A 144179-nucleotide genomic window follows, 5' to 3' on the forward strand; every position below is an offset into this window, starting at 1 on the left:
CATAGGCTACCGAGCTGATTTCTGCTGAAAGTTACACAGAAAAAGACACCATATTTTTGTCACTAGTCATGAAGAAAATGGAGTTTAAAATAAGTGCTTAAAAAACACACTGAGTTAGTATCAGTTTTATCTTTTTACTCAAAAGCTGTCTCAATGGTCTTGATTTTGAGTGCTTAGATTCAAGCTGCTAGTTAAAAGTATACAGATATATTTATGAAAATGCCACACTGCAATCCATTACTTTGTATGCTAACTTTAAAGTTAATAAGGTATGGGTACTTGCTGCATGAACAGGAATCCTCAGCTTCCATTTAAAAAGCCACACACAGGGGCTGGAGAGATGGCTCAGAGGTTAAGAGCATTGGCTGCTTTTCCACAGGTCCTGCGCTCAATTCCCACAACCATCTATAATGAGATCTGGTGCCCTCTTCTGGCAGGTGTACATGCAGGCAGAACAGTGTACACATAATAAATAAATCTTTAAACAAACAAAAAGCCAGATACAACTGTACAATCTGTCATACCAGGACCATTAGGGGCAGAGACAGGAAGGTCACTGGGGCTTGCTAGGGCCCAGCTTAGCTCCAGGTTCAGTAAGAGACAGGGAATATCTGTGAAAAGATTGCAAATATCCAAAGTATGGTGTACTGTATTGATGCCACATTAAAGAACAGAGACTCTGTCTATGGTAGTTTAGACCAACACCAAACACAAATTTGAATTCTCTTGTTTCTTTCCTTGCACCATCCACCTGCCTCTGTTGTGTGTGATCTGTGTCTATCTCATCTGTTGTATATGTCTGATCTCTATCTGTACGAGGTGAGTGTGTGTGTGTGTGTGTGTGTGTGTGTGTGTGTGTGCTGGGGGATGAGGGTGTACGTGTGTATAATGTCTGCCTGCCTTGCTGTCTGTCCTTAACAAAGAATTTTGTTCTGTACTTGTGAGAAATTTTTTGCAGAAAATATTTAACAGAGTTTTACAAGGAATTGGCTCCTACTGACCCAGAATAGTACTCAAAACTCCAAACAAATGTTATCAACCTTCATCCACTTGATCCTTCTGAAATGTATGGTGGATTTCGATTACTTTAAGAATATTTTCATTTGCTTTCAGCAAATGATGACAATAATTACAACACACAGAGAGAGACAGACAGACAGACAGACAGACAGAGACAGAGACACAGAGGAGAGAGAGACAGAGACACGGAGGAGAGAGAGACAGAGACAGAGACAGAGAGAGACAGAGAAAGAGAGGAGGGGGAGGGGGAGAGGGAGAGAGAGAAGCGTCAGTTCTGAGTCAAGGCATGGAAGAACAAATACATAGTCAAAGATTAAAGCTAAGTGTTTAGCTTGTGTTGTAAAAGCTGATTCCCTGGATGTCTAAGGCACCCAAGGTTAGTTACATTGTTTTCAGAAAGGCCAGTTAAACTTAAACAAGGTAAATACGCAGTGGGGAAATAGAGTGAGTATAGTTTTAAATGGTCTCAAAGCTTTTTCCTGACTTAGTTGCAAGGTCTGGCAAAATCTCAGTAGACAAAGTATAATGATACACAGGGTCTCTCTGTGTAACTTTATTTTGATATTAAAGGATTAACTTTCTCAGGGAGAATTGCCCTCCCCACCCCCCAGCCAGGTCAGCATGGGAGAGCTGGCCCCTCCCCCCACAAGCTACAGTACTCAAGTGGGCCCTGCACCTCCAGCAGGCCCCTATGGTGTGAGCACTGAGAGCTGGTGGGCTGACCAGCTCAGCTGCCACCCAGGCTCAGATCCAGGGCTTTGAGTTGGCCTACCACAATATCTATCCCATCTGCGAACTGCTAGAATGCTTGAAGGGGCCAGTCCTACAGAACCAAAGCTGTAGGATCTCCATGACACAGGGCAACAACGGGAGATCCAAGCCCAGTGAGGATCCAGTATTGATGGCCTAGCAGAAGCAGAGGCCTCAAACCAGACCAATGACTCATTGCAATAAACACTTGCAAGTAAAACTGTTTGAGCAAAAGGGTATTGTTTGGCATTCTGTGACATACTGCAGCTTCCATGACAAAATGTTCCTTTTTTTTGTTTTTTTAACTATTTTTTTGTTTTCTTTGTGGGAGAAGGTTGCAAGGGCGGAGGGCAGATATGGAGGGACAGCGAGATAAGTGGAATTGGGGTGTATGATGTGTAACAAAGAATCGAAAAAAAGTAAAAAAGAAAAAATGTGTGTGTGGCTATTTTCAGAATTAGGAAGGTTATTAATATAGCTCCAATGCTTGACCTGAGAGGCTGGCTCATAAGAAACAAGAAGAATATTGTAAATGTGCAGCCATACCCCATGCTAGCCCCCACAGAAAGAGCAAGAGTCTCAACATGAACTGATAGAAAATTGCTGGTCATCACTATTGGCTGACTGTCACATTTGTTGTTGTTTTCAAGACAGGGTCTCTCTGTGTAGCCTTGGCTGTCCTGGACTCACTTTGTAGACCAGGCTGGCCTCGAACTCACAGCGATCTGCCTGCCTCTGCCTCCCTGAGTGCTGGGACTAGAGGCGTGCATCATCATGCCTGGCTGACTCACAGATACTTTGACCAATACTCTCATGGTATTATTCTGCCACTGGATCCACTGCTTAACATATAAAAGGGCTTGGCAAATATCTTCTCTTTGAGACTCAATTTTATATTTTCAATTTCTAAAATGAATTATCCCAAATTTAATCTATCCTCCTTGAAAATAATTTGTAATGAATGAAAACTAACAAAAGATAAAAATAGGGCCGGGCGTGGTAGCGCACACCTTTGATCCTAGCACTCGGGAGGCAGAGGCAGGTGGATCTCAGCGAGTTTGAGGCCAGCCTGGTCTGCAGAGTTAGTTCCTGGATGGCCAAGGCTACAGAGAAACCCTGTCTCAAAAGTTGACTAATTAATTAAAAGTAGGTACAATAGAACCAGAGAGGTGGTTAGAAGTGCTTCCTGCATGAAAATCAAGAGGACTGGAGTTTGAATCCCAGCACTTGCAGAACAAGCCAGGCATCCTACACACACTGTAACCCCAGCTTCAACAGGAAAGGCTATGCATGGATCACTGGAGCTTTCAAGATAGCCAAGAAAATATGAGTCACAAGTCAAGGAGAGACTCTGCATCAAAGGAATCAGTGAAGAGAGATAAAAGAAGATCCCCACCTGTACCTTCTAGCCTCTGTGTATACACAGGTACACACACACACACACACACACACACACACACACACACACAAATTTATCATACTTAGTGGCTGATGCCTGTAAATGCCAGTGCTCAGGAGGCTAAGGTAGGAAATTCGCCATGAGTGTGAAGTCAGCCTGAGCCACACGGTATGTTCCTTGTCACTTAGGGCTGCAGAGCGAGACCAATCTCAAAAAAAAGAAAAAAAAAAGTGGTATGTGTGTCTGTGTGTGTGTGTGTGTGTGTGACAGATTTGTATTCATATTTAAGATTAGAACAGATAACAACAAAAGTACCAGCATGGATTGACTCTGAAGTGTGCCCTGTGGGCTTATGCGCTGAAGACCTTTTCCGGGTAGTGGTGCTGTGTGGGGAAGCTGTGGAACCTTAGGAAGTAGGGCATCACTGGGGGAAGCGGGTCATTGTTTTATATAAATACAATATTAGTATGAATGATGTGTAAAATATTCATATATGTATATATATGTGTGTATACACACACACACACACACACACACACACACACACACACACACACACACACCAGGTTTATAGAAAACAATTTACTTCTCCCTAAGTGATTCACTTGGGCAAAATCCCTGAACCATTAAATCGCTGCCACCTAGTGACAGCTGTGTATATTATTATTATTATTAGGCTTAAAGGGAATCAAAATCCTAAAGAGAATGTCGTTCAATTTTAGACTAAATGCTTGGGAGCAGGATGCTTATATGTAAAGCTTTTTCCTTTTGCAAATAAATAAATGCTTACCTCCTCGTAAAAGATTCCAATAAATTTCCACAAGAACTTATTCTCCTTTGTAATGACTGAGCGATGTTTAAACTATGACTCACAGATTGAAGTATGACAAAGATTTTTTTTTGCTTGATCAAATTTTAGACTTCCGAACTTTCTCCCATGTCCATCTGTGCACTTGCTTATCAAATCCCACTTTAGCAGGTGATCCCACTCAATGGGCTTAGCAGGATGCTCCCCCTCTCCACATTTGGTCAGGACTCTCACCCTCCATCCGATCACCCTGCTCCGTCTTCTGCAATTTAGAATCCTCTCTACTCCTGGGCAATTCTGTCCACTGACCCGGACTTCCTCTGTTTTATGCTGCTATAACAGAATGCCTGGGTAATTACAGAGAACAGAAAGTGAGTTTCTTGGAGTCCTAAAGGCTGTGAGAATCAAGGTTCAAAGATCCATCTCGAGCAAGGGCCTCCTTGCTGCATCATCCACGGTGCACAAGAGGAAGGGACCACTCTTCGGATAACTAACTTCCTCAGCTAAAGCATTAATCTTTTCGTGAGGGCAGACCATCCCACCTACGACCTAAACATCTGTTGAAGGAAGACCCCACCTCCCAGGAACACTTTCACTGGGATTACATTCCAGCATAAGCTTCAAGGGCTCACTCAACCTCCTCCCCCTCCCCATCCCCATCCCGGCCTTTCTTCTCCACAGTAAAGTCTCTCTTGCATGTACCACAGAGTCAGGGTTAAGCCCATCATCTTTCCCCCCAATGCAGTGTCTGCACCTGCTGGAAGAAGACTCCTTTAACCAGTACCACTGAATAGTTTTCTCTTTGCCAGGTGATACCAAGTGAATATGTGATTTCTCTAGTCCCCAGAAGTTAATACAGAAGTGAAGTGTTTATGCTTTCCTATGCCATAAATCATGCAGAAGACACTGCCATCCTTGGACTTTATTCCTCTGGAAACTCTGTTTCTAAGTGTTTATGCTGACGGTGTGCCAGAAAGAATTTTGAACATAAAAACTAAAAGGTAGTAGGTGCAGACTCAGCTCTGTCACTTAACCCGATGACTGATGATGCAATCAAACCAATCCATCGTGGGTGTAATAACTTGGCATTTTGTTACACTAGGAAGGATGCTGGAGATATAAAATGGACACGTCATGGTCCTATTCTCAGAAAAGTAAATCCAGGGGAAGAACCATGACCATGTAGTCGACAACATAGAGCTGTGGTTACAACTCTGGAAACAACTGACTTCTTCGACATCTGAGAAGCTTCAGAGGGGAAACAGTATTAAACCTTGGGCTTAAAGTCTGAAATGGTTAGTGCAATAGTTTAAGCAGACCTTTCTGGGCCCCGATCTACCCATCACGATGTTCTTCTTGTAGGTTTCTAGGACTCTCTGGGTCCTTCTATTTCTCTATCTCCTATATTTCTCTTACCTAGAGTCTCAATAGGATGTCCTCACATCAATTCCAATCTCTTGGTAAGTGAAGACTTTCGTGGGATGTACCTTTTGGGCTAGTGCCCAATTATAAGTAAGTATATACCGTGTGAGTCTTTCTGCTTCTGGGTTAACTCACTCATTACGATCATTTCTAGTCCCATCCATTTGTCCACAATTTTTGGGATTTCCTTGTTTTTAATAGCTGAGTAGTATTCCATAGTGTAAATGTACCACAGTTTCTTTATCAAACCCCTACTCTGATCTACCCAATGGACAGGACATTCTCCACAGGTATGTGGAGAGTAGGGACTGACTTTGACATGAATTCTGGTGCTCCATATTTGACTAGCTCCCCTTGATGGGGAGGCCTGGTGGCACTCAAAGAAAGACTAAGCAGGCTACCAAGAAGAGACCTGATAGCCTATGACCATATAACGGCGGAGGAGGTCCCCCTTGGTCATAGACCTAGGGGAGGGCAATAGGGTGAATGCGGGAGGGAGGGAGGAATGAGAGGATACAAGTGATGGGATAACAATTGAGTTGTAAGCTGAGTAAATTAATAAAATTAAAATTAAAAAAATAAAATCTGAAATGGAAATTAAGAAGCATTTATGAGAACGCTTCCAGAAGCATAGCTTAGGCATAGTTATGATGGTGAAAGACATCTCTTTTGTTTGTTGGCTTGCTTGCTTGCTTTTCTTTCTTTTCTCCTGAGACAGAGTTTCTCTGTATAGCCTTGGCTGTCCTAGACTCACTTTGTAGACCAGGCTGGCCTCGAACTCACAGATGCTTCTACCTCTCAAGTGCTGGGATCAAAGGCATTCCCCACAACGCCTGGTGAGAGGCATTTCCTAAGAGAGGAAGGCTTTATTCTGGCTCACAGTTTAAAAGCATCCATTCCACTGTGATGGTTATATAGGCATGGTGAACTTCAAGGCAGCAGGGAGGTGCAACTGGGACTCTTCCAATCTCAACAGATCAGAAGGAGAAAGCCTAGAACTCTCAGGTTCTCCCTGGACAGTATACCAAGAACCTGTCTCAAAACTGAAGCGCAGTCACACTCTGCCAGGAAGTAGGCTGTGTCATTGAAAGAGTCTACCTGCACCAGAGTTACCTAGAATGTTGTACAGTGAAGCCTTTCTAGACATAAAGAGTCTATTTACTGTTTGAAAATCTGAAGCCAAACATTGTCTTGTTGTAAAACACATAGATTAGGTAGGCTAACCTGTATGCAAAGACTTGTTTTTTGGTTTTGTTTTGTTTTTCGAGACAGGGTTTCTCTGTGTAACAGCCCTGGCTGTCCTGAACACTCTTTGTAGAGCAGGCTGGGGTGGGTAAGACAGGCTCCCTGTGTCCTTGGATAAAGACTTAAAGCCAAGCAGTAGGGTGGCAGGTCAGAAATGCAGAACCAGGGAATCAAGAGCCTTCCAGACCGAGCTAGGGAGGAGAATTAACCGTCTGTATAAAATGGAAGAAGATGAAATGACACAATACAACTGGATTTCATGTGATATTGTTTTTGTTTCTCTTAGCATATAAATATTTTCTTTTTTCTTTTCTTTTTTTCTTTTCTTTTTCTTTTTCTTTTTCTTTTTTCTTTTCTTTTCTTTTCTTTTTTCTTTTTTTTTTTTTTTTTTTTTTTTTTTTTTTTTTTTTTTTTTGAGACAGGGTTTCTCTGTGTAGCCCTGGCTGTAAACCAGGCTGGCCTTGAACTCAGAAATCCACTTGCCTCTGCCTCCTGAGTGCTGGGATTAAAAGCATGTGCCACCACTGCCCAGCTACAAATACTTTTCTTAGCGAAAATGGCAGTTTTGTATATTCTGTTTGGGAGAGATCAAAATGGGGCAGACGTGGAGAAGGAGAAGGCTGAGAAATAGACCGCTGGACTGGAGACCATAGAACAGAAATTAAAATTCCATATGAGAAAAGTCCACAGGGGCTTGAGAAACTAGAAAGGCATCCTATAGAGGTACCATGTATTAAATTTTAAAAAAAATCCAGATTCTACTTATTGATACATATTCAGAGTTCCAGCGGGCGCCTTGGATTCTGGGGAGGATGATTCTGAGGTTACACATGTATTGGAAGTGATGACTACCTTGGAAACGCCTTTACAGATGGAAGCTGATGATGCTTCAACATATGTATCCATTAGAATACAACAATATTCTAGACAATAAGGCATAGGAAGTGTTACAGATATATCTTACAGGACAAACAACTGTAGAGATCTAACAGGACTTTAGAGAAAATGCTCACAGAACAAAAAGGGGATATGGTATCTCCCAGAAGTCGATTAAACAGTGCTTTGTTGACTTCGATTTTTTTTTTTTAAGTCAATGAGACAGGTAGCATAGCTGTTAAAAAGTACCTGATTTTAGAAAGGACCAATATATATATATATATATATATATATATATATATATATATATATATATATATATATATATATAGAGAGAGAGAGAGAGAGAGAGAGAGAGAGAGAGAGAGAGAGAGAGATTAGATATAGATATATCTCCAGAAGAGAAGAAAGGAAATATGTTGCATTGGGGAGGAGATTTTGCATTTCTTTCCACAGAAGAAAAACTATATATTCCATCCAAACTGTTGGAAATCAGATTTGACCAGGGAAGGCCTCCTGAAGATCTTAGCTACAGATTGACCGACAAAGCAGGTAAGGAATACAATGATCCCTCTACATGGAAACAGCTCTAAGACTGAGATATGAAAAAAATGTCTCTGTATAGCCAATCAATCTTGTTGGCTACAGAGTCCTCAGGATTTATCATGCCATCCTCTCATATGGCATAGATAAATATTGGTATTACAGTTTGGTATACAGTCCAGACTGGCTTATAAAGGAAAACAGGTATCTTTCACCTGCTCAAACAATGAGCAGAGAGTCATCTTTAACTAATCTGTGCACATTGCACATTCCATACATAAGTTATTACAGAATTATATATTACTTGGGGGAGTTTATATTTGCAGAACAAAAGGACCAAACACCAATGGAATGAAGACGGCCTAAATGAGACTCATCCATGAGGATGCTGAGACATTTATCCCAGCATCCTGTTTGATCCAACCTCAAGACTGCCTCTGTTTTGTCACAGTTGGCTTCCAGGACAACTTCAGAGAAAGCTACTGATTCCAATTGGCCCAGCCTTTCACACTGTTCCAGTAAAAACTTCATTTAAACATGATTTCACTGCATTTACAACTAGTTTTCTTAAGATTTAACCATTTTTCTTTTTGGTTTTGGTTTTTCGAGACAGGGTTTCTCTGTGTATCCTTGGCTGTCCTAGACTCACTTTGTAGACCAGGCTGACCTCGAGCTCACAGCAATCTGCCTGCCTCTGCCTCCTGAGTGCAGGGATTAAAGGTGTGCACCACCATGCCTGGCTGACTTAACCATTTTTCAAATTTCCCCCCAAAAGGAAAACTTGTTCTTGCTCTTTGCATATGACAGACACTAATCGTCTGACAGAGGTTTCTTTTGTCCCATTCTGTAGGCTGCCTCTTCTTGAAATGATTGTGGCCTAGGCTATAAAGACTTTTGTTTTGTTTCACAAAGTCCCATTTGTCAGTGGTTGGTCCTAATGCCTATGCTGACAGGTCCTGTTCAGAAAGTTCTTTCCTGTGCCTTGAAGTTCAAGCATATTGCCTACTTTCTCCTGTAACAGATTTGGGGATCAGGTCTTATATTGAGGTCCTTGATCCATGTGGAGTTATGTTTTGTGCAGGGGTAAGAGATAAGGATCTAGTTTCATTCTCCATGCAGCTATCCATCCTTGTGTTAGGGAGCATGCTTTTTCTGTTTTTGACAGTTCGGACCTCTACAGATACAAGACCCCTATGTGCTCTTCTTGTCTGTCACACATGCAGTCCAAGCAACCTCTCTGACCCATTTGATAATGTCACTGTACTGTGTGACACTATTTGGGGTAAGGCATAAAAAAAAGTCTCATTCGAGATAGGGAATGGGCAACAGATCAGAGTAACAATATTGCCAAGGTCCAACTTGCTGAGCCAATGAGTTTACTGGGGTTCCTTACAGGAAGATGAGTGAGGGATTGCATATAGGAGCATGGATGTCTCAAAAGCAGCTGTGTCACTGAAAGCACAGCTTTCAGTTACCCATGTTACCCAGCATGGGTAACCACTCAGACAAAGCTGAAACCTTAGCTCTCTGTGACATGAAGGTCAAAAAGTATGTTCTCAGCAGTCATTACTATTAATACATGCTGGGAAGGAAGAGGCTGCGTGACTCTGCTAAGTTTTAGGGACTTTTTGAGACTTTTGAGTTGCTTGCTTTTTGAGTCTTTTTTTTTTTTTTAAGTCTTATTTATTTATTTTATGTATGAGTGCTCTATCTGCATGTACACCTGCATGCCAGTAGAGGGCACCAGATCACATTATAGATGGTTGTGAGCCACCATGTGGTTGCTAGGTATTGAACTTAGGACCTCTGGAAGAGCAAACAGTACTCTTAAGCGCTGAGCCATCTCTCCAGCCCTGCTTTTGAAGTCTTAATGACTCAAGTTCTTCTTGAGGTTTAAGAAGCTTCCCTCCAAAATGGCATGTTTTAATTAAAGGAAATTGCCCGTATCACTCTTTACATTGGAAAGCTATTGCTTTGGCAGTATGGAGCTCACACCTGGGGCCCTGTGCGTGCTAGGCAAGTGTGCTGTCACTAAGCATCTCCCTGACACCAACCCCTGAGACAGGGTTTCTCTGTGTAGCCTTGGCTGTCCTGGACTCTCGAGGCTGGCCTCGAACTCAGAGATCCACCTGCCTCTGCCTCTGAGTGCTGGATGGGATTATAGGTGTGTACCACCATACCCATCTTAAGCATCTTGTCTTAATGTGTTTATTATAGGTCACCCAAAAGAACTTCTAAAACAAAGCAGTACATATCTGCAAAACAGTGATGACCACAAATACCACAGACATCTTCACTCTTTCAAACTTATACTGAGTAAAAAAATAAACATATGCACATATATTTAATATTGGTCTTTCCAACTTTATTATGTACAAATAAGAATAACAAACTTTAAATAAACTACTTGGTTCTAAGAGAGCAGAATCTTACTCGTCTGTAAACACTGCAGCCAAGCACAGTCAAAATTACACAAAGTATCTTCTAAGGAAAACTGACTGGTGAACTATTTAAATTTGTGCTTTCAAGTATGAGGAATTAAATATTTACTCTTTTACTTTCTCATGAAAAGTAATATATTCTAACAAACAGTATAAATATTGTTATAGCAGTCTAACTACTAAATGAAATGCAGGTGAAATTATAGTTTACTCTAATAACCTACCTAAGAAGCCTGCAAACACCAGCCATGACTCCGAATATTTATATAAGTTCTAGATGAAAAGTAACACAGTCCTTAACCTCCTTTAAAAGGAACTTTGAAATTAATCTTTCCAAGACTTTGATTCAGAAATGGTTCTTAAATGTCAAATTTCTCTTCACAGACACTATGTCCATTTTCTTCATAATCTTCTCTTGTCACCACCATGTCTTCAAAGTCATCGTTTTCAGATATCAACTTTCCACCTTCCCAGGAGTAAGTAATAGGGCTGAAATAGAGATCAGTAAGTGAACCCAGCCACCAACCGACGATTCATAGAGCAAATGTCGATTACAAACTAAAAGACCAAAAGTTCTGCTTGACTTAATGGAATCTCGTTGATGTTGTAGAGCTGAGCTCTTCCTCACCACATAGTGGAATGGTCCACCACTCACCATGGCCCTACTTATGGCCCTTCTACTTTTAGTGGAAACCCCAGAACATAAGCAAAATCTGGTGATAAATAAAATGGGAAATATGTTCTAACTGTAAGCCTAAACTGAAGCAAAGATGTATTAGCCTGTTTCTCCTGGCAAGCCACGGGCCAGCTATGGGTAAATCTCACCTTAGAGACGGGAACGGGAGGCTCCAAGTTACCCTGCAGCAGTGCTGTAGTGTGGACTGAGCAGCTGTCTCAGCAACACTTTCAGTCTGTGCTGTGGCTGCTATAAAGCAATGCTCATAATCGCATGCAGGACGGACAGCGGGCAAAACTGACCAAGTCAAGCACTCGGCTTGCTTAGCTGTCTGTACCACACATGCTTAGTGCTGACTAAGTTCTCTTCCTCTTTGTCCTCGCTGAGATCACACAGGTGAAGAGAGCTGCCCTCACGTGCTGACTAAGTTCTCCTCCTCTTTGTCCTCGCTGAGACCACACAGGTGACGAGAGCTGCCCTCACGTGCTGCATTTGCAACCCTTTATTAACAGGCTTATATCTTTTTTGTTTTGTTTTGTTTTGTTTTGTAGACAGGGTTTCTCTGTGTAGCCTTGGCTGTCCTGGACTCGCTTTGTAGACCAGGCTGGCGTCGAACTCAGAGATCCTCCTGCCTCTGCCTCTCAAGTGCTGGGATTACAGGCCTGTGCCATGCACTTATTTATATCTTTACATTTGTACCAGGTATTTTTTTCTGAAAGGAAAAATGGACAATTATGATTCGCTGAATCAAACAAGAAAGGCTATTGGTGTCAGTCCCTTGGCCTCAGACATGTATGAACAGGATAAAAATCCAATGTCAAGAAATTTGTGATAAAAAACAAAAAAACAAAATCCAACTGAAGCTGGGCAGTGGTGGCGCATGCCTTTAATCCCAGCACTCCGGAGGCAGAGGAGGTGGATCTCTGTGAGTTCGAGGCCAGCCTGGTCTACAGAGTGATTCCAGGACAGACAGAAAAACCCTGTCTCAAAAAACTAAAAAACAAAACAACAACAACAACAAGTTTGTGAACATTACTGCTGACCCAAAATTATTCCAGCATTTAACAATTCTTTAATATTTTACCCAACAGCTACAAGTAGAAATTGTATAGGTGGGCGTATATTTGCAATCCCAGCATGTGGGAGCACAGGCATAAGGAAGCAGGGGTTCACAAGGCCTTCTCTCTCCAATGTCCAATACAAACCCCCAAGTAGGATGATATTTAAGCCCATTCCCACAGCTGTGAAGACCTACCTTAACTTTTACTGCGTAAGCTGAAATGACACTATCTGTCGTTTTTCATAAAAAGAGTAAGAGACATTAAAAAAAAAGTTCTCTCAGATTTTCTAAAACAGTCTCTCACAGAGCAGGCTAGCTTCGCAACTGCTACTCAGCAGAGCTTGGCATTGAACCCTTGGGTTTGCTGTCTCTAAATCCCCAAAGCTGCGATTACTGGCCAGCACCACAATACCTGACGTCACAACTATTTCAAATAAATAGTCTAGTCAACTATAAAGGTTCACCAGAAACATTTAGAACTTAACAAATTCCTAAAGCTATGAATTGGTAACTGCGTATCTTTTTAAAAATATTTTTTATTTACCCTTATTTTATGTGCATTGGTGTTTTGCCTGCATGTATGTCTATGTGAGGGCATTAGACCTGGGAGTTGCAGACACGTGTGAGCTGCCATGTGGGTGTGGGGATTTGAACCTGGGTCCTCTGGAAGAGCAGTCAATGCCCTTAACCACTGAGCCATCTCTCTGGGCCCAGATACTGCTTCTCTTAATAAGCCAATTCTTAAACATCTATTCTTGTTAGAACTTGTCACGAGGTAGTATAATCTAAGATAAATCTAGTAACAGTTTGGTTTCTTTGCCTATAAAAATCCTTGGAACCAGGACTGACACACATGGAAAGAGCATGTGTTACTGAGCACCCATCGTGTGTCAAATGTTGTGGTTGGCACTTTACATGCCATCTCTTCTAACTCACTTAAGATTTAAAATTTCATTTTTGAGAGACCGAAAACAAGGATCCCACTGGGGAATAAATCTGCCAGTATCGAAAGAGAGCCAAGCTTTAAAGTCGCATCTTCTACAAGCCTCCTTCCTGCAAGATGGCCCTGGCCTCTATAAACAGACACTTACTTTTCGGGCAACACAACGGAAACGTCATAATCTGTTGGCGTCAAACACCGAACTTCTGAGTAAACCCGATCTCTGAATCCTGGGAAAAGTGAATTCCCTCCCGTCAAAACAATGTTCTTAAAAAAATGTGGCTGCATTTCTTTTAAAAGAAAAAAAGGGAAAAAAAGAAGAAAGACAGCATTAGAAAATCTCCTTGTCTCTCGAAAGACTCAGCTGAGCACAAGGAGCAATCAGGGTATGGCTGGGAAACCAAACAACCTTGGCATCTATTGTTAAGATTTAAAAATTTCTCCTGGGTGGAGTGGCACACAACCATAATCCTAGCACTCAGGGACGCAGAGGCAGGCAGATCTCTGTGAGTCCAAGCCCAGGGCAGTTAAGACTACACAGAGAAACTGTCTCAAAATAAAGAAAGAAGTTAAATTTAAAATTTTCTCTTCATTATTAAGGTACACACCTAAAATTCCAGCACTTGGGGAGGCAGAGGTGGTGGATCTTTTAGCTCAAGGCCAGCACGGTGTACAAAGTGAGTCCAGGTTAGCCAAGGCTACACAGGGAAACTCTGGGGGGAGTTGGGGCTTGTTGTTGAGACAAAGACTCCCTATAAGACAGGGTGGCCTTGAATTGTAATCCTCCTGCCTCATTCTCTAGAGTACTGGGATTATAAACATGCACCACCACACCACATTTTAAGATTCATGATGAGGCAGTTATAGGTGGGGACACTAAAGACCTCACAAGTCTTTAAAACAAGATACTGGGAGGGAGAGAGGAATGGGAGGATGCACAGGATGAGATAGCAATTGAGATGTAATATGAATGATTTTATTTTTCAATTAAAAAACTAAGGTGGATGAACTACTGACTACCAATTATACATGCATAGAGGCCATCTATAAACAGCTTTCTGCAGCAGACAGACACTGAATCATAATTATCATTCTTCTCTCCTAAAATGAAGGGGGTCTTTGGCAGACATGAAATCATAAACTTCTCTAATAAAACCATTTTTCTTGGTATTTTTAAATTGTTAGTCCAAATTTCTATTGTTGTCACACTAAAACAGATATATCTATTGCATAATCTTTACCTTTGATGGGGAAAACACTCATGATCTATAGCCTTTAAATAAAGAATCTAGGGGTGAATAAACACATTAAAGGTATATTATGGTAAACACTAGGCATCATAAGGTGAACTAGTATTAAAAAACATACAGAGCACAACTGGAAAACCCACCAAGAAGTAAAGGACACTGGCCACCCCACGCCTACTGCTTCCAGTCACCAACATAAAGCTGCTTTGTATTAGCACTGTATTGAATTACATGTGTCATGACTGCAACGTCACATAAAATGTGAACCAGGAAAACACTTGTGAAATATAATAGCTTTGCTGACTTTCCTTTTCACATTGTTTTTAGTGAGAGGAAAGCACATTACACATTCCTCCTAATGCCATGACTGTCCCTAATAGAGAAGGAAGAAAGAGCTGGAGGGATGGCTCAGTGGCTGAGAGAATTTATTGCTCTTCCAAGAAAATCAGAGTTCAGTTCCCAATACCCAAATCCAGCAGTTTGAAACTGCCTGTAGCCCCAGCTCCAGGGCATCGGATCCACATTTCTGGCTTCTGAAGGCACATGCATGCATGTGATACACACAAACTCATACCGGTGCGTGCACACATTCAAATATAAATTAATAAAAGTAGTAAGGAAAGATCATGAAAGCACTCTAAAACTCTAGGACCTGAGTTACTTAACTTGTATTTCAGAAGAATCCAGAAGTCACTATGAAACACTGGAATCCACTCATTTTGATTTTGTTATTATTTATTATTACTTTGTGTTTGCCTGAGCATACACACACACTTGCATACCACACACACACACACACACACACACACACACTCAGGATAGGAAGGGACATTCCTGCCACAGAGCAAGTGTGGAGATCAGAGGACAACTCTATGACACTGGTTCTCTTCTTCCACCTTGATGTAAGTTCTCGGGAATCAGTTCAGCTGCCAGGCTCATACTCAACTGGCCTGGGCCACCTAGCTGTCTATCTTATTAAAAGGAATTCTGGGGGCTGGAGAGATAGCCCTTTGGCTAAGAGCATGGTCTGCTCTTCCAGAGGTCCTGAGTTCAATTCCCGGCACCCACATGGCAGCTCATAACTGTCTGTAACTACAAGATCTGACACCCACAGATATACATGCAGGCAAAACACCAATGCATATAAAATAAAAAATAAATAAATTATTTTTTTAAAAAAGTAATCCTGATTGCTGGGTGTGGTGGTGCACGCCTTTAATCCCAGCACTTGGGAGGCAGAAGCAGGCAGATCTCTGAATTCAAGGCCAGCCTGCTCTACAAAGAGAGTTCCAGAGCAGCCAAGGCTACACAGAGGAAACCCGGTCTGAAAATACAAAAACAAAAACAAAATCCTGTATTCCAATTATTACAGAACGAATAACTCAGTCTTTTCAACTGCTGAAAAAGCAGTCCACTAAAACCTTTCAATTTCAATTGCGCAAATTTAGGCAGAACTCTCAGTTGAGCCTTGTAGTACACACCTATAATTCTAACATTCAGGGGCCTGAAGCAGGGAGATCCTGAGTTCTAGGCCAGTCTGAGCTACATAGCAAAACTGCCAAAACAAAAATAAAAACAAAACCCCAAATCCATAGACTTATCTAAACTGAACAGAGCAATTTAATACTTAAGGAAAAATAGACTCATGCTTAAATAGATCATAATGACTTTGGCAAAAATACAATTTATGATCCAGAACATATAGGATCTGGAAAATTCTGCCAGTAACGCAGGTGTCACTATCTGAAATTGCTTAAGAGGCAGTACTATGGCTTTGATTTTTCAAAACTGTTTCTCTTCCGTTGTTAACGTACCTTCTGGTAGGTTCTGAATTGAATAGACGATGGCTTCCGGGATCCCCATCTCCTGAATGCCAATGTCAGAGGGGTTAAAGAGTATTTCTGGAACGGCAAACCTCTCGTTGGCCAGGCGAAGAATCTGCTCCCCAGACTTGTACTTTCCACTCAGCACCATCTCTTCTCTTGGCTTAAAGCAAAGGAAGATGGGGCATTTGAGCTACCTTGCCGCGTTCATAGGACAAATAACAATTAGAAATGTGTGAAGCCAGTAGAGCAACCATTACAATGCTCAAGATTCGGAAAAGTTAGAAAAGTGTTTTCTCTCTCCTGTTGCTATAGCATACAAATAAAAACCAGCTGAAGAGGCAGAGGCAGGGGGGGTCTCTGAACTTGAGGTCAGCCTGGGCTGCATAGTGAGTTCCAGGATAGGGAGGGGTGGGGGGACTGTCAAACAAAACAAAACAAAACGAAACGAAAACCAGTGCTGCTATGGCTATTCCATATATCACTATATATATAATTGTTTCCTTAACAGATATGTGGCTCTCCACAACCTACAGCATTTATCACATAGCCACTACTTAGGCATTCAACATATCCCTGAACGATGGCATGCAAAGTGACACAGTGCCATTAACCACCTTAGACATTTTATGTACATTATCCCACAAGGCTCACATAACACTAAGGCAGACATACTCTCATTTCACTCATGACATAATTAGGCTCAGGAAGGTCCTGACTTACTCATGGTGTATCATACCGGAAATACTCCCTTACGTCATAACCTGGATATGAACAATTCAGCTTGCTGTCATTTGGGGAACACTCATCATGTAAATGTTAAATAAAACTTTCCAGATAATTATACATCATCGCTGGGAAAACAAGGGAGGTCTAAATGTAAGTCCCTTCTGACCCAATAAATGCTGTAGTAAGAGAATAGCATTACCCTCCATAGAAGTATTGTTCTGCCTTAGGTGGAATGGAAAATGACTCTGTATACCACAAATTAACTAACAGCTGACACTAAGCCTGGATTAGTGTATACACCTGGAGTGCCAACACTTGGGAGGGTGAATCAGGAGGACTGTGCAAGTCTGAGGCCAGCCTGGGCTACAATATGAGACCCTGTTCAAAGCAAATAGAAACTAAACACACACACACACACACACACACACACACACACACACACACACACACACACAATTTAGCTTAAAAGTTCAAAGGATAATTCATTCGTTGTGTCAATACTGGAAAACTACGCGACGCTGATACAGACTGAAGGACATTAAAGGTTTTCAGCTGTGTTAAAGCCCTGATTTACAGAATGCGATGCGGCTGGCTGACTAAATATCCAGCCAGGAGGAAGAGCCAGCACTTGGTGTCCTTGCTGAATGCCAACTGTAGTGCCATTAGTCATTAATATGTAATCTGGAAGTCTCTGTTTTCAAGGGTATAATTCCAAATCCTCTTTTTTTTTTTTTTTAGAATAGACAAATGAAGAGATTTAGAAGGCTGTGGAGAGCTGGTCAGCGCACTCCATGACTTCCTGAATGGCCCCACACATTTATTTATAGTAGCACTGAAGAAACTATCAGCTACCTTCCAATGTGTCATAATGGTTCTGCAGAAAGTGATAATGACTAAAGATAACAGAATGTTCTCAAGTTAGGTCTGACCGTTTACACGTCAGCCGGCATCCTCGTTCTGAGAAGAGAGAAAATGAGAAGTTCCGCTGTTTGTCACCAGTGATACTACAGACTCTATTTCTCTCTATATGTCATTGTCCCTTCTATCAGCCAGAGAAAAGGCTTCAGATTTCCAAATGTTCTCAGCTAATGCATCTCAATTCAAATTAACACTAGCCTAAGTGGCTGGGTGCCATGGCACTCGCCTGTAACCCCAGCACTCGGGAGGCAGAGGCAGGTGTATTGCTGTGAGTTCAAGGCCAGCCTGGTCTACAAAGTGAGTCCAGGACAGCCAAGGCTACACAGAGAAACCCTGTTTCAAAAAACAAAACAAAACAAAAACCCCCCAAACCACAAATGCCCATTAAGCAGCTTGATGCAACTTTACAAATAAATTGCCATGCCTTTTAAAATCTGTTGTTCATCGCTTCATACTCTTTTTAAACTATATAAAACTAGGTTAATGATGCATTCTAAACAGATTGAAAGTGTTTCTTATTAAACATTACATTTTGTGGTGGATCCATGCTAATCATACAGCTTTAGTTTGTTTTCATTACGGTTTACTATATGAATACATTAAACTTACCTTCCTTATAGTAGAGACTTAGGCTGTTGCCAATTTTCCGTCATTCTAAATGAACATTATCATGTCTCCTTACATTTCTGAGTGGAATTTTGTGGTTATTGTTGCTGCTGGTGGTTTTTCAAGACAGAGTTTCTCTGCCCTGGACTCACTTTGTAGACCAGGCTGGCCTAGAACTCACAAAACCCACCAGCCTCTGCCTCCAGAGAGCTGGGATTAAAGGCGTGTGACACGACTGCCGAGCTGAAAATTTTAATTTCCCAATAGTCTTTATCAAGCCAGTAACAGAAGGTCAGACTCTACATTTACCAAATATAGACCTGTCTTTTCCTGAGCTGATTAAAGACAAGGGGAAATTACCTTGGCATTGAACGACCTTAGTGAGAAGCTTACTAGTAAATACATCTACTTGTGCCTAAAGAAATGGCTACAAGGAAGGCAGTCACTGGAAGACCCTAGCAAGCCAGCTGGATGTGAAATGCCTTGCAAATGTGGCTGAGGTTGTCATGTGAGAAGATGATGAAGATTCAAAGATAATGAGAAAGGTTTTGTTTTTAACTACTGTAGAGGGCCTGGATAGCTCAGCAGTTAAGAGCACTGGCTGTTCTTCTACTAAAGGACCTAGGTTCAATTCTCAGCACCTGCTCAAGGCTCACAACTGTTTGTATTTCCAGTGCCAGGGGATCTGACACCCCCATAGAGCATATGCTTGGTGTATAGACACACACACACACACAATACCCATACACAGCAAACAAACAAAAAAAAAAGGCATTAAAAATTACCTTACAAAAGCCCTTTTTAATTGTACTGAAGTCAGGCAAAACGTAGTCAACCATCACTGTATTGTCTTCCCCTTTTAACCTGAAAGACAAGACAGAGATCTGTAAAGCCGTGTGATTATTAACATTACCTGAGAATCAGTTTTCCACCTAATGGGCAGCATTATGCATACTTGGCAATATCCATGTCTCTGTAGAAATCCTGAGACACGTAGCATACGTCTTCCTTCACTTGATTAATCACGTGGGTCTCATCCATAACATGCAGCTGCCTAAGAGAAACAACGTAACATAATGTGAGGCCAGAGAGACATTTCTACACATCATGGCACTTGCCTCCAAGCCGGATGAGCTGGGTTTGGACCTACAAGTTGGGAAGGAGACTCAACTCCCACAAGCTGTCCTCTGATCTGCACGCAGCACACACGTGCACACATACCAGCCCTCCACACACAAGATGAATGTTGTTTATAAACAGAATTCGAAACGAAAGCAATTGAGCATAACCATAAAGTAGCATTTCAATTATTTTTAAATAATGACTTTTATTTTATGTATGTGTATTTTGCTTGCATGTATGCCTGTTCACTTGTGTGCAGTGTCCACAAGCTCAGACAAAGGTGCTGAAACTAGAGTAATGAAAAGTTGTTAGCCTACATGTGGGTGCTGGGAACCAAAGCAGGCTCCTCTGGATGAGCGGCCAGTGCTCTTAACCACTGAGGCACCTCTCCAGCACAAAACTCATTTTTCTAGGGCGGGCAAACACACACACACACACACACACACACACACACACACACACACAAACACACACACACACACACACACACACCACACACACACCAAACAATCCAGAATTACATTTTCAATAGAAATGTTCATGAGGGCTGGAGAGATGGCTCAGTGGTTAAGAGCACTGGCTGCTCTTCCAGAGGATAAATGTTCAATCCCCAGCAGCCACATGGCGGCTCACAACCGTCTGTAACTTCTTTTCTCGGAGATCTGAGATCTGACACCCTCACACACATGCAAGCAGGAAAAACACCAATGTACATAAAAATAAATACATCATTAAAAAAAGAATGAAAGCATTTTTTAAAAATGATCTTTATGGCCAGGTTTGGTAGCACAAATCTGTAATCCCAGCACTCAGAGAGGCACAGGCAGGCAGATCTCTGTGAGTTCGAGGACAACCTAGCCACAAAGTGAATCCAGGACAGCCAAGGCTACACAGAGAAACCTTGTCTCGAAAAAAACAAAACAAAACAAACAAACAAAAAACAAAATCATCTTTTGAGTGCTAGTGTTACAGGTGTAATCCGCCATGCTGTTTGAAATATTAACTTCTTAAATGTGCAAAACAAGCCTTAACTTTACAAAATATTCTCACTTTTGTTGCAAGATATCCAATCCCATTGTAAACCCCAAAACTGTGAACTGTAAAAACCTGTTTCTAATTGTGGCATGGCTCACTCTTTGATCCTAGAGGTTCCTGTTTACTGTAAACAAGAACTTGTGGTGCAGGCAGGTTATTGTGTAATTCAAATGCTGATTTCTGTAGCCCCCATATCTGGTTGCAATCCCTGTTCTGAGAAGCACCTGTTCTAATGTTGTATAAACACTGCTCCCCAATTGTCCCCCTTGCATGCCAATAAAGCAGCTTCCAGCCAAGCACTGAGCAGGGGAGAGTAGGGCTGGACTTCTGTCAGCCAGGGGGAGGAGTTAGAGGAGGAAGCAGGGGATTCCATGGGGCAGAGCTCCAGGAGAGATGGAGAAGATTCAGCTGGAACACAGAAAGAACTAAAAAGCAAGTGACTTGGGGATTTTGACTTTGTAGAGCCAAGCCCCATGCAGCCAACCTCTGGGAATGAAAGATAAAATGGAGTTCCCCTGACTGAGCTGATTACCTTGCATATCTTGGTAGACTAACTCAAAGCTGACCAACACAGTGTAGTGCATCTGTTTCCATTTGTTTCTAGGATTTATGGCTACCTCGGCTGTTTGTGTTTCTAAGGCTTTTCGATTTGTACAAGCTGTCAAAATCCATCCTGAGGACCATGGCTCGGTGAGTGGACGAAGATGCTTGCTGTGCAAACTCTACGGCCTAAGATCAATTTGAGATGACAATTAAAGGTAGGAGAGAATCATTCCATAAAGCTGTCCTCTGACCTCTCTCACACACAAATACACTGCACACTCGTGTGAGTGTGTGCGCACACATACATACACACACACCAAAATAAAAAAACAAACCACATATCCTGAGAGTGGTTCGAGAGCCTGGGAAGGGTACGTAGGAAGTGGAGAGAAGACAATGGATGATGTCATGGTGCTCTTGGGTAGGGGGAGGAACTGCTAATATTCTATAGAACAATAGGTCAACTACATTTCAAAACACTTGCATTTTCTTTTTTTGTTGTTTTTCAAGACAGGGTTTTTCTGTGTAGCTTTGACTATCCTGGACTCTCTTTATAGACCACGCTGGCCTTGAACTCACAGCGATCCGCCTGCCTCTGTCTCCCAACTGCTGGGCTTAAAGGCATGCACCACCACTGCCCGGCAATACTTGCATTTTCTAAAACAATTAGTTAAGATTTTGAAAACTGGTGCTGGAGAAATGGCTCAGAGGTTAAGAGCACTGTCTGCTCTTCCAGAGGCCCTGAGTTCAATTCCCAGCAACCACATGGTGGCTCATAACAATCTATAATGAGATCTGTTGCCCTTCTTCTGGCATACAGGTGTATATGCAGGTAGAGTACTCATATACATAAAAATAAATAATAAATAAAAAAATAAATAAAAGAAAGAAAAGCTGGGCTTGGAGGCACATGTCTGTAATCCTAGCACTTGGGAGGCAAAGGCAGGATCACTGTGAGTTTGAGGCCAGCCTGTCTACAAATTGAGTCCAGGACAGCCAAGGCTACACAGAGAACCCCGTCTCAACTCCCCCACAAAAAAAGATTTTGATATCCTAATTATCCTGATCTGAGATATACATAGATAGATAAGAGATAATGATATATAATTTTATACATGTATCAACATAATCACATTATACCCACTGATTATGTATAACTACTTTATACGTATTTTAAAAATTTAGTAACATATACATTTTTAAAATGTCATTTAAATTTACTTTTATTTATTTATTATGTTGTGTGTATGTGCATGGGTATCAGAGACTAACTTTGTGAAATTGGTTCTCTCCTTCCATCACTTGGTCTTGGGCATCAAACTCAGGTTATCAGACTTTCAAGCAAGCACCTTTACCACCTGAGCCATCTTGCCAGCCCAAAATAAATTAAAAAAAGCAAAACAAAATCCACACATACAAACAAAAAACTTACCCTGTTCTTGTGATTCAACTATTTTCCTTCTTTCTTTCTCTCTCCATCCCTCCCCCGTCCCTCCCTCCCCTCCTCCTCCTCCTCCTTCTTCTTCTTCTCTCTCTCTCTCCCCCCCCCACACGCGCGCTCTCTCTTTCCCTCTCTCTCTCTCTCTCTCTCTCTCTCTCTCTCTCTCTCTCTCTCTCTCTCTCTCTCTCTCGGTTTTTTCAAGATAGGGTTTGGCTGGTCTGACTCACAAATAGACCTGCCTCTGCCACACCCCACCGCCCCCCTCCACAGGGCTGGGATTAAAGACGTGTGCCACCACGCCCAGCTTAACTATTTTCTCGTTACACAGACCTGTTTATTTTTAAATTTCTTATTGCATCATACATTCATGATTTGTATACCTTACTGTATGCTTTTATTCAAATTTTTTGAAGTTGTTAATAAGAAAATCTATACTTTGCATACTTTGTTACTTTTCCTTCAAATACTTTTATATCTGTATTTATTCTCTAAAGTCTTTTGCCGGACGGTGATGGCACGCGCCTTTAATCCCAGCAGAGGAGGCAGAGGCAGGCAGATCTCTGTGAGTTCGAGGCCAGCCTGGTCTACAAAAAGAGTCCATAACAGCCAGGGCTCTGTTACACAGAGAAACCCTGTCTCAAAAAAAAACAAACAAACAAACAAACAAAACAAAAAAAAACAAAAAATAAATAAATGCAGTCTTTTGTAGAGGAAGGAGTTGAGAATTCACAGCTTGCCTGGACTACTGACCTACTTCCAGGGCAATCTAAGCAACTCAGTGGTCACCTGCTACAAAGTAAAAAGAGGCTAACTGATCAGTTCCAGGACTACCAGAGCTGTAGTTAGCTTCTGTCTCCTGTCCCTCCTTCCTAAATAAAGCCAGCAGTGACAGAAGAAAAGGATGCTATTCTTTCTTTTTTCACTTACCATGTAAGTGTGACTCTGTAACCCAAGGATGGACCAGGCTAAAACTGAGCTCTTGATTCTTCTGCTTCAGCCTTCAAGCACTGGGAGTATGGACATATGCCATTGTGCCCAGCCCACCGGTTAGTTTATTATTATTATTATTATTATTATTATTATTATTATTATTATTATTATTATTATTATTATTATTATTATTATTATTATTATTCATAGTGTTCTGCCTGCATGTACACCTGCACATCAGAAGAGGACACCAGATCCCATTATAGATAGTTGTGAGCCACCATGTGACTCTGGAAGAGTAATCAGTGCTCTTAACCTCTGAGCCATCTTTCCAGCCCCAAGCCCTGTTAGTCTTAAATCCTTATTTGGCTTAACCTTTTCTCTCTTCCCAATTTGTTTCTTTGCACCTTACTGGAGAAGAGAATTAAATATTGCAGGATACTGAAATCAAGCCCAACTGACAACAGTACATAGCATTTATATAATCACAATGTTTTGAATTTTTAGACTTAGACTTTAAGCAAGGGCAGACAAATTTAAGCATAGCAAAAGTAGCATACAGATGTTATAAGCTTGGTGCTGATGAAGAGCTAGAGCACTGTGCTTATGGGAGACATCACCCTCTAGCTGGGGGTGTGGGGCCTCATCTGCCCCAAGTTCAAAGCCAAGTGTTACCTGTAGGATATGATCTCTTTCAGATGGTTTGTTAGGAGTTTTCCGCCCACATTTATCCTAAAAGGAGAGAATTCAACTTAGGTTCAGTTATCACACATTTCATCCTAAGAAATAGCATGGGACTGACATAAAATGAGAGATAAAATAAAAGTTAAATGTAGCTCACCGAATAATGGCTTCTTTTTTCTTTTTGCTTCTGCAGTAGGGAACTATGTGTGTGAAGGAATAGCCACTATCTACAATGATGCAGCATAATTCGGAAGGATTATCTCGGAAATACCTGTGTGCACTAAGAGCACCAGCTGTTAAAAGGATGATGAGGAAAAGAATGAATACATTAAAATATATTGTCATTTTAAAACAATAAAAAAGTAGCAAACTAAGGCAAAAACAGAAACAACAACAACAAAAAGTTGTTTTTAAGCCAAGTGTGGTAGCACACACCTTTAATCCCAGCACTGGGAAGGCAGAGGCAGGCGGATCTCTGAGTTCCAGGGCAGCCAGGGCTATGCAGACAGACTGTCTAAAAACAAACACACAACAACAACAAAACCACACAAATAAACAACAAAAAAGCCTTTAATTAAAAAAAAAAAAAGTTGTTAACTCCTAAAAGTATTTCTGGCTGTCTTTTAGATTTTATTTTTAAGTATGTGTATATGTCTGTGTGTATGTGCACGTGAGCGCAGGTGCCTGCAGAGGCCAGGGCACTGACTTACAAGTGCTTGTAGTTACCTAACGCGGGGGCAGGGAAGCAAAGCTGGGTCCTCTGTGAGAGCAGCAGATGCTAAGCCCTCTCTCCAGTCCCTTTGTAGCTGTCTTAAGATCTCAGTATTTAAACTCTTAAACGTCACACTTATATGGTAAGTGAAAAAAGAAAGAATAGCATCCATTTCTTCTGTCACTGCTGGCTTTATTTAGGAAGGAGGGACAGGAGACAGAAGCTAACTACAGCTCTGGTAGTCCTGGAACTGATCAGTTAGCCTCTTTTTACCTTGTAGCAGGTGACCACTGAGTTGCTTAGATTGCCCTGGAAGTAGGTCAGTAGTCCAGGCAAGCTGTGAATTCTTAATCCTCCTGCCCCAGCCTCCCCAGCTGCCAGAACTATGGGACTGTGTCACTAGACCAAACTAAAGTTCTATGCTTAAAATAACAATTCTGTGTTTTATTTGCTTTAGACCTAAAAACTGCCATCTTTACCCCACTCACTCATAACCACACTCACACTTTAATGTCATAAACCCTTTTCACTCACCATTTACTCTTAATACTGCTTGGAACTGATATTCTTCAAATAGAATTTCATTCATTGATTCTTGAATTGAAGTGAAGTTGAAGTATGGTTCTGTTATAATAATATTAGTATCTAAGAAATCGACCTAGGGGAGAAGAAAACCCAAAGTTCTATAATCTATAGTGATTATAATCAAGTTTGCTTTATGTCTTTATGTGTGTGTTTATAATAAACAAGATTATCTAACCCTCATTTAACACTACTGGTTCTAATCTTCATTTAATGCATAAATGGAGTAACAGAAAACTGAGGACGTTACCCAGGTTCATAGACTCGCTTAGAGCCATAGCTAGGATTTGAACCCAGAAAGTCCAGCCACACTCTCAACTCGATAAGATAAAATTTAACATGAATGGCCAAACTGTGGAACTGTGAACGACAAAGTAAGGGCGGAGTCCACCCAAGCAGTGAAGCCGCTGCCCCTGTTATAAGCAGGAAGAAGACAAGAAGCTCCCCAAGGCCTTCCTGGAGAACTGTGATGTGCAGAAAACTCCAAGTATACATGGAGCCTTGGTTGGTCTCTTCTTTGCCTTTTCTGTGTTGGCAATTCCAAGTTCAGTTTGGGGGCCCAGGACACTGCTCACCCCCTGTGGCCCGCACCCCGAGTAGGGCTGTACTTCTGAATGTGCTCTGACAATGTCTACAAGCTTAGCCAGAGCTCCTTGTCTTCCATGGTGCAGCTCTTCCTGCCAACTAGATGCCTCAGCCTCGTTTTTGCCTTGGGCTTCTTTCCTTTTAACATCATGAGTCACTGGAGATTTGTCCCATATTTTTGGGGTAGATTCAAACTTGACTTTCCTCTCAGCTTGTCTATAGTTACATTATAGTTGTTAAAATACAATAAAATAAAATTTGGGGCTGGAGAGATGGCTCAGCAGTTGTTCTTCCAAAGAACCCAGGTTTGAATCCCAGCCAGGGGCTCTGACACCCTCTTTAGCCTCTACGGGTACTACCTGCCTGTAGTGCATAGACATATATGCAGGGGAAACTCCCATAAACATAAAGTAACACTAAATAAATCTAAAGAAAAGAATCAATTCTCAGGGACTGGAGAAATGGAGCAGTGGTTGAACGCTGAGGACTGGACTTCAGTTCTCAGCAACCACATCAGACAGCTCACACAACCACCTGTAACTCCAGCTTCAGAGGACCCAACACTTCCCACGGCCTCTGTGGGCACCTGCACACACATGGCATACACTCATATTCTCTCTCACACACACACACACACACAACTTACAGACACATGCACACACATGGCATACACTCACTCACACAGACACACACACATAAATACTGTATTTTTTGGACCATAAGGCGTACTCCCCCCCCCACCCACCAAAGTGGTGGTGGGGGGATTAGGGTGCCCCTTATGGTTCGATTGCTTTTTTTTTTTTTTTACTGTTTTTCTTGTTTAACTGCCCTAAAAACTGGGTGTGTCTTATGGTCAGGTGTGTCTTATAGTCTGAAAAATACAGTGAATTCTTTTTTAAAAATCATTTTTAGCTGGGCACAGGGTACACGCCTGTAATCCCAGCACTCTGAGAAGCAGAGGTAGGCAGATCTCTGTCAGTCCGAGGCCAGCCTGGTCTACAAAGTGAGCCAAGGCTACACAGAGAAACCCTGTCTCGAAAGAAAAACTTTTTAAAAATCCATAAAATTTTTGTAGGAACTACATATTCAGATGTACAGGCAAACGTATCTTTTGTGACATAAAAGGGATATGGCGGGCTGGAGAAGTGGCTCAGAGGTTAAGAGCACTGGCTGCTCTTCCAGAGGTCCTGAGTTCCATTCCCGTCAACCACATGGTGGCTCACAACCATGTATAATGTGCTCTGGTGCCCTCTTCTGCTGTCCGGGTGTATATGCAGGCAGAGCACTGTATACATAACAATAAATAAATATTTTTTTAAAGCGTATGGAACACGTCTGGTTAATAGTCAAAATATCGGGCTGACGTGTAGCCAAATGATGGAGGAGTGACCCCGCGCACAAAAATGTCATGAGTTTGATTAGCACAGGGAAAAGAACAGTAAAAACTAGAAATTTAAAAAAAAAAAATTTTTTTTTTTTTGTTTTGTTTTTGTTTTTCAAGACAGGGTCTCTCTGTGTAGCCTTGGCTGTCCTAGACTTGCTTTGTAGACCAGGCTGGCCTCGAACTCAGCGATCCGCCTGCCTCTGCCTCCTGAGTGCTGGGATTAAAGGCGTGCGCCACCACGCCTGGCAACAAGTAAAAATTTAATACTGACTTTCACATAGGTTATCTGAACTCCACTTAGTTTTTAACCTGGAGTTTTTATTTACTTGTATTTTGTAAGTATTTCCAAGATCATACTAAAGGCATATATATATCTTTTGTACCAGCACTCAGAAGGCAAATTTTGAGGCCAGTCAGTTCTACGAAGCAAAGTTCAAGCCCAGCCAGGTCTACATAGTATGACCCTTTTCCAAAAAATAAATAAATAAAATCTAGAAAAATCTATATCCAAGTACCTTAAGTGCATATAAGTGTTAACATGAAAGTTTGTGTATGTAAATCCTATTATTCATTTGAATAAAGACACAGAAATAGATTTTAATACATACTCTAACTTGTTACCTGATACATTTCTTTTCCAAAAAGATAATCCCAAACTTGCCGTTGGACATCCCAATTCACCAAGTAGCCCTAAAATAAAATTAAAAAATAAATAAATAAACCTTAGTTATCAAGAATATTTTAATAATTTTTAAACATAAGATTAAAGGTGAAAGCTATCAGAAGCAGGCAGATATCTGTGAATTTGAGGCCAGCCTGGTCTACAAAGTGAGTCCAAAACAGCCAAGGTTACACAGAGAAATCCTGTCTCAAGAAACCAAAAAGATTAAGGTAGAGATGGTTCAAGGAGTGAAGGAGCTTGCCTCCCAAGCCTGGTGACCTGAATTCTATCCCCAGAACGGACATGAAGATGAAAGCGGAGAACCAACTCTCCAGGGCTGTCGTGGTGTCTTCTGGTCACCACACACAAGTGGCATGGGCCACTGCTCATATCACACATGCACAACATAAAAGGAAAATCAGGTTAACATGCTCTAAATCACTGACTTCTAGCTCTGAATGGTAAACTTTTCCTACATAATGCTGTACAATTGTCAAATCAATTATAGCTGGGGCGTCCTTTCAAACATTCGAAAGCGTACAGGCAACAGTAACTAAGACGCCAATGGTTCAATAGCACGCCAACATATAGAGCATGAATACCACCTAGTTTTAATTCAAATAAAATCCAGTATTCTAATGAGTAGCTAAATCGTGGCTATTGTTACTAAAACAACTTATTTTTTTTTTTAACAATTTAATTTCAATTAGATTTTGTTTGCTTGTTTTTTGAGACACGGTTTCTCTGTGCAGCCTTGGCTGTCTTGGACTAATTTTGTAGAACAGGCTGGCCTCAAACTCAGAGATCTGCCTCCCCCAGTGCTGGGATTAAAGGTGTGCCCTATTACTGCCCAGTCATTTTAATTAGATCTTAATTACAACTGAAACAAACTTTCCTTAGACATCTACAAACATTTCCACTTGTACCCTATAGCTTCAGCGCCAGGGGCATCTGCCATCTCTGACCTCTGCCAGCACCCACCTCACTCATGTGCACATGCATATGCGAGCATGAATACATACATACATACATACATACATACATACATACATACACACACACACATCACACACACACACACACACACACACACACACACACACACACACATCACACAGGCGCAACTAAAAATATCGTTTTAAATGTAGGTTTATAGGGCTGGAGAGGTGACTTGTTGGCTCAAGGTGCTTACTGTCCAAGCCTGACAATGCAAGTCTGATCCCCAGAACCTACAGCAGCTCACACACTTTTAATCCCAGCACCCCTACTGGAGAGATGAGAGGGAGAATCTCCTGAAAGCCGGAGCGTCAGCTAGCCTAGAATACACAGCACAGTGGCAGAGACAAGCCCCTGCTCCAACAGTATAGAACGGGACAACTCTGGAAAACACCCCACGCCCACCCACACACTTACAGGTTTATACTATCAGAAATGAAACATAATTGGGATTACCTTTTGGAAAGGAAGAATGTAAAAGAGTCCTGAAGGGTCTTTTATCTCATCAATCTGGTTAGCAGTAAATGTTTTAAGACGAGCCGTTTTTGATCTGAACTGACAATTGGGAATAACCCTAGATGCAAAGAAATAAAGAATCACCTTCCAAATATTTAGTTGATAAAAAGTACTAGTACTTGGGCTGGAGAGACGGCTCAGCCGTTAAAGGCTAGGCTCACAACCAAAATAAAAAGTACTAGCACTGAGCCAGGCACCCTGGCGCACACCTGTAATCCCGGCACTCAGGGAGGCAGAAGCAGGAGGATCTCTGTGAGTTCGAGGCCAGCCTGGTCTGCTAGAAGACTACTGTATCCACGTTTCTCACTGTCCCTGAGTAACAACTATAACAGTGCCTTTGGCTCGCTGTGTGTAAGGAACTGCTGTTAACAGGTTCTGCACTGAACCCTTGTCTTCCCCAAAGGATCGTAAAGAACCGTTGGGTGGGCATGGTCTGGCTATTGTATGGAGGAGGGCCAGAGCTGGGTTTTTCTTTTTCTTTCTTTTTTTTTTTTTTTTTTTTGGTTTTTCGAGACAGGGTTTCTCTGTGTATCCTTGGCTGTCCTGGACTCACTTTGTAGACCAGGCTGCCCTGGAACTCACAATGATCCACCTACCTGCCTTTGCCTCCTGAGTGCTGGCATTAAAGATGTGCACCACCACGCCCAACCTTGGGTTTTTCTTTTCTCCTTTTTATTCTCACTTATTTGGAAAGTAAGCAAACAAAAGCTTATTGAGAATTAAAGAAGCCAGGCGTGGTGGCGCACGCCTTTAAAACCAGCACTTGGGAGGCAGAGGCAGGCAGATGACTCTGAGTTCCAGGCCAGCCTGGTCTACAAAGTGAGTTCAGGACAGCCAAGGCCACACAGAGAGACCCTGTCTCAAAAAAAAAAAAAAAAAAAAGAAAAGAAAAAAAGAAAAGAAAAGAAAAGAAAAAAGAAAAAGAAAAAACAAGCAAACAACTAAAACCCTGTCTTGAAGGAAAAAACAAAACAAAATTAGAATGGAAAATTATATAAATATCAGCTATTTTACTAAGTATTTCTTCCAGCTTTCAAGTAGCCATTTTTTTAGATATATTTATTTAATTTATGTATATGAGTGCTCTGTATGCATGTATACCTGCATTCTAGAAGAGGGAATCAGATCCCAGTATAGATGGTTGGGAGCCACCATGTGGTTTCTGAATAGAACTCAGGACTCTGGAAGAGCAGACAGTGCTCTTAACCACTGGGCCATCTCTCCAGCCCTAAAGTAGGCATCCTTAATAAAGTTAAGGTTCAAAATATTTGCACACAAGCTTCCAAGAAGCTTGATTCTCAATCACCACCAGTATGCCACTGAGTGCAAAATTAAGAACTACTTTAAATTTTTCTTTGTTGTGTTTGCTTTTTTATTTTTGGTGGGTTTGTTTTGTGAGACAGGGTCTCACTATGGAGCTCTGTGCGGCCTGGAACTTGATATGTAGACCAGGCTGGCCTCGAACTGCCTCCCCAGTGCAGGGATTAATGGTATGCTCCATTGTGCCAGGCAGACACTACCTTTAGCGATGGATGCCGACCTCCACCAGCTAACAATATAGACAGGAAGACAAATCGCAGCCGTTATCATACGTGTATGCGTACACTCATACACACAACATGATATTGTGATAACACAATAAAAGGTTGTGCCAGGCTGGAGAGACAGCTCAGCGGTTACAAGCACCGGCTGCTCTTCCAGAGGACCCGGGTTCAATCGCCAGCACCCACACGCAGCTCACAGCTGTAACCCCCAGTTTCAGGGGATCTGATAGCCTCACACCAATGCACATGAAATAAAATTAAATAAATGTTTTTGAAAAGGTTGTGCCAACTTTCACTTACTATACGCTGTCAACATTTTTCTGCTGTTTAAATGTTCTTGAAAGGGATGGTTTTAGAATCAGCACAGGCCAGGCTTGTGTTGGATTGCCTGCCGTCCCAGATATTTGGGCACTTGAGCCAGGAGCTGGAAACTGGCCTGCTCAACACAGGGAGATTCTGTCTCTTAGAAGAAACTGGTGTGGAGCTGGGAGTGGTGGCGCACACCTTTAATGCCAGCACTTGGGAGGCAGAGGCAGGTGGATCGCTGTGCTTCAAGGCCAGCCTGGTCTACAAAGTGAGTCTAGGACAGCCAAGGCTACACAGAGAAACCTTGTCTTGAAGAAAAAAAAAAAAAAAAAAAAAAAAAAAGGAGGAGGAGGAGGAAGAGGAGGAGAAGAAGAAACTGGTGTGGCTCAGTTGTAAAGCACAGACTTGAATACCTAAGTTGGACCGTTAACACCACACCACAGAATTGCCATGAGTTTGAGGCCAGCCTAGGCTACACAGTGAAGTCTAGGGAAGCTCAGGCCACAGTGTGAGACCCTGGCTCTATAAAGAACTACAAGGGGAAAGAGGCTATGGTTCAGGGGTACAGTAATTGCCTAGCTCCTGCTAAGCCCTGGATTCATTCTCTGGCACACTAAAAACAAAACAAATGGCCGCGAGTGGTGGTGCATGACTCTAATCCCAGGTGGCAGGCAGAGGCAGGCAGATCTGTGAGTTCAAGTACAGCCTGGTCTACAAAGAGAGTCCAGGATAACCAGCGCTCTGTTGCACAGAGAAAGCCTGTCTTGAAAAAAACCAAAAACAACCTCCCAAATCCTGTTCTGTGTATGTGCTACTTATATGCACGTTTGTTTATTTACATATGGGTACTTTTCTGCATGTATGAATTTATTTATTATTTCTTTATTTACTTTATTTATTTATGTGTATGAGTACTTTTCCTGCATGTATGTCTTCATACCATTTAGGTGTGCGCCTGGAACCCACAGAGGCCAGAGAACTGGAGTTACAGACAGTTGTTAGCTGCCAGGTAGGTACTGGGAATTGAACCTAGCCATGTACCAGGTTGTTACCGGAAAAAAAAAAAATCTTATTGGAGCCCATATGGTCAAATGAGTTGGGCTAAGTAATGCAGTGCTTGCTCATTACGCAAGAGTTCCTCCAACACCTAGCTTTGAGGGAGGGAGGGAAGGAGAGAGGGAGAGAGAGAGAGAGAATGAATTCAGTCAAGTGCCCACTTAAGCCTGAAGTGATGGCCCTCAGCTGTAATCCTAGCACTCAGAAGTGGAGGTAGTAAACCGGGCGTGGTGGCGCACGCCTTTAATCCCAGCACTCGGGAGGCAGAGGCAGGCAGATCGCTGTGAGTTCGAGGCCAGCCTGGTCTACAAAGTGAGTCCAGAATGGCCAAGGCTACACAGAGAAACCCTGTCTCGAAAAACCAAAAAAAAAAAAAAAAAAAAAAAAAAAGAAGTGGAGGTAGTAAGTTTAAGGTTATCCTAGATTTCACAACGAACTACAAGGCAGCTGCGGGTGTTGCTCTGCGGGAGGGTACTACGTCATATGCAAATTTTTGGGTTCCAGCTCCAGTACGGAGAAAAGTATACTATTTATTCAAACGTACACTTCTTACAAAACACATTTTTGTTGCTGTTGTTTTCTTGGCCTTGAGTGTCCTCGAACTCAGAGAGCTCCGCTTGTCTCTGCCTTCCCGAGTGTCAGGATTACAGGCGTGCACCACTGCGCGCCGGCTAAAAAATACATTTTCAGACGTCACTGTATCGTTTCCGATTTTACCAACCAGGTTATTCAAATTGGTTGCCCAATGCCTTCAAACTCCCAGGACTCTAATGTTGTGGGGTTTACAATAATGGGGGTTGGGGAGGGCGTCACAACCTTTTGAGGATCCGATGATAACCTGTAATTGCGTTCCCGCAAAAGTGTCCAAAACGTTGTCCACTATTTCTGGAACCTCCTAAGCTTTGTCTTTGCTTCCCTGGGTCAGTCTTGAGAAGCCTATTTCCCTTTACCAAACGAAACATACATTCCACTTTCGGAGCCCCGCGGCCCCGAACAAAAGTCAAAATCAATTTCAGTTCAAAGCATCAAACCCACCAACCCAGCGCCAAGCCGAACACCCCTCGACTGAGGCTGGAGCCGCGCGAGGGCGTCTGAGGATCACTCAAGTCGGAGAGCACAGCCTGCAAAACCACAAGGCGCACACGTCCTGTCCCTCGGGGGCGACGAACACTTACGAGACGTTGTCATGGCTGTAACCGATTTTGGCGTTGTAGGCTCCGTTATCCAGCACTAAGGTCGTCATTTCGGAAACCACTCCGCTGTAACCGAATCCCTTTTACTTCCCCGGCACGGCTAGGATCACCTCAGCTCAGACTCCTTCCGGTACTCTATGGTTTTTATGGGGGCGTGGCCGTAGCACAGCTTCCGGTTACCCTGGCAACGGTGGACGCCGGAAGTCAGGCAGTAGCGCTGCCTTTTCCGCAAGCATCCAGTTTTTAAACCCCCGCCCCCCCCTTTTTTTTTTAGGTAGCAGCGAAATTCAATAGTAGAAACCGCTAAGTACTTTTTCTCCCATTTCTTGTTTTTCTGAACTGCGCACATTGGCGAATGAAAGCTTCTTGTAGTCCCCAGCCTACTTGCTATCCGGAGCTTAGCTTACATATCCTATCTACAAAGGAGTTCCTGATGTCTGACGTGCTCCCGCTCCGTTCTGATTCCTGGAGTTAGATCTCCTTCCTGCCTGTTTCTGTAAAATGGAGCGTTAAATAATGTTAAGGAAAAGAATTTTGGGGCTGGGCGTGGTGGCACACGCCTTTAATCCCAGCACTCGGGAGGCAGAGGCAGGTGGAGTTCTGGGAGTTCAGAGCCAGCCTTGTCTACTTAGCCAGTTCCAGAACAGAAAAAAAAAAAAAAAAAAAAAAAAAAAAAAAAGCAAACAAGCATAAGAGATACTGTCTCAAAAAAAAAAAAAAAAAAAACAGAAAGAAATGGAAAGAAAGGAATTTGAATTTAGACTCTGCTACAAAGTGGCTGAATAATCATGAGTAATGAATCTGATAAAATGAACGCAGAACTGCTACATAAGTATAAGATGTTCCTCTTTCCTTATACATATTAACTAGTCTTTACAACTAGGAGATAAATATCTAAGAGGGTAGCCTTTAAATTTGAACTGCAACTGTGACGTTAGATGCTTAAGCAACTTAATCAGCTTTGGATTATCTCACATATAAAGCAATAAAAATCAAACTATGTTGTAGAGCTGGGAGTAAGTGTATATGGGAGTAAGTGTTCGAAATCAAGTACCTGTCAATAGATACTGTCATCATCATCGTCTTTTTCATTTGTTTAATATCTTGAGATGGGTTTTATGTAGCCCAGTCGGCCTTCAAATTTACTATACAGAAGGGTGCTCTTGAACTTAGGATCCTTCTGTCTCTACCTGCAGGACTTCTGGAATTACAGGCCTCTGCCACCTTGCCTGGATTGTGTGGTACTGAGAGAAAAAACAAAACAGGGCTTCATTCATGGTGGGCAAGTACTCTGTCAATTGAGCTATATACCTAGACCTCATCGTCTTTTTTAAATATATGATCCCTCTCTGTCAATCTTCCTGTCAAACTCCTTCTAATAAATTAGGCAATCTATTTTTGACATTTATTTTGATGTGTATTAAAAAGTTAATTAGGGTCAGGGACAGTGGTGGTGCATACCTTTAATCTCAACACTGGGTGGGGGTCGAGTGGGAAGAGGATCTCTGGGTTAGAGGCCAGCCTGGTCTCCAAAGCTGGGCCAGCCAGGGCTACACAGAGATTTCCTGTTTTGAAACCAACTAGCCGACCAAACTAGGGTGTGAGGATGAAGTTCAGTGGGGGAGTAATTTCTTAACATACTCAAAGGCCCTGGGATTTGTTCTGCAACACCATTTCTTTTTTTTTTTTAAAAAAAGGAAAAACTTCACTGACTGTCCAAAGTTAATTTTGTCCAACATCATCACTCTATTTGACCCAACTCAATACCAAACTGATAAGATCTCAGGCTGAGGCAGGAGGCTCATCTGTTCCATCCCAACCTGGGCTTCTTAGCAAGTTCAAGGATGCTATTTCATGTAGAATTCTAGTCTCAGCACCATCAAAATAAAAACAGGCCCCAAACAAAAAGGTGATGAGCTCTTTTACTCTAGCCAAGTAACACATATCTTTTAAATCTTATATCCTACGTCAGCCACCATTTCTATTTGTCTCTCATCTTTATTTTATTTTATTTTTGGTTTTTCCAGACAGGGGTTCTCTGTGTAGCCCTGGCTTGTCTTGGAACTTGCTCTGTAGATCAGACTGGCCTCGAACTCACAGAGACCCACCTGCCTTTACCGCCCATGTGGTCTCTCATCCTCTAACTGTGCTCTTTCAATCCTGTTTCTCCTATGCTTCAAGCCCTTTCTGGTTTAAACATAGTTTTGTTTCTCCTCACCATTTACTTGCTTGTAGATCAAGTTTACTTCCTTCCTTCCTTCCTTCCTTCCTTTCTTTTTTGAGACAGGGTTTCTTTGTGTAGACTTGGCTTCCCTAGAACTAGCTCTGTAGAACAGGTTGGCCTTGAACTCACAGAGATCCCGAGTGCTGCGATTAAAGGCATGTGCCACTACCATCTAGCCAAGATTATTCTTGTCCTTGACTTCAGTTATCATTGAATAAGATACTTCCTAAACCAAAATTTCCTACCTTAAATGTCTTAACCCCCCAAATCCTAAGAAAGCCTTAGAGGAGGCTGGAGGAGAACGTGGACCCTGGGAGGGAAGTGAGCTACAGTTCATTCATGTTCTATCCTGACACATAATCTAGCTGTGCTCTGCCCGTGTTGTCAGAACACGTATGTGAGGGTGACTCCAGGAGTAATGGACTAACTGCTTGGCAGAAATAATTTCATGATAGGTTAACATTCTGGCTGTCAATGATTACTGCTTACTTCAGTCATCTAGACCTATGATAAATAGATAGATAGATAGATAGATAGATAGATAGATAGATAGATGTGCAATAGAACAATATTTTAAAATGTGCATTTTGGAAAGATTATTCAAAGAGTAAGACCCTGAATTGAAGGCTCCATCTTGTAAAATAAACTTAGTAAAAACAAGAAATAGCCATGGCTTATTAATGACAGTGGAATAACCTATTTATACTATCTTATCGTCAATAAAGCAGCTTGTGCCAGTTTATTGGAGGTGGACAGGAGCTGTGTCACCCTTAGGAAGTGGGAAGGGATTCCAGGGTGGGCACATGGGTTTGGTTCTGACTGTGGTGCTGGTGACTCTCTGTTTGCATCCAGGTGCTGGCTACTTGATGACCTTAAGAGTTGGGGGTCGGGTGCTGGTTAAGTTTTTGTCTGCTTGGCACAAAGTAGAGTCACCTGAGAAGAGGGCATCTCAATTGAGGAATGGCTTCCATCAGATTGGTTGGTGAGCGCACCTGTGCGGCATTTTCAATTGCTGGTTGTGTAGGGCAGCACAGCCTGAAAGGACCAGACAAACTCCATTTTTGAAAAAGAAACTCCATTTTGTGTTAAACCTAGCTAAGGGCTGAACCCAGATTCCAGAAAAACCACAAACTAGTCTAAACAGAAAAATATTCCCTAGCAACACAATCAGCTCACCTTGGGAAAGTCCAAATATAGTCTCCTCTGGTCAAGCTGACCAGCAGGTAGTCTAGCACATAGCAACAACCAGTTAGGAGAAGCCAGGCCAAAGTTTTAATGGCCCTGTGACTGCTTCAACCAATCTTTTCTATAGGTCAACTTGGCCCTACACCTATTGCCCAACCATGAAATGCTAAGGCTTGTAATTCCCTGCTTGCAGCTTTTCTGCCCAAATGTCATCCAATCATATACTGTAAAACCCATTTCTTTGTCTAAAACCTATAAAAGAAAAAAACCCCTCTCACCGGGCAGTGGTGGCACACGCCTTTAATCCCAGCACTCGGGAGGCAGAGGTAGGCGGATTGCTGTGAGTTCGAGGCTAGCCTGGACTACAAAGTGAGTCCAGGACAGGCAAGGGGCAGAGGCAGGTGGATCGCTGTGAGTTCGAGGCCAGCCTGGTCTACAAAGTGAGTCCAGGACAGCCAAGGCTACACAGAGAAACTTTGTCTCAAAAACCAAAACAAAACAAAAAATACCCTTTCAATTGAGACTTGAGGCCACTTCCCTGCATCTGCTGTGCCAGTGCATGGGAGGGGCGGCCCCCATTTGAACCTGCAATCAAGACTTCCTTGCCATTGCATTTGGCCTCGGCTCTTGGGTAGCCTGTCAAAATTTGGGCATAACAAGCCCACTGTGGGTTGAGCCATTTCTGGGCAGGTGGGTGTGGGTTGTATAAGAAAAGCACTTGAGCAAGCCAAAGAAAGCAAGCCTGTAAGCAGTGGTCCTCTTCCACGGTACTCCCTGCTTCAGATTGTGTTTCCAGGTTCCTGTGCGGAGCTCCTATCTGGGCTTCCCTCGCTGATGAATTCTTAACCTTTCACTCAAATAAACTATTCTCTCCCATTGGTTGGTTGTGGTCAGTGTTTTATCATTATAACAGGGAGGCAAATTAGGAAAATGTTCATTATGAATTTGTTATGACAACCATGTTTTCAACCTTTTAAAAATTACACCACCCCACCCCACCCCCCCCCCCTGCCACCCTTTTCTGGTTCTGTGGATCAAGCCCAGAGCCTTAAGTGTTCTAGGCAAGTGCTGTGCCACTGAATTTAAAATTTACAGCTTGCAAAGTAAGTGTCAATTACCAAACACGTAAATTAATTTTAACACACTACTACATTTATACTAGTTTGAGGTACTGAGCTTTCTTTCTAGCAAGGAAGAGCAAGAATGAAACTATTATCACTTATTTACCCCAATGAAACTGTATAATTAGTGACATGGCTTCTTTCTTTCCTTTTGTCTTTCTTGGTTTTTCTGAGACAGAGTTTCTCTGTGTAACCTTGACAGTCCTAAACTCCCTTTGTAGACCAGGCTGCCCTAGAACTCAGAGATCTGCCTGCCTCTGCCTCCTGAGTGCTGGGGTTACAGGCATGCGCCACCACACCCTGGCTTTCCTTTCTGGTTCTTGTTCTCTTCCCTTCTCCCTCTTCACTCTCCCTTGCTCAATGTCCTCAACCTCCAGGCCGCAAGTGGTCCTTCTGCTTCAGCGTCCTGGGTAGCTGACTACCGGCATGGGGGGCCATCTTAATTACATACCCTCATTCTTCAAAAACAGGTCAGGTTGTTAGATTATTCATAAACTGTCCCACAAACCATAGACTCCTGATATACCCGCAGGAGGAAGTGCAATTTCTTTTCCTTTTGTAGAAATAACTCTGTGGTCACTTTTGTCTCTGAAGAACTCTGAGAAGTGGCTGGTTGACATGGAGGCATAGAATGTAACAGTTTTTCCTATTTCGACAATTTCCTTCTTTTTTTTATACAGAAAATTTCAAATGACATTTACACAGGCATTTATTTAGATACAGCAACTTAGCCAAGTAGATAAGTTGATTACATGGTTTTATATTTCAGCTGTATTAAAAAATGTTTATTATGTTCACTAGAAGAGGGTACCAGATCGCTTAACCTCTGAGCCAGATCTCCACCCTTGGCTGAGTTAGCCCAAGGTGTAAGAACTGCCCATATCTGCCTGTAACTTTTCAAAATGCCAATTAAGGAATGACTACTTATTAACTACCAAAATCTAAACACAGCAACCTGATAGAGCTTTCCTTTTTTTCTTTTTGTGATAGTTGTTGGCATATAAGTGGCCTGCCTCCAGGTTTCTTAGCAACTTCTGACATCATAACCTGCCACTAGGAGTGTGCCAGACTATAAAAGGGCCACATTGCCATCTTGTCTCTCTCTTACGTTGTCCCACTCTTGTATTTCTCTCCTGCACTTAGTCTCTAAGGGTGTCCCCTTCTCCCTCTGTCTCCCCCTCTCTGTCTCTCTCCCCTCATGGCCCACTCAGGTCCTAACTCCTCTCTATTCGCCTTCTTCCCAGATCAATCTCTCCAAATCTGTTGCATGCCATCTCATCTTTAAATCCTAACATTGACAGTAGTGAACACAGAGCCTCATGTATGGAGGATAGCATTCTGTCACTGAGCCACATCCCTAGGCCTTGACAGGTTTGGTTCAGCCAGCATCTCACTCACTAAATCGCTCAGTTCTGGCCTTCAGCTTGCCTTCACCTTTCTTCTTCCTCTTTTTGAACAAATTTTATTATTATTAATTTTGTTTTGTTTTCTTGAGGCAGGGTTTCTCTGTGTAGCCTTGGGACTCGCTTTGTAGACCATGCTGGCCTCAAACTCAGGGAGCTGCCTGCCCCTGCCTCACTGAGTGCTGGGATTACCGGTGTGCGCCACTGCGCCCAGCTTAAACAACTTTATTTTTAATTTTAAGATTTATTATTTATTCAGTATCCTACCTGCATGCCAGAAGAGGGCAACAGATCTCATTATAGATGGTTATGAGCCACCAGGTGGTTTCTGGGAATTGAACTCAGGACCTTTGGAAGAACAGCCAGTGCTCTTAACCTCTGAGCCATCTCTCTAGCCTGAACTTGCCTTCTTAATTGTTAGAATATCATCATGCATTTAAAACTTTTTGTTTGTTTGCTTGCTTGTTTTGAGACAGGGATTTCTCTGTATAGCCCTGGCTGTCTTGGAACTCACTTTGCAGACGAGGCTGCTACAAACTCAGAGAGAGCTACCTGCTGGGGTTAAAGGCATGCACCACCACTGCACAGCTCATTTTAAACTGTTAAAATGAAGTTTCCACACCACAGCCAACTTATTTGACATTTGGGTTATATGTCTATATAAAACAGGCATATCTTGATTCGCCGGAAGATAAATGGTATAGAAGTGTCCCCGTGGATATATGTTTTTCAAATGAAGCTGGTCCCCAAATTGTTACAGATACTAAAGATTAATTTCACCATCTCTTTCCTAACTTTTCATACACACATTGCCCACTACGAGTGCATATTAACTAAAGCTCCTGATGTAAGCAGGGAGCTGCTACAGTCAGAGCAATTATGACTCTCTCAGAGGTCCAGGGCGGAGAAAAGACACCTGTGGGTGTTGGCAGTTTGAAGTACACTAGGCTATCCAGTTTGTACTGTGCTCACAGACTGACTGGGGCCTCAGGGCTATCACTTCCTTGTGTTCTATTGCTCTGTGTTTGTTTGTTCTACCAGTTCATACTCTGGACAAAGCAGGAGGTTAAGCAACACTCCCACCCCTTCCAAGCTTTCGATCTGTCAATCAGATGTTGGTTTTAACATCTGTTCCTTCTGTAAATACAGCTGATTTCCACCTACAATTATTTTTTAAGATAAGAAACTCTAGGTCAGCTGAAGAAAGGGCTTGGGCTTGGGGATAAGAAATGTTATCTTTCTGAAGCACAGGGACTGAAAAAACCAGGGTTCTGGGTGGAGAGTGCAGATGAGTCACCTGGCCAGAGACAGGACATGGCCAGTTTGAGGCGGCCCTCTCTAGTCTAGTTAGGCTCTGAAGTACAATGTGACTGTCAGGCCAGCCCCCAAGTGAGAGTCGGTCCCATGACAGGCATTTTTATAATGAGTTGTTATGGATCATATATCCAGGTAGGTCAAATTTGCCTTTATAAAAAACTTGACTCTTTTTTTTTTTTTTTTTTAAAGAGGCTGTTGCTTTGGTCGATCGTGATAACCTCACACTTACAGCAATCCTCTTACCTCTGTCCCCACAGGACTGAGATTACAGACCTATGTGTCACCACACCCATCTTGATTACTTTCAAAAAGCTCAGATTGCTTTCATTCATACATAGCATTTGCATTAGCAAATTCTTGTTTGCTAACCTGGACTCCTTTATGCATTGTTAACTTTTTTAATACGGGCTTTTCCCACATCAAATGGCTGCACTGTCTATCTGCCAACTATTTATGAAACATTTTATTGATTTCTATCTTTTCCTGAAACCTGCTTCTGCAACCAATGACGGGCAAATATGGCCCAGACATACCAATGGCACCTACTAGGGCCCCTGCTAAACCATCTCTGAGAGTAGACACTATACTTTAAAGATTACTAAAAGTGAGGCTCTTGCTGGGCGGTGGTGGTGCACAGGAAAAAAAAAAAAAAAAAAGGCGAGGCTCTTTAATCCCAGCACTCAGGGAGACAGAGGCAGGTGGATCTCTCTAAGTTCAAAGCCAGCCTGGTCTACAAAACAAGTCCAGGACAGCCAAGGCTATATAGAGAAAACCTGTCTTGAAAAACAAACAAAAAAGTGAGGCTAACTGGCTGGGTGAGCTGGCTTAGCAGACATTACAGTTGCCATGCTAACTTGGATTTGAATCTTGAGAATCCACACAAAGCCACACAAAGTCTGTAATCCCAATATTCTTTAGGAAATGTGGGAGAGGGAACAGGAGACCAACAGGAGAATCCTGGGAAAGCCAGCTAATCTGGAGAATGCCACAGCTGTTCACTAAGAGCCAGAAGAAGGCAAAGCCTTACCCCCAGGGCTGTTCTCTGACCTCCACTTGTGTGCCCAAAGTCACACACATACACAGCGTGAAAATGACCTTTCCAGGTTAACATAGCTAGAAAAAAAATATTAGAATCAGGGCTTCAATTTAAATTTTTTCACCGTGTGTGTGTGTGTGTGTGTGTGTGTGTGTGTGTGTGTGTGTGAGAGAGAGAGAGAGAGAGAGAGAGAGAGAGAGAGAGAGAGAGAGAGAGAGAGAGAGGAGAGACAGACAGACAGACAGACAGACAGAGACAGACAGACAGACAGACACACACACACGGGTTGGGCGACACGCAAGTGGAGGTCAGAGGACAACTTTCGGGATCGGTTCATTCCACCCTGGTGGTTTGGTCAAGGTCAGGTCATCAGTCTTGCATGACAAGCACTTTTTCTGGCTGAGCCACCTTAACAGCCCTAAACTTTCTGATTTCTTTTTGTCTTCTTCTTTCTTCAGGACAGGGTTTCTCGGTGGAGCCCTGGCTGTCCTGCAACAGGCTGGCATCCAACTCAAGAGATCCACGGACCTCTCTGCCTCCAGAGTCCTGGGATTGAAAGGCGTGTGCCACCACTACCCGGCAACTTTCTGATTTCTAGGTCTTTAGCTATATTCCGTTAAATATGACATGCTGTCCATCGTACTTCCTTTAGGGGTTAGAAAAGCTAATAGAAACGTTAAATTCCACCCAAAGGTGTAGTTACAAGCTAAGGGAAGGATCTTGGCATTAAGAAACTGAGGTAATAAGCTGAGATGGTCCAAAGAGTCGACGCAAGCAGAACTACTTGTGGAGCAGAAAGTTGAGTTCGGAGAAGGAGAAGGCTAGTGATAGAGGCACAGACAAGATTAGGAGAGGTGAGGAAAGATGAAAGCCCAAGTGGTTCCTGCTGAACCCAGCGGAGGACTCGGTAGGAGTCCGAAGTGGGCAGGCAGGACCAAAGAACCCCCGAACTACCACAGGCCCCGCCCACCTCGATATAGCTCCGCCCCCGGCTCCTCTCCCCGCCCCCCGGCTCTTCTCCCCGCCCCCGGTCTCTTAGGTGATGCTGCAGCCAAGATGGCGCTGGCGGCGGCCGCGGCGGCCTGAGCGTCATGCTCCGGGCTCTCGGCGGCGGCTGCGGCGGCTGTGGCTTCGGCCAGGGCCTCGGGTCTCTCCAGAGTGTGAGCGCTCCGGTGCCTCTCCCCCCGCCCCGGTGAGGCGGGACCGAGAGGAGACCGCCGCGAAGAAAGGAGGTTGTGAGGAGCGGCGAGAGAGCGGCGCCCGAGCCGGGCTGGCACCATGGCTGGCATCATCAAGAAACAGATCTTGAAGCACCTCTCCAGGTCAGCGAGCGCGCGGGGCCGGCCCCCTCCCCTGGAAGCCGGGTCTACAGGTCCCGGGTCCTGGCTCTCCCGTCGCTGGTGGCGACCCCCCGACCGGCCTCACGAGTCACGCGGAGGGCGGCGGGGCTCCGCGGGCCGGGGTCTCCGCCGGGGGCCGCCCCTGCGCCGAGGCTGATGACGTCCCCGGCGTCACCCAGGTGCTGGGTACATGGGGTGGGCTGGCACCAGGTCCGGCTCCCGGGGCTCAGAGTCGAGCGGTTCCGTTAACCGAGGACTACTACTAGGGTGTGTGTGTGTGTGTGTGTGTGTGTGTACTCTTGGGGCTGTGGCTGGCTTCCCAGTGAAACGTTAACCGTGTGATTGTTCGCGGTGTCCCCTACCTAGCGTTCCCGCTCCGATGCCTGGGGAGGGTGTGCTTGTTTGCACAGTTGGGATTTGTTTTAGGTGAATAAGCAGCAGAGTTTCTCGGTTTTGCAAGTTCTTTTCGGAGTCGTTTCAGTCCCGCATCCGTTCTTGCTGAAGAGTTTTTTTTTTCTGATTTCTGCTTTCCGAGACCCTTTAATTCAGGGAGTTGACGTCCGTGGTGTTTAACCCCCAGACGTGTCATTCTTTCCATTTCATAACACAGTTTTAGTCAGAAACATGACTCAGTAAACTGGCAGTTTGTTACTGCTCTTGGCTTCTCCATGTCTGTCTCAAGACACAGGCTAAATGTAGGATCCTGTTCCAAGTTGGTGACAGGGAATCCAAAGCTGTTGGTTAGGAACTCTTTCTCTCCTCTGTTATTTGTAAGTTAATGAATGGTTTTTTTTTTTTTTTTTTAGCTGATTAAAGGAAGTTACTCAGGTATAATGATAGACGTGTACAGTAAACACAAGTCATTCATTCTCTGGATTTATTTATACATATTACAGGTGATACTGTGATTCAGCAGATATTTCCCTGACAGACATTATATTGACTAAGATTTAAGACATATAGTATATATGGATAAAGTATCGAACTATATCGAAGTTTGTGACCATGTATTTGGTTCTTAATATCACTGATGTGAGAGAGAGAGAGAGAGAGAGAGAGAGAGAGAGAGAGAGAGAGAGAGAGAGAGAGAGAAGCAGGATATGTAGCTCAGGCTGTCCTGTAACTCATGACACATCCCAGGCTATCCTAAAGCGCAGTGTCACCCTGCCTTAACTTCCTGAGTACTGAGATTACAGGTCTGTGCTACCATGCCTTGTTGGAAATACTCTTTTAAAATTGTATAGATAGTGCAATACTGAGCCTTTTTTTTTTTTTTTTTTTTTTGCTATCTTAGTTTAAAAGAAACTTTTATCTCTTTAAAAGAACTTCTATTACTTAGGCTAAGTCCAGTTCATCTGAGATATGTGTCACCTTTTCCTATAACTAATTCCATAAGAAAATTCAGATGCATAGACAGTGATTTGGTTGCTTCTTTCTCTCCCAAGGCTAATGGTACTGAACCACTCCGTATGCCTAGAAGAACATTTAATTCAATCGATAAATGCCTTAGGGTATTATCCTTTAATGCTCTTGTATAAGTCCATTTGGGAAGAACTCCTAAGAGCAGGAGTGTAATTAAATCCTTAGGATTATGTTATAATCATCGTGATTTCTTACAACTATATGTCAGTTAATAATTAGCATCTCTTTTTAAATCAGAAAGCTTCTTAAACACTAGCATATTCTTTCTTTTTAACAGAGAAATAACTTTCAGTTTTTATTTATTTATTTATTTATTTATATTTGGTTTTTCAAGGCATGGTTTCTCTGTGTAGTCTTGGCCTGGACTTGCTTTGTAGTTTTTGTTTTGTTTTTTGTTTTTTTTTAAAAAGATTGTAAGCCTCCTGTGCATGCCCAGATGTGCACATATGTGTCTGATCCAGCCTATGCATGGAAGTCTGAGAACAATCTACAGAAGCTGGTTCTCACCTACCACCATCTGCATTCTGGAGATGGAACTCAGTTCACCAGGCTCAGTAGAGTGCTGGCTTAGCCTGCAAGATACCCTGGGCTCAATCCCCAACACCTCATAAACCGGGTGTGATGACAGATACCTGTAGTCCCAGTGCTCAGGAGGCAGAGGCTGTCAATTCCAGATCACTCATCCTTAGACACATAGTGAGTCTGAGGCCGGCCTGCAGTACTGGAATCCACTGGGGGAGGGAGGGGTCAGTACCTGTCCTGTCACTGAGAAGATGAGGAAAATGTCTAGGTCCTTACAGGCTCTCTTGTGTGGATTCTTCCTGGAAGGAAGATTTAGAAAGATAGACCGTTGGCTCTGAATGTACCTGAAGATTTTAAGATTGAAACTAGCATTATTGGAGGCCAGGCAGTACTTTCGAAGCTGGCATGTTGGAAAGTGTGGAAGAGGAATTGCTTTGTAAGCGATTGACACATACTTTACACTTTAAGTAAATACTGACTGGTTTAAGTGTTATTAGTCCACATCTCCACTTCTTGACTTATGTCTGCTTTCTAAGTGCCTCTTGCGTTAATGAAAAGCTTGTATACTCGACTGATCTGAACTGACTATGGGGTGTGAAGAGGGAGGAAGAGTTTTGACGTCATATATTTTTTTAAAGAGAAATGAAACAGGAAAAGCCTCTCAAGTAGAAGTTAACCCAGACTTTTTAGATTAGCACAGGGTTTGTGTTGACAGAAGTTAACAGGGGAATATCTCTTTCTCTCTTTCTTTCTCTCTCTCTCTCTCTCTCTCTCTCTCTCTCTCTCTCTCTCCCTCTCTCTCTCCCAATCTGGGAATAGGAGGTTCTTTAAAATGTTCAAGCAAATGTAAGAAAGAAAGAGTGATCAGGAACTCCATTTCATTTCACCTTTAGAGCTGTTTGTTACTCTCTGTGTACATGAGGGTAGGTTTATGTGCAGGGACAAAAGATACACATTTGCTTCAGCTGGGCTATGAAAGTGATAAGGAAGAGCCAAGTACAGAAGCTGCTTCCTGTTCCTTAGCCTCTGGACACAAGATAGTATACAGAGGGTTTTCTGGAGAGGAGGAGTTTGCCTGGCAGGCTGAGCCTCATGGGGAGGCGTCTATCCTGTTTGAAGTAGTGATTGTCAACCACGGACACATTGGGCAGTTGTTTTGAAGGTAGAGGCCTGGGATGCTGCCAGACACTCACTGTCATGCGCAGCACAGACCTGTAAAATAAAAACTCATCTTTTGCAGCTGGAGGGCTGAGGAGCTGGTGTAAAATATGTAGATGCTTATCAAATAATTGCGCTAGATAACTTCCGCTAGCTAAGGTTATTTTGTCTTCAGATGACAGAACTGTGTCTATTTAAGTAAAAGGGAAATGTAGTTGAAGCTGCTGGGTGGGTCACAGATTTAGAGGAAGATCTGACCACAAACCCTGAGATGGGCTGGACTCCATGAATCTCCCTAGAAGAGGCCCTGGGCCTTTGTCTTAGAGCAAGACCTGTCAGTCTCAGATCGTAGACTAGACAGCTCTTTCCTGGGGAGTTTCCAAAAGTTCTCTGAGGCATAAAGCTGCTCCTCGTTGAAAATTGCAAACTGACTCATTTCTTAGGACTCTTTTTTTTTTCTTTGAAGATTTATTTATTTATTATTATGTATACAGTGCTCTGCCTGCATGTACACTTGCATGTTAGAAGAGGGTGCCAGACCACATTATAGATGGTTGTGAGCCACCATGTGGTTGCTGGGAATTGAACTCAGGACCTCTGGAAGAGCAGTCAGTGCTCTTAACCTCTGAGCCATCGCTCCAGCCCCATCTTAGGACTCTTACTCTCTGATCTTTCCTGTTAAGTTTTACATTCTTGGGAGAGAAAATCTTTATGGCCCACTTCTAGCTATTCATAGATGAATTTGCGACGTCAAAGAGTTGAAGAGTATCTTAGTTACCTTTCTATTGCTGTGAAGAGGCACCGTGACCAAGACAACTTACAAAAGAAAGCATTTAATTGAGGGCTTACGTTTCCCCAGGGTGAGTCTGTGACAGTCATGTCAGGGAGCACGGCAGCAGGCAGTTAGACGGAATGCTGGAGCAGTAGCTGAGGCTGACACATCTGATCCACAAGAGATAGGCAGAGAAAGAGCTAGGTGGGAATACCCCTGCCCCAGTGACTCCCCTCCTTTAATGAGGCCACACCTCCTAACCCTTCCCAAACAGCTCCACCAACTGAGGACCTAACAGTTAAATGTAGGGCCTTGTGGGGAGCATTCTCATTCAAACTGTCACAGACAGCACAGGTCTGGTTATGGAGAGGATTGTTTTGAATCAAGATTGCTGCTCATTTGGTGTCAGTAATAGGCTTAACTAAATGAGACCTTCATGGGCCTCATTTGCTGTGTTAAGGAAGCTAAACTTCATTGTACCTGGAGGTGGGTGGCTGCTAATAAGTAATTCCAGCGAATAGAAGAATGCAGTTAGTATAGAAGTCTTGTTTGTGGGGTCTAGGTTCAAGAACAATATCAAAAGTGAAAAAAAAAATATATATATATGGACTTAGAGTTACTTATGCTGAAAACTAATGTGTTGGAAGGATGCTAATATCCTTCAGAACCTTATAACTGTTTATTGCTTTCACAAACCAAGTTTGGAAAGGTTCTGGGTCCAGGCCAGCTGCAAGGATAGAAGTAGAAAGTCAACCTGAATGTCACAGTATGAGTTGCATTGTAAACTAAGGAGAAGGGACAGTTTACAAGGGAGATGGCTTGTGGGTAAAGGGCTTGCTGCTCAACCATGAGGACCTGAGTTCAGGTCCCCACCTCCCACATAAAAACCTCATGCCTCAGTGTGTGCCTTTAATCCCTGCGCTGGGAAGGTGGAGACAGGAGGTTCTTTGGAGCTTGCTGGCCTGCTAGTCTAACTGAATTGGTGAGCTCCAGGTTCGGCGAGACAGTCACATTCTCACAATCTCAAAAGGTAAAAATGGGAGTGATTGAGGAAGACACCAGGTGTTAACTTCTAGCCTCCACATCTCTGCGCACACATATATGTCCATATACAAACATGTACACAGTCACTTTCTCAAATAATTAAATCGCTAGTCAAAGACTTTCACATACTTTGTTGTTGTTTGTTTTGTTTTTGAGGCAAGGTCTTGCTATACAACACAGCCTTGTTTGCAACTCTTTTTTTAAAAAAAATGTATTTATTTATTATTTATACATTATTCTGCCTGCATGCCAGAAGAGAGCACTAGATCTCATTATAGACTGCGAGCCACCATGTCAGTGCTGGGACTTGAACTCAGGACCTTTGGAAGAACAGCCAGTGCTCTTAACCTCTGAGTCATCTCTCTAGCCTCTTGCTTGCAACTCTTAACATCTTTTAAGTATTTATTTATTGTGTGGGTGGGTGCATGCATGCCATGGTGTGCATGTGGAAAGTTAGAGGACAACTTGTGGGAGTTGGGTTTCTTCCATGTGGGTCCTGAGAACAGAACTCAGGTCATGAGGCTTGGTGGAAGCATCCTTACTCTGAGCCATCACATCAGCCCTTGCTTGGAACTCTTGATCGTCCTGCCTCCAGCTTCTAAGTGCTGTCAATTCAAGCCCACATTTTGTGATAATGCCTGACAATTTGTAGGAATACCTGTATTTCAGTTCCTGAGCACTTATATATATATATATATACCACGAATTGAGCATTAGAGATGCAAGGATTTTAGTTGATTATATTCTAGTCTAGGAAGCTTAATAGGGTTTTTAGCCTATTTCTAAACCACACTGCTGTATGAAATTTGTGAGAGATGGTTTACTTAGATCAACTGAGTTACTTTTTGGATTGCAAATGAATTTACATTCATAAGATTTGAGATTATTAAGAAGTATTTTGTTTTTCTATACTCTTCATTTTAATGTAATTCCTAGTAACTAGTTTTTAAAGAAGTTACTGCATGCCTACTTCATATGAACTATTACTGCTCTGTAGTACTGAGAACATAGCAGTGAGAAAGAGACATTCCCCAACTCACAGTGTTTACATTTTAATTAGAGGATGGGGTAATCAATAATAGTAGACAGTGAGACATGTAACAGCGTGTGTTAAGTGCAGTTTTAAAAAGTAACAGAAAGGGAAGGCAGGGATGAGGTTTGCAGTTAGTCCTGAATGTGGCGCTCAGTAGTGCTCGACCCTGAAAGAGGAGGTGGGAGCCAGTGCGGACAGCTCGGGGGTGGTAGCGTGCTTGTCATTTTGAAATATGTTGAGGCCTTCAGTGAGTTAAAGTAGAGTGGAGTAGGAAAGAAAACAGGCCACGGCTGGGGCCTGTGCCTCAGTGCTGAGGAGCTGGTTTGGCATGCCTGAAGCCCTGGGTGTGCGCTGCGTCTGCCGGTAACACAGTCCAGATCATGTTGAAGTGTGGATACAGACTTTTGTGATGGGGCTCTCCAACTTCAGACGCAGAACGCTTGGCTAGTGTGCACAGAGTTTGGGCTCCACATTTGACGTGGGGAGACGTGCTAGTACATGCCTGTAATCCTAGTATGTATCTGCTGGATAAGGAGACTCAGGACGTTCAAGGTCATTCCTGGCTCCTTTGTGAGTTAGAGGCCAGCACAGCCAAGGTAGAAGGCATGGCTCTTATACCACCAGGAATTCTGTCCTTCCTGTGGGTCCTAGGAACCAAACCTAATCCTCTGGAAGACCAGCCATTGTTCTTAACGACTGAGCCATTTCTTTAGCCCCTAGTTGCAGGCTTTATTTCTATAATTACTGGAACAAAGTTTCCTTATGTCCAGTATCAACATGGAAACTGGCAATGACTGGCTTTTATTTACACTGAAGTGAGGTTGGAAACCACTGGAAGGTTTTCAGCCAAGATTTACTCTGGCAGCTATATGAGAAACAGGACAAGAGAAGGAAAAACAAGGTCAGTGAAGACAGGTAAAAAAAATAATATTTGTGCGAGGCAGTTTCTGGATGAACTTTGATGGTAGGGCCAGCATTGACCAACAGATAAGACACAGATGAAGAGTTCTTTCTCTTAAGAGCAGTAATGGATGCCACTGACAAGATGCAATTGCCGTTGCCAAGTTGGAGATGACTGCTGGGGGAGCAAGCTATCAGAGAACTAGAGTTTGGTTTTGAATATGTCAGTTTGCGTCAATGTTCGTTATGAAATGGAAATGTCCTCCCTTTTAAATTTATGACCTGACCTAGACTGTGCATCCATTTAGTCTGGCAGTAACAGTGCAAGTGTTTCTGTGTGGTGATCTTTTGTTTCGTGCAGAGGTGGTTATTGCAGGATGAAGTGTGGGTTGGCATTTGTTGAGGCCATCCAATCGGCTTCTGATCCCCCCACCCAAATGCTTCACTTTTACCCTGTTCCTGAAACTAGGTTGTCTAGATCCCCTTATGACAGATCATCTTTACTCAGGCTTCATAGGACAAGCGCGGTTCTCGTGGGCAAGTTGTAATGAAGCAGTCTTGACTGATCTGATGTTCATTTTTAAGGCTCATTTGGTGTTTGTGTGTGTGTTGTGTGTGTGTGTGTGTGTGTATACTAAAACAACAGTTCTGTTGTTGATTTCTGGAGTTTGCATTCTGTTTATGGGCAGAAGACTCTGATTGTGTTGTTCCTCGTTGCTTCTTTAGCTTCTTTGGTAGAAATGGAATGCAAAAGTTGTCCAGAAACACAATAGCCTGGAGAGATACATTTATAGAGGGGGAGGCCTGGAGATGGCTCAGCAGTTAAGAGCACCTGCTGTTCATACAGAGGAACTCTTTTCTGTTCCCAGTAGCCATAGTGGTTCACAGCCATCCTTAATGCCGCTTTGAGGGGATCTGATGCCCTCCTCTGGCCTCTATAGGTACCAGATAAGCATATCCGTGTGCACTCTTTCCATCCTGTCCGGCTGCGCCCCCCACCCCACACCCAAGAGATTGAGTAAAATAGACAAAAAATTTAAAAGCCAGATTACTTTGACCTCCATAAAGCACATAGGATATAAATTGCTTGTTCTCAGTACCTTTCTGGTAGGTTAAAAAAAACTGACTGAGCTTGGCATGATAGCACATGCCTTGAATCTTAGCTGTGAGCTGTGAATTTTAGGCCAGCCTGGTCTACAGCCAGGGTGGTTATACAGAGGAACCCTGACTTGAAACAAAACAAAACAAAAAAAAAGACTGGCATTCAGAGAATTTAGATTAAAAATTTCTTGGCAATACATTGGTTCTCTAATATGCTTTTAATTCTTTTGAGACAGGATTTCTTTGTGTGACAGCCCTGGCTGTCCTGGATCTGTACTTTGTGGCCAGGCTAGCCTCGAACTCACAGAGATCCATCTGTCTCTGACTTCCAAGTGCTGGGATTATAAGGACATGTGCCACCACTGCCTGGCTATTTTTTTTTTTTTTTGAGATTTATTTTATTTTATTTTATGCTTATGAATGTTTTGCCTGAATGTATGTCTGTGTACCACATATTCAAGGTGTTCCTGGAGGACAGAAGAGGGTGTCAGATTCCCTGGAACTGGTGTTATAGACACTTGTGAGCCATGCTGTAGAAGCTGGGAATCGAACCTGGGTCCTCTGGAAGAATAGCCAGTGTTACTAACTGCTGATGTATTTCTCCAGACCTGTTAATGTACTTGGATATACAGATATAATTCATTACTGGAGTGTTCTTTGGTTTATGAGTTATTTTTTCTTTCTCCCTTTCTCCTTTCCTTTCTTCTTTTTCACTTACGAGGCAGGGTCCAGTACCACACCATAGGCTGGCCTGGAACATACTTTGTAGCCCAGACTGGTCTTGAACTCACAGCAGTTCCCCTGCCTCTGGCTCTTGAGTACTGGCAGTACAGTTGTGAGCCCCCACACTAGGCTGGATGATTTTTTTACAGGTAACATTATGTTTCATTATTCTGACTTGAGAACTAGTTTTCACTGATTTTGGCAGTTAAACTGATGTGTTAATTTGTATTTATGGGCTGTTTGTTTTGAAGAGTATCTGAATTTATTTATGTTAAATTATTCAGTTCAGCCTTTATATAACTTTTATTTCACATAGCCATCTCACATTTGTTATTTTTTTTATATATACATTAAGAAATGGACATAACACAGTAGAGTAACGCCAGTGCTCGGGAGGAGTCCTAAGTGGCTAACTTGTTTTCAGATGTGAGCAGTGTCTGCCTGTAGGTAATCTGGTGTGAGATACAACTGTGTTTTTGTAAGCACTTCACAGCTGAATATTTCACTCCTCTTCCTTCCTTCCCTTGAACTTGCCCCTTCTGTGTCCCCTGTGTCCCCATTCCCTGCAGCGCTCCCTGCTGGCTGTGGTGGAGATTGGTGTTCTGTGAATTGCACAATCACCCAAGTGAGTCCCAGAAGAGTCTCAGAGACCTGGCAGCTGACTGCTTGCTCTCACCAGGAATAGGGACTATTTGTCTGAATTTCCTGCCCTCAGGTAATACTTATGTACCCCAGTTTTGTTTTCCTTTCTGTAAGCACATATTGTGCCCCACATAATGATCATCTCATTAAAAACAAAACAAAACAAAACAAAACAAAAAAAAAACCAGATAGCTACAAGTTCATGTAACTCCTCTTTTAGAATGTCTTTTTAATTTTTTTATGCACAAGGTTTGGCAAATCAGAAAGTTGTAAGTATGCTTTTCTTATCTTGCAAAGAGGAGTTTGATAATTAACAGGTAGCTATTTGTTTTTGGTAACTTATTATTTTCCACTGAAGGCCTTAAGAGTTTATTTTGTGTTTAATATTAATTGTGATTTTTATTATTTAAGTGAAGAGTCATAAATGCGGAAACGGTTCCGTTTGCAGTTTTGCAGCCTTTTCACCATTCTGTTCTTTACCTTGAAGATTCATTATCAGTGGTGAGCTGTGCCACTTGCACAGAGTTCCAGCAATTGGAATAGTCAGTTAACAAGGTTGCAGAGTCACAAGTTGAAGGCTAGCCTGGGCAGTGTTCTCTCTCTCTGTCTCTCTCTCTCTTTCTCTTTCTCTGTCTCTCTGTCTGTCTCTCAACACACACACATTCTCTCTCACCACAAGTTCAAGGCTAGCTTGAGTAGCATACACACACACACACACACACACACACACACATTCTCTCTCATCACAAGTTGAAGGCTAGCTTGGCTAGTACACACACACACACACACACACACACACACAGAGCTAGCAGTAATGGAACAGTTAATAAGCTTGTTCCTTTTGCTACTGAGAAGTTACATTGGCACAATAGCCCTGTTTGCCATCTTTGTCTGTTTTGATTCTATGTAGGCATTTAGAAATCTGGATCTCCCTGCAAAATTGCCAAACTTGTAGAAACTTTTGAAATTGACTTTAGTGGTATAGTTTTGTTTGTTTGTTTGTTTATAAAGGCATTCAAGAATGGTTCTGATTTTGTATATACGTGTAGTAAGTCACTCAATCAAGTATAGTCACAACCACTGTCTGTTGCATTTTCTCCATTGCACCTTTTTAACGTATTGTTTACTCTGCTCAGTACTTTTTTTTTTTTTTTTTTTTTTTTTGGTTTTTCGAGACAGGGTTTCTCTGTGTAGTCTTGGCTGTCCTGGACTCGCTTTGTAGACCAGGCTGGCCTTGAACTCACAGTGATCTGCCTGTCTCTGCCTCCTGAGTGCTGGGATTAAAGGCATGTGCCACCATGCCAGGTGTCTCCTTCCTGTTTTTAACGTTAGAAACATTTTCATATCTTTTGCAAAAAATCATACAAACTGAACAGGATGTGTCTGTGCGTAGATCAGAGCTCGTGGTCTGTGGGCCCCACCCTCTTCTGTGCTTTGAGTCCTTTTTTTTTTTCCCAGACAGAGTTTCTCTGTGTAACAGCTCTAGCTGTTCTGGAACTCTTTCTGTAGACCAGGCTGGCCTCTGACTCACAGAGATCCACCTGCCTCTGCCTCCCAAGTGCTGGGATTAAAGGCATTTGCCACCACTGCCCGGCGTGCTTTGAGTTCTTATGCTGAAAAAACTGGCTATTCAAAATTGTTTGATTTTCTAGCATTTACAAAGGGAATTTACATGCTCAGTAGGCACTGAGTAAACAAAAGTGGATGGAGAGACATTTTCTTCCATGGTGCAGCCACTGGCAAGATGCCCATGTTCCTGTAGGTAGCCCCTCACCCGTGCTCCTGTAGGTAGCCCCTCACCCGTGCTCCTGTAGGTAGCCCCTCACCCGTGCTCCTGTAGGTAGCCCTTACCTGTGCTCCTGTAGGTAACCCTCACCCGTGCTCCTGTAGGTAGCCCCTCACCCGTGCTCCTGTAGGTAGCCCCTCACCCGTGCTCCTGTAGGTAGCCCCTCACCCGTGCTCCTGTAGGTAGCCCCTCACCCGTGCTCCTGTAGGTAGCCCCTCACCCGTGCTCCTGTAGGTAGCCCCTCACCCGTGCTCCTGTAGGTAGCCCCTCACCCGTGCTCCTGTAGGTAGCCCCTCACCCGTGCTCCTGTAGGTAGCCCCTCACCCGTGCTCCTGTAGGTAGCCCCTCACCCGTGCTCCTGTAGGTAGCCCCTCACCCGTGCTCCTGTAGGTAGCCCCTCACCCGTGCTCCTGTAGGTAGCCCCTCACCCGTGCTCCTGTAGGTAGCCCCTCACCCGTGCTCCTGTAGGTAGCCCCTCACCCGTGCTCCTGTAAGCAACCCTTATTAAACTCACTGAGTCACCAAGACCAAATCCAAAAAAAAAAAAAAAAAAAAAAAAGACATGAAAGCACAAGAGAGACTATTTGGGAAAAGGCAGGAAATAATGGGAGTGGGAGGAATCAAGAGGGAGGTGTGGAGTGAATAGCATCAAAATATATTACATACACGTATGGAAATGATGCAGTGAAGCCCATTATGCCTCGTTACTGTATGCTGGGCCCTGGCTCTTACACAGACCATTTAAAAAATACCCCCTTTCACAGGGAATTGTTTTTGTTCATTTGTTGGAAATCACCTCACTATAAATTTGGGTCTATTTTTGAAAGCTGTATTGGGTTTCATTGCTCCATTATTTATTTATACTGGTATCAGGCTAATTTGGTTACTGTATCTTTTGATGAATACTGAATTGGTATAATGCCACTAACTTTGCTCATCTACTTGAAAGCTATTGTAGGTCTTGTGTATTTCTGTATGAATTTTAAAATCAGCATATTTCTACCACAAATCCTGATGAAAGTTTGCTTTTTAGTTACCTTAAATTTGTATCTATTTGGGGAGAATTGCTTTCTTAACAGTATTGACTCATGGAGCTACTTAAATTTATTTAAACCTTTAATTTCTACATGTTACACACCCTCTTAAATGTATATCTTAAAATTTCATATTTCCTACAGCCATGCGTCGACATAGCTGTAATCCCAGCAGTCTTCCTGGCAACCTGAGCTCCATTTCAGGAGAGAGCTTACAGTAGAGTTATTTTGGGAGGCATTTGCTATGCCCTCCTTTGCTTCTAAATAACAATTGTGGGTTCCGTCCCACTTCAGACCGTTTAGTTCCTGAATAAAAGACACAGACATTTTAGATTTATAATAAGCTTTAAAGCACACTGACTGGGCCTGTACCCTTAAACTCCTTTTCTAAGCCGGTCTGGCTACATCTCAGCCATGCACCCCAAGTTACTTGCCAATGTTTGTCCTATCTGGCCCAGATCTGCTCTATCAGGCCGTCCATCCCTCAGGGCCCTCATGGCGACCTTCTTCCTCTGCCCCTTCTGCTCTTCTCTCTTTCCTTCTAGCCTTGTGGTCCCTATCTGAGATAACCAGCCTTCCTCTCTTCTGCCCAGTAATTGGCTGTCAGCAGCTTTGTTGACCAATCAACTTTAAATTGGGGAGCAAGATTCACAGAATAAAGATTGGTGCTGCTTGTCTAGATGCAGCCAGATCTTGGGGTCTGAAATGTAGCATTTGAGTACATAGCACCAGACCAACCTCCAAGAAGAGCCAGCTGCTGGAATTTGTCCTCTGACCTCAGCACACATGTGTAATTTACATACATATGCTATCCACGTGCACATTGCTATACATATGCAGACCCACACAGGCTTTCTCCCTCTTTCTCTCTCAGGATAGTAAAACAAACAAACAAACAAACAAAAAACCCCCAAAAACCTCTAAAAGAAAGGAAGGAAAGGAACGAGTGCTGATGAAAAGGAGGTTGTGATCAGGTAAAAGAAGCATGGCATTGCGTAAAGAGGGCCGTGCACGTCTCTGTAGAAGAGCCTCACTTGTTTCTTAGTTTTGAGAGGCCCAATCTTAATGGCTGTATAATGCATTTCATGGACTGTGTAAAGATGTATTTAGTTGTAAATTAAGAAGAATCCAGTGCTCTTAGGGGCTGGAGATTGCTCAGCAGGTAAGAGCACTGGCTGCCCTTCCAGAGGCCCTGCACCCACAGCACAGCTCACAGCTGTCTGTCATTCTGCTTCCAGGGGCTCTGACACCCCTGTACAGACAGGCAGACGTGCAGGTAGAACGTCAGTGCATATAAAATAAAAAGAAATGAGTCAGCAAAAATAATTTAATTCTTAAACTGGGCGTAATTCCACACGCCTGTAATTCTAGCACTGGGGGTGGGGGGTGGGGTGGGGAAGAGGCAGGCAGATGGTCTCGGTGAGTTCAAGGCCAGCCTGGTCTACAAAGCAAGTTTAGGACAGCCAAGGCTACACAAGAAACCCTGTCTTGAAAAGGAAAAAAAAAATTTTTTTTGTTAGACAGATAATCTGGCCGTCAGATTTGGGAAAGTATTTCCAGAAGTTCCTTTCTCATTGACTTTAAAATCTGGTCTATTGTAAGTCTGGTGTGATGACATTTGGGGGCCAGAGGCAGGCAGAAATCTCTGAGTTCAAAGCCAGCTTTGTCTAGGAAGGGAGTTCCAGGCCTGCCAGAGCCTGTCTTAGGAGAAAACAAAAGAAGGCACGTTATCTTCCTAGACATAGTGTTAGGAATACGGTGGAGCACAAGCCTGTATAACCATCCTGACTTACTATGTCTGCATATGTAATGATGTTCTTTTCCGGTGCTAGGGAATCAAACTCAGGACCATAGACTGTTACACAAGAGCTCTGCTGCTGAGCTACGTGCTCAGCTCTGTATTGAGTTTGATCCTTGTAAAGACAAACAGCCTAGCTAATGATTGCACTTTTGCACTCAGTGTGTGTGTGTGTGTGTGTGTGTGTGTGTGTGTGTGTGTGTATGTGTGTGTCCAGCTTGGGAGAACTGGGGATATTGAGAAGAATAATTTTGAAGGCTTCTGTTCTAAAATGTTGATTTGTTTCTTTCTCAGCCACAGTTGTTATCAGTCAGTTTGATCCTGAGGTAATATATTAATGTTTCAGGAGGAAAGGACAGAATTTAACACACCAGTCTCATGTCGAACGCTAGATGAGCTAGCTGTAGTTAAAGACGCGTTTCAAAGTGTTTAGTGTGTGCCTTCCCATGTTTAGTGTGTACCTTCCCATGTTTAGTGTGTACCTTCCCATGTTTGCGGTGCTTCCTAGAAAATAGTGGTGGGCACTCACTCAAGAAGTATTTGCTTATGAATAACAAATTTTAAAAATTTAACAAAAATAAAGTTGTAGAAACAGGGTCTCACTATGTAGTCCTTGTTGACCTGGGACTCTTTTGTAGATCAGGTTTGCCTCAGATTCAGAGATCTACCTGTCTTGACTACCAAATACTGGGAATAAAGGTGTGTGCCACCACATCTTTTATTTTTTGTCCAGTTTTATTTTCTACATGGCTAAACATATTTCTTTAGTACAGTGGTTATTTTCCTTTCCTGTGTTTAGAACCCTTAACAATTTGCTAAAATATGGACTCCATCTAAGAACTGTAGTTTAGATAACTAGTAGAAAAAAAGCTTTAAAATGTTTATTTATTTATATACTATGTATAAATGATCTGCCCACATGTATGTCTGCATGCCAGAAGAAGGGCAACAGATCTCATTATAGATTGTTATGAGCCACAATGTAGTTGCTGGGAATTGAACCCAGATCTTCTGGAAGAGCAGTCAGTGCTCTTAACCTTTGAGTCATCTCTCTAGCCTGAGAGGAAAAACAAAAATAAAAACAAAAAAAAAAAAAAACCACCCTTTAAACTATTTGACATGAATTGTTAGATTCTTTGTAAAATCTAGACTTTGGTGGCATACTGTGAAATACAATATGATAGAGGTGCCTGTTTCTAATTACAGCTGTTATTTGGTAGCATATTCTCAGGATGCAGGATGAACCCTTTAGAAGAATAGTGTGGGTGTGTGGACACTCACCCCAGGCAGAAGCATGCTCATGAGTATTTAGAATACTTAAGAAATGCAAGCTTACTAGTGTGATTGTTTTGTTTTTCTTTTTTGAGACAGGGTTTCTCTGTGTAGCCTTGGCTGTCCTGGACTCACTTTGTAGACTGGATCCACCTGCCTCTGCCTCCCAGTGCTGGGATTAAAAGTGTGCCCCAACGTGCCCTGGCTTTACTGGTATGATCTTAAAACAGCGTCTTGGGAGTGAGTTGTACGGATGGGAAAAGATGGCACACGGGGAGTCAGAAGAGGGTTTATAAGCTTGTGCTCCATGGTTCCTGCTTTGTTTCTGTTTCCTTGTAGAGGCTGACCTCAAGCTTACTATGCAGCTTAGGCCAGCCTTGCACTTCTGACCCTTCTGCCTCCATCTCCTCAGAGTTACAGGTAGAAGCCACTGGGCCCAACCCTCCAATATTCTTTTTAGCTCTAAAATTTTACATTGTCCTTCACATTATATTTAACTTAGATGGCTTACATAACAAATAGCTATTTCATGTTGCTTTTGCAAATAAATAGCTACAGTATTTGGAGGTTTGTCTTGTGTTTGTTCTTGTTTTAAATTTTTATTACGTTTTTATTCAGTTTTATTAATTTTTGTGTTGGGTATGTGTGTGTGCATGTGGAGGTCAGAGGACAGCTTGTTCTTCTCTTCCTTCATCATGTGGGTTCCGGGATCGGACTCAAGTGTTCAAGTGTAGGATCTGCTAGCCTGTGTCTCATGTTCTGAGACTAAGCCCCCGCCTTGGCCATCTTTGAATTCTTTATCCTGAACCTCTCAAGTGCTGGGTTACAGGCATGTGCCACCCTGGAGAGCTTTGTTTTTGTGATGGGACTGCAAGACCAACTTCATGAAAGTGGATAGAAATATGGTTAAAGTTTATAGTGTGTAATATAAGATAAAAAATGTGTATCTTCTAAGTTATGGTGTATTCCACAGAAGCTTCATGAAGCCCAAAACATTTGTAAAGAGAATTAGAGTAAATTGCTATGTAATTGTGTAGTGTTCATGGTTTTAGGAAAGCCGTATCGTAGTGGTAATGTTGCTGACACTTGCTGAGTTTCTGTGTGTTAGGCCTTGTTCCAGCATCTTACATGGTCTAATGTGGACAGTCCTCAGACCAGTCTCTTATCTCCCTTTTATATATCAGGAACGGAGGCATATACATGTTACCTGTCACGTGTTTATGATGTGCTCCTTAAATAAATGGTTCATCTTTGATTATATGAAACTTTCCTTTATTTTCCCTAAACCATTATTCAATGCAATGTTTTAGATGTAATTTAGACTATAATAATTATGCATTGATTATATAATGTGTAATTTAAATAAACTTAAATTGTTTGTAAGTTTTATTGCTGAAGGTGGCATAGCTTTGTTATACTAAGCAGGGGTAAAATTGTTTTCATGTGCCATGTGTGACTAAAGAAGATACTTGTTAAAATTGAAGCTATTTGTTTTAAGTATTTTTAAATATAAATGTGATAGATATGACAGGAGAAATGGCTGAGTGGTTAAGAGCACTCCTTGCTCTTGCGGAGGACCTAGGTTCATTTCTCAGCACCCACATGGTGGCTCACAGCTCTCTGCAACTACAAAGTTTCAGGGGGACCCAACTCCCTCTTCTGACTTAACAGGCACCAGACCCTCATGTGGTACACAGACATTCATGCTGGCAAGACACTCGTGCACATAAAACACAAATACTTTAAAGACTAGAATGCCTTTACAATTCACAAATTCATATTAATATTTGTTACAGTGGTAGAATACATGACTTGTATACTTTTAAACGTGTGTGTGTGTGTGTGTGTGTGTGTGTGTGTGTGTGTGTGTGTGTGTAGGTTAGAGAACAGCTTGTGGGAGTTGGTTCTCTCCTTCCACAAGTGGGTTTCTGGTAATAAACCCAGGCTGTCAGGCTTGGCAGCAAGCACTTTTACCTGCTGAGCTAGCTCGCTGGCCATGTACTTCTATGTTATATTTTCTAGTTTTTATTTTATGTGTATGGATGTTTTGCTTGCATGTATGCCTGTGTAACACATACCTACAACTGTGCCTGGCACCCATGGAAGCCAGAAGAGGGATTTGCATTCCTCAGAGCTGGAGCTAGAGACTCTTTGAACTGTCATGTGGAAATTGAACCTGAGTCATCTGAAAGAGTAGCCAGTTCTCTTAACCACTGAGCCATACAGTTTTAAAATAAGCCTCTTTGCATGTCATGATGTTGATGTAATATTGAAGTTATATTCTGTAGTTTGAGTTTTCTGAGTAATTATTGGGGCTGGAGCTTCTGGTTAGAATGCTCATCTAGCATAGGCGAGGAACTGGGGTATATCCTCAATAATGGGAGAGAGAGAGAGAGAGAGAGAGAGAGAGAGAGAGAGAGAGAGAGAGAGAGAGAGAGAGAGGGAGAGGGGAAATGAGATGAGTAAGAGTTCTGCTGATTTTATCTTTATTCTGTGGTATGACTCCCTTCTCTGCAGCTGTTCCAACTTTGACATATTTGGGCCAGACATGTTTCTTTATTATCATTTGAGTTCCTGTTAACATACCTACTTAAATTTTTACAGTTCTATTCTTCTCTGTCTTCCAAATAAATATTCACAAATTTAAGTCATTGGAGTAGATATCTTCCCCCTCCTCCTTTACATTTTAGCTTTAAATATATGTGTCTTTTCAGATATTTAGTGCTTATTCAGTGAGCTAAAATAATTAACTTGATTTCAGATGATAATGAATTCTATTTTGAGTCAAGTCCAGTACTATGAGCCTTTCATTGATACTGTTCATGAGAATTACTATACTATCTGGGAACTTCAAGTGGACACTTAGGAAACAGACTCTGCTTAGGTAGACACATCTCTCTAGTCCTAATCGTTTATTGTGGTGTTTTCCCCTTGTATAGGTGGGGAAAACATACAATACACAGTACATTTCCTCTTTTATTCTCACATAAATATGATTGCAAAACCATTTTCCTGCAGCATGGTATTAAGTGAATGGTAAGCATGGTAAGTGAAATATATGTAAAATAAGCCAAATATATGGGTAATAGAAAATAGATAGCTCAGACTATACAGTACTTACCTAGTGTAAGAAACCAGCTGCTGGGCTGGGCATGATGGCTCACGCCTTTAATCCCAGCACTGGGGAGGCAGAAGCAGATGGATTGCTTTGAGTTCAAGGCCAGCCTGGTCTACAAAGCGAGTCTAGGACAACTAGGGCTACTCAGGGAAATCCTGTCTTGAAAAGCAAGCAAACAAACAACAAAGGAAACCAGCTGCTATATAACTGTGAATGAGACAGTTGCCTGTGTATCTCCATCTACGATAAACTATCCAAAATAGCTTAGTGAGTGCGCAATATTAGCATTTTCAAGCTTGCCTTCATAGCACAGGAATTTTAAAGCCCTCTTGGGGAAGCAGGAACTTGTGGTATTCCTCCAGTTCAGACTGCAGCGTCAGCACTCGTAGTTCAGTAGAGAGGTGCACAGGAGAGGTCCTGGATGGTGTGTGAAGTACCTATCTTTAAGCCGCACTGAAGGTCAGTTCAGTGTGTTTATTTCCCACTCTACAGATGAGCTAATTGAACATCAGAGAGGTGATACAGTTTGGCTGAACTGGGATTCAGACCTGTCTGTGCCTGATTTTAGGCCTCGGCTCCTTTGCCCTTTGTTATGAGCCACATTGACAATGGAGTTTGTCGTGAAGTGCATTATTTTGATCCTTTCCATCCTTCGCTTTTTGTCAGGCTTTTCTTTCTGTGCTCTGTTGTTTGTATGCACCAAAGGTGTAAATATAAGTTCCAATATAAGTTCCATAAAGTGAAGAACTAAGTCTAAAGCACCCTCCCAGTTAACTCCAGGTTGTTAGTTTATGGATGCTTATGAGTAGTTCCGGTAAGTCTGTGTCTGTGCGCCGCCTTCTCCCTCCCTCCCTCCTCCTCCCTCCCTCCTCCTCCCTCCCTCCTCCTCCCTCCCTCCCTCCTCCTCCCTCCCTCCTCCTCCCTCCCTCCCTCCTCCTCCTTCCCACCTCCCTCCCTCCCTCCTCCTCCTTCCCACCTCCCTTCCTCCCTCCTCCTCCTTCCCACCTCCCTTCCTCCCTCCTTCTCTCCTTCCTTCTAGTCCTCTTTTCTCACTTTCTTTTCAGTTTGGTTGCAGCATTTTAAAAGTACAGTTAAGTTCATTCCATTTACGTTTGCTTCAATTTAGGGTTCCTCCTCATTTTATTTAAAAAGCAAACGTTGAAGCTGGCCATCACTGCAGCCCAGGCTAGCCTCAAACTCATGGTCCAGCCTGAGAGTGCTGGACTTCAGGTGTGAGGCACCGCACTCAGCTTCATGTTTTCCTGTTTTTCTCTTTTATATCACAGTTAACATAGTATTTATCTTCTGATAGTACAAAACTTTCACAAGTGATGTGAAGACGGTTTTGTCTTATAAAGCAGCTCAGGAAGACAGAGCAGAATGAAGTGCATTTAAAGTGGCAAAAAGCTCAGATGACCAGTGTGTGTGTGTGTGTGTGTGTGTGTGTGTGTGTGTGTGTGTGTGCAGGTCCATGCTTTCTGTACTTCATGTCCCCCGTTCTTCTTTTCTTTTACTTGCTTCCTTTTTTAAAAAAAAAAAAATGCCAATTAAACATAATACTGAGTATCAACTTAATTTTTTTATTTTTATTTTCTTCCAGACAGGTTTCTTTGTGTAATAACCCTGGCTGTCCTGGACTTGCTTTGTAGACCAGGCTGGCCTTGAACTCACAGAGATCCTCCTGCCTCTGCCTCCCAAGTGCAGGGATTAGAGGCAAGCAAACTTTAGGGTCTGGGGAGATGGTTTAGGTAGCAAAGTGCTTACTGTTTGTTATAAGCCTGGTGTAGTGTTGTACACCTGCAATCCCAGCACATGGGAGGCAGAAACAGGCACCAGAAATCCAAGGTCATCTTTGGCTACATAGTAATTCTGAGGGCAGCCTAACCGGATGAAACTCTGTATCAAGCAAAACAAACAAACAAACAAACAAAAAAAAAAACACAAAAAAACAAAAAACCAAAACCAAAACCAAAACAAAACAAAAACCAAAAAACTGAAACAAAGAAAGAGAAAAAAGATTACCCATATCACTGCTACAGAGTACCTTCTAAACAATTAAAAGGAAGTCATGAAGAGTTTTGAGTTCATTACATTTTATTCTTTTATTTTTTAAGATGTTATTTATTTATTATTGATACAGTATTCTACCTTCACTTGTGCGTGCATGTCAGAAGAGGGCACCAGATCTCATTACAGATGGTTGTGAGCCACCATGTGGTTGCTGGGAATTGAACTCAGGACCTTTGGAAGAGCAGGCAGTGCTCTTAACCTCTGAGCCATCTCTCCAGCCCCTACATTTTATTCTTGTTCTTCAAAAATGTATGGTCAGTTTAAATTTCTAAATTTATGCCATTCATTCCATTTTAGGGCCGTCTTCAAGAAGTTCGTTTCTTCACTGGGTTGTACAGGGTAGAAGTGTAGTGAGGTTAGCACAATTGAAGGGTTGAAATTATTTCCCAAGGGGTTGGAGAGGTGGTGTACATTAAGCCAGGCATGCTCGCGCTCTCTCTCTCTCTCTCTCTCTCTCTCTCTCTCTCTCTCTCTCTCTCTCTCTCTCACACACACACACACACACACACACACACACACACATTTATTCCAGCATTGGAGGCAGAGGCCAGTGGATCTGTGAGTCTGAGACCAGTCTGATCTGCATGTGAGCTCCAGGCAGTCAGAGCCCGATGCTGAGACTGTCTCTATATAAAAAATGGGGATGGGGGTGGTGGCTTACTAGTCTTATAGAGGGCCCAGGCTCAGTGCTCAGCAATCACATGAGGAGGCTCACAACCATCTATAATTCTTCCAGGCGTCTGCATATACATGCTACACATAAATTCTTGCAAACACACACACACACACGCACACGCACACACACCTCTTTTAAAAATGTTGTTTGGAAAAAAAATAAAAATGTTGTTTGAGGGGGCTGGGCGGTGGTGGCACATGCCTTTAATCCCACCATTTAGGAGGCAGAGACAGGTAGATTGCTGTGAGTTTGAGCCAGCCTCGCCTACAAAGAGAGTCCAGGACAGCCAAGGCTACACAGAGAAACCCTGTCTTGAAAAACCAAAAGAAAAAAAAAGGGGGGGGGGGCGGATTCCAAGATGGCACCGACCATTAAGCCACGTATCGGATCTACTCTGTGGAGACCAGAGACATAAGAGGAGCAACAGATTGCTGGACTTTGAGAACTGTAGGTGAGTGGGGCCCCAAAGGCCACAGACCAAACAGGGGGCCTACCCCCCTGGGTCAAGCAACATCCCGGAGGTGCTAAACGCACTCCCCAAACTCTGAAACGGAATCCACATGCAAACTGCAGCCTGTATATAAAGCACAGACTCGCTGTTTGGGGAGGGGTTTTTCCAGAGTCCCCAGCCAGAGGAGTCTCAGTGAAGAGGGTGAATCTGCCCTAGAATTCCTCCTTCTACACCACCCCAAACTGCAGAGGTCACCCGCCTAGGCCGACTGAAAACACAGGAAGGACAGGCAGCTGGGATCAACCTACTCAGCCAGAACGTTTGTGTGCGGACCTTATTCTAGGTCCCAAGACTGCTGATCTGAATTACAGCAGTAAAGTCCAAACAGATATCTACTTTGGCTGGCTCTGCCTGGAGCCCAGGGGGCAGAGGAAAATCACCAGAAGTGAAACCGGATCACCTACCTGTTCCACAAAAATACCCCCTGATCCCCACAGGCAAGAGCACCTGACCTATAATCAGTCATCAATTAACCACTCTCAACCAGCAAAGGTCACTACAAAATACCTTCCAACATCAGAGCCATCAAAATGACAAGAGGACAGCGTAAGAATGCTATCAAAAACCAAAACAGTTTGGCATCTCCAGATCCCAACATTCCCAATGAAAACAACCTAGAGAACCTAACAGCAATGGATAGGCAAGAAAATGACCTCAAGTCCTTAGTAAAGAAGATGATAATTGAAGAAACAAATAAAATCTGTAAACAAATGCAGGAGGAGGCAAACAAGAGGGCTGAAGAGTTAAAAGAGTCATATAAAGAGGCACTTGAAGAATTTCAGAAAAATATAAATAACCAGATTATGGAAATCATTAAAGCAGTCCAAGACATGAAGATAAAAATGGAAGCTATGATGCAGGAACACACAGAAGAAAAACGTGATCAAGAGTCTGCAAAGAAGAAAGCAAGCATCTCAGGGGTGGCCTTATCTAGCAGATTGCAAGAAATGGAAGAATGAATATCGGGACTTGAAGATACAGTCGCAGAACTGGAAACAACCATTCAGGGAAATGCTTAATCTGAAAAGTTCCTAACACAGACCATTCAAGAACTAAAAGACCACATGAAAAGATGAAACTTGAGAATAATACGGATACAGGAGAGAGTGGACAGCCGACTCCACAGCCCAGAACACATCTTTAATCAAATAATGGAGGAAAATTTTCCCAATTTGAAGAAAGAGATGCATACGAGCATACAAGAGGCCTACAGAACACCAAATAGAATAGACCTGAAAAGAAAATCTTCCCGCCACATAATAACAACACAAAATATACAGAACAAGGAAAAAATATTGAAAGCGGCAAGAGAAAAAGGCTGAGTAACATACGAAGGCAAACCTATGAGAATTACTCCTGACTTCTCAGCAGAGACCATGAAAGCCAGAAGGGCCTGGACAGAGGTGCTGCAAACCCTAAGAGAACAGAGATACCAGGCAAGACTACTATATCCAGCAAAATTATCAATAACCATTGACGGAGAAGACAAGTTATTTCATGACAAAAACAAATTCAAACAGTACCTAGCCACAAATCCGGCTTTACAGAAGCTATTAGAAGGAAAACTCCACCCAACTGGTCAAACTACAACCAAAACTACATAGGAAATAGGTAAATATACCATTGCAAAATCACAACCTCACAAAATCCCAACTGTCACAAATACCAAAAATGAAGGGACTTACCAATCACTGGTCATTAATATCTCTCAACGTCAATGGTCTCAACTCTCCAATAAAAAGACACAGACTAACGGAATGGATGCATAAACATGACCCAACATTCTTCTGCATTCAAGAAACACACCTCAACCACAAGGACAGACTTTGCCTCAGAGTAAAAGGTTGGGGAAAAATATTCCAAGCAAATGGTCACAAGAAGCAAGCTGGGGTAGCCATTCTAATATCTAATAAAATAGACTTTCAACCAAAATTAATCAAACGAGATGAGGATGGACACTTCGTACTCGTCAAAGGTAAAGTCAACCAAGAAGACATCACAATTTTGAACATCTATGCTCCGAATACAAGGGCTCCCACATTTGTAAAAGAGTTATTAACAAAGCTTGCCCCACTCATTGATACCCACACATTAATAGTGGGAGACTTCAACACCCCTCTTTCACTCAAGGATAGGTCTTTGAATCAAAAAATAAGCCGGGAAATAACCGCATTAACCAATGTCATGAATCAAATGGATCTAACAGATATCTACAGAAGGATTATACCTTATATACAAGGATTATACCTTATATACAGGATTATACCTTATATACAAGGATTATACCTTATATACAGAAGGATTATACCTTTTTCTCAGCACCCCATGGAACGTTCTCTAAAATTGATCACATAGTTGGTCATGAAGAAAACCTCAATAGATACAACAAGATTGAAATAATACCTTGTATCTTATCAGATCACCATGGTCTAAGGCTAGACTTCAACAACAACAGAAATAACAAAAAGCATACTAACATGTGGAAACTAAACAACTTTCTACTTAATGACACATGGGTCACGGAAGAAATAAGGGAAGAAATAAAAGACTTTCTGAAATTCAGTGAAAATGATGGAACAACATACCCAAATTTGTGGGACACATTGAAAGCAGTGCTAAGAGGAAAATTCATAGCACTAAGCGCCTTCAAAAAGAAAAAGGAATCATCCCACATAAACAACGTAACAACACATCTGGAAGCTCTAGAAAAAAAAGAAGCAGAAACACCCAAGAGGAGTAGACGCCTAGAAATAATCAAACTCAGGGCTGAAAATCAATAAATTAGAAACAAAGAGAACAATCTAAAGAATCAACAAAACCAAGAGCTGGTTCTTTGAGAAAATTAACAAGATAGACAAACTGTTAGCCAATCTAACTAAAAGACAGAGAAACACTATCCAAATTAACAAAATCAGAAATGAAAAGGGAGACATAACAACAGACACCGAAGAAATACCAAGAATCGTAAGAACCTACTTTAAAGGCATTTATGCCACAAAATTCAAAAATTTAAGGGAAATGGACAAATTTCTCGACCGATTCCATTTGCCGAAATTGAACCAAGTCCAGATAAATAAATTAAATAGCCCTATTTCGCCTATAGAAATAGAAGCAACCATTGATAGTCTCCCAACCAAAAAAAGCCCAGGGCCAAATGATTTCAGTGCAGAATTCTACCAGACCTTCAAAGAGGAGCTAATACCGATACTATTCAAGCTATGCCAAAAGATAGAATTGGATGGAATATTACCAAATTCCTTCTATGAGGCCAGAGTCACATTGATACCTAAACCTCACAAAGATCCAACAAAAAAAGAGAATTTCAGACCAATTTCTCTTATGAACATTGATGCAAAAATACTCAAGAAAATTCTTGCAAAGCGAATACAACAGCATATCAAAGACATCATTCACCATGACCAGGTAGGCTTCATTCCAGGCATGCAGGGATGGTTTAACATACGGAAATCCATCAATGTAATCCACCATATAAACAAACTGAAAGAGAAAAACCACATGGTCATCTCTTTAGATGCAGAAAAAGCATTTGACAAAATCAAACACCCATTTATGTTCAAAGTTCTGGAGAGATCGGGAATACAAGGCACTTATCTAAACATAATAAAGGCCATATACAGTAAACCAACAGCCAACATTAAATTAAATGGAGAGATACTCAAGGAAATTCCTCTAAAATTGGGAACCAGACAAGGCTGCCCCCTGTCCCCTTATCTCTTCTCAATATAGTTCTTGAAGTTCTAGCCAGAGCAATAAGTCAGCAAAAGGAGATCAAGGGGATCCAAATGGGAAAGGAAGAAGTCAAATTATCCTTATTTGCAGATGATATGATAGTGTATATAAGTGATCCGCAAAATTCCACCAGAGAACTCCTACAGCTGATAAACACCTTCAGCAAATTGGCGGGATACAAAATAAACTCAAAAAAGTCAGTAGCTTTCCTGTATACAAATGACAAACAGGCAGAGGAAGAAATTAGGAAAACTACTCCCTTCACGATAGCCACAAACAATATAAAATATCTAGGAGTAACTCTAACCAAGCAAGTGAAGGACTTACTCGAAAAAAACTTCAAACCTCTGAAGAAAGAGATTGAAGATGACAGGAGAAGATGGAGGGATTTACCTTGTTCGTGGATCGGGAGAATCAACATAGTAAAAATGGCCATCTTACCAAAAGCAATTTACAGATTCAACGCAATCCCTATCAAAATACCTACAAAATACTTTGAAGATATTGAAAGATCAATTCTCAAATTCATATGGAGAAATAAAAAACCCAGAATAGCAAAAACAATCCTATACAACAAAAGATCCTCCGGCGGAATCTCCATACCTGATCTCAAGCTGTACTACAGAGCAACAGTAATTAAAACAGCATGGTACTGGCAAAGCAATAGACTGGTGGATCAATGGAATTGAATCGAAGACCCAGAGATGAATCCACACACATTTGCTCACTTGATTTTTGACAAAGAAGCCAAATCTATTCAATGGAAAAAGGATAGCATCTTCAACAAATGGTGCTGGTCTAACTGGATGTCTACGTGTAGAAAAATGCAATTAGACCCTTATTTGTCACCATGCACAAAACTCAAGTCCAAGTGGATTAAAGACCTCAACTTAAAACCAGAGACATTAATTCAGTTAGAGGAAAAAGTGGGGAAGAGCCTGGGACACATAGGCACAGGAAACAACTTCCTGAACAGTACACCAACAGCCCAGGCCTTAATGTCAACAATTAATAACTGGGACCTCATGAGGCTGAGAAGCTTCTGTAAGGCAGGAGACACTGTCAAGAGAACAAAGCGACAGCCTACAGAATGGGAAAAGACCTTCACCAACCCTTCATCTGACAAAGGTTTAATATCCAAAATATATAAAGAACTCAAGAAATTAAACACCACAAAACCAAACAACCCAATTGCGAAATGGGGCTTGGAACTTAACAGAGAATTCTCAACAGAGGAATATCAAATGGCCGAGAAACACTTAAAGAAATGCTCATCCTCGTTAGTCATCAGAGAAATGCAAATCAAAACGACACTGAGATTCCATCTTACACCCATCAGAATGGCTAAGATCAAAAACTCAAATGACACCACATGTTGGCGAGGATGTGGAGAGAGAGGAACACTCCTTCATTGCTGGTGGGAATGCAAGCTAGTACAACCACTTTGGAAAGCTATCTGGCACTTTCTCAGAAAAATGGGAATAGGGCTTCCTTAAGACCCAGCCATCCCACTCCTTGGAATATACCCAGAAAATGCCCTACCACATAACAGGGACATATGCTCAACCATGTTCATAGCTGCTTTATACATAATAGCCAGAACATGGAAAGAGCCTAAGTGTCCCTCAGTAGAAGAATGGATTAAGAAACTGTGGTATATTTACACGATGGAATACTACTCACCTATTAAAAACGAGGAATTCCCGAAATTTGTGGACAAATGAATTGATCTAGAAATTATCATAGTGAGTGAGTTCACCCAGAAGCAAAAAGAGACAAACAGTATATACTCACTTATATCAAAACACTAGTCCAAGGGATACGTACCATGAAAATCTTTACTTACCAAGAAAGTGGGTCAGAGGAGAGGATATCCGATTGAGACTTTAGGCAAGAGTAGCATGGAAGAAAGAGGAAATAGTAGGACCCACAGGGTCCTGGAAACCTACAAGAAGAACTTTATGACAGGCAGATCTGGATCCTGGGGTCCTCCTCAAACTAAGGCACCAGCCAAGGAGAATATAGGCAGTAAGCTTCGAACCCCTACCAAGACCTAGCCGACGAACATGATATTCTCCACCGTTGAGTGGAGAGTGAGATCTGACTCTCACACGAACTCTGGTGCCCCATTTCTGACGACGTCCCCTGGATGGGGAGACCTGGTGCCACTCAGAGGAAGTATAGCTAGTTACCAAGAAGAGACTTGATATTCTGAGAGCATATATAGGGGGAAGAGGTCTCCCTCAGTCACAGACATAGGGGAGGGGAGAAGGGGAGAAATGGGAGGGAGGGAAGAATGGGAGGAAACAGGGGAAGGGCTAACAATCGAGATGTAATATGAATAAATTAATAAAAAAAGTGGGGGGGGGGGGGAGTAATGACTGCTTTTCCAGACAACCTGGGTTTGGTTCCCAACACCCAAATGGTAGTTCACAACTGCCTATAACTCCAATTCTAGGGGATCTGACATCCTTAGGTCTCCTTGAACACCAGGCCAACACATGGTGCTAAAACATGCACTTAAACTACCCATATAAAATAAATGAAACAAACAAACAAACAAACAAAAAAACCCCAGGAAATTACGATTAAAATGGTTTTCAGAGATAAATAGTTTTGCCTGACTAAAGAAAAAAAAAAAAGCTACATGACTAGAGAGTAAATATTTAAATGTGCCTGGTACCTGCATATGCAAACTATTTCTCTTAATTCAAGTAAGCCACAGAGTAGTAGGTAATACACTCTAAAAGCTAAGCATGCTGAATATGTAACTCAGTTGGTCTAGTGGTCTAGTAGTTTCCCAAGTATGCGAAACCCTGGATTTCATGCCACATAAACTGGACATCCTGATGTTTGCCTGTAATCCTAGCGTTCAGGAGGACGCAGGAGGATCTGAAGATAAAGGTCATGCTTAGTTACATAGCAGTTTTGAGACCACCCTGTGCTACATGAGGCAGTCTCAAAAAATGTTATGTTTGGAAGTTTTAGTTTATTTATTTATTTGGGTTTTTTTGAGACAGGGTTTCTTCGTTACACTGAGCCTTGCCTGTCCTCGACTTTCTTTGTAGACATGGCTGGCCTCGAACTCACAGAGATCCATGTACCTTTGACTAATGCTGGGATTAAGGTGTGCTACCACGCCCAGCTAGTTTGACCATTTTATAGATTGAGAATTTGTTGTAGTCTAGCACAGCGCACTATAAAAAATTTGATAATAAACTATTTCTTAGAAGTAGTTGCTCTTAAAGTACAAGCAGAAACATTTTTGTGTTCCAAAGTGTTAAAAAACAAACAGACAAACAAAAAAACGAACAACAACCCATAAAGACAAAAATAGAAGAACCAAAACCACCTTTTCAAGTGCAGAAGAGGCTTTTTCTACTGTGTCTAGGATGCAGAGCACTCTGTTTTCTTTCTGGTCTACTTAAACATTTCCTCGCTCAACTTTGTAAACATAGCCAGAAGAACTAATGACAGGTTCAGTGCATCTGGCCTTATGTTAAGGTCTCTGGTCCACTTGGAGTTGAGTTTTGTCCAGGCTGATAATTATGGGTCTGCTTGCGTTCTTCTACATGCAGCCATCCAGTCTGACCAGCCATTTGTTGAAGAGGCTGTCTTTTTTCCAGTGTGTTTCTGGCTTCTTTCTCATCATTGTTACAGCTCAGGAACCAGAGTGCCCGTGTTCACTTCCTGGTGCTAGTCCTTTGAATGTTTGTGAGCATGGTATTTAATATTTTTACATTTTTTAAAAAATATTTTTACATTTTTGTGAAATATTTTATTATTAATGTATGGGTTGTCTTTACCTGCATGTGTGCCTGTGTACCGTGTGCATGCCTGGTGCCCAGAGAGGCCAGAAGAAGGTATTGGATCACCTGGAACTGGAAGTACAGGTGGTTGTGAGTTGCCATGTGGATGCTGGGAATTGAACCCAGCCACTGCTCCAGCTCATTATTTAACATCTTAATGACTCAGTTTCTCCACTAAAAGCTTTAGAATTATGTTTATTTAGTTGTTCATTGTGTGCATGGATGTCTGTGTGCTATAGAGTGAGCGTGGAGATGAGAGGACAATGTACAGAATTCAGTTCTCATCTTCCCAGAAATTGAGCTGAGGTTCTCAGGCTTGGTGTCTAGTGCCTTCACCTTCTCAGCCATCTCGCCAGCCCAGTTTCTCCACTTTCAGGATGAAAGTTGTAATTATACATATTTCAGAGGGCAATGAACTGAGACGAAGTTTATAGAGCTCTTCAAAATAGCATCTGACAGATGAACCCCAGCCATTGTTACAGTGCAAGCAGTCTAGGAACACGTAGAAAATAATGATTGTCTACTTGGATTGGGAGTATTTCTTAGTTCCATTTGACTGGATATATTAGTTGACAGTTTGTCACTGTATCAGAGTACCTGACACACGCTACATGGATGGGACATATTTAGCTCACAGCTTTGAAGGTTCAAGGTCAAAGTGGCTCAGGGTTAATCCTTGGCCACAAATGGCAGATAGCAATGGAAAGAGAATATATTGGGAGCAAACGAGTGATTATATCTTGAACTAGGAGCAGGACAGAGTGAGAGCGTGAACAAGACAGAGAGACCAGAGTCCTGTTATCCCTAAGGGCATAAGAACCAGTCACAGAAGTCATTGCTCAGAGGCTGAACTAAGCTGTCATCCCAGGAACTGAGGGGAGGAAACAGAGGTGGAAAGGTTTTAACAGATGGAGTCAGTGTGGCCAGCAAGGAGACTTAGCTCCAGGGTGAGAGGAAAGCATCAACTAAGGAGCTTCATACTGTGGTCTGATTGGTCCTAATCTCTCTGTTTTGGATTTTCCAGGTCTTAGACAAGTCATTAGAGAGTAGTGCCCCCCCCCCCCATTTGGTGGGGGGTAGGTGGGGGATAGGAGTAGGGGGTGAGACAGTCTCACCACGGAAGTGATCCACCTAAAGATCTGTTCCTGAATCTAAGGTGACTGCAAGTTTGGACCAAAGGCCAGAAGCTTCTAGATGCTGCTGCAGGTCATGTAGAACCTTTGACCTTGCAAATCTTGAAAATCCTTTCACCTTGATGCCTTTAGTCTGGAAGGGGATGATAGAATAGGTATTTTTAAGGCTAACCAACCTTGAATTACCGGCTTTATGCAGATACTCCTTAAATGATTAACTTGCCTGTGTGCAGATTCTAGCAGAAATCTCATCTGAAATTTGAAGACCAAAGAGACCAGATGCAAAATGAAAGCCCAGTTTGCAGGTTTCTCCTCTTTTTAGCTATCCATTGTGACATTTGCAGGTCCGTGTGTGTTTGTGTGTGTGTGTGTGTGTGTGTGTGTGTGTGTGTGTGTGTGTGTGTGTGTGTGTGTGTGTGTGTCTCCTGTTAGGCTCCTACTCCCTGCCTCTCTCTTTTTGCTTTTTGAGACAGGGCTTCTCTGTGTAACTTTGGCTGGCATCAAACTCAGAGACCTGAGCTGCCTGCCTCTGCCTCCCAAGTGCTGGGATTAAAGGTGTGAGCCACTACTACTGGTTTAGGCTCCACCTCTGTAATGTCTCAGTATCACATTACATTGGGGTCCGGGGTTCTTTGGGGAACATCCACCATCCAGACTTAGACTGCAGCACTAGACCATAGAAGGCACGTAGGAGTTTGCTTGACAGAGGAAGAGCTAGGCATTCTGGGACTTTGGGATGATAGCAATAGGAAGCAGAATGGTGTTCTCAGAAGCAGCCGTGTTGGTCAGCCTGGCAACGCTACGCCAAAGGGTGAGGCTTGCTCCTATGTGTATCACAGGCGCCTTTCCTTCCTTATGTGGTCATTCACCAGCTCTGGCTGGGCTTGACAACAAGTACTAAATTCTTAGTGTGGAATATAACATTTTTATGACAGTGATTGGTGATTTGGGTCTTTATGAACTTAGACCTTAGTGCTGGTACCCCAGAAACCCACAGCTGTCAGGACCATGATCCAGGAACACAGATTCAGTGTACCCCAAATACCATGTTCCCATGTGGTGACAGTTTCATGGAGACTTTATAGTAAAAAAGCAAAGAAAACCATGAATCAAAACACAGATACATTGGTGGAAACACTAGGTAGGTGGATTACAGTGAAGTGGAGATCTCTGCTCTAGGCTCCAGATGCTGTCTGAGGATATGCTTAATCTCTGTGTCGGTGAAACTGAGTGGTCTGTGTATATTCAAGAGTGCTTACCTAATAGTTATAAGGTGTTCAGTGAAACACAGAGGTGGGCAATGAGTGACTAGGGGCCTTAGAGAGCCCAAGGTAATTAGCTCCCAACTGTAACACCCCAGTTCTCCACAATCACAGGGATTTAACCATAATAATAATAATTATTGTTGCGTATGATGTGTGTGCATGGGTGAGAGGTACATGTGTAAGGCAGGACGATGCTGTGGACTAACTTCTCTCCACCTCCTTTGTAGATCCACCGAGTGAGCTCGGGTCCCCAGGCTTGGCGATAAGAGCCCTTCCTTACTGCTGAGCCGTCCTTACAGAGCCTCATCTCTGAGACAGGGTTTTTCCGTGTAGCCCTGTCTATCCTGGAACTCACTGTGTAGACCAGGCTGGCCTGGAACCTGGAGCTCTGCTTGCCTCCGCCTCCCAAGTGCTGAGATTAAAGGTGTGCGCCACCACTGCCTAGCTCAGTAATTCAGTTTTGAAGTGTAGCCGGGTAAAATTAGAAATTTTTATTTGGGAGAAGGGATTGTTTTCAGGTTTCAGTAATGTATCTCTGAAAGTACTGAAAAATACATTGGTAATTTACTATTATTTTTGTTTGCCATATCAAGCACATAAGTTCAAGTGTCTCATTCTGTCTGGTGCACAGGGTTAAAATCTTTTAAAAAGGATTTTATTTAGGGTCTAGAGAGATGGCTTAGCTGTTAAAACCACTTGCTGCTCTTCCTGAGGACACTAGTTCAGTTTCTAGCACCCACACCAGGTGGCTCACAACTGTCTAATGCCAGCTAGAGGGGATCTGATGCCTTCCCACTTCTGGGCTCCTCAGGCGCGCGCACGCATGTACACAAGTAAATAGTTTTTAAAGGCTTTGTTTATGTTTGCAGATGTATATATGTGGAGTGTGTTTGTGTGAATGCATGTGCATGTGTGGGTGTGGGTGCTCCTGGAGGCCAGCAGAGGGTGCTGGAGTTCTTGGCACTAGAGCTACAGCTGTTTGTGAGCTGCCACTGTAGGCACTGGGATCCGACTGCAGTCCTCACGACAGAGCACTGGTAAGATGCTCCTAATCACCGAGCCATCACTCCTTCCACCCCCGCCCTGTGAATTTATAAAGCATTCACTGTTATATTACCTTGCTGTTCATGGAAAATACCGATAATTGTAAAATACCTGAAGCAGTATGTTAAAAAGCAGAGATAAAATTAAAAATGAAAATCGGAATGGTTTTCTACAGTTATCCCCTAATGGAGGCTTCATTTCAAAACAGTGTTGCTTGGGAGCCATGTGGACAAACCAACACATGGTAGGCAAGCACGTGACCATAGAGCTGCATCCCAGCCCTTAGTACTTGAAAAACTTTAGAAAATGCTCTTTAGAAAAGGAGATGATAGCCTCAATTACATTTCAAGGTTTGTTCTCCGTATGATTGCTAGCACCTTCAGCAAGTACTTTACACTTCATTCATCTGAATTCCCACAGCTAAACCTATCGAAAAGACAAGTGGTGCTTCCAGAGGTAATTCAAAGTTTTAATAATGGATTTTTAAAAAGTTACCCAGAGAATACCAAACTCAGCTCCTAAATGGGATTGTGTAATTTCCATCCTCAGAAAATTTAAAAACACTATGTGTATGCCAAATTTTCTTTCTGAAATAGTTTGGGTTGGTTTCTAGCGCTGGGATTCTAAGAGGTGACTCTGAGAGGAGTGTTATGACCGTTGACTATGGCTCTCAGGATGATGACTGACAGCGCTGCTGTGTGAGCTGCCGTTAGAGGCCCCTCAGTCCCCCGCCTTCTTGTGGCTCGGCTAATAGCAGAGAATTGTCTCTTCTCCGTGAGAGTCTACAGTGAACCAAACGTGTACGGAATGGTCTTGCGTACTGCCTGGAGAACGGTGCTGAACTACATCCTCATCCAGTTGGACAGGAAGTCGACACCAGGCTGCGGCTGTTTACAGGAGTGTCACGTTCAGACCTGTGCCCCAAATTGTAGACTTACTACTAGAGTTGTGGCTCTGAGCGATCAAAACAGCCGTGATAGACAATGGACATGGGGTAAAATGAATCCCATCGCTGAGGTCTTCTGGTTTTAATACTCTGAATTTGCTAGGGTGACTCTTGGGTACATTAGCTGACAGTAAAATAAGTGTAATTTATATTCTCTTTCAGATTTACCAAAAACTTATCTCCTGACAAAATCAATCTAAGCACCCTTAAAGGAGAAGGTGAGCTGAAGAACCTGGAGCTGGCTGAGGAGGTGCTGCAGAACATGCTGGACCTGCCCACCTGGCTGGCTATCAACAAAGTGTGCTGTAACAAGGCCTCCATCAGGGTAAGGCTTGGGGGCTGCGGACACGCTTGCCTCATCTTTACCCTTGAAAATCAATGCTGAGCCTCAGACCCTTCGCTAAGAAACATTCTATTCCTATCTTTTGCACAATTCTGTTCATCCTGTGAGTGCAGTTGAGGGAATATGTTAGTAACTTACACTTACATTTTGTTTAAAACAATTTTTTGATATTTTAATACAATTAATTTGTTATAAATTACCTGGTTCACTTTGCATATATTCAGTGATAACTCCCCCCTTAGGACTTATTGTCAAATGAAGTGTTTTAAATTTGCTTTTTGTTGTTCTTTTGAGACAGGATTTCTCTATGTAGCCCTGTGTAACTCTAGACTCATCTTGTAGACCAGGCTGGCCTCGAACTCACAGCGATCCTGCTGCCTCTGTCTCCTGAGTGCTGGGATTAAAGGCGTGTGCCACCACGCCTGGCTGTGTTTTAAATTTGTAATACTTTATTTTAAAGATATATATATATATATATATATATATATGAGAGTTGGTATTTATTATTAGACATTATGCTATTTTAGAGTTTAATCCTTTCCATGTATTTCTTTGTTATTTTGAGAAATTTAAGGATTTCTATCTATTATTAATATTGCAGTTCTTATTATTCTGATTTTTGTTTCTAATCTTATGTCATGTCAGTTCGTAAATCTCTTTTTTTTTTTTTTTTTTTTTTTTTTTTTTTGAGACAGGGTTTCTCTGTGTAGCCTTGGCTGTCCTGGACTCACTTTTAGACCAGGCTGACCTTGAACTCAGTGATCCACCTGCCTCTGCCTCCCAAGTGCTGGGATTAAAGGAGTTGCACCACCACGCCCGGCTGTCAGTTCTTAAATCTTACAACCGCTTGTTGTTAAAGACTAGGTGTAGATTGAGAGGTTGCTTGGGAGATGCAGTGTATGTCAATGTTTTTTATAAAAATAAGGTTTGGGTTTGCTTTGTTTTGGTGTTCTTCGTTAATTTAGGTCTATGACTCAAATATCAGCAAAAACTTGACTGGACATAAGAACATTGTCTCTTTGTAGCCGGCATTTGCCATCAATGATTTTATTTTGGATTTACCGGGAATATCTGCAAAAATGCTAGTTGGAATTCTAAAGTTAAACAAATTAATAAAAAGTGATTACACTCTGCTGATAACTTCTTAAATTATGAAACTAAAATGTATTTTAAGGACTGGTAAAAACATGTAACTAGCAGAACTTGAAATTCTCTAAATAGTCAACTATTTTCTAACATAACATAGATACCTGATTTCAATACTATGAATAATTTGCTTAATTTATTATTTCACAACTAAGAGAGATGTATAATGTAAGTTGCAGTCTATCTTTTATATGCAGAGATGTCTGTCAATTACTATTTCATATTAAATTTTAATAACTCATTTTAAAGAATAAATTTTATTTGTAGATTCCATGGACAAAACTGAAAACACATCCCATCTGTTTGGTGAGTACTGAAACTCTTTCAAAAATAAGCATTTGCATCTGTAAATTACCTGTTCTGTAAATATTAATATTTTTTCTTGGACTTTCCATCTGTTACTTTTACTTTATATTTATTGGACTTAATTTTCAGCTGTTATATATGAAACTTGAACTTTAAGTTAAGAGGAATTTAAAAAGTTATTATTTCTAGAATATTATATCCCAGTTGGCATATTTTATTTTATCTTTTAATTCTTCACTGATATAGAATTACTTCAATAACTTTTGACCCAGACTTTTTGTATTTTTGCTTTTATTGGTGAAATAAGTTTAGTAATATTCTGTAGTATACTTCACTTTTGTTTTTTTTTTTTTTTGTTTGTTTGTTTTGTTTTGTTTTTGTGTTTTGAGACAGGGTTTCTCTGTGTAGCCTTGGCCATCCTGGACTCACTTTGTAGACCAGGCTGGCCTCGAACTCACAGCGATTCGCCTGCCTCTGCCTCCCGAGTGCTGGGATTAAAGGCGTGCGCCACCACGCCCGGCTTTAGTATACTTCACTTTTAAAAAAATTGAATAAAATATATCAGTTAACCCTTTGGTTTTTCTTTAAGTTTTATTTTATTATTTGTGGGTGTGCGTGTGCCCCTGCCCTGGTGGGCATGTGGATATTGAGGGCAACTTGTAGGAGTTGGCTCTCTCCTTCTACCATGGGCTCCACCTAGGAACCTTAGGTCTAGGTTGCCCACCAGTTGCAGCATGTGTCTTTAACTGAGCTATCTTACCAGCCCTGTTTTTGTTTTTTTTTTAATCGATTCATTCATTCATACCATAATTTTGGAGGTGGTGTTCTCAACTGAATCTGTGTACTTGAGCATATTGACCTAGTTTCTACCCCAACATCATTCTAAAATTATTCTTTATAAAATCACCTGTTTTCTTTTTGTTTTTTGGGTTTTTTTGAGACAGGATTTCTCTAGGTGTAGCTCTGCCTGTCCTGGAACTCACTCTGTAAACCAGGCTAGCCTTGAGCTCACAGAGATCCCGAGTGTTGCGATTAAAGGCATGTGCCACTACCATCCAGCCAAGATTATTCTTGTCCTTGACTTCAGTTATCATTGAATAAGATACTTCCTAAACCAGAATTTTCTACCTTAAATGTCTTAACCCCCCAAATCCTAAGAAAGCCTTAGAGACAGAAAAATGCAACACTAAATGTCATCTTCCCATAATCACTTGCTCCACCCACTTTATTCATCTCAGTTACTGGTCTCCTGAAAGCTCTGCCCAGCGCTCCAAGTTAGAAACCTCAGTGACTATCAACTCTAGCCCTGGACTCAATCTCTGGCATCTGATTGATCTTGCTTCACCCTGCAGACTCTTCCTTATCTCTCGCCTGGAATAATGCCACCACCTTCTCAATGCTCATGCTGCCTCCAGCCTCTTTTCTGCTCGGAAACTAAAGCCTAATTATCAGTACATATTTGTATAAATCAGAAATCTGATTGGCTTCCTGTGATGGGTTATATTGGCTAAAGTTACCTGTTTTTTAATTTTATTTTTTGTTTTCCGAGACAGGGTTTCTCTTGGCTGTCCTTGACTCTGTAGACCAGGCTGCTCTTGAACTCACAGAAATCCACCTGCCTCTGCCTCCGCAGTGCTAGGATTAAAGGAGTACGCCACCACAACCTGGCCATTTTTGGTTTTAAGGAATTAATATTTTAGCTGAGCTAAATAGTCCAGTCCTACACAGAGAAACCCTGTTTCAAAAAAAAAGAAGAAGAAGAAAGGTTGACTAAACAAATATACAATAAAATAAGGTGGTTTTAGATAATGATAAATGTTGTATTTAAAATGTAGAATGAGGGGCTGGAGAGATAGTTCAGCGGTTAAGAGCACTGGCTGCTCTTCCAGAGGTCCTGAGTTCAATTCCCAGCAACCACATGTTGGCTCCCAGCCATCTATATGATCTAATGCCCTCCTCTGGCCTGCAGGTGTACATGTAGATAGAACACTCATATACATAAAATAAATAAATACAATCTTTTTTTAAATAAATAAAATCTTTAAAAAATAAATGTAGAATGAAGAAGTTCTAGATTTGTAGATACACTCACTGTTAAAGACATTAGATCTATCTTCAAGAAAGAAATTATTTGGAAAAGCACTTTTCCCATGATGGGAGTATTTCCCACGCTTGTTCTATAGTTTGCTTAGCTTTATATCTCATAGCTCAGGTCTCAAGGTGAGATAAGGCTTTCAGATGTAGTTCAGTCCCACTTGTTAATATATAGCTTATCAATAATGCAATACATACGGGATTAGAGATTGCGCTTCATTAAATCTTGTGACTTCATCATCTGTTAATGGCCCCCAATGCATAGAATGTGCATGTCGCCTTTTCCACCGTACTTCAGTATAGGACTGAATGCTTTGTTTTCCCTTTTAGTGTTTTTGTTTTTTGGGTTTTTGTTGTTGTTGTTGTTGTTAGCTTTGGTCGTAAATAAACAAAAGAGAAAATACACTTCATACTTCACAGCGCACATACGTCTCTAATTATTTGATGTTTATTAGTCTCTAGACAAAGTCATAATGGAAATGAGTACATGTGAAGAGCCACGCGCCCCCAACGGCCCCTCTCCAATTGCCACTGCTTCAGGCCAGAGGTAAGCCATGTCCCCTGCTCTGTGTGGCTGTCCAGGGCCATCTTTTCCACAGTGGACTCTCTTTGCAGCAACAGGACAGGAAGAATATAGATTCCTTAACCTCGGATACCCTCTGCCTCAGCCACCTCTTCGTTAGGCAGTCTCCACATTTAGCTAGGAGCAAGTTATTTTTACATTTCATTGCTCTTGATTGTCACATTGTTAAATAGTAATGAGTAGCCAAGAACAGTGCAGAGGAGCCTAGGTATTCTATAAATCAGATCCTCTCTTAATTTTTTATTATAATAGTTATCTGTGGTTTCATTTTCCATAAATGCAGTTAACAGTGAATAGTGACAGTCTAAAAATACTAGATGGAAAATTCTGGAAATAAGTAATTCATAAGTTTGAAATCTATGCCGTTACGAGTTTCATAAAAGAGTGGAATTTAGCTAGAGATCCTAATCATCCTTTTGTCCAATATTTCATGCTACACAGGCTACCAGGTAGTCATTTAGCCTGGGCTGTCTGATGACTTGTCAGCTAGCACAGGGTTTTGTGTTCAAGGAACTTTTCCGTAGTACTGCTCACAGACACCACAGTATGTACACTGCTGCCTCATTTAATCTAGCATGTAGGCCGACATTGTCTTACATTATCACAAGAAGGCTGTGTTTAGCATAAGATATTTCAAGCTGGGGACGTAGCTAGGTTGATAGAGTATTTACTTGGCATGTTTGAATCCCTGGATTTATGCAGCACTGTATAGGAACAGATGTAGTGGGATATGACTGGAATTCCAGCCCTTGGGAAGGAGAGGTCTTGGCACATTAATATTTCTCTGCACCTCATTTCCTAGGCATTAATGAACTTTGGTCATTCCTAAATGACAAAATGATGTCTTGGTAAGTTATAGACTTTTAGATACTATAAAATTCATTAAATAAAAAATGTTACTTTCTGCCAGGTGTGGTGGTGCATGCCTTTAATCCCAGCACTCGGGAGGTAGAGGCAGGTGGATCACTATGAGTTCAAGGCCAGCCTGATCTACAAAGTGAGTTCAGGACAGCCAAGGCTACACCAAGAAAGCCGGTCTCGAAAAACAAAACAAAACAAAGAAGGTCACTTTTTATAAGTTAAATCTAGTTAGATAAAAATCAGATGCTAGTTGTGCATGGTGGCGCATGCCTTTAATCCCAGAGGCAGAGGCAGGTGGATCTCTGTGAGTTCAAGGCCAACCTTGTCTACAAAGTGAGTCCATGATAGCCAAAGCTACACAGAGAAACCCTGTCCCAAAAAACCAAAAATAAATCGACAAATATTTAAAAAACAAATAAAAAACAAATCAGGTGCTAATAAGATAGTAGCATGTAGACTCTTTTATAAGGCTTTATTGGGTAGTTGAAATAGATTTTTAAGACTTATTTGCAGAGGATCCAGTTGCAGTTGCCAGCACTCACCTGGTTGCTCGCAACCTTCTAAAACTCCTGTTCTAGCATTATCCAACATCCTCTTCTGGCCTCTGTGTATTTACTTATATATGCAGGCCAAACACTCATATGTTTAAAATACAAACAAATCTAAAAGTTTACTTGTTTAGGAGCTGGTAAGTGGGTGAGGGCTGCAGGGGTACACACGGTGGAAGCAGGACCAACTCAGACTGCTCCGTGGCCTCCTGTGTGTGTGTGTGTGTAGCGTTTCCCGTTCTGTGCTGAGATGACTGACCACACATAACAGGGAGAGGGAAAATGGCTGTTAGTTAGCTTAAAAATTTCTCCTCTATCTAGAAACTTTGAGGTTTTAGAGTGTGGATTAAAACTTCTTGTCTGATAGAGTGGTTGGTTTTTTAGATTGGTTTAGATAGTCAGAAAGAGTTGCAAGAAAGGTAGAAATACTTATAAGATTATTGAAAGAGGGAAAAATAGGAAAACATATAATAAGTGTGAGACCATTAGCTAGTGATTTTTAATGACTTTATTCTTCCTTTAGTGCATTGCATTTGTTTTGCTCTGTTTTCCAGCGAATATGGTTTTGCTGAAAAAGTCGTTGAGGGAATTACTGTTTCTGTCAATTCTATTGTCATCAGAATCGGAGCGAAAGCTTTCAATGCCTCCTTTGAACTTTCTCAGCTCCGTATCTATAGTGTCAACGCCAACTGGGAACATGGAGACTTGAGGTTCACACGGATTCAGGATCCACAGAGAGGAGAGGTAAAGGCCTTTTTTCTTACTAAAAAGCATTTTAGTCAGTGATAAACAAACAGACATTTAAAATAATTACAGCTGGGTTGGCAGGATGGCTCAGTGGGTAAGGGCGTTTGCTACTAAGCCTGATGACCTGTACTCCATCCGTGGGACACACATGGTGGACCGAGAGAACGGACTCCTGCTGAGGCACATGGGTATCCACACGTATGTACGCATATACACACATGCACACAAAATCAATTTTAAAAGGAGCTAAAGTGACTGGAAGGATGCTTCAGCAGCTTTGAATACGTGATGCTATTGCAGAAGACCTGGGTTTGGTTCCCAGGACCTGTACTGGGAAACTCACAGCCACCTGTGACCCAGTTTCAGGTGGATTCTCTTTCCTGGCTTCCACAGGCACATGCACATGTGGTGCACACACATGTATATACTTCAGTGTGCATGCATGTGCTCACATGTGCACACATACATACACACATGCACATTAATTGCATCTATGGTTGTCTACAATTGCACTCTGGTTGATTTTCTTTTCTGGACTTGTAAGTATACTTTTTTCTATTATCCTAAATAACTTAATTATAAAATGTTGCTATTTTAATGTTTTACTATATAAATGTTTCACTTTATGAAATAATGAGTCCTACTTGTTAATTAAGTGCAGGGCTCAGAGGTTAAGAACACTGTCTGTTCTTCCAGAGGTCCTGAGTTCAATTCCCAGCACCCACATGGTGGCTCACAGCCATCTCTAATGAGATCTGGCGCCCCCTTCTGGTGTGCATGACGACAGTGTGCTCATATGCATAAAATAAACAAATCTTTTAAAAATTGTGCATGTGTGTATATGTGTCTGTGTATATAGACACGTGTGTACACTGTGTGTGTGCACATGTGTGTGTGCTCTGTGGCATGCACATAGAGGTCAGAGAACAACTCTGTGGAGTCAGTTCTCTCCTCCCCTGTTTATGTGGGTTCCAGGGATTGAGCTGAGGTGAGCATTTCACAGCGAGTGCCTTTAGCGCCTTTTGCATTTTATCAGACACTGCTTACTGATGTTCTAGTGCTGCTTGTTATTTCCGTTCGTCCCTAATGCTCATGAGTACAGTTCTGGATGTGTGTTGTTGTACTTGATGATGCATATAAAATGCATGAATATTTTCAGAATGTCACAAAAATAGGTTGGGAAGGTGTATTTTTGTTTGCTTTCATATATGTACATTTTTAAATTTTGCATGAGTGTTCACAACTATCTGTTTTCTCCTTAGGTTTTAACATTCAAAGAAATAAATTGGCAGATGATCCGAATTGAGGCAGATGCTACCCAAAGTTCACATCTTGAAATTATGTGTGCTCCTGTCCGGTTAATAACTAACCAGTCAAAAATCAGAGTCACCCTTAAAAGAAGAGTGAGTAAGCTCCTTTCTCAACCCCTGTGTGAGCCTTTTGGGTAGGCAGGGGGCTGTTAAGGGAGCAGTGACACTGAGTGCAGTATTCAGACTGTTGGCAGGTGAGGGGGGACTGGCGCCATCGGTCACGCTTGTGGAAAGCTAGTATGGTTACAGCACTCTTCATCTGGGAGGTGAGTGTTCACGTTCTCAAAAGTGTGTATTCTCAACAAATTGGATAGATTCTTCCAGAGTCAGGTCTTTATTTGTTGAACATCTAGTCTTAGAGTTTCATTTTACAGGCTGGGAGTATAACTTGTGGTAGAATGCTTGCTTAGAATAAGGCTGGAAGGAGGAGGAGGAGGAGCAGGAAAAGGAGGAGGAGGAGGAAGGAGGAAGAAGAGGAGGAAGAGGAGGAGGAAGAAGTAAGAGGAGGAAGAGGAGCAGAAGTTGTTTCTCTTCCTGAATTTTGCTTCACAATGGTTTTTATTATAGGTAGGCAAACTTCAATCTTCAGTAAGTTTTTAAGATTTTTCCAGAGGGCAGGCATGGTGGCACACGCCTTTCGCCCAGCACCTGAGAAGCAGGGTTCCAGTTCCACTGCGAGGCCTGTCTCAAGCAAACAGGAGGATGCTGCTGGTCGCTGATGTAAATGAGGCACTGGTGGTGGAATAGTAGAGTTTGACAGGCAGTGCTGGTTTTTTTCTCCCGAGACTGGGTTTCCCTGTGTAGCCCTGGCTGTTCTGGAACTCGGAGATCCGCCTGTTTCTGCCTCCCGAGTGCTGGGATTAAAGGCGTGTGCCACCACTGCCTGGTGAGACAATACTTTTAAAAACAGGCCTAACTAAAGACTCTGCAGCGTGTGGTGTGCTTTCTGTCCCTGGCATAGTAACTTAAGTAACTGTGGCAAGCTCCACTGGAGGGAGGGAGCCTTCTCTGAGCTGAACAGAGATTCCATGAACCGGGAAACGTGGGCAAAATGACCGTTAGGTGTTTGATGAATTGTAATTCCCCTTTCTCAGGAAGGATGCATTCAGTTAATAGAAGTGATTATAGTCTGCCAACTGCATATAGAAATCACATATATGGTGTGTAATTTGTACTTCAGAAAACTATCAGTCATCTTTTAGCACTATTATCTCTAGTTTTGGGAAATATTCTATTTTATTGGAACTCAATAAGTATTTGTTACATTTTTTAAATTATTGTTTATTGTGTGGGCAGGGGGGACACATGCCATTCTGTGTGTGGAGGTCAGAGGGTGACTGGGTATTGGGCATTGTGAATATTGGGTCTCTCCTTCCACTATGTGGTCCTGAGAATTGAACTCAGAACATCAGGCTTGACGGCAAGCGACTTTGACTGCTGAGCCATCTTGACAGCTTAAAGACTTACTGCATGAAGGCAGTGTCCATGTTCACACTTAATCCTACTGAAAACTGTATGCTCTTTATGTAAGCATAAGTAATGCAATGCTTTTTATGTAAACGTAATGTCAAATGTGCGGTGTCTTATTCTTGGATTAATTTTCTAAACATCTTTATTACAGTTAAAAGACTGCCATGTCATTGCCACAAAGTTAGTTCTAATACTGGATGACTTGTTATGGGTTTTAACGGATTCTCAGCTGAAGGCTATGGTGCAGTACGCAAAGTCTCTTAGTGAAGCAATAGAAAAATCAACCGAACAAAGGAAGAGTATGGCTCCCGAACCTACGCAGGTATGCTGCAGATGCACAGAATAAAGACTCTCTATGACTAGTTGGTAATCCATATGGTAAATACGATACCATAACACTGAAGCCAAGTGTGTTCTTTATCTACATCTGTCACAATATAACATTATAGATGAGATTACTGTGTGTCTGGCGCTTATTTTGCTTGGAATTCTTTGTACAAGGCATAGAATATTAACAATGTAGAAGTATTTGATGGTATAATGCATGAAGGACATAGGAGTATGCTGAGTCTCCCACCTCATCACACTGTGCCTTATTTCTGAGACAGAGTCTCTCACTGAGCATGCTGCTAGAATGGCAGCCGGCCCCAGTTCCCCCGTCTCCATCTCGCACAGTGCGGGGCTATAGTGGGCGCTGTCCCACTTGTTACGTGAGTGCTGGGGACTTGGTACTCAAGTCTGTGTGCTTGCCCCGTAATTGCTCTTATTCACTGGGCCATCTCCTACCCCAGTAATGCTTTTCATGAAGAAAATACTAGTTTTAAAGTTTTTGAGGTAAAAGGAAGTGAAAATTAAACCTAGGCATTATGAGAGAAGGCGTGGGAGGCTGATAGCACAGATACCTGGAGCTGGCTGGAGACACTGACTTTTTTTTTTTTTTTGAGACAGAGTCTCTCTGTGTAGCCTTGACTGTCCTGTACTCACTTAGTAGACCAGGCTGGCCTTGAGCTCACAGAGATCCGCCTGCCTCTGTCTCCTGAGTGATGAAATTAAAGGCGTACATCACCACGCCTGGCTGGAGACACTAACTTTGAAAACAAAGCTTCTGTTAGAATTTTCTGATGGCCAGTGTTGGGGTGGGGATAGAGAATCAGAAGCCTCAATTTATCTGAAGAAAAAAATGTTTTTGGTCTTTTCCAGTATTAAATTCTTTGTAGAAGGGATATGGAAAATTCTAGTAAGTAGTATCTTTGATTATTTTGTTAAAAGTAGAAATAAATTTCATAACTTGCTGTTGTAAAGTTTATGAGAGGTCATAAAAATCATACTTCTGTAAGGCTTTTTATGCAGTAGTGCCTCTCAGCAATCTAGCCTATTGGTAATGGAGCTTGGTACATGCAAGTGGCCTCATCGTAGGCTTTCGGTGCTGTTTCTATTGGCCGTGTTGACTGCTTCCTGCTCACAAGGGTACACAGGCACCTGTTCCTGTGGAGGGCCATGTGGTCCTGCTTTCAAGGGCCTCCAAGTTATGGAGACTGAAGTGTAAAGTAAACAGAGGAGCTCCCCTTAAGTGTTAAAGGGACTCAAATGAGAGGGAGGTGGGAAAACGATAGGAGCTGTAAGTTTTAACTGACTTTCTGCAGAGTTCGGAGAGCTTTTGTAAGGAACAGGAGACCACATCTTAAAAAGCGAGGGACCACGCTAGGGTGGTAGCTCAGTGGGAAAAGTGCTTGCTGAACCATTGCTAGGATCCAGGGTTGGATCCCCAGCACCCACATGAGGCCGGATGTAAAGTAAGCCTTTAGTCCCAGTCCTTCCATGGCGCCATAGGAAGAGAAAGATTTGTCGCTTAGATGGAAGGCGAGGTTGTCCTCTGACCCCCACACACACTGGCACATGGAGGCCTGTACTTACACAGCACACACACGGCCCATACACGGCCCACTCTTTCTTTCTGAGATGTGTATCTAAGGAAGTTGAGTCCAGCCTTCCAGCTTAATGTGCTCTTCATTTCTCCTGACTGCCTAGGAGATGCTTGTTTTAGGCGTTGCACGCATTCTCCCATGCCACGATTGCTCTTACCCTACTTAAGAAGTGAAAAGCGCCCTCTTATAAATATTCAGTCAGTGATGGATTTGTCCAGGAAGAAAAAATACTTCAGGGAACAACACATAGGAAATTTGAGCTACTTGCTGCCAGAAAGGATTGTTCTCTGGACCGAGTGGCAAGAGCGTTCCATGACTTTGTTTTGAATACATGTGAAGGGGGAGCTGCTATACCTCAGGAGGACTGTAAAAGGATGGGTTACCACAGTAGTATCACACGGCGAGCACATTATGAATCCTGCTGTGCCACCTGGAGTTTAAAGTACCAGATCCCATTTTTACAACACATTCCCCTCCTCATTTTACTCCATCCATTGGTGAACAAAGTTTACCGGGCTTGTAGCCAGGGAAACAAGTAAGTACCTACCGAACTGATGGCAAGCCTTGTCTTGTTCTGCCAGGTTTGTACCCAGGTTTGTAGAGGGAGCCTAACTTACTTGTTTTTACTTTATTGTTTTGGTTTTTTGAGACAGGTTCTTACTACGTAGCCCTGGCTCATTTGGAATGTGCTTTGTAGGCCAGGCTGGCCTTGAACTTACAGAGCTCCAGGTGACTTTGCCTCCTCAGTGCTAGGAGATGTGTGCCACCATGACTTGTCCTGGCAGCCTAATTGTGAACTGAGGAGCAGCTTACGGGACTGCAGCGGGTCATTTTTCCTGCGGCATCTGGGCTCTAGTAGGATTTTCTATGTGGAAGTTCAGTCAGACATATGGCTACAGTTATTGAAGAGGAGCTACAGAAGGGAACAGCGTTGGAGCCAGTCTGGACGAAATGTGTACATGAATTTTTGAAACTAGCTTGAGAGAAATGTCAAGCCAGATTGGAAAGGAATGACTTTGTCTTGCAGAAGTTATGGATAAGGAGCTGAGTGAGGACTTCAGAATGATAGTGTCTTCTTTTTGTCAGCCATAAAAAGAAATACAGAGGAGGAAGCAGCTTTGATTAAGAGGTGCAGGTAAAACAAACAAACAAACAAACAAACAAAAAACTAGGAATGTAAGATGTACAGATGTTCACTGAAATCCATTGGGCTTACACTCAAATTGTGTGTAGTTCTTGAGTTCTTTAATCTAAATTTTATTTTTATATAATTCAGGAGGTATTTTAAGGCAGCTGAGCTACTATATTATGCTCATTTTTCATGCGTCTATTGCTGGAAACATTCAGGCTTGCTTGTGTGTGGCGTTCTGAGGGTGTGAGCGCGCAGTGATCACGTGGTTTGGCCTCCTTAGAGCTCTGCTGCTGCTTCATCTGCACAGCACGCCAAGACCCCTCAGGCCCCCAGCGCTCCTGACCTGAGTGATGCAGTCGTGAAGCTGTTCAGTGACTTGGATGTTAAGGAAACCTCCCATCATCTAGTGATTTCCCACCTGGACCTGCACATCTGTGATGATGTCCATGCCAAAGACAAAGGTAACCTCGCACCAAACTAGTTTGCCTTTCCACAAATCGTCCTCAAAACCACTGTTTACTGTATGTAATATATGTGGTGATGAGACATTATTTGAAGCATTTTTATTGGTATGAAATTTTATTTGGCTTTAGTAGTTAACTTAAGCTTAACTAACTGTTGGCTCTGAATGCTAACAGTAAAATTAGGTTTAAAACTAGGATTGGAAGCCAGGCATGGTGGCACACGCCTTTGATCGCAGAGGCAGAAGCAGGTAGATTTATGTGAGTTTGAGGCCAGCCTGGTCTACAAAGACAGTTCCAGGACAGCCAGGGCTATTACATAGGGAGATCCTGTCTCAACAAACAAACAAACAAACAACAACAATAACAAAACCCCAAAACAAAAAACTAGGATGGGGGCCTGGAGAGATAGCTTAGCGATTTAAATCTCAGCACCCATATGGCAGCTCACACCTATCTGTAACTCCATGATCTGACACTCTCACACAGACATACATATAAGCAAAACCACCAATGCACATAAAATAGATGAAAAATATTAAAAACAACAACAACAACTAAGATTGGCCAGTGTGGTAGCATACACCTTTATTCCTGTCACTGGAGAGGCAGAGACAAGCAGGTCTCTGTGAATTCAAGGCCAGTCTGCTAGGATTGCATAAGACCCTGTGTGACAACAATAACAAAGACTGAATACATGGCATCTTTGAATAAAATAACTTAGAATTGTCTTCTAAAATTACCTATAAGTGTTATCTTATAGTCCATTCATGGGCATGTCCATGCTCTAAGCACTGTAAGTAGCTCATCTATCAAGAACCCGGGGCCTTTGGTGTTTTACCTGCAGGTGTGTCTGCACCAGTGTGTGCTTGGCCCTCTGCAGGCCAGAGGAGGGTTTCAGATCCCTTGGAACTAGAGCTACAGATGTCTCTGAGCTGCTTTGTGGGTGCTGGGATTTGAATCCAGTTCCTCTGGAAGAGCAGGAGTGCTCTTAACCTCCGAGCCATCTCTCTAGCCCCAAACCCATGTTCTTTGTACACACAACAACAACTGAGTGACTCCCTAACATTGTGCCCCCTGTCCTGTGTTCTCAGCGTTTCCTAAGGAAGCAGATTCCTGGTTTAGTTGGAGTTCCCTTTTTTCCTTCCTGAGCTGACTTGGGTAACAGCTGCTCTTGGTCTCTGCTTCTCTGACGCAGACCGTGGCCCACAGGTGCTGGCAGGGTTAGGCAGGCACGCTCACCTCAGGGCCAGTGTTTACATCATTCTGGTGTTGGAGCCAAGCTGAAGGTCTCTTAGAACTTGAGGTATTTGACCTGGGCTCTTCAGGCCGGTATCAGAGTACCCTTTGGATTCTACTGTTCTTAAAGCTGAGAAAGCTTACGGCCTGGATACTCAGGAGAAGTTATTGTAGTCAGGAGACCAAGCCGGAGGAATCGGCTGACAGGTAGAAGGGTAGAGGCCTTGCCTAGTGGCACAGGTCACCGCTGCTGGGAACTTGAGGCAGGAGGATCACAAACTCAAGGCCTCAGTGGGTACAGAGTGAACTCAAAGCCTCTCTCACCTGGGGGTCTGTGTCTCAGGGATAGAGCACTTGCCCAGCAGGTGAGAGGCCCTACAGTACTGCCCAAAAGTGGGAGGGATGGAGAGTAAAGAGAAGATGTGGGGAGTGTAAAGGAGTTTGTTGTCATTTCCTTTGTCTGCTTAGTGTCATTTGGTTTATGATTGTTATTTCCTGCCTCAGTGATTGAAAAGGAAAATCAAAAATTCAGAAAAAGAATGAGATGTTAAAACTAAGCAGTTTCCCCCCAGGTATTTTCTAGGCTCAAGTATTGTGATATTAAAGACTCCCTCCTAAGTGCATGCCATGCTCCTGCTGCTGTCAAGTCCGAAAGGCTCCGAGATACTCAGCAGCTTGCAGAACACTCACCTGTTGTACCCCAACCTAACCAAGACATTTTTATTACCGTGCTTATTTCACCTATCTAGCGGCTTTGCTGTGAAATGCTACTTTATATTACTGAGCTCTACCTCAGACACCCTGTTTACGAATCACTTTCTTTCTTTTTGTTTTTATTTTGTTTTTTTGGGTTCTCTTTGTTTCTTTGTTTGGTTTTCAAGACAGGGTTTCTTGTGTTGCCTTGGCAGTCCTGTGTGGGCTCAATTTTCTTAACCAATATATTTTATTAACAACTTAGTGACCGAGCATATGTCACTAATATCCCGACTAACCAAAACAATAGGAAATGAGGATTAATGGACACAATAACAAAACCATAAGGATATCAGTTCCGAGGAACGGTTCTCCTGGAACAACCTGCAGGATTTCTTCTGCTGGAACCTGGAGTAACCAGAACCTGGAACCTCAGCAGGAGCCGGAGCCCCGAAGCCTTCCTTCGAGCAGTTCTCTCTAGGAGCGTCTCGAAGTGAAGGGATGAACAGCCAAAACTATCCTAAGTCTCCAAAAAACCCTGCCTCCAGTTCTGGGCTCATTTATATATCTCCTCCCAGAGTCTGTTCACGGGATCTTTTCAGCTGGCAACAATTAAGCTCCTGCATGTGGTGGTTGGTCTTCTAGTGAATTAACCTCACCTGTTCTCTCACGAGACCATTCCAATCCCGCACTTGGGATCCTAAAAAACAGGTTTATCTCTCCTTCAGTCCTGGACTCATTTTTGTAGACCAGGCTGGCCTCGAACTCACATGGATTCACCTGCCTCTGTCTCCCGAGTGCTGGGATTAAAGGTGTGCACCACCATGCCCTTTTTGTTTCTTTGTTTTTCTTTTCTTTTTTAAATTTATTTATTGTATTTATTGTATATGAGTGCTTTATCTGCAGGAGAAATGGCTCAGTGGTTAAGGGTTTCTTTGTTTTTCAAGACAGGGTTTCTCTGTGTAGCCCTCCTGGCTGTCCTGGAACTCACTCTGTAGACCAGGCTGGTCTTGAATTTAATAACTACCTCTGCCTCCAAAATGCAGAGATTAAAGGCAAGCACCACCATCACCTAGTGACAAATGCTTTTCACTTGCTGAGCCATCTCACTGACTGGCTTCAGAGGTCCAGATGAGGACTATGGAGGGATGCTAAGTTGTACTAACTGATAGAAACTGGGCTAACACATTATATTGGTTGTGTATACTTGCAATTGCTACTTGGACTCTGACTTTTGAAAAGCTTTTTAATGGTAAATTCAGTGCTTCTAATATTTGCTTAATATTTCTAATATTTGCTCCCTCCTCCCTCAATTGTTTTTTGTCTTCCCAGAGTCAAATAGGCGTATTAGTGGAGGTGCTATGCAGCTCTCCTTCACACAGCTGACCATAGACTATTATCCTTATCATAAAGCAGGTGTGTATAATTATTTACTTAAAATATGCAAATCTTGCTTTTAAAATGACGTAACCAATAATTTTTTAAATTTAATTGTTCATTTGTTTTAATTTATTAAGAAGAAAAGAGATCAAGGCATTGTTACTATTTTTCTTCTGGCAGCGTTTTACTGAGAATATAGAATGGTCTTAAAAACATATCTAGCAAAAAAAAAACATATCTAGCTTCATGTAGATCATTAGAAACTAATTGTTAGAAATTGAGCCATTTGGGCTAAGGTATCACTAATTGTTGATTAGAGAGAGAGTGCGTGCGAGAGTGCGAGTGCTGGCAGAAGGGGGAGAAAGAATTAAAATTATCTAAATAAATAATAACTACAGATTTGTTTTGAGACTGGGCTTTTTTGCGTAGTCCTGGCTGTCCTGGAACTAGCTCTGAAGACCAGGCTGGCCTAGAACTCACAGAGATCTGCCTATCTGCCTCTTCAGGGCTGGGATTAAAGGCTTGCGCCACCACACCCTGCATGTTTTAAAACTTATAAAAATTTAGCATATAGCAACATGTGTTTGTACTATTTGGTTATTTGTGACTAAGTTTCATAAAAAGCATTACTGTAGCACTCGGGAGGCAGAGGCAGGCGGATCGCTGTGAGTTCGAGGCCAGCCTGGTCTACAAAGTGAGTCCAGGATGGCCAAAGCTACACAGAGAAACCCTGTCTCGAAAAACCAAAAAAAAAAAAAAAAAAAAAAAAAGCATTACTGTAAAAGAATTTTTTTAAAAAGTCATGCATGCAATGACGTTCCTCTTATTGATTTTACAGGAGACAGTTGTAATCACTGGATGTATTTTAGTGATGCAACCAAAACAAAAAATGGATGGGCTAACGAGTTGTTACATGAATTTGAATGCAACGTTGAAATGCTTAAACAGGCTATGAAGGATCATAATGTAGGTTCACCTCCCAAGTCCCCAACTCATGCCTCTCCCCAGCACACCCAAACAGGTACTTCACCTCATGGCATCCCCTAATATTCAAGCCGCGGGAAGAAGGAGGGGAGCATGAGAGTATATTCTGATAAACATTATTTCTAAACATATTTTAACAGTTGTATAGACTAAAATACCTTTAAATGATTTTATTTGAGAGAGAGAGAGAGAGAGAGAATGTGTGTTTATGTCTGGGTTTTATGCACCTGAGTGTGATGCCTGTGGACTCAGAAGAGGGCATGTGATCCCCTGGAACTGACATTGCAGGCAGTTGTGAGCGGCAAAAACAAGGGGGCTGGCAACCAAACTTGGGTCCCCTGCAGAGAACTGTGAGCTCTAACTGCTGAGTCAGCTCTCTACTCCCCAACACTTTTAACATTAGCTTAACCAATGGGGGCCATGACCAAGATGTAAAGTGAATAAATAAATAAATTAATTAATTAATAAGAAAATCTACATTTGTAAGTGGCTTGTTAATTTTTCACTTTTAACATTGTGGGAGAGTGGCTTAAAATATAATTAAAATATTGATTCTTGTTTTAAAAAATAAGCGTTATAAAAGCCTGCATTTGTATTACCATGTTTCTAGTAGTTTTTGCTGCAGCAGAAGAGTAGCTATGAAAAGTAATTTCATAACAATTAAAAGGAGCTTTTGTTTCTCACAGAGAAAGAGCCCACTTTGAAAGGGGCTCAGAAAGCATCCTCAGGATTATCTCAACCATCGAAAGCTAAGCTCATGTCGAGCTCTGTTGTTGTTAGACTGGCAGACTTCACTGTATACCAGGTATGTGCTAAATCTTTTCATGCACAAGCAACCCAGTTAATTAGTACCACTATTTATCTCTAAAGTCTAGACTAATTTTATGAAATGCAGTTACACGGGATAGAAAATATCAGTTCGCTGATTCTTATGTGTGGTGTTCTTGAATTAGAGAAATTGAAGTCAAAGGAATAATACTGCAGATTTTCATGGGCAAGAGCTCCCTTACACCAGTTACAAGTTTTGGGGTTGCCTACATTGCACCCATATTCAGTGCTGCACTCAAAAGCCTCACGGGCCTCACTGAAATCTGTCATCTCCACTTTGATTATAAAGCAAAAGGGTACAAAGTAGAACCTGCCATGGAAATGGTGCATAGGGCACAGCCTGGAGGCCTTCTAGAGGGAAGGTTCAGGCTGCTGCTGTAGCTCGTGGGAGAGGCTTCTTTAGCGTCCTCCCCAGCACCACAGTGCAGATGTGTGCTGTGCAGATGACCTGTGCCTTTGTGGTGGAACTCACCTTGGAATAGACTGATGGCAGATGATGGACGCAATGTCTTCCCGACCTCTAACCACTAATAGGCCTATCAAGCGTGACCAGACCAGACCAAGGTTCTGTCTTGCATAAATCTGTCAGTTGTCATTGTGAATAGGAAATTGTAGTTTCTGGTTATCTCTTGGGAGCAGGAGCAAAGCTGCGAGCTCTTCTTGGAGACCAAAGTTCTTACAGCACAGTGTCTGTGTGGAAGATCTGAAGTGCCTTTTTTGCTCTACTCAACCTTTCTAGGTTAACCGTGTTGTGAATTTACTTTTCTGTGAACTCTGCCTCATGTGTAGTGTTTTACTCAAGCTGTCACCCTACAATACAGCTAATATCACAGTCTTCAAGAGCAACAAATTACATTTGACCCATTTTTTTAAAAGTAAAAACATCTAGATTCATATAATAATTTAAAATTTTTTTTTTGTTTATTGTGGTAAATCTTGCTATATTTGAATTTTTTCATTCAAGTATACATAAAGCCCTGATTATTTTCTCATTGTGCAGCAGTTTCCTCTACAAACTGTTTATACAGTGCAGCTTATTTACTGGATGGTTGATTTTTTTTCTTCTTTGCATCATGCTCTCATGTAGCATAGGCTGGCCTTGAGTGCCCTGTGTAGCTGAGGCTGGCCCAGAGCTGTGTTCACTCCTGCCTCTACCTTCTGAGTGCTGGGGTTATAGGCATGCACCACTACGCCTGGCTTTCAAGGAGACTGTAAATAAAACCATAGGAAAAAGAGGGAGGACAATTACTTATAATCTCAAGTTATCCATAGTGTAGTGAAGACACTCTGTATCCAGAGTCATTTTTAAAACCACAGAAGTAAAAGTGATAGAAAGTAATGATATTTCATCCTAACTTTAATAACTTTAACAAGTAAAATATGCCTTTTGTCTGTTTATTTATTTATTTACTTTGGTTTTTTAAGACAGGGTTTTTCTGTGTAGCCTTGGCTGTCCTGGACTCACTTTGTAGACCAGGCTGGCCTCGAACTCACAGAGATCCACCTGCCTCTGCCTCCCGAGTGCTGGGATTCAAGGCATGTGCCACTGTACCTGGCTTGCTTTTGTTTATTAAGTTGACATATTGAGAAGGCTTTGTTTCCTTATGTACGGAAGAGCTTTTAAATTATATAATATAAATTGTCTTAAATCTATTTGTAAAAGTAACCAGAAATTTCGATTGTTTCAAGAAAAAAACATTGTCAAAAGAAAATGTACTCTAATATTAGTGCTTCATACAAGAAGTAGACAGATGTAGAGCTGGCAGGAAGGCTTAGCAGGTGGCGCCGCCAAGTCTTGGTTTGATCCATGAGACCCACATGATAGAATGAGAGAACTGACTCCCAAAAGTTATCCTCTGGCTCCCACGTGTGTGCCATGGCATGTGTACACTTACATACACATACAGTATTTAATAATAATAAAATGAAAAATAAATATACACATTTGTTGACAAAAGTTAAAACAATTTCCAAGCCTACTAACTTAGCTCTAAGAAACAAATGGATAAAACTTCATTGGCTGAAAACTAGTACACTCTTTTGGCTATAATGACTCCTATCTGTCCCACCCTTGTAGCTAAGACTGACCTTGAACTTCTTTTTTTCATGGCTTCACCTTCAGAGTCCTGGGATTACAGGCATGTGTCACCATGCCTATATTGGTCAGTAACCAGCTGGAGACTGAACTCAGGGGTCTGTATCTGCTAAGTGAGCTTTCTGCTAACTGAGTTACATCCCCCGCCCACTGTGTACATTTCTTTGATGTAATTGCTAATGAGTTTTTAAAATATATAATTAATATATTATATATAAAATATAAAATATTTATCTCATATGTAATAATTATATAAATAAAATGTTTTTAAACATTATATGTGTATATATAAATACAAATATAAATATATATATTCATATATATATGAATGAAACCAGACCCTTAAAAATAATGGTCCTCTTGAAAATTAATTTAAAAATTAAATGGTGGGACTGGAGAGATGGCTCAGCAGTTAAGAGCACTAGCTACTCTTCCAAAGGACCTGAGTTCAATTCTCAGCATCCACATGGCAGCTCACAAGTGTAACTCCAAGATCTTACTCCCTCATTCAATACACATAAAATGAAAAAAAGTAAATTAAAAAAAAGAAATCAAATGGTTTGGCTGAGCTATTTATATTATACTGTGTTTTACAATAATTATTTCTGTAAAATTGACAAAATTTTCCATTATAATTATTTTAAAATTACAATTCATTGACATTAAATATATTGACAATGTGGGACTAACACCACCATCTATCTGCAGAGTTCTTTTCTGTATCACGAACTCTAAAATTCTTTCACAATAAAAGAGACTCTCTGAGGCAGTATAAAGAACATACTAAGGACCCATTCTGGCCTTGATTTGAATCTGCGTCCTGAGTCTGTCACTTATTTATCCATATTAATTAATAGTATGCTGCTTCGGGTCTGCTTCCCCCTTGGGGTATCCAGACACTGTTGCGTTGGGCCAGACTGGAGGGAATGAAGTTTAGCCTGGGGTGGGGGGCGGGAGGGGGGTTAGGCAGGATCTTGGTCAGTGTGAGTCCAGGAGGAACTGCTTTCTCTGGAGACAGTGTTCAGTGAAAAAGCTTCTTGTACTGGGGGAAACCAAGGTGTAAATAAACCTTAGGGAGTGGGTAGGTATTGATGCTTCATTTGTCTGAATAGGTGTTCCAGGTGCTTGTTGAACATGGAGGGAGGGAGGAAGTTTGACCTGAAACCTAGCGGTCAGGCTCCATGGCCATCTCAAGGGCGGCAGGGGTGGGGTCACAAGGCCTACGTGCCTGGGACATGCAGGCCCAGAGCAGGGAGGAAGCAGTCCTGCTCCTGCCAATCTCAGGGTTTGGATGCATCTTGCTCTCACTCTTGTTCCAGACTGGCTCTCCCCAGTTGCATGGCTTTTCTGGCCCCACAATAAAATATAGTTATTACTATTTTCCTGCCATTTTTAAGACTCAAAATAGTAAGTTTACAGGATAGTGTACAAAGTTGAGTTTTTAATTGCTAAAGATCTGAACTGGTTATAGAGATTCCTGAGTGGTTCCTGGATATTTCATGTTAAATATTATTTTTATACTTTTATTTATGTATTTAGTGTGTCACTGATACCTACAACCCTGCACACAGCACAGCCCACATTTAGAGGCCAGAGGACAACTCTACAAGTTGTCTTTTAATTCCTGTAGGAGTCAGTTCTCTTCACCATGTGCCTTTCAGGGAGAGAACACAGGCCATCAGTCTGGGCGGAAGTGCCTTTCAGGGAGAGAACATAGGCCATCAGTCTGGGCGGAAGTGCCTTTACCCAGAGAGCCCTCTTGCTGGCCCAGAAGTGATCTTAAGAGATTGAAAATGATGTGTGTAGGTTGCAGAAATGCTTTTGAAAAGTCCTTTTTGGTATAATTTAAGCGAACTTGTTTTCTCAGGTCTCTACAGCAGAACAGTGTCGTTCTTCTCCTAAAAGTATGATTTCCTGCAACAAGAAATCCCTGTATCTTCCACAAGAAATGTCTGCTATCTATATAGAGTTCACAGAATATTACTACCCAGATGGGAAGGATTTTCCAAGTAAGAGAATTTACCTTATTATTGCTTACTCATTACTGGGGTTTTTAGGTGACTGTTTTAAGTTTTAATAATTTATGCGGGACAGTTCACTCGTGCCTGTGTGCATTTGTGCCTCCCACTTCTGCACATTGCTAGCACTTGTTTATATGTCCTTTCCTCCCCATTGTGGCCTATGTGAGGGCAGGAATCTTGTGGGATTTGTGATTGATTGTATCTTTGAAGTTTGTGCTTTTATCTTGCCTTTTTGTACTTATTAGCAATTTGTCAAATAAAGTATGAATGAATGCTATTGTAGAAAAAAATGTTCATTTTTTTTCCTTTGGTAAAATTCCATTGATGAGTCAAATGTATAAAAAGGAATAACTGAACTTTTTTTCTATAAAGAATTTTTCTTGGCTCTTGTAAGCTATTTTGCCTTCCTGGAGTTAAAATAATTATTTATTTGTTTGTTTAAACATTAAAATTATGTGCCTTTGTTTCATTTTACCTGAGGTTTTCAACTCAAGTCTTCCTTTGTATTGTGATCTGTCTGTGTCTGTGTGTGTGCAGGTACACAGATGTTTGTGTGCATGGAGCTCAGAGACCAACTTCACGCGTCATTCTTTAACTGCCCACTTTGATATGTTTCTTTAGTTGCTTTTTGCTTTGGCCTTTTCAGACAAGGTTTCACTTGTAGCCCTGTCTAGCCTTGTACTCTCACTTTGCAGGCCAGTCTAGCCTGGCACTTTCTGTGTAGACCAGGCTGGCCTTGAACTCAGAGATCTACCTACCTTTGTCTCCTAAGTGCTGGGACTAAAGATGTGTGCCAGCATGTTTGACCTACTATGCTTTTGAGGCAGAACAGCTCATTGATATGGAGCTTGCCAAGTGTGTTAGGCAATCTGGCTGTGTGGTAGGCAATCTGGCTGTGTGGTAGGCAGTCTGGCTGTGTGGTAGGCAGTCTGGCTGTGTGGTAGGCAGTCTGGCTGTGTGGTAGGCAGTCTGGCTGTGTGTTAGGGTAGTCTGGCTGTGGTAGGGCAGTCTGGCTGTGTGATAGGCAATCTGGCTGTCCAGTCCCAGGGAATCTGTCTCTCTTTTCCTCCCCACCCTGGGGTTACAGTTGAGCATACATGGCTTCTGAGAACTCAGGTCCTCATGCTTGCACGCCTTTGCCTGTTTCTTTAATTCTGATTTTTTACAATTACTATTTTATGTATATGAATGTTTTGCCTGCATGTATGTCTGTGCACCGCCTGCAGGCAGTGTGTGAGGAAGGCAGAAGAGGATGTGAAGAGTCCCTGGAACTGGAGTCACAGGTGGTTGTGAGCTGCCACGTGGGAGCTGGGAATCAAGCCTGGGTCCTCTGGAATCATTTTAGATAAATGTCCAAGTATTTTATCATAGTGTTCCTTATTTGTGCCAAATTGATGACATCTAATCCTCCGCTTTCTTGCTTTCGGACATCTTGTGTGTATGTGCATTTGTCAGTTGTTTTTCTTGACTGCTCCTCTGGCTGAGAAGATAGGGTTATACATAGTAGGTGAACCATTTTCTCAGTGTCTTCTAAGTAGTGGAGTGGCCCAAGTGAAAACCAGGCATGTCTGCCCATTGCTTCCTTCCCACAGCATTGTACTGGTCCCCAGAGCATTAATGGAAGCCATTTTTAGGGCATGCAGAGTGCAATGCAGATAGGGAAGGCCTTACAGACAGGCCATGCAGGTGGTAGCTTTGATGCCATGTTTTAAGGTGATGTTTTGATGTTTGCTTCTTTGTGAATATAATAGTACTTCCTGTTTATACGTTTAATTTACATTAAACTATGTTTTTTCAGTTAAGTGAAGCATAGACTATCTTGATGTGTATATTTGCTGTTAGTCACATATGTAGCTTCATGTATGATTTTTATTAAGACAGACTACAACTTGTTAAGAATATCTTTTCTTTGAAAACCATAACTGACTGCTCATTAATGGTGCGTAACATTTTTTTTCTCCACAGTTCCGTCTCCCAACCTATATAGCCAGCTGAATGCTCTACAGTTTACTGTAGATGAAAGAAGCATTCTATGGTTAAACCAGTTTCTACTAGATTTAAAACAGAGTCTTAATCAGTTCATGGCTGTGTACAAGTTGAATGACAATTCAAAATCTGATGAACACGTTGATATTCGAGTTGATGGCTTAATGCTAAAGGTATTGTATATATAATCAAGTGGTTCTGTGTGTGCGTGAGTGGGGGGGAGGGAGAGTGAGAGAGCACGTGCGAGCACATGAGTGTGTTTCACTATTTAGCTCTGGCTGCCCTAGAACTCCCAGAGACCTGCCTCTGCCTTCAGATGGGTTTAAAGGCATGTGCCACTACAGGTGAGAGCAAAGCCATTTTTATAGAAATAAAACTGACTAACAGTGTTACAAGTCTGGCATATAACATAAGCTTAATTATCTTAATTTTTATGTTGAAATTTAAGATTGAATCTTGTTCTTGAATATAGGAAAGCTAAGAGACTGCATTCTCCCCTTTGTGTATTTATGATTTTATTTTTTTTCCTAACTTCTATTCATTTGAAAGGAAGATATGACAGCAAAATGTAAATCGTTAGTGAGGGATGGCGCAGCAGGTAAAGGAGCTTGTAGCCAAGCCTGGCTATCTGAGTTTAGTTCCCAGGGCCACAGTATGGGAGGAAAACTGACTCCTCTAAGTTGTCCTTTGACTTCTACACACTCCCTGTGATGGCAGATAAATAAATAAGTGTATGTTACAAAATAGGTTTAAAACAACAACAACAAAAAAAAAAAACCTTTAGTCCATTCTGTTCCTTCTCCAGGGTTTATACAATTTTTCTTCTAGAAAAAAGTTAAATATACAACAACATTTTAAAGTTGTATACATTGCATTGTTCATATTATTCCATTACTAGTATCCAAAGTTAACAAAAAGTTGCTTTTTATTGTAGGTAAGTAGTTGCTAATCTGATCTGATTTTGTTTTTTAAAGATTTATTTATTATGTAGAGTATTCTGCCTGCATGTAAGCCAGCAGGCCAGAAGAGGGCAGCAGATCACATTATAGGTGGTTGTGAGCCACCATGTGGTTGCTAGGAATTGAACTCAGGACCTCTGGAAGAGCAGACAGTGCTCTTAACCTCTGAGGTTTTTAAAGGGGAAAGATTAAAAGACAAAACAGTTTAGTAAATAGGATAAAACATGGATATAACTGAGAACTTATGGCAGGGCCTGTTGTTGATTATGTAAATCCATGATTCTTTTTAAAACCATTGTGCAAATAATATTCACATTTCCTGACGTAAGTAAAAATCTTCTCAACTTAGCATAAAAGAGCATGTTCTGCAGCACAGAACTAAGTAATGATCAATTTATTTTCTGGGCATGAGCAGTACACAGGAATCACTCTGAGCTCCGACATGAGCACTCAGACTAGATTCAGTTCACCCTTGAGAGTTTCTTCAGGAAGTCTGAAATAACATTTTCTGTGTACTCACACATGTAGTAAGTTTTGGAAAATGCATCTATTTATTCATTTATATACTATGGTGCTGGATGTTGACTCTAAGACCTTGTATCTTATTGCATGCATTTTTTATCAGAGTGCTGCATTGTCCACACCTGTATTTTTATTTCCTGATTATTGTGTGATTCAAACATACATACTCATGAGTATTGTTCCTACTCATGTCTTGTAAGGCATGTGTCCTCTTAGTGGCTAATTTGTTAACCGTCTTTCACTGTATGTATTAGAAGACTCAACAGAGGGAGACATTGTGACTTATATCTGGAGAGGAAAGGAGTATTTTGAGGGAAAGTAGCAATAAAAATAATTCTAAGTCTTTCTTGTGTTTTCTCTAGATGTAGGAATTTGTAAATTGAACTCAAGTATTTTCCCTTGCAGTTTGTCATTCCTTCTGAAGTGAAACCAGGCTGCCATGCCGACCAGCCTCACACGGTGTCTGTTCAGAGCTCTGAAATGATTGCCACCAACACTAGGCACTGTCCAAACTGCCGGCACTCGGACCTAGAAGCTTTGTTCCAAGACTTTAAAGATTGTGACTTCTTCAGCAAAAGTTATACTCGATTCCCCAAGTCCTGTGACAGTTTTAATCTTCTACACCCGATCTTCCAGAGACACGCCCATGAGCAAGATACCAAAATGCATGAAGTCTATAAAGGGAACAGCATTCCCAGGTTGAATAAGAACACTCTGAAAACGTCTGCTGCCACTGATGTGTGGGCGGTGTACTTTTCCCAGTTTTGGGTAGACTATGAAGGGATGAAAAGTGGAAAGGGACGACCAATAAGCTTTGTCGACTCTTTCCCTCTGTCTATCTGGATTTGCCAGCCCACAAGGTATGCACGGTTACAGAAAGAGCTCCAGACGTGTGGTCAAGTGTCCCTTAATACCTCACAGAGTGAATCCAGTGATCTGGCCGGCCGAATGAAGCGGAAGAAACTCTTGAAGGAGTATTACAGTACAGAGTCTGAGCCCTTGACAAACGGTGGTCAGAGACCTGCATCGGAAATGTTGATGACGTTTGCCTCCTCGTCTTCAGACGCGGATGTTCATGTCCTGGTCCGTGTTCATAAGCATGTCAGCATGCAGATCAATCACTACCAGTATCTGCTGCTGCTTTTCATACACGAGTCGCTGGTTCTGCTTTCCGACACCTTACGGAAGGATGTAGAAGCCGTGACTGGCAGCCCTGCTACCCAGACTTCCGTTTGCATTGGAATTTTACTTCGGAGCGCGGAGCTCGCTCTGCTGCTGCATCCCGTAGACCGTGAGAGCACTCTGCGCTCTCCTGCTTCTGAAAGCATGAGCCCGCTGCTTCCTGACTGCCTGCCCTCAGAAAACGGGGGGGTTTTGTCTTCAAAGCGGAAACAAAGTGGTAGTGGTGTACATCGAATTAGAAATGCTACTCTCAATCATATGTCAGACAACAGGTCGATGAGTGTCGACCTTAGCCATGCCCCTGTAAAGGATCCTTTGCTTTTTAAATCAGCCAGCGACACAAATCTGCAAAAAGGCACTTCTTTTCTAGACTGTTTATCAGACAAACATTTAGGGAAAATAAGTGAAGACGAAAGTAGTGGACTTGTTTACAAGAGTGGCCCAGGAGAAATGATGCCAGAAGTCCATCACAGGGAAGGTTTGTCTTTCATAGACACAGGTAGTGACTTAAACTCCAGAGATGACTCAAATATGCTTTCACTGGCCGACCACGGCAGTCAGAGCACACCTGCAAATGCCGGAGCGGGTAAGGGAAACGAAACCATCCAGTCCATCTTCAGAGCTGAAGATCTCCTTCCCGAAGCAGCTTCACTCTCTGAGAGCCTGGACAGTAGTAAGGAAGATGGCCCCACAGCAAGAGCGCTTAAACCCCAGGCCTCTCTCAGGTAACCATACTGTCGGAATAGAAGTGCTTTCTTTGGCTTGTTTCTTCGCTTGTTTGTTTGTTTGGAAGTAGAAAAACCTCATGACAAAATGTGGCACTTTTAGGATTAAAAATCTGTTCTGAGAATCGAGAAAGCCCCCAATGCTTCTATGTTTTGATATACTTGTTAACTCTGTAGCTTCTGGGTGCTGTGTGGTGCGGTAGCTTTGCCAGTGTCTTCCTTGCCAGGCCTGCGTCTTGCCAAGGCCTGGCTGCCTAGGACTCCACAGTCCTCTTGCCTTTGCCTCCCCAGTACTGAGATAATAGCTATTAAGTTGTTATGGTGCAGTTCTTTCCTCTCCCTGGGGTAATTTTAATTTTATTTGCTAACAGTGCTAACCCTAAGGAACACTGCCCACCCACCCCAGCTCCACTCTCTGTGTCCTATAAAAGCATGAGAAGGAGCGCCTCCCAGATCTCCCTGGACGCCATTTCACTGGACAGTGTGGGATTGGAGGAGCAGCTGGAGAGTGATGGCAGCGACAGCCATGTGTTGCTGGGCAGAGGTAAGCAGCACCCTGAAGAGCTCTCACTAGGGAGGAAGGCTCCTACAAGTGCTGCTCGGGCACTCACAGTCACACCCAGCGCTGGTACTTACAGCAGACAAGCAGGCAAATGACTTAGGCTGTGCACCCAGCCCTGCACTCCTGGACGAGCTTCCTAGTGGCTGTTCTAACGAGCCCCTCACATCTACTTTTGTTCATTTACATTTTTTTACTCCATAAAACAGATTACTCTTCCCCTAAATACATATTTGAACATGTTGCTGTCAAGTTCATACTCAGGAACATCTCATTGCTTTAAGGCTGTGAAATTTAGACTTTTTAATCCTTTTTGAAAATATTCTCTATGATTTGACCTCAGTTTAGTTTTTTACATGCCAGTTTTCTTTCTTTAGTGGTTTTTAAAGAACTCCATTTATCTCTCTATTGGAGTATGTGGGGCAGGGCTGCACGGGGTTTCACGGCATGAGTGTGGGGGTCAGAGGACAGCAGATAAGAGTTGCTTCTCTCCTTCCACCATATGGATTCCAGGACTTAGACACGTTGTCGGGCTTGGTGGCAAGTGCCTTTACCCACTGAGCCATCTTGCTAGCCCCATGTCTCATTTTTGTTACTGTGACAACTATTTTTCCACCTCAGAGTCTTACATCTGTTTTACTCTCTGTACAGGTTAGCAAAGGTTATTACAAGCACTCTTCCTGGGCCATAAGGAAGACTCTGGAATGTACTATTAACTTCATGTTCCACTGTTAGTGCCACATACACCTTCGCTGGTTCCACATGCGGGGAGAGCTTGCTGAGCAGCCCACACTGCCAAGCATCAGGGCAGAAGCTGCCTGGTTACATGGTAGTAAACACAGTGCTGAGTTGGGCTCCTAGTGTTTGTGTCGTGGACTTCTGTCATCCCCTTTTTGTAACAGTTCTTTTACGGCCTTTTAAAGTATTAATCTTACAGACACAGAGAGTAGTTCTCTCGTTCCTTTCCCTGTAGATAGCTTGAGGTGTCCTGAAGCACAGCACACTGCAACATGTAGGCAGCGAGAGAGCAGGACACAGTAGTCACGTGCTGTTCAGCTCATGTGACAGGTGACCGGGACTTGCTGTGCGACGGTGAGATGAGAAAGGGGGACTCAGACTGACCGACGCGTATGGGGAGCTGAGGAGATGGGAAGCTGACGGGATATTACAGCAGTGCTGCCGCAGCAGGAGGATGTTTGTTTATTTATCCTTGTTCCCATTGTCATTGCTATGTTACTATGTTAGGACTTTCCTATCTGTCCTGGTCAGGGTTGCTATTGCTGCAGCAAACCATCATGACCAAAAAGCAGGTTGCAGAGGAAAGAGATTATTGGGCTCACTCTTCCACATCACAGTCCATCTCTGAAGGAACTCAGGACAGGAACTCAAACAGGGCAGGAGCATGAAGGCAGGAGCTGAGGCAGAGGCCATGGAGGGTGCTGCTTACTAGTTTGCTCCCCATGGCTTCCTCAGCCTGCTTTCTTATAGAACCCAGGACCAGCAGCTCAGGAGTGGTACAACCACCCACAATGGCTTGGGCCCTCCTCTATCAATCACTAATTAAGAAAATGCTCTACAGGCTGACCACAGCCTGATTGTAAGGAGGCATTTTCTCACTCAAGAGTTCCTCCTGTCAGATGCCTATAATTTATATCAAGTTGCCATACATCTAGTCAGCACAGGATCTCTGGCATTCTGTCGTGGTTATGATTTCCCATTTGTTAAGGGACTGTAATTTGACTCTGTTTGCTTAGGGCTCTCTAAACAAGGCCTTGCTTGAAAGAGCTAAAGCATCTAGTCCATTTTTGATAGATATAAACCATGCTGGAACGCATATAAACAGATTTTAATTTATTAATTTACTTTTGTATTATTTCAGTGATTAAAAGGAACTCAAATGCGAGTTGCCAGAGCCCAGCAGAGAGTGTGAGCGCCGGTGCAAATACACAGCACTGTGGGGAAGCCTCTCCAGATGCTGTCAGTACTAACTCGGAGGGTGCTCAGGAGGCCCGCCATGATCTGGTAATCACCCCAGAGTGCTGTGGGGAGCCGTGCAGCTGTGCCTCCCCATCATGCACATGTGTCTCACCCTTCATCTCCAACGTGGCTGCTCCCAGCTGCCCGCTCACTCTGCTGCTTCTGTTCTCGACAGTTCTTTCTGCCTAGCCAGCCCCCTGTTCCCGTGCCTTACCCTTCAAGTTTGTTTGTTTTTAGTGAAGAAGGGAGGGGAGTAGGTCTGTTCTTTGTTTTTTCCATCTTCTGTCCCATTTAGATTTTGACCAATATTTTTGTTCCTTTTGAGTATACTCTTTTAAAGGTTTGATGGCACAGATGGTACTCAGTCCTTCTACAAAGAAAATATGATAGTTTTTAAAAAACGTTTTTATTGATTTCTTTCTAAACTTCACATCATTGCACCCTAATCCCATTCATCTCCCCATCCCCTCATAACTGCCCTCCGACCTGGCAATCTCCCCACATGAAAAGAAAAAAAGAAATCTCATCATGGAAGCTGTAGTGTGTCATGGTGTGTCCCACAGTGTACTCCTTTGTCCATACTTCCTGGTTAGCAAATGTTCATTGCAATGACTGGTACGAGGCCTCTGGCTTCTGCTACACCATCAATACGGATCCTCCCAGGGGCCCCTCCTGGATATCCTGTTGTTGCCCTGTGTCATGGGAATCCTGCAGCTTTGAACTTCTAGGACTGGCCCTTCATGTGCTCTGGCAGTTCATTGATGGGGTGGATGTTGGTGTGGGCCAACTCAAAGCCCTGAACCTGGGCCTGAGAGGATGCTGAGCCAGTCAGCCCACCAGCTTTCCAGTGCTCACGTCTGTGGGGTGAGCTCTCCAGCACTGCCCTGGCTAGATGCTACTTTCTTTTAAACCTTTGTGACAGTGAAATTTTATGAAAAAATTTAGACATATCCTATTTTTTAGTGAACATCCATTCATATATGGAAATGTCATATTATCAGTCTTTATAACCCAATACTTTGTCTTTACTGATTGAAAACAAAAGCAGCTGGAGTTTGTCTACAAAGATTGAGCACCCTTTGTCTGAGATGTTGGGACCCAAAGTACCTTTGAACTTAAAATTTTGTGGATTTTGGAATCTTTATATATGAGCATGGGGTATCCTGGATATGGAACCAATTATAAACCCAGAGTTGATTATATTTCATAGAGTCCTTATACACATAGCCTACAGGTAACTTTATACAGTTTCTTAATAGTCTTTTGAAACAGCTTAATGGTATGGAATATCTTTACTTGTGGCATTGCATTGGCACTTGAAAGTAGCCAATCTCTAATTTTATGCTAGAGCTGCTCAATCTATAAAATGCAACAGCCAGGCTCTGTGGCCGCAAGGACAGTTTGATTGATAAGTCAGAATTGTATTGTTGAGGTTAATGCTTGTTTATTTTTCCCTTAATTTTTTTCTTGGAATTACATGGGGGTACTAACTATTTATATAACCATTGACAGATGTCAGTTGTGGTGTTTAAAATCACTGGTATTAATGGGGAAATTGACATCCGTGGAGAAGATACAGAAATCTGTCTTCAAGTGAACCAGGTGACACCAAATCAATTAGGCAACGTCAGTCTGCGGCATTACCTTGGTAATCGTCCAATTGGTAAGGCTTTTCTTTAAACCACTTTTCACACAGAATGCTTAAATATGTTTTAAATTCATTGTGTGTTATATATACATGGCTCATTAATAGTTCTGCCTATGATTCAGCTCAATAAAATGTCAGAATGATATTTCCTTTTATACTTTGGATTTAGAATTCTGTGATACATAATGTACAGAAATACAATTTTACATAATATTAGAAAGTATGCTGCCACTTCCTGCCCTGTGAGGTGGAGGTAGACATATTTAAGCAGCACTCATGGTGGCTCACCAAAGCCCCTGCATGGATCTGTGCGAGGTCCTTTGCGTACATGCTGTGCTTGTTTAACTTGGGATTTTTGTGGGACTCCCAACAGTGGGAATGGAGGTGTCTCTCACTCTTGCCTGCTCTCAGGACCCTTTTCTTCCCACTGGGTTGCCTCATCCTGCCTTGATATGAGGGTTTGTGCCTAGTGTTACTGGTTCTTCCTATGCTATGTTCGTTGATCTCCTTGGGAGACGTACTGTTTTCTGAAGGGAAGCGGAGAAATAGTGGGAAGAAGAGGTAGAGGGGAGAACTGGGAGGAGGCAGGGAGGGGGAGCTGCTGTCAGGATGTATTGAGAGAAGGTTATGAGAGAAGAATAAACAAAAATAAAATTTTTTGTAAGCCTTCAGGCCTTTTTTTTAGTCTTTGTAACCCAAATACTTTCTCTTGGCTGACTAAAAACAAAGCAGCTGGTGTTCCTCTTTGCTGTCTCTTCCCTCCTTACTCCACTCTTGGCGTGTCCTTGCAGTGAGTGTACGTGTGCTCTGCTGTTTTTGATGTTAGTTGGCATAAAATGCAAAATATTACATTAGTTTTACCCACAGCTAACTGATCTTAGTCTTTCCATTACTAGTTCCTTTTTACCTTGAATATTGTATAAAGCTTTTATTGACGTTTTAAAGTTTATTTTTATATGTTATTGTTTATCTCAGTAAACCAACTCGAATTCTCTTTTGGAACAAAGTCAGTTCATAAATAAATGTAATTATATGTGAATTACATGTTATTTACTATACTTTGTTTTAAGTGTTCTTTGGGAATGTTTTGTGGCATCTCCTCTGTATACTTTCACATTGTTTAAGGCCCTAATTTAATGAGAGAGGTGCACAGCCCAAGTAAGATTCGCTTCACCTCAGTCACCTGTCTTCTTACAGAGACACAGCTGTGTACTCACGTGGAGGTTGGACCTGCAGTGTGTATCCTGTTAGAGTTTATCATGAATTTCCCCCATTGTGAAAAAGTAGAAAATATAGAAAAGTTGCCAGTAGTGTATTTGAAAATGTCTGGAAAAAGTGACACTATGGTGCTTATGATATATCTTATTTATATTGTAGAAACATTTAAATTAGGAGTAAATACTTAAGTTGTTTTGTAAGTTCTTAAAATGACTTATCTTTGATGTTTTTACTGTAATCGTAATGGTGTATAATGTTTTCTTTAGTAGTATTACAAAGTTACAAGTTTTCATGTTTGTGTCTCAGGTTCTGACCAGAAAGCTGTAATTCCTCCCAAATCCTCTCCTGAGATTTCTCTGAGGTTTGAAAGTGGGCCTGGTGCTGTAGTACACTCTTTGCTTGCAGAAAAAAATGGATTTCTCCAATGCCACATAGAGAATTTTAGTACCGAGTTTCTGACGTCTTCCCTTTTGAACATTCAACACTTTTTGGATGACGAAACTGTTGCAACAGTAATGCCAATGAAGATACAGGTCTCTAATACAAAGATAAATTTGAAAGTACGTTAAGGGTTAAGTTTGTATTTTCATAAATGTTTGCATTCCCTTTTCTGGACTTTGATTTGTGTCTAAAATCATGCCTTCTCTAAATTATGTCCTCTGTCAGAATTTATAAAAGTGAACGAATGAGTAATCTGCACAGTGGATGTTCCAGAGAGCCTTTTTAGACAGGGAAAAAGAGTGTGAGCAGTTTTTTGATATAGTAACTAAAAATTTATATATATATATATATTATCCTGTTTATTCAAGTTGACTTTTCTATTTTCATTTCTTTTTCATAAGAGCATGGCAATATTTTCTCGTTACCTGCAGGATGACAGTCCCCGGGGTAGCACAGTGTCCCTCCAGCCAAGCCCTGTGACGGTGCATATCGATCACCTTGTGGTGGAGAGGGATGATGACGGCTCCTTCCACATCAGAGGTACACTGAGAATGACGTCAGTGAGCACCTGACGTGGTGACATGGAATCATTTACATGCTGATTGCTTCTGCCGCTCATTGTTTGCCTTATGCCGCTGTGCAGTAGGGATGGCTGAGGAGTGCTTTTGGCACCGTAGTCTACCACGTCTGTGTGTAAGCCCTGGAAAGAAGCCATCACTGGTTAGCTGGGTACCTTTTCTGCAGCTGTGTCTCGAATGAAAGTAAGAAAGGCTTTGTGTGACTCCCCTGCACCTCTGTGTGTGTGTGTGTATACACTCATGCCACAATGAGCATGTGACAGTCAGAGGGCAACCTCAGGTGTTGGGTCGTTCTCACCTTCCATCTTGTTTGACACAGAGGCTCTTTGTCTCTTACCACTTTGTACTTCAGGCTAGCTGGCCTGCAAGCCAGGAATTCTCCTTTCTCTGTCTTCCACCTCCCCATAGGACACTTGCATTACATAGTTGTTCAGTTGTTAAGAAAAATGAAATTATGAATCATGTAGGTAAATGGATGGTGCTAGAAACAAACATCCTGTTTGAGGTAGCCCAGACCCAAAAAGAGGAACAGAGTATGTTTTCTTTATATGTGGATGTTAGCTTTGATGCTGTAGATAGGAGCAACTTAGACCATCCACAATAGCTAGGGACCAGGGAGGAGGGTCCTCCCAAGGGTCTAAGAGAGAAAGGAAATCTAGAATGGGAGGATGGCTGGGGCTGGGAGGAGGGAGTATGGGGTGGTGGTAACTAACACTTAGAGGCCTTTTGAAAGCCATATGACCTATTACTGTAGAAGCTCTCTAACTATATGGGAATTGAACTCAGGTCCTCTATAAATGCCGAGTCTCCTCGCCATTGCCATCCCTCCAACGAGCGTTTTTGTTTTCGTTTCCTTTTGCCAATTCCTTCTAAACATTTGTGTACAAGATCATGTCACCTGTGCCTTGCTCCTTCCTTTAGTTTAGGGCTCTTGGTTTCCTTCCCCTGCCTGCCCACTTGCGACAGCGGAGAGCAACTAAGGCAGTACTGAGGTGGTGAGAACAGACGTCCTTGTCCTGTTCCGATTTGGCAAAGATGAGAAATGCCATTGAGTGTCCCACTGTGGGCGTCTGTCAGTGCCTCTTCTCACACTGGGGGAGTCCCCTTCTCTTCCTAAGCTGCCTAGACTTCTATCATGCTAAGGTGTAGGAGTTTTCAAAGGCCATTTTTTGTTTTGTTTGCTTTTGGTTTTTTCTTTTTACTTTTTGGTTTTTCAAGGCAGTTTCTATATAGCCCTGGCTGTCCTTGAACTCACAGACATCCACTTTCCTCTGCTGGATTTAAAAGAAAATTTTATTAAATGTAAGGCAATCTTGCATTTCTTCCTCCTTGCCCAGCGTCTGTTTTTATGTGTTGGTGTGTTTGCTTTACTGATATTTTGTCCAGGACGTTTGTGTCTGTTCACAAGCATCTTGTTCTTATTTTGATTTTATTTTTTTTAAAGATTTATTTTTTGTTATATTTATAATGTTTTTATCTGTGTGCACGCCTCCACACCAGAAGATCTCAGTATAGGTGGTTGTGAGCCACCATGTGGTTGCTGGGAATTGAACTCAGGACCTTTGGGAGAGCAGCCAGTGCTCTTAACCTCTGAGCCGTCTCTCCAGCCCCTTGATCTTATTTTTAAATCTCTTGGCCCGCTGTTGTGATTGTTTTGGGATCATTTGAAAGAGTGAACTCTCAGTCTTACCCAGTTTATTTCCCTGTTTCTTTGTCACACTTTAATGATAGCACAGGATTGGTTGTGCCTAATGCACAATAGGGAACAGCCCTTCAACAGACTCTACCACCCTGTATACACCGCTGGCTTATCCATCCAAATGCTCTATCATTCTTTTTTATTATTATTGTTAATTTCTTTTTTACATATACATTTATATTATTATACATATATACAATAAACTACCTATAACAAGAAGAACCTTGAAACAATCAGGAATTATATAAAGAGGCATTCTCATCTTAATTTAGTTTTTGTTTTTTTGGTTTTTCAAGACAGGGTCTCTGCAGCCTTAGCTGTCCTGGACTTGCTTTGTGGACCAGGCTGGCATTGAACTCACAGCAGTCCACCTGCCTCTGCCTCCCGAGTGCTGGGATTAAAAGCATGTGCCACCACGCCCAGCTCTTAATTTAGTTTTTAATAATAGAATTTTAAAGATGTGTCAGCTTTACTTGGCATTGTTACCTGAGCATTTTATTTGTTTGATCAGATTCTCACATGTTTAACCCTGGGACCGATTTCAAAGATGATGCCAACAGTGACACCGTGGTGCCGACCAGGGGGACGAGTGGTGTGAGGAAGCGACACAGTGTCACTCAGGCCACCCAGACAAGCCCAGAGGGTCCCTCGCCTTCTCAGGCAGCTAGCTCTCCCCAGTGCTCGTTTGGCTTGACAAGGGAACAGGTAATGGGTAACAGTTTATGTTTAATTCTAGCATTTGATAATTACTAAAATACTAATGGTTAAAGCACCTTTGATGTATTTAATATTTAAGTAAAGCATAGACTGTAGATACTAGAGTTATTAATGTTGACCAAGATTAAAAAAAATCCCTTCTACTTGAAATACTATCAATGTTTTCATCCTTTCATAATCTTACTCATTCTTAAAAAATTAGTTTTCAAGTTTTTATACTATACTCAATTTACCATTGTACAGCATGTTTTCCTATGATTACATTTGCTTCAAGGTGATTTTATGGCTGAATGATGTGATGTGGCTGTGTTACCATTTCTGAACATTCGGGTTGCTCTGATGGTTTGAAATTATACATAAACAAAGTGTTCTGCAGAGTTTGACTTCTCTATGGTAGAGGGAATTCGTGGATCCATTCAAGGGTTTAGGGTGTTGAAACTGAGCGTTGTAACTGATTTTGTCTGTAAATATAGACCATGCTCAGTTTTTATTGTATCCTCATATGTAGTGGCTCTGAGAGCGCAAAATACTTGGATTAAGTCTCAGAATGTATTCACCATCTGAAAGAAAATGCCAGCTGGAATATTCAGAGCGTGAGTCTGTACGTGGCAGGGGTTGTTCTGGGCCGGCCGTCTCTTGTTGACTCATAGGCATAGAAAAGTTCATCTACAGCAGTGACAAGTAAAAGACAAAGTGACCAACCCTGAAATCTAATAGGACGTGAAAATGTAAGGGTTCTCAAGAAGAGGTGAAAAGAGGGGCGGGCTGGAAGGTGTAAAGTTGAAAACTGCACAAAGCCAGAAGGAGAGAGTATTATGGAGAAAGGGGGTCAGCGTGTCTGAAGACACAGTGGCCCAAGGAAATTACGGTGAAACAGTATTACTGTTAAATTTGGAATTGAGAAGTTAATTAGTATTTTTAATTACTGGGACAAAATTTAGGAATACTTTTAATTGCATACTAAGGTCTTTCAATAGCTGCTGGAAGCAATTTTCAGCTCAAGTGGACCGACCCTCAGCAGCACTGGGTGGTTTGCCATCCCAAGCGATGCGCATAAAACAGTCAGATTTTCAGAAGTGATAAAGCCTCTTGTTTTTCTAAATGTATCGTTTCAGCTCATGAAGGAAAATGAGTGTCTTAAGCAGGAGCTGGCTCGAGCCAAAACAGCGCTTGCGGAGGCTCACTCGGCCAGAGACGAGCTTCTCCACCACATGAGGAGCATGGCCCTTGAGTGACCACAGTGGCCACGAGAACGCGGACGGCAGCTCTGGAGGAGGAAGGCTGTGTTCAGAACATGGGTGTAACCACTTAGCAGGAGATTTTTCTTTACAAGAAATAAAGCAAATCGGTGTATGGTGAAGCAATGACTGTTCCAAACCCTGCTTAGAAAACATTGGGTGCAAGCGGTACAATCAGCTGGCATGGCCCAGTGAGGGCAGCGCACACTGTATCACACACAGGTCCATGCCTCGAGAAAAGCTGTCAGTTTTTCATTTCAGTGTCTCGTAAGCATTTTCAGAAGAAAAGAGAAGATCTGTTGTGCTCATGCAGATTGCTGCATTTATTTCTCTCTGTTAATAATTTACTGTTATTTACAAACAAATCGATGCTTTCAGGGCTAATGTAAAAGAAAAGTAGGCTTACATTTTAAATGTTATTAAAATTATGTACTTAATCTATAATTATTTAATTGCTGTAAAAAGCCCAATCAGATTAATAAATTATATAATTACTAAGTTTACAAACTGAAAACTCTTGACCCCACTGAGCTTATAAAGTAACTTGAAAATGTGAAAAGAAAGGCACCTTAAATTATGAATAAGGTTTCAATAAGGTACAAATGTAAAAATATAAGCACAAATATTAGAGTATATGGCCAAGTGACTTAAAAGCATTACTTGTACATTCCATTAAATATTTATCATTAGAAGTAAAAACACAATTTACCTTACTATATTTGGCAGTATTTGTAACTATAAAAATTTTAATTAATACTATTTTAATATTTCTTTATCTTTCCTCTTTAAGGAGAATGTTTTCAGAGAATTTGTTTTTCACACACAGAAAACAATTTCATACCATTCCTGTAGTGTCATATTATACATGTGTTTGCTCATATGAATATATAAAGCTAGTTTTGATTAAAATTCTGTGATGTGTGTCTGGGTGTGTTTATATGTGTACACACACACATACACACATACAGTCTTCTATAAGAGTCATTGGTAAATTTTGAATTCTATTTTCTATGGGTAAAGGTTGAAAACAACATGAGAGAATCTTAATTATGAAATAAAGTACATGAGTATTTTAAGAAACAGGTTTTGAAGACAGTATATTTCTGATAGAATTAAAGTAAGTGGTGTCTATTTTAAACTTCCCATTCCTAAGTATAAATATATCCAGTTAGGCCATGAGACAGCTGGACTGTTCCTTCCTTCAGGTACTTGGACACCCTGGTCCTTGTTGTGACACTCATGGTGCTTTGCTTGTGGCACAACTCACAGCCATCCCTGGGTCTGAGGACTTGTCAGAAACGACACACTTCACAACATTGTGTGCTGGAGTGACAATTTACTGTCAACAGTATTTACCTCCCCCTTCCCCATATCATCCTTTTCAGTTGACATCATATGGGAGCCAGCATACCCCAAGAACAAATTAAATTGTTACCATCTTACCTCAGAGTATTTATAACACCATGTTAAAACTTTGTTACTCTAAACTGTATGTAGCCTTAGATTAAGTGCAGAAGTCTGATTTAGAGCTTTGGGATGTATAATCTGCTGGCCTCTGATGTCTCAGTGTGTGTTCAACAAGGGCAGCCCCAATCAGAAGGATGGATGGCACACGAACTTCTGAACTGACGCTGTTCCTCAGGACTGACCTGCTCTACAAAGCAAATAATTTTCCTATGGAATAATGTTATACTGTTTAATGTTACTAGACACTGAATGTTTTCCTTATTCCTCTAAAATGTATTTGGCCTTCCCACGAAATCATATAAACAACAGCGGTGATAATATGCTGAGCGTTCCATATGCTTTGTCCGATTGGTTTTTTTATTCATAAAAAGTACTACTGTCTTTATAGTGGTTTAAGATTGAGGAAACGTCTCCAAAAATATTCCATCTATTCTCACCACAGACGAGGAAGGTCGGTGTGATTGGGCCGCTGGGAATTTGAGAGTAAAGAAACCTTTGATGCTCAGAATAAGTCGAGCAGAGCCACAGTTGACGATGTGGCTTTGACGTAAAGCACGCTGCTGTGCGCTTCCCTGTCAGCACAGCCGTCCACCCGCAGGCTTGGCAAGGCAGGACACAGGGAAGATTCACTGCCTGCCTTGTCCTTAAAGAGGACTATATATATTTAAAGATATTTTAAAATTATTGTGTGTATATGAGTGTGGGTTCATGCATGTGAGTGTATTGCCTGTGGAGGCCAGAGCAGGGTTTTGGGGACCCTGGGGTTGGGATTGGCAGACATGTGAGCTTCCTGACAAGGGTGCTGGGAACTAAGCTCCAGTCCTCTGTCGGAGCAGTACATACTCTTAACCACTGAGTCAGCTCGTGTGTGTGTGTGTGTGTGTGTGTGTGTGTGTGTGCGCGTGTGTGTGTGTGTGCGTGTGTGTGTGTGTGCACGCGCGAGCGTGTATGAGTGTATATGAGACTGAGCGTGAGCGTGAGTGAGTGTGTCTGAGTATGTGTGTGAATGTGAGTGTTGATGTAGGGTTCGCTGTGTATTATACAAACTAATTGAACTAGAGTGGGACAACTCTTTATTAACCTCGTACTATTAGCAGAGGAAGAAATACAGGAATAAGCCTACAGTAAATGTAGCAGGAATTTTAGCATTACTGTTAATTAGAAATTGTCATGTCACCAGTTTTATTGTGGTGTATATGTGAATGGTCAGAAGCGGGGAGTGCTAGTTATAATTTGCTTTTTGTTCTTGTTTGGGTAACTTCTAAAAATAATTTTAATTGATAAGTTACAAATTATAATGTGCACCAAGTGATTTTTGCGTACATATGCATTATGGAATAATTAAATTAAGCTAAATTTAACATACACATATTATGAAAAAATTTTTTTGGGTCTGGTAAGAGTGCATAATACATAAAATCTATTCTCTCAGTAGCTTACAAGTATATACAACATTACAAATTACAGTTACCATGATACAGATTTCTTACATTTATTTCTCCTAACTGAAATGTAATGCCCATGGGATGATCTCTCCCCACTTCTCCAACACCCCAAGCCTTTGCTAAACTCTAGTCTGGTCTCAGGAGTGTGGCTTGTGGCTCTGAATGCAAGTGAGGCCATGCAGTGTTTGCTTGCCTCTGTGCCTGCTTTAGTCGCTTGGCATCGTGTCCTCCAGAGTCAGCCACGCTGTCACGAACGACAGTCCATTTTCCTTAGCACTGCCTGTATGTGTAAGCCATATCCTCCATTTGTTAGCGGGTACTCAGGTGATCCTGCGTCTGGGCTGTTGTGGCTACTTCTGCGGTGGGCGTGGCTATTGTGGATACTGTTGTTGTGGATACTGCTGCGGTGGGCGTGGCTATTGTGGATGCTGTTGTTGTGGGTACTGCTGCGGTGGGTGTGGTATTGCGGATCTCTCTTGATCAGAGTGATTTGATAGTCTTTGGAGATATGTCTAGGTGTGAAGACGCTGGATCATATGGTAGTTGCATTTTTAATTTTCAGTGCTCTTCATGATAGTTGGACTAACTTACGTTTTTACCAACAGCACACAAGGGTGTACTTTTCGCCACATTCTCACCAAAGCTTGTTACTATGGACTTCTGTATTATAACTTCCGGGTCCCCATGATTAGGGGTTCTGAGCCTTTTTCATGTCCTCTTTGACATTTGCTGTTTGTCAGAGCTAGCTATCCAGGTCATTTGCATATTTTAAAAAAATGGTCCTTTAAAATTGTTTGTTACCGAGTTGTTTGGATTCCTTACCTATACCGTGACTATTAAGCTGCAAAACACATCCTCTCATTTGCAGAAGCTTCTGAGTTTGATGCTATCCCGCCTGCCTGTTTTTACTTTTGTTACTTGTGCTTCAGCGAGTCTATGTTTCATAGAGCTTTTCCTCTGTGCTTACCTCCCCGTCCCCAGTACTTCAACAGCTGATGTTTTTGTTTAAGTATTTTGTCTATTTTGAGTTGACCTTTCATCTGGTGTAAGGTGATGGTCTGATTTCATTCTTCTACATCCAGTTTCCCCAGCACAACTTATTGGAGAGGCTACTTCTTCTCCATTATAGTCTTAGTATTTTGGTCAAAGACCAGTTGGTTATAAATTCACAGGCTTATTTCTGGGCTTCCTGTTTGTTTCATTCATATTTGAATTTGCATATTTTTCCTTTCGCCAGCACTTCACCGTCTGTCTGTGTGTGTACGCAAGCGTGTGCGCATGCACTTTTGCTCTTTAATTTAACATGTGTCAAGAACATTTCGCAGTGTATTATATTCTTTTCTCATATCTTAGAAATTGAAGACACTGCATTGATATTAGTTGTAAGAGAGGAGCAGTAGTAGTGTTAGTGTCAGCAGTGCTAGTATGAAAGTTATGCTTCATCTTATAACACTCCATTAAATTAGACTAGGCAAGGCATTAATTTTTTTGATATAAAATGTTTATTCCTTGAGAATTTCATACATGCATACAATAGATTTTGATCATACCCACTCCTTCACTTAATTCCTCCCGTATCTACCCCTGTATTTGTTACTTTTCTGTTACTGTGATAAAACACCGTGGGCAAGACACTTTATAGAAAAAAAAAAGAGTTATCTTGAGCTTAGGGTTCTAGGAAGTTGAACGTCCAGTTTGAGTGTATGTTCAGTCCTGGCCCCAGAGATGGTCACCGAGACCTCGTCCCGAGGCACACTTCCTCATTTCCTCACCGAGCCCTTACGTGGACCTTGTGAACAACTTTCCACTTTGTCTGCATCATTTCTCAAGCATCCCCTGACCCGAGCTACCGTCCCCAACTTCATTCCGCACCTCTGCGATCGGCTCCTAACTGGCCTTGCCATGCTCACTCTGATCCTCCTTGCACTCCTGGTCTGTGAATAGAACTCTCTCTGTCCATCTGATAACACTTTTATTTGTTCTTTGATAATTTAATACAATGTACTTTGATAATACAAACCCTCCCAGATCTTTTCCCATCCCCCCACACCCAACTGTCTGTCCTCCACCCACCAAGTCCAGTTTGTATTGGCCAACTACTCCTGGCCATGGCCCATGTACTGGAGTGTGGTCAGTATACCATGGTCACATCATTACCCAAAACTCACTTTCCCATGAGCATCCACATGCTAACAGCTTGTCAGCATGGCGCGAGACTTTGTTGCCCCTTTCCTCTTCCGTGCTAGAGCATGCACAAATTTTGTGCAGGCTTTCAAAATCATTCGGAGTTCACATGTGCATCGTATTGGAAGGGTTACCTAACAGTAAAAAGCCTTTGAAAAACCCATATGGCAACCAACTAGTATAGGAACTTCCTAAAAATATATACATGTTCACATGTAGATAAGAGTCTAAATGGAGGTACCTCATAGTGGAAGGATAATACCTAACTAGTCACCATGTGCTGCCTTTAAGCAACTTGAATCAAAGTAGTTCTGGTCCCTAGAGTAAAAGCCCTTTAGTAGCTTTTCATTTGTGTTACAATGAGAAGTCTTTGACCCTCTGTGTGTAAGCACCGCTGTCCAGGGAGTTAATTCTGAGCTCTCGAAAGGTTAAAACTGGTACCCACCCCACTGGAAACACACCTGAACACACCTAAAGCAGGGATTAGCATTTATTCTCAGTACCACTTAGCCTCATTTTACCCTCTCTGTCCTCATAGCCCTGCGCTAAGCATTTGGAATGAAAAGTACAGACCTTGGGCATGCTTTGTGTTTCTGGGGTTTAAAACATGTGATCCTCCTCTTTGGCTAATTCCTGTTTGTCTGTCAGAGCTTAGCCCACCCATCATTTCTGAAGGGAAACAGTCCCTGGTTTCTTCAGACCAGCTGTTACACTTTCTCACTTGACCACAGACCGCTACTCCTTTATGCCTTTGTCACATGAGATATGTCTGTCTGATTAGTGCCTGACCTACTAGATTGTAAACCCCCTGGGGACAGGAGAGTTTTGTCATCGTTGTTTTTAAACTTCCTATTTCTTGGACCTTACGCTGGATGTTGGTGTGTGGTGCGTTTGTTGAAAGAAGTAAATGAGAGATCGAGGAGGTTTTTCAGATATTAGGCTTTTTTTCTTAGTTGGACTTGAGGGAGACGGAACATGAGCAGGGGGGATGGTTAGTTATTGGGAGTCGGGGTGGGGCTCTTTATGGCCACAGTGGGAAAAATGTGAAATAGTGACGTGGGGAGGTGGGCCATACTGCTCTCAGATTATGGAGTATCTGACTTCATGGTTGACTTGTCACAAGGTGGAAAATAAGCACATCACAGTGGCACTACTACTCAAAGTGTCATCTGGCTTTTGTTGTGACATATGGTATTATGGCTGTTGGGATCTGCCAATCCCATTTGCTAAACAGAGTGGAAATAGTCCAAGTGAGCAGCATCTGAAATGCTTTCTCTTTGGGAAAGTGACTGATACTCCGAATTTCATTCGTGTCTAATTGCTTAAAGCACAAATAATCTTATTTTAGCCTATACCTAGAGCTGTGTGTGTTGTATATACTCACGTAAACATTGTCAGGATTGATGTCAAGAGAACAAACACCTTTTAGAGTAAACTCTTGCCCAGGGATTCGGCATGGCACAATTACATTTTGCTGAACACAAATGGATCACAAATCTGCCTAAGCCATCATTGATTCAGATGTATCTCCTAGGTCTAGAGAGCTGAGTATACTTTGGTTACATGGCCACACACAGAACCGGGAGAAACGACTCTGGAGCAAAGGAAATGGCTCCATAGGTAAAGCTGTTGCTGTCAAAGCTGATGATTTGGGTTAGTTCTTAAGACCCCATGTGGTGGAAGAAGGTGTGACAAAGTTTTTCCTGAGGAAATGCACATCTGCTCACCCCAGATGGGGAGCCCACAATAGAGCAAAGTACGAATACCACCCAAATCCAGATACAGGTTCTTTAACGGGTTGGAGAACGGCCTTCCAGCTTGGTGTACTGACTTTCAAGCATCTCAGCTGATTTCTGCTGCTTCTAAGAAGCTCATCTGGTCTGAGTCTTCTGTGTAGCTTCGTTTGTCCAAGAGTGACAACGCCATCTTTATAGCTTACTATTGTGAGGGAGAGACGTGGTGAGTCCTGTCAGCTTCAGGGACTTGACCAGTTTGCCTTCTGGTTTAAAGAGCTTCCCTGGTGGATGGAATGTTTCAAACTCAGAGGAAACTACTATGTAACAGAGTGAAATAAGTACCCTGAGTTGTCACAATTCTGCCCTCTAGAAGCCTGTTTTTCTCTTACCCCTCCAAATAACTAAAACAAAACAAACAATCAAAAACCATAAGACTGCCTGCCAGAAAGACAGGGATGGAAACAGTCTGCTAACCACCCTGGCGGTTTAAATCAGTCTTTACTGATGAAGATATAGTGGAATATGGCTTTCACATACGACCTCACGCACGTTTCCAACATCTCTGTGGCAGGCAGTGGTCTGAGGAGCACTATGTAGATTCAGTCTAGATGAGTGTGTAAATGGACAATTTCAATATGTTTTGATAAGGTAAATGTGTGCGATCCAGTCTTGGGGGATTAAAGTTCTTCTAAAAGATGACACTGGAGCTGAAGTCTGAACAGCGCCGCCTGCAGGCCAGAAGGTGTGAGGCCGAGCAAAGATGGAGACAGTGGTTGTGTGCCTGGGTCTAGGAGCTGCAGCTGCTGGACCAGGCAGTTCTTTTTAGGGTCTTCAAAGAGTGTGTTTACTTGGGTTTCCAACGCTTGTCCTCTGTGTATAATTTGTATTATTTGTAACCATTCAACCTCATTTCTACTGAGTGAGGTTTCCTAAATACACAGACGTGTAGTGTGCGTATGTGTATTTGTGGTTGGTGGCTTAAAAAAAAAAAGTTTAATATAACAATTTCATTCATTTGGAGGGTGCTCAGTGATTACATTAGTTACGGCAGAGTTAGCACATTTTTTTTTTCCTGTGAAAAGTAAGGGTGTGTATTTTGTGGTCTCTGTTGCAGGTGCCTGTCTCTGCGGTGATAATGAAACATGAAGGCGGCGGCCAGGGTGGGAGGCGATGCAATGATGATGGAATAAATGATTGTGTTAGCCTTGCTGACCTAGCCCAGTGGTTCTCAACCTTCCTAGTGCTGTGGCCCTTTAAGACAGTTCCTCATGCTGTGGTGAAGCTCCTCCAGACAATTATTTCATTATTGCTTCGTAGCTATAACTTTGCTAGTTATGAATCACAATGTATGTGACCCGAGTGAAAAGGTCATTGGACTCGCAGAGGGGTCGCGACCCACAGATTGAGAACCACTGACCTAGCGGGTCAGCGCTGTACGTCTAAATGTCTTAAGACATATTGTTATAGCTACTTCCTTTAAATCTACCCTGGTTCACCGTGGATGACCACACAATTTCTTCCCTTGGATGACTGTGCTATAATCGTCACTTTGAAAGCACAGCTCTCGCCTCAGAGGAAATAAGAGTTTGTTCTGGAGCCAACTATGAGCAACTATGGCCAGGGAAAGCAAACTCAGGTTACCCCAACACTCTGTTCCAGCATGAGAATGGAAGTTTTTATAGTAACAACAACAAGTCATAACTCAGGCCACTTTCCAAACACGTTGGTGAGGACATCATATAAGCAGGTTACAGGAACGAACACGGAGAGATCTTAGCTCTGGGTCCCGGATGCCATCTGATGATGGCATTGCTGGGCTGCCTTTGGGTTACTGGGAACTGCTGGTTTGCTAGTACACATTGGAAAGGGCTTACATAACAGTCACAATTATCTTAGGTCAAGCAGAGATGGGCAGTGCATGCCTATTAAATGAACTAAAATAACTCAAGGGCTGGAGAAGCAGCTTAGAGGGTAGGAAAGAGCGCCTGCTGCTCTTGTAAAGGATGCCAGCTTGGTTTTCAGCGTCCACAGGGTGCCTCACAACCGCCTGTAACTCCAGCTCCAGGGGATCTGACATCTTTTTCTGGTCTCTGTGGGCATCTGCGTGCATGTGCGTAGACACACACACACACACACACACACACACACACACACACACACACACACACAATATGACAGTTTTAGATTGTGCAAGATAATTTAGCTCTGGGCCTGCAGTGTTCCAACTGTCCAGAATCACATATGTCCTAACCAGTTAATCGGCCTTGGAAAACATTTTAACACAGGTGATTGGGGGCGGGGGAGGCTTTGCCTTATATAACAAGGCGATTCGGTGCTCTTGATGGCGCTGTGCCTTTCCCAGTCTTGCCTGTGTATAAGCCCAGTGCTAACGTTTGATCTCAGGTTATGTATATTATATCTCCATACTTTTGTAAGTTGAAAGGCGTTCCTTACACCTACTGCAGGCATCTATTAAACAGACTCTGCATTTCACTCCTTATTAATTTTCTGTTGTTGCTCTAAGAAATTTATTTTATACATTTAAATGTATTTCATGGTACAATTTTCTGGTAACAGTGGGGCTCAGCTGGATCCATCTCCTGGTTACAAAGGCTGAAATCAAGGTGGCAGCAAGGCAGTGTTGCTTCCTGGAGTCCCAAGGTGAACTTGATTAAAATCAGTTTTTTATTTTATTTATTTATTTATTTATTTATTTATTTTTAGCGTCAGGACTGAACTGTTGCCTTTCTGGCAGGGGAAAGTGTCTCCAGCATCTAGAGACCACAGGCGTGTTTTTAGCTCTCAGCCCCCTCTGTCTTCAAGGCAGCGACACAGGACACATCCACCTTTGATTCTTCTGACATCATCTGCTCCCTGGAGAGTGTCCCAAGTGCTTGGTTTCTCCACTTTTATTGGAAGTAGCACTTTAATATATTTTGTTTATTTGTTTGTTTTTTTCAAGACAGGGTCTCTCTGTGTAGCCTTGACTGTCCTGGACTCACTTTGTAGACCAGGCTGGCCTCGAACTCACAGCGATCTGCCTGCCTCTGCCTCCCGAGTGCTGGGATTAAAGACGCGTGCCACCATGCCTGGAACTTAAATATATTTTTAAGCATATTAAGGATTTTTAATATTCTTGTTTTTTTATTCCCTAATTTTACCAATCACTTAGCATGTGCGTTTATTCACACATGAAGGGTTTTTCCCCCCCAAGGAACATTTCCCTATATTGTTGAGATCTTTATAATTACTGTGTGATACTTCATGGAGTAGAATAAAGTTTTATCAGTCACTCTATTATTGTGTGAATTTTCCCTGGTGCTTTTGTACACACTGCTGTGCACAACTCTGTAATTGAACATATTTGTACCAAAGGAATGTATGTTGCTTTTATTTCTTATGATCGATTCTCAACTGTATAATTTTTAAAAAGTATTTATTATGTATATAGTACTCTACTTGCATGTACACCTGCATGCCAGAAGATGGCACCAGATCTCACTATAGAAGGTTGTGAGCCACCATGTGGGAGTTGAACTCAGGACCTTTGGGAGAGGAGCCAGTGCTCTTAACCTCTGAGCCATCTCTCCAGCCCTCTCAGCTGTATAATAACCTCATCAAGCCATATGATTATTCTAAGACAGGGCTTTCTCTCCAGAGGGTTCATGAAGTTTGTTTTCAAAAGTTAGAAGAACAGCTGAACATGGCATTAAAAGCAAAGAATGTGTGAAATAACTCTTTAACTTGTTCTTTACACTTATTTCCCACAATTGCTACTGAAGATAAGGTGAAATAAGTGAGACCTATTTTGTGACTTGCTTGTTTTGGGGATCTATGGGTTTGCCTGTCAGTTGTATGGACTCTTTATGTGTTTGGTATACATACCATCACTTTTAATAGACATACTACCCGGCACATTTGATACTTTTAAATTTCACTGAAGGAAAAGCAAAAATGAGACTGAAAAGCCAAACAGTGGTGTGGCACATGCCTTTAATCCCAGCACTTGGGAGGCAGAGGCAGGTGGATCTCTGTGAGCTTGAGGCCAGCCTGGTCTACAGAGTGAACTTCAGGAGAGCCAGGGTTATACAGAGAAACCCTGTCTTGAAAAACAAAACCAAGCTGGGCAGTGATGGCATACGCCTTTAATCCCAGCACTTGGGAGGCAGAGGCAGGTGGATCTCTGTGAGTTCGAGGTCACCCTGGTCTACAAAGTGAGTCCAGGACAGCCAAGGTTACGTAGAGAGACCCTGTCTCGAAAAACCAAAACAAACAAACAAAAAAACCCAAAAAATAATGATAATGATAATAATAATAATAATACAGTAATAATAATGAAGAGGAGGGAGACAGTTTTCTTTTTTTAAACATTTTTATAACCCACTAAGTCCAGTTAGTGCCTCCCAGGTCCGCACGGCTATGGGACCAGCCATTGGAGCATGGGAAACTACCAGTGGCCATCTTTAAAGGAGTGATCTTTCCTTCCCTGACAACCAGCAAGTGCTGGTAGCTCCTTGGTCAGCAGTGGAACTTGGAGGCCATCTGTTTCATCTGTGAATGGCCAGTGCCTAGCTTGATCGTGTGCAGGTGAGCACAGGTGCTGTGTTCTCGTGAGCGCTAGAACCATGCCATGTCCAGAAGACATCCCATCCTCCAGCTCTTGTGCTCCTTGCTGCTCTTCTGCAGTGTTTCCTGAGCTGGGGTGGGCAGAGGGTGTTAGTATAGGTGTCCTGTATCATCACTCCCCACCTGCCCATCCCCCACTCCCACCCCCCTACCTCAACCCTCCACCCCCACCAGCACCGCCAATCCGCCTGCATAAATGCCCTCCAGCAATGTGAGTGCTAGGTGGAAGTTCCTGCCTGGTTTGATATTGGTTTGTCTATGTCCTGCGACCAAAGTATGTGGTTTCGTCAGCATTAGGATCTTACCATAGTCTTCTTATGGAGGGTAACAAGGCAATTGGTGATAGTGTGTGCTGGAGAACTCTGAGGTTACATACACACACACACACACACACACACACACACACCTTAGGAATCCCTTAGGAATAACTCATAGGGAGTAACCTATGCCCTGCACTGTGATTTTCATTTAATAACCCATGTCTTCTAAAGGTTATATAATCCACGTGTGCAGGGTAATTCCAATCCAACCTTTTTTTTTTTTTTTTTTTTTTTAAAGTTGTATTTTGAAATTATCATAGTAACTAACTAGTGGGCTTCCGTAAAGCTTTTTCATAGCTCCTTAATTTTGGTTAACCTACCTAACTCCCCTTTCTTTCTCATAGACTCCTGTCCCAATTCCCACTTAATCCTTTGATTCTCCCCTCTTCCTTCTGTCGTCTTACATGTATCCAATGGCCTGTCCAGTTATTTTTTAATTCGGTTGTGAGATAGTTGGTTTCCATAGGGCTTTATATATAAAAAGCCCTCATTTGAGGCAGCCCTTCCCTCCACCCCTTGCTTTCCCACAGGCTCCCATGACCCCTTCCTCCTTAACCCTTTCCACCTTAGCGGTCCACATCTCTACTTCCCCCTTACTTGTAATCTACTATATTCCTCCCCTTAACATGCCACCTAACAGCTTCCTTCTAGTTTCCTGGCTTCTACCTGAGTCCAAGTCAAACACAAAACAAGCTCTGAAGCTAGCATCTGCATAGAAAGGATATCTATTTGTCTTTCTGGACCTCGGCTTCATCACTATATTCCACCGCCCCCAGTTCCATGCATTTACCTGTGAGTTTCATGATTGCGTTTTTCTTCATAGCTGAATAAATGACACTATGTACATGAGCCACATTTTTTCTTATCCATCCCCAGGATTTCTCTGTGTCACCCTGGCTGTCCCAAAACTTGCTCTGTAGACCAAGCTAGCCTTGAACTTAGAGATCTCCTTGCCTCTACCTCCCAGGTGCTGGGATTAAAGGTGTGCGCCACTATGCCTGGATACCCACTCATCTCTTCATGGACATCTGGGTTGATTCCATAGCCTAGCTATTTATATAGAGCAACAGTGAATATAGATGTCCAAATATGTCTGTAGGTGTATCTAAAGTCCTTGGGGGTATGTGCGCACGCACGCACGCACACACATGCACACACACACACACACACACACACACACACACACACACTTTTCCCACAGTGGTTGCATTAGCTTACACTTCTACCATCAGTGTGTTTTTTTTCCACCATGCATCTCTGCGTTTCAGATGATGGCCGTCCTTAGCCAGGTACATGAAATCTTAAAGTAGTTTCAGTTGGTGCCTACGGATGCTGAGCACTTTTTACAGTGTTTTCCTAGCCTTCTGCATTTCTTCTTTTGAGAATTTTCTGTTCAGCTCCATAGTCCCAATTTTTAATTGGGTTGCTTATTTTCTTAATGTTCAGTTTCTTAGTTCTTTATGTAAAGTCAAGGTTGTCAGTTGAGTGACTGGCAAAGATTGCCTCCCAGTTTATGGGCTGTCTGTTTATTCACTCTTCACTTCCCTTTGCTTCATGACATCGTGTTTGTTGATTGTTAGGGGTCCTTATTTGGAATGCTCCTATCTGGGCCTGAAAGCTGACGCACACTTTCTACTTTTCCCTCCCAAAGTCCCGGGTCTTACGTTAAGCTCTTTGACCCATTTGGAGTTGAGTTTTATGAATGGTGACAGATAAGAATCTAGTTTCATTTTTCTGCACAATGAAATTCAGTTTCCCCACTCCCATTTGTTGAAGACGTTGTCCTTTTTCCAGTATATATTTCAGACATCTTTGTAAAAAAGCACGTAACTGCAGTCATATAAACTTATAACTGGGTCCTCAAGTCTGTCTCATTGATCAATGTGAAACATTTATTTTTGTTATTAACTTTATCACCTCCTCTCATCACTTAAAAATGTGGTTGTTTTTTTTTCACATTATTAAAATAAAATCCTACAGTAACCTTGAAAATTATTGTGCTAATTGGTCTCCAGTATTCTCTCTTTCCTTATTTCAGAATAACAGAACCCCTAGTTCCTAGGTGGTTTTCTGGTGCGTGTGCATACATGAAAATGTATTTGCATATATTGATGAAAATATATGTGATTATGTGTATTTAAATAATATAATTCTAGGTGCCTCTTGGTGCAGCTGTGGTGGCTATGTTTACAAGGGAGAAAGGGTCTGTGTTGCTTGTGGGGATATTTCCTTTAAGGGAGGGGCCTGTGCATCCCTATCCTTTCTTCCTCTCTACCAGCTGGAACATGTGTTTCTTCCCACACAACAGCAGAGAAAGTGGGGCAGCCATGAGAGACAACTGCTGGGATTGAGAAGGGGGGCAATGTTTGGCTGTGCTGAGTGCTGCCCAAAGGCCAAAACTGACAGTTCCGTTCTGTTCCGATGTGAGCAAGGTTGATGCCTTGAAGAGAGCAGGCACAATGGAGCAATAGTGTGTGTGTGTGTGTGTGTGTGTGTGTGTGTGTGTGATGGAGGGGGAGGGGTTCCTGTTTGCAGTGGATCCCCAGAGGATAAAAGTAAAGAAACTAGGAGCCAGTGCTCAGTGAACTCCTTGAAGATGTTTTACATTTAAAAGGCCCCCATAGTTGCAGTCCTAACCGAAACATTTGAAAAGGGCACCATTAATAATTAAGCCATGAGTTAATTAATTAAGTATAAACGAGGAAATGTCACCCTGTGGAAGAAAGGTGTGTGTGTGTGTGTGTGTGTGTGTGATTGGAAGGGAAGAAGGCTAAAATAAATTATTATTATTATTATTATTATTATTATTATTATTATTATTATTATTATTATTTTGTTTGTAAATGTAAAATACTGGATAATGGAAATGACTCAACAGGTCTTGGAACAATTTATGTTAGGTCACACAGCATATAGCACACAATTGGGAGGGTCAGTTTTAGCCAGGAGCCCACGCACAAGTTGGAATATGAGAACACATGAAGGTAGGCGAGCTGATGTGCTTATAAAAATTTTAATGATGTTTTGTATGCTTGAGATAGGTTCTTACAGGGATTAAGGGGTAGGTGTTGAAGATTTTGAAAAGGATGAGAGAAGAAACACTTTTGTGAAAGAATAAATGAAATGGAGAATTACGGTACGATGGCCAAATAGCATTAGAGTCCAACCGCGATTTCTCACGTGTTTTAAGTGAAACCCGTCAGCGTAGTCATGTGTTTTTCCTCTAGGCTGGCCTTGCTGTGCAGGCGTCATCGTGGGAAGGGTGTACTGATTTGATGATGCTTTACTGGCACGCAGGTACAAGGCTGGGAAAACACGAGAAATCAGAATCTATGCAAGGGAATGGCTTTACTTGAATAATTTCTATCGTGTTTTGATCCCGGAGAGTTTAACTTTATACATTAATTTCCAAGGGTGGTCATGACAAAGCGGAGCCAAACTGGGTGGCTTCTAGGGATAGAAATTTATTGTTTCCACAACTCTAGAAGCTATAAGTCAAATAGCAGTGCATGCTGGCTAGCATAGTTTTGTTCTGTTTTGTTTGTCACCTTGACACAAATGGAGTTATCTGGGACAGGGGAACCTCAACTGAGAAAATGCCTCTATTTCCCAGCCCACTCTGGGTAGGGCCACCTCAGGGCATGCGATCCTCCTGGGTTGCATAATAAAAGTAGCTGAGCAAGCCACGGGGGAGCAAGCCAATGGGCAGCGGTCCTCCGCGGCCTCTGCTTCAGTTCCTGCCTCCAGACCCCTCTGCCTTGAGTTCCTGAATGACTTCTCTTCATGATGGACTACAATTGTAAATTGAAATAAACCCTTTTTTCTCCCCAGGGCACTTCGGTTTATCACAGCGATAGTACCCTCACATGAAGGGGTCACCAGGGGCACGCCCTCTGAGCGTAGTTTGTCCTTGTCTCTTCTAGCTTTCCATAGTTCCAATTGCCCTTGGCTTGTGGACCTCAATTCTGGTCCTGGAAACCAAGCCAATTACCCAGGGCTGGCAAATTCATAGACCCTGGAAGAGGACCTACAACCAGAACTGTGGTAAACCAGCATAATCTATGACTACATTTAAAATATTATACCCACAGGTAAATGCAACCCTTACCCCCCTCCACCCCCCCCCTAAATCAAGGACATTCTCATTGACATGGAGAGCATTGCAGAAAACCAGCAAACTGCAGGTGTGGAGCTCAACGTATTCATCTACAACATAAACTCCTGTGCCTGAGGCTCGAGGATAAATCGAGGAAGAAAGACCGTTAGAGTCAGAGGATCAGGGAACTTTCTGTGAGGTTGTTTCCGAGAAAGGTCAGATGCTACCCCCATGTGGGCTCACCAACATGGCTGCCCAAACCTGAGCTGGACAGGGACAGGGACGACGACACCACTAGACATGCAAAAGTGGACAGAGGAAAGACTACAAGGCCTCAACCCTTCATGAAGAACCACAGGCAACCAAGGAATGCTGAGAGCTCGAGAAATAGTGCTGCCCAGGAAGGGGCGCCCCAATGTCATATCAGACGGTCCACCCTGGAAATAAACACACAGGTAACATTATACAGAACGAGCAAGTTGTACATGTATGTATGCATATATGTGTGTGTGTATGTATGTATATGTGTAGATGTGTGGATAATATGTATAGATGTGTGAATATACGTGTATGTGTGTGTCCATGTATAACAACAGTTAATGAAAAAGGTGCATAAATTTGAAAGAGATCAAGGAGGGTTATCTGTGAGGGCTTGGAAGGAGGAAAGGGAAGGGAGAAGTGGGTAATTAGACAATAATCTCAAAAAATAAAAGCAGTCGGGCATGGTGGCGCACTCCTTTAATCCCAGCACTCGGGAGGCAGAGGCAGAGGCAGACAGGTCTCTGTGAGTTCGAGGCCAGCCTGGTCTACAAAGTGAGTCCAGAACAGCCAAGGCTACCCAGAGAAACCCTGTCTCAAAAGAAAGAAAGAAAGAAAAAGAAAGAAAGAGAAAGAAAGAAAAAGAAAAAACAAACGAACAAAAATAAAAGCAATAATTAAGTTGACACGAGGGACACAGCTTGCCTTACTGCTTACATGGACCCAAAGCATATTCAGATCAGACCAGCCTTTTAATTTTTTTGTACTGGGTACACCGGGAATATGTTTGAATGGAGACTGTCTGGGTTTGACTGTTGTAATGAGGGGAGAACTTGCACTATTGTTCACAGGGGTGTGTGATTCGCTCGATACAAGTGGGGACCTGCAGGGGGGGTTCTGAGGCTTCGAGGTGCGATGGTTGGAGAAGGGGTGCATGCACAGCATGCGAGGAGGGTAAAGAGACTTGGCTGCCAAGTGTGTTACTGAACTTGGCTTGCTCACAACCCAAACCAAGCGCGGGCCGAGGTTAGTGAGCCGTTCGTTCCCTATGCTCGCTTTGTCTCAGTATCGCTTGCACGTGGCCAAAGCTCTGGGTCCTCTATGTTGTAATCTCCCCGATCTCCTCCTCATACACATGAAGTCCTATTGTCCTAAAGAGCCGTTTTACCAGCATTTTTTTTCCATTTTTGCATCCCTTCCTAGTCAAAGCATTGTAACTTCTTACTTTCAATATCCTTAACGATGATTAGTCTTAATTGCCAGCCTGAAAGGACTCAGAATCCACGTAAGCGATATGCCTCTGTGAGCGTGTCTGTGGAGGTCAAATTGCTTATGATGTATTAACTGGGGAGGGAGGGGTGGCGGTTGGGGGGGGATGGGGACAGAGCGGCTGTCCCTCTTTGTCTCTTCACTCAGTGCAGCCTGCTGCTAGCATCCTTTGCTGCTGCCAGCTTCCAGCTTCTTGCCCTTCCAACGAGGACTGAAGACTTGTGGCTTTCTTAGTACTTCAGGCCCCAAGCACTGGCCGGGGCTGCCAAGGCGACCAGATGCCTGGACTCATCGGATACAAGGCCAAGACAACCATTATTGGACTCTCCAGGCACTACTGTGTAAGCCAGTCTGAGAAATCCCTGTTTACTACTACTACTACACACACACACACACACACACACACACACACACACACACACACACACACACACACACACACACACCTTACTCTGTTGGTTTAAGGAAAATTCTCAGGAAGGGTAAATGAGGTGATGCTAATTTGACTACACAGCCAAATTCTTCTTTCTTAATAGGAAAATTCTGGTTTTATTTGAACAACTCATGCATCTTTACCCAGAATGCCTTTTACTAAGCCATTTCTACTTTCTTTCAAAATGCCTGGCTTAGCCAGTCCTGGTGGCGCACGCCTTTAATCCCAGCACTTGGGAGGCAGAGGCAGGTGGATCTCTTTAAGTTTGAGGCCAGCCTGGTCTACAAAGTGAGTCTAGGACAGCCAAGGCTACACAGAGAAACCCTGTCTCAAAAAAACAAAACAAAAACAAAGAAAGAAAGAAAGAAAAGAAAAGAAAACAAACAAAATAAAAGACCCCCTCCAAAAAAACAAAACAAAACAAAAAAAAAAACCAAAAACCAAAAAAACCCTGGCTTAAGATTTCCTAAATATGTATTGAATACGGATGACATTAATGAACATGCTGGACTGGGTGGAGAAAAGTCCAGGAGACCCCAACTATCTACAAAGAACTATGTACAACAGAGAAAAGCTGGGAGTGCGAGAGGTGACTTTCACCAGCGAAGAACACACCAATTGGCTATTGTCTAGTGCCAAGTGGTCAGCCCTGAAGACATACACACAGTTAACATTATGAGAACTGAACGGATTTTATTTAGAAATACTTACATATATACAACTACAAATGTGCACGCAATAAGAATTAGTTTTAAAAAGACAGCACTGGGGGGAAGGTGGAGAGGTGGCTCAGTGGGCTAAGAGCACTGGCTATTCTTCTAGAGGACCTGGATTCAATTTCCAGCAACCACATGATAGTTTACAACCCTATGTAATATATGAAGTAAAAAAAAAAATCATTTTTAAAAAACAGAGAGAGCATATGAATTTGAAGAAAAATAAGAGAGGTCTATGAGATGGTTTGGAGGGAGAAAAGGAAAGGGAGAAACATTGTTTTTGTTATTATTACTATGATTAGGGTTTCTCACAGCAAGGTTTCTCTGTGTAACCCTGATTGTTCTAGAACTCATTTTGTAGATCAGGTTGACTTTGAACTCAGAGATCCACCTGCCTTTGCTTCCTGGGTGCTGGAATTAAAGGCGTGTGCCACCACTGGACAGTAGTAATTAAATTATAATCTCAAAAAAACCCCAAAACAACAACAACAAAAACCAAAACCAAAAAACCAACAGCAACAACAAAAGAAAGAAAAGAAAAGAAAGCAGGCCTGTAATTCAACTGTAGCCACTGACACCTTCTTTTTCCTGATGCTGGTGTTGTCATGGCTACATGCAGTGACTGGAACTGAAGGACCATCTATCTCATGGTCCAGAGCAGTAGTAACCCAGGGCAGAGCTGATGTTTTGAGCTCTTAAACGAATAGATCATCCAGACTCAAGAAATAAGTTAGAAATTCTACCATAAGATAAAAAGTCTGACTTATTGTTTGAATTTCCTTATATTGGCTTTTCTGTTTCTCAGGGCTAAATGTTTCCTCAAAACTGATTTTTAATTTTTTTTTAAGTTACCAATAGTATGCATTCCTGCACCTGTGACCAGGATCCATGGGCTGATTTCTAACAGTATTTTAAAGACACTTTTAAATTTCTACAGCATCTTTAGGAATTTGTCTCTGCTTTTAATTGTCATCTACTCTGAATGTTTTTTTTTTTTTAATTATGCCACTAATTGTTGTTTCTTCCCTTAATCTTTTGTCTACTAATCTTGATAGAAATTTGTGAATGAAAAGTGCCGTTAAATAAGCCACCAGAGCTGTCTAGCAATCACTCTATTTTCACCTTAATACTCCTCAATAAACTATTTAATGCTTTCTTTCTTTCTTTCTTTTTTTTGCTATAGACTTTCCATACTCTTTCCTTTGTCCCATTCAAACCAACACTTGGTTAATATTTTGTTGTAGAAAAAAAATAGTGAAAAGACAAATTCTGCATCCCTTCACCTTGCAGACATGAAATTTGTCTACTCCTTGTTTCCTTACTTTTACGGCTAGTAACATTCAGCTATTAACGCTTTCAGGGTTCAATGTAGGGCCACAGGCTTCTCCAGTGACCACTTCTTCCCTTTCCTGTGTGCCTTCTGCCAGCCAAAGTCTGAATGCAAAAAAAAAAAAAAAAAAAAAAAAAAAAAAAATCTATGCAGGCATACTTTAAAAATGTATTTTTATTTTGGTTTATTATATCTCTTTCTCCCTTCTTCACCCCAATCCCTTCCAACACCAGGAAGGAGAGAAAAAAGGTTAGTGGGGAGAAGGGGCGTAGTTCTTTTTGGCTGCTTCCTGCTGTTTAGGGCCTTCAGGTTCTTTGGGGGTAATACCAATCTCCATTGTCAGGATATTCAGCCGGCAATAGGAAACCACAGGAGTAGCCCTCTCTTCCTCCTCTGATTGTCTCCTCCAAGAGTTCTTCTCGAAGCCCTCATTCCTCTCTCTCTCTCTGAGCTCTCATATTTATACCCTCTCAGAGTGCCCAACAGGATGTTTTTCAGCTGGCGAAGATCCCACGCCCTCTCATGATGCTGTTACCAGCTGTGGACAAACTGGAGCAGCCCCCATATCCCACACACAAAACATAACTGAGTTTTTAAAGGAAACCAAAACTTCCACAACAAGTCTATCCATTTCCATTCAAGATGGGTCTCTAGTCTGGTTTCATGACTAAATATAGCCTCAGTTTCTTTCTTTCTTCTTTCCTTCTTTCTTTCTCCTCCTCCTCCTCTTCTTCTTCTTTTTGCTTCTCTTCCTCCTCCTCCTTTCATTGTTGTTGTTTCTGAAGACAGGGCTTCTCTGTGTAGCCTTGGTCCTTGGCTGTCTTGGACTCTCTTTGTAGACCAAGCTGGCCTCAAACTCAGTGATCTGCCTTCCTCTCCCTCTCAAGTGCTGGGATCACGGGTGTTCACCACCACGCCCGGCTCTTACCTACTTTCTTGATTCTGCGATTAGATACTCTGACAGAGTCAATTTAATTGAGAAGGGGATTACTTCAGTTCAAGGTACAGTCTGTCATGGAGGTTGAGTCAAGGCATCAGGAACCTGAAGCAATCTTGTCACATCAGCAAACATGGGGCAGAGAACGGAGAATGATGTGGCTTCACAGCTCCTCTTCTCCATTGATCAGATCCAGGATTAGCCAGGGACGGGTTCCTACATAGGGTCTTCACACCTTATTTATGGCAGTCAAGACAATCTCCTACAGGCATGGCCAGAGACCCAGCTTACAGGGGATTCCAGACTCTGTCAAGTTGGCAGTTAATAACCATTACAAGCAAGAGTGTATTATCTTCAAGTTCACATTCTTAGGCCTGGACTTGATGTTCTCAGTTGACACTTTGTGTCATTAACCCTGCAAGGAGAAGAGGGTCATTTTGAATGTTGCGTTGGAGCCATGTGATTAAGACTTCCAGCTCTTTAAATTGTAGAATTAAGCATAGGAACAAAACAAAACAAAACAAAACAAAACAAAAAAACCCAAACAAACCTCAATTTGAAAATATATCTGGGTGTTTTTCATAGCAAAAATCAATTTGCAAATCTTTCCATGTTTTGTTTTGTTTTGTTGTTTTTTTGTTGTTGTTGTTGTTGTTTTGTTTTTTTTTGAGATAAGGTTTCTCTGTGTAGCCTTGGCTGTCCTGGACTCACTTTGTAGACCAGGCTGGCCTTGAACTCACAGAGATCTGCCTGCCTCTGTCTCCTGAGTGCTGGAATCAAAGGCATGTGTCACCACCACCCAGCTCAATCTTTCTGTATTTTAAAATTTTTATTTCATATCTCTGCTTTCATTTTGTTATATGACTTTTCCAGAGATAGGCTTGAGGGGTTTTGTTGTTGTTTTCTTTTCTTCCTTTCTCCATTCCTCTTTTCCTTCCTCCCTTCTCGCTCCTCCTTCCCTCTCTTCTTCTTCTTCTTCTTTTTTTTTTTTTTAAATAAAAACATATTTACTAACTACTTAAAATAATTCAGGACGTTTGCTGTCTTCAGATATGTAATTTCAATCATTTAGTGTAGTTCAGAAAAACTTTTATCTTCTACTGAAAAGATGTTAATAAACTGTATGCTTCAATGGGCCTGGTGGCGCACACCTTTAATCCCAGCACTCGGGGAGGCAGAGGCAGGCGGATCTCTGTGAGTTCGAGGCTAGCCTGGTCTACAAAGCAAGTCCAGGATAGTGAAGGCTACACAGAGAAACCCTGTCTCGAAAAACCAAACCAAACCAAACAAAGAAACAAACAAAAAACTCAAAACAAACAAACAAAAAAAACAAACTCAAAAATCTGTGTGCTTCGTCTGACCTGCCACTGCAGCTCTCACTATCATGCCTTTTACCATTCATGTTCTCGTATTTTGAAAATAGAAACATCTGAGCATCTCCAGGCATGTGGCAACTCTTGCATCTTTCCCTTCCTCAAAACTCAAAACTATTTTGGTTCCATCAGTGAGTCTTTCTTTCTTTTCCTTATTTTTGGGAAAGCATCTTGTTGAAGTTATTTTTATAAAACAGTTTTTGTTTTTCTCTTAGTTTCTCTCTTAACCCGGCTATCAGACAAATAAGTGAGACTCTTTTACAATACAAGGCTCCACAACACAGTATGAGCAGTTTAAGTCTGTTCTTATCCCTCTATGCTATTTTGTCTTACTCCCAGCAGACATTCCAGTGATGCTTGCACTTTGTAGATTTCCTCAGCTCCAGCTCCTTCCTCCTCATCTTCCTTGGACCTCTACCCATGGCTGAATCCCCTGGCTGAATGCCCTACTTCCTGTTCTAACTCCCCCTCCCCTGGCTGGCAGGAAGTCCAGCCCTATTATCTTCCCTGCTCATTGATTGGCATTATCAAGGCAACAACTGGGGAGCAGAGTTTACACATGTAGAAAGTAAATTCTCAGAACAAAGCTTGCAACCAGACACGAGAGGTACAGAAATCAGCATTCAAACTGAGTCTAAAAAGGTCTACTTCTCCTGTCTCCATTAACCTCCTTTCTCTCCTATCTGGGGTAGGTGGGTTGGAAGGGGAGGTACAGGCATTAAAGAACCCCAAATAAAGTAGGTTTTTAAAAGGTCAAAGCCTGCCTACAACCACTGCAATACTTAAATCCATCTAGATTTTTCTGTCATTTTTGAGAATACAATTACATTACTCTTCCCTACTTTCCTCTCTCCAAACCCTCCAATATATCCTGCCTATTCTCCTTCAATTTCATGGCCTCTTTTTTCATTGTTTGTTCACACACACACACACACACACACACACACACACACACACATTTTATACATATATTCCCAAATATAATCTTCTCAGTCTGTATAATGTTACTTATATGGATGTTTTCGGGCCTTTTTCCCATTTAAGAAAGATAAATGAGGGGCTGGAGAGATGGCTCAGAGGTTAAGAGAGCACCGCTTGCTCTTCCAAAGGTCCTGAGTTCAGTTCCCAGCAACCACATGGTAACTCACAACCATCTGTAATAAGATGTAGTACCCATACATGCAAAGTACTGTGTACATAATAAATAAATAAATATTTTAAAATAGAAAGATAAATGAGAGATGGCTCAGCGGTTGAGAACACTAGCTGCTCTTCCAGAGGATGCAGGTTAGATTTCCAGCACCTACATGGCAGCTCACAACTGTCTATGTAAGTCCTGTTTCAGGGGATCTGACACTCTCACACAAACATACATCCAGTCAAAACACCAATGTACATACAATAAAAATGAAAAAAAAATTTTAAAAGAAAGATAAATGAAGAACTAGATAGATGGTTTAGCAGTTAAGAACACTTGTAGTTTTGCATTCCAGCCTCCACATCATGGCTCACAACCATCTTCAACTCCCATTCCAGGGGATCTGATGTGATCTTTTGTCTCTATGGGCACTAAGCACGCATGTGGTGCGCAGACATACATGTAGGCAGAACAACCATGCATAGAAAATAAAAATAAATGAATCTTAACCAATTTAAAGGAAAGATAAATAAGTATTCGTGTGAGTTAACAGCAGCAAGAGCACACTTCACTCCTTGACATAAAAGAAATTAGTCATAGAGATGAGATATGAATATGAAATTATGGAAGAAGTAAAACTAGCTGGTCCTGTCTCGTGTAGTCCTATCTACTCTGGACTTGCTTTGTAGACCAGGCTGGCCTCAAACTCACAGAAATCCCCCTGCCTCTGCCTCCTGAGTGCTGGGATTAAAGGCGTGCGCCACCACGCCTAGCTAAAACTCAGATCTTGAATCTGGTGGTATTTGAACAACTTGACACACTACACATTATACAACTTTACACTGAAAACAGATAAGCTCCATGATACATAAATTACATATCTCATTAATGCTTTTAAGAAGGTATATTTTAAATTCCAACATATATTTTAAAAAAAAGACTGATAGTCACAAAATAAAATGTGCTCGATGAGCATCGACGTAAAATGCCTAAAAATCCATTTTCTGTGAAACATAACTGCCTTTTTTCCAGAACAGCTGTAATATTAAAAACACACAATCATGTTTTTAATAATAGCTATTATGTGAGCAATATAGCCTGAATTGTAGGGTTATTAGTATAATACTGTTTCCGGCACAAATTTGCCATTTTATGTTTAACCTTTTTGTAAGCTCATAATAAGGCTTTGACAAATTTAGGAATGTAGGCGTAACCAAGAAGTATACTTGATTGTGAGACTATACTGTGTTTAATCACACCAAGTCATTGTCAATATCATATCATATGACATTATTTGCCAAAGTACACAAAGTACACAATGGATAATGACGTAGAAGTCAATAATCTACATTGGACCATTATGTTTTCTTCATCCTTGCCCACCACAATCATCATCGTCATCTACTATTACATTGTACATTTTTAAATTTTGAATTCTTTATTAACGTTAATCATATGGCTTTAGCAGCAGTCCCAGAAAATGGTGTTTCAGTTAACAAAGAAACGAGTCCACTGTAAGCAACTAATAATGCACTTCACAAATTGTTTTGTAGAGTGAGCATGTGTTCCAATGGTAAACATTTACCAGTAAATGTAGCAGTCATTTATGATTTTTAATAAATTTCAAGGATAGATGTAAAAATACATCCTTCTTTTTAAACTAAATAGAACATTTTTTCTTTGTAGGTTAAGTGTGCCCTCAATATTCCATTTATTAATACTGTGAATCTTGTCTTGAATGCCCCTTGCATTAAAATGCAAAGTAAGCAAAATGTGTTAGGGAAAATGGCTTAAGTCTCTTCAGTCCTACAAAATTGGTACGCCTTGAAGGCCTTTAAAATGTAAGCGCTATGAATAGAACTGTGTTCCCTTAAAATTCACCTTGAAGACCTAACTTGGAGAAGTGTGCGCAATCGGACTCAACCCCAGGCCTCAGGAAGCTTCAACCAGCAAGATTTCGAGATCAAGGCCAGTTAGGGCTACATAACGAGACCTCAAAGTTAGATCTCACAGGACATAAATGCCCATGTGACCTTACTTAAATACACAAGGCCCAAGGAGGTAAATAAAGCAAACTAAGATAATTAGAAGGGGCCCCAAACCACTAGGATTAGTGTCTGTGGTGGTTTGAATAGGCATGGCCCCCCATAGACTCATGTGTGCGAATGCTTGGCCCACAGGGAATGGCACTATTAGGAGGTGTGGCCATTTTGGAGTAGGCGTGGCCTTGTTGGAGGAAGTGTGTCCCCATGGGGGCGGGCTTTGAGGTCTCCTCTGCTCAAGCTGTGTCCTCCTTCTTCTGCTTTTGTATCCTGATGTAGAACTCCTCAGCTTAGCACCATGTCTGCCTGCACATGGAGTGATAATGGAGTGAAATTCTGGAACTGTAAACCAGCCACAACTAAATGTTCCTCCTTTATAAGAGTTGCTGTGGCCATTGAGTCTCTTCATAGTAATACAATCTGAACTAAGACAGTGTCCTTATAGGAAAAGACACGGGGAGATGGTCTCATTGTGAGAAGGGAAAGAGAGCACAGCGAGAAAGCAGCTCTGAAGGCCTGGCAGGGGGCCTTAGTAGGCATGGATTGTGTGCACCTCGCCCTGGGACTCCAGCTTCCAGAACTGGGAGATTATTTTGCTATTGTAGCTAAAGCCCATGGGGACCGACATAATTAGTAAATATAGCTTATTATTTTAAGGCAAACTCTGAGCTTAATCCTTAAGACTATATGCCAAACTGTGTATGGTTGTGTGTGCCTCTATTTCCATCTCTCAGGACACCAGGCAGTAGAATCATAACTTCAAGGTCCCTTTGGGCAATGTAGTGAGACCTCATGTTTAAAAAAGGAAAAAACAAAAACCAAAAAAAAACCAAAAATGGACAGAGAGAAATCGTTTCCTGCTCGTGTTTTTATATTTTGGCTCAATACAATTTTTATTTATATTTGTTTGTTTGTTTGTTTATTTATTTAGAGACAGGGTCTCACTTAGTGATCTTGGCTGGCCTAGAGCTCTGGGTGCAGATGAAGGTAGCCTTGAACTCACGGAGACTTACCTTCCTCTGCCTATCAAGTGCTGGGATCTTAATAAACTCAAATTATAAACCCCTACACCCCTACTTAGCAGAATACTCTCATAATTTCTGGGCCCGCAGAGGGAGTGCTGTGAAAGCACGTGACTGTTACACAGCAGTATTGTCTTCAGTATTAATGTAGAATTTAATAAAATTGCTGGCTCATTAACAATACGTTTTTTTTTTGGTAATATTTTGATATAGGTTTTTATGTGCTTAAAATGGACATATAATTATTATAATATTAGCATCAGTGCAATTTTGCAAAACCTAAAACGGAAGAGATTATCCTCACTAGTCACTTTTAAGAAAAAAAAAAAAAACTCAGAGATATCAGTGCCCCAACAAAAATATGTTTAGTTAAAAACTTTTTTTTAATTTATTCACTTTACATTCCAATTGTAGCCCTCTCCTTCGGGCCCTACTTTTTCTCCCTCTTCCCTTTAATTCCCTTCCCCTAGTCCTCAGAAAGGAGGAGCCCTCCTCACTTATTATACAACCCCAGCCTGTCAAATCTCATCCGCACTGTGTGCATCCTCTTTCTCTGTGGCCTGGCAAGGCCATCCTACCAGAAGGAAGTGATCAACCTGTGGGGACCAGAGTCCGTGCCAGAGGTAGCCACTACTTCATATATATATATATATATATATATATATATATATATATATATATATAGAGAGAGAGAGAGAGAGAGAGAGAGAGACTATGGACTACATCTGAGCGGGGGTCTAGGTCCTTGGCTGGCTCATCAGTCTCTGCAGCTCCCCCTTGCCTCCGAGCCCAGATTAATTGGTTCCATTGGTCTCCTTGTGGAGCTCCTGTCCCCTCTAGGTCCTTCTATCTGCCAAATCTCCCATAAGAGTTTTAAAATGCAGATAGATTCCACCTTGCACATTTAATACTCATTATTAGAATTCTATTTATGAGCATTTACTCATTGTACCAGATATCGGTATGTGCTATGACTTTAGGAGACTTTGAAAAGACAGGGTCTCATGTACCTTAAGTCACTAAGTAGTTGAGGACGACCTTGAACTACTTATCCACATGGAACCATATCTTAGGTGCTGGGATTACAGTCATGTGCCACCTCACCTGGCTTATTATATTTTTTATACATGTATATTATGTGTTTTTAGTCATATTTACCTCCATGTCATTGACTTGTTGTTACATTTCTCATGACAACCTTTCACTACTGAAATAGTCACCATTCTAATTTCATGTTGTGTCATCTCTACTTTTATTGTATTTGATGCTTATTGCATTTATTTATATGTGTGTGCGTGAGCTCATGCTTTGCACTTCTATTGTTGTGAAAAGACACCATCCATGATCACAGCAACTCTTAATAAGAAAAACATTTAATTGGGTCTGGCTTACAGTTTCAGAGGCTTAGTCTACCACTGTCACGACGGGAAACATGGTGGTGGATCAGCAGGCAGCGGGAAGAGAGAGTGACACTGGGCCTGGCTTGAGCTTCTGAAACCTCATCCCTCTCCCAGGGATGCACTTCCTCCAACAAGGCTACACTACTCCAACAGTACCACTCAACCACCACACACGCCATGCCACAGTGTGCATCTGGGAATCAAAGGAAAACGTGTGGGAGTTGATTCTCTCCTTCCACAATGTTTGTCTTTAGCGACTTAGCTCAGGTCATCACGCAGAGTGCTAAGCAGTCTTACTGACTAAGCCACCTCATGCCCAGGGACTGGATAAGGAGGATTAGTAAGTTTTCTCTCTCCACATTCTTACAAACATAAGTGATGTGTATCTAGAAAAGGTAGACTTTTTAAAATAAGGTTTTCTGTGTAGCTCGGGCTGGCCTGGACTCACGATATACCAGGACCTCCTAAGTGCTGGCATTATAGGATTATGGTGTCATGAGCCAACATGCTTAGTTTAGAATGAGTCTTAAACACTTTATGTGGAAAGCATTTTTAGTATCTATGCCATAGTAGCTACCAAGCCCCTGCTTACCCTAGCACTTTGAATATTTTATTACTTTCTTTCCTTACTCCCAAGGGTAAGGAGAATTGTGTAGAAGTTCATTGAGTTGTGTGGGCTTTGGGTCTGGTTAAATCTGCTGTGACATCTCACATATTTGCAAGGTTTTTTTTTTTTTTTTTTTTTTTTTTACATAATAAAGTTTTAAAATTAATGTTTAAAATAACAACGAAAAACCTCACCCCCAAGGCATTGGAACTTTTGTTTTCCCATTTATCATTTTCCTCCAGTCCCTTTCTAGAAGCTGGATGCTTATAGACCTTTATCAAGTTGGCTGTAATGAGGTACTTTGTATGTGCGTTCGTTAACCTAAAATAGCATGCTCCAGCTAAGAAACAAAAAACAATAGACTTGTTTTTGACTGAAAGGTCTAGGCATGACGGTTTTTTTTTTTTTTTTTTTTTTTTTTTTTTTTGGTCTTTATACAAATAGTGAATCAACTAGCAGGGCCAGGTGACATCTGCATTTCTGCCTCTGTAAACGTATCTTTCTTCTTAGATATGTCATAGCTACTGTATGTCATTATAAAAGCAGGCCAATGGTTTTTGTTTTATGTAGGCTTCATGTAGGCCTTGAACTTGCTATAGTAGCTGATAATGACCTTGAACTTGGAGTACCTCTGCCTACACTTCTGGGGTGCTGGGATTATAGGCATGTGTATGCCCGGAGATGTGCAGGCACATGCAAAGCTGGAGACCAAGCTCAGGACTTCATGCATGCTGGGTAATCACTCCACCAACTGTCCTAAGGTAAGTAATTCAATGACTGAGAATATGGGTGGTTTCTCTATTCTTATGATTCAGTTATTAACAATTTATTCATTCACTAATATGGTACGTATTAATGTACTTATTAATACAGTTACCATTTCCCTGGTTTTACAACTTTACTGTGTGCAGTAGGAACACACACACACCACACACACATATGTACACACACATTTATATAGTTGAACTTAAGAATTGAGTCAAGCCATCAACTTAAATGTTTATAGTTTGGGGCCAGTGACTTAACAGGTAAACGTGCTTGTCACATAAGCCTGACCTGCATTGAGTCTCCAGGAGAGAGCTGGTTCCTGAACATTGTTTTCTGGTTTCCGCATATAAGCTAGTACTCCCCCGCCCCCACGAACACAAATACTAATTAAAAAACTAAAAACTTGTAATTTACAATAGAATGTGAGCTCCAATTATTATTTTTTTTCT

At 42.0% G+C, this 144179-nt stretch overlaps 2 protein-coding genes across 3 annotated transcripts; one reads left to right on the forward strand and one right to left on the reverse strand.

The window, feature by feature from the left end:
• Positions 1–10849: 10849 nt before the first annotated feature.
• On the reverse strand, positions 10850–33933 carry Actr6 (actin related protein 6). 2 transcript variants are annotated; one of them, XM_051139835.1, is made up of 11 exons: positions 33776–33933; positions 29635–29752; positions 28143–28211; positions 25505–25628; positions 24416–24551; positions 24250–24306; positions 19459–19557; positions 19289–19367; positions 16242–16413; positions 13332–13470; positions 10850–10993 (listed from the first exon to the last, which is right to left on the reverse strand). In XM_051139835.1, the coding sequence occupies exons 1-11, from the start codon at positions 33841–33843 to the stop codon at positions 10864–10866; spliced, it is 1191 nt and encodes a 396-aa protein (XP_050995792.1). In that variant the 5' UTR covers positions 33844–33933; the 3' UTR covers positions 10850–10863. The 2 variants fall into 2 exon arrangements, with proteins under 2 accessions (XP_050995792.1, XP_050995793.1); XM_051139836.1 differs by lacking the exons at positions 29635–29752; positions 33776–33933 and having other exon boundaries at positions 28130–28211.
• Positions 33934–43123: 9190 nt separating this feature from the next.
• On the forward strand, positions 43124–115862 carry Bltp3b (bridge-like lipid transfer protein family member 3B). The gene is made up of 21 exons (XM_051139945.1): positions 43124–43401; positions 77111–77273; positions 78705–78743; positions 81293–81384; positions 83384–83573; positions 84839–84979; positions 86508–86678; positions 89694–89874; positions 93139–93222; positions 94025–94207; positions 94857–94975; positions 98961–99102; positions 101080–101273; positions 102987–104488; positions 104860–105032; positions 106927–107069; positions 108537–108687; positions 110197–110450; positions 110763–110871; positions 113120–113313; positions 114441–115862. The coding sequence occupies exons 1-21, from the start codon at positions 43358–43360 to the stop codon at positions 114558–114560; spliced, it is 4389 nt and encodes a 1462-aa protein (XP_050995902.1). The 5' UTR covers positions 43124–43357; the 3' UTR covers positions 114561–115862.
• The last annotated feature ends 28317 nt before the right edge of the window (positions 115863–144179 follow it).

Source organism: Acomys russatus, chromosome 31 (genome assembly GCF_903995435.1).
Source record: "Acomys russatus chromosome 31, mAcoRus1.1, whole genome shotgun sequence".
NCBI lineage: Eukaryota > Metazoa > Chordata > Mammalia > Rodentia > Muridae > Acomys > Acomys russatus.

What these genes read in the sequence shown, in the direction of transcription:
- Bltp3b (XM_051139945.1), top strand. Translation starts at nt 43,358, where the DNA reads ATGGCTGGCATCATCAAGAAACAGATCTTGAAGCACCTCTCCAG. An exon ending in ATCTTGAAGCACCTCTCCAG is followed by an intron (nt 43,402 to 77,110) that starts GTCAGCGAGCGC and finishes ATTCTCTTTCAG; the next exon opens with ATTTACCAAAAACTTATCTC. An exon ending in TTGGCTTGACAAGGGAACAG is followed by an intron (nt 113,314 to 114,440) that starts GTAATGGGTAAC and finishes GTATCGTTTCAG; the next exon opens with CTCATGAAGGAAAATGAGTG.
- Actr6 (XM_051139835.1), bottom strand. Translation starts at nt 33,843, where the DNA reads ATGACGACCTTAGTGCTGGATAACGGAGCCTACAACGCCAAAATCGGT. An exon ending in TTGGAAAAGAAATGTATCAG is followed by an intron (nt 25,629 to 28,142) that starts GTAACAAGTTAG and finishes CTTCTCCCCTAG; the next exon opens with GTCGATTTCTTAGATACTAA. An exon ending in TTAAAAAGGGCTTTTGTAAG is followed by an intron (nt 16,414 to 19,288) that starts GTAATTTTTAAT and finishes CTTTGCTTTAAG; the next exon opens with CCAAGAGAAGAGATGGTGCT.